At 55.2% G+C, this 134,886-nt stretch overlaps 2 protein-coding genes across 2 annotated transcripts; both read left to right on the plus strand.

The window, feature by feature from the left end:
* Positions 1–20,971: 20,971 nt before the first annotated feature.
* On the plus strand, positions 20,972–101,820 carry tex14 (testis expressed 14, intercellular bridge forming factor). The gene is made up of 19 exons (XM_073034187.1): positions 20,972–21,281; positions 21,994–22,108; positions 24,595–24,760; positions 25,541–25,692; positions 74,538–74,595; positions 74,824–74,954; positions 75,457–75,579; positions 75,858–75,981; positions 77,963–78,141; positions 87,541–87,701; positions 88,340–88,530; positions 88,619–88,754; positions 91,629–91,783; positions 92,319–92,525; positions 92,693–92,921; positions 98,161–98,303; positions 98,638–98,735; positions 99,770–99,851; positions 101,524–101,820. Exons 1-19 carry the CDS (start codon positions 21,155–21,157, stop codon positions 101,767–101,769), a joined length of 2,823 nt encoding a protein of 940 aa, XP_072890288.1. The 5' UTR covers positions 20,972–21,154; the 3' UTR covers positions 101,770–101,820.
* A 7,764-nt stretch (positions 101,821–109,584) lies between these two features.
* Positions 109,585–120,894, plus strand: LOC140718986 (phosphatidylinositol transfer protein beta isoform-like). Its single transcript, XM_073033297.1, has 5 exons — positions 109,585–109,685; positions 110,391–110,421; positions 112,401–112,546; positions 112,734–112,851; positions 120,880–120,894. Exons 1-5 carry the CDS (start codon positions 109,594–109,596, stop codon positions 120,892–120,894), a joined length of 402 nt encoding a protein of 133 aa, XP_072889398.1. The 5' UTR covers positions 109,585–109,593.
* Positions 120,895–134,886: the final 13,992 nt, after the last annotated feature.

Genomic DNA, 134,886 nt, shown 5'->3' on the forward strand with positions numbered 1-134,886 from the left:
CAATCACAGACAAAGTCTCTCACTCCCACGTTACGTGTGACAATCACAAAGTCTCTCACTCCCTTGAAACCAGTGACAATGACAAAGTCACTCACTCAATCGGTACGTGTGATAATCTCAAAGTCTCTCACTCCCTCGGTACGTGTTACAATCACAGACAAAGTCTCTCACTCCCTCGGTACGTGTGACTATCACAGACAAATTCTCTCTCTCACTCGGTACGTGTGACAATCACAAAGTCTATCACTCCCTCGGTACGGGTGACAATCACAAACTCTCTAACTCCCTCGGTACGTGTGACAATCACAAAGTCTCTCACTCCCTTGAAATGAGTGACAATGACAAAGTCACTCACTCACTCGGTACGTGTGATAATCTCAAAGTCTCTCACTCCCTCGGTACGTGTGATATTAAACAGACAAAGTCTCTCACTCCCTCGGTACGTGTGACAATCACAATGTCTCTCACTCCCTCGGTACGCGTGACAATCGCAAAGTCTCTCACTCTCTCGGTATGTGTGAATATCACAGACAAAGTCTCTCACTCCCTCGGTACGTGTGATAATCTCAAAGTCCCTCACAACCCTCGGTACATGTGACTATCGCAGACAACGTCTCTCACTCCTTCGGTCCATGTGACAATCGCAGACAAAGTCTCTCACTCCCTCGGTACGTGTGACAATCACAAAGTCTCTCACTCCCTCGGTACGTGTGACAATCTCAAAGTCTCTCACTCCCTTGGTACATGTGACTATCACAGACAACGTCTCTCACTCCTTCGGTCCATGTGACAATCGCAGACAATGTCTCTCACTCCCTCGGTACGTGTGACAATCACAAAGTCTATCACTCCCTCGGTACGGGTGACAATCACAAACTCTCTCACTCCCTCGGTACGTGTGACAATCACAAAGTCTCTCACTCCCTTGGTACATGTGACTATCACAGACAACGTCTCTCACTCCTTCGGTCCATGTGACAATCGCAGACAAAGTCTCTCACTCCCTCGGTACGTGTGACAATCACAATGTCTCTCACTCCCTCGGTACGTGTGACTATCACAAAGTCTATCACTCCCTCGGTACGTGTGATAATCTCAAAGTCTCTCACTCCCTCGGTACGTGTGACTATCACAGACAAAGTCTCTCACTCCCTCGGTACGTGTGACAATCACAAAGTCTCTCACTCCCTCGGTACGTGTGACAATCACAAAGTCTCTCACTCCCTTGGTACATGTGACTATCACAGACAACATCTCTCACTCCCTCGGTATGTGTGACAATCTCAATGTCTATCACTCCCTCGGTACCTGTGACAATGGCAAAGTCTCTCACTCCCTTGGTATCTGTGACAATGACAAAGTCTTTCACTCCCTCGGTACGTGTGACAATCACAAAGTCACTCACTCCCTCGGTACGTGTGACTATCACAGCAAACTCTCTCAGTCCCTCAGTACTTGTGACAATCACAAAGTCTCTCACTCCCTGGGTACGTGTGACAATCGCAAAGTCTCTCCCTCCCTCGGTACGTGTGACAATCACAAAATCTATCTCTCCCTCGGTACGTGTGACAATCACAAAGTCTCTCACTCCCTCAGTACCTGTGACAATGACAAAGTCTCTCACTCCCTTGGTATTTGTGACAATGACAAAGTCTCTCACTCCCTCGGTATGTATGACAATCTCAATGTTTCTCTCTCCCTCGGTACGTGTTACAATCACAGACAAAGTCTCTCACTCCCTCGGTACGTGTGACTATCACAGACAAATTCTCTCTCTCACTCGGTACGTGTGACAATCACAAAGTCTATCACTCCCTCGGTACGGGTGACAATCACAAACTCTCTCACTCCCTCGGTACGTGTGACAATCACAAAGTCTCTCACTCCCTTGAAATGAGTGACAATGACAAAGTCACTCACTCACTCGGTACGTGTGATAATCTCAAAGTCTCTCACTCCCTCGGTACGTGTGACAATCACAATGTCTCTCACTCCCTCGGTACGCGTGACAATCGCAAAGTCTCTCACTCTCTCGGTATGTGTGAATATCACAGACAAAGTCTCTCACTCCCTCGGTACGTGTGATAATCTCAAAGTCCCTCACAACCCTCGGTACATGTGACTATCGCAGACAACGTCTCTCACTCCTTCGGTCCATGTGACAATCGCAGACAAAGTCTCTCACTCCCTCGGTACGTGTGACAATCACAAAGTCTCTCACTCCCTCGGTACGTGTGACAATCTCAAAGTCTCTCACTCCCTTGGTACATGTGACTATCACAGACAACGTCTCTCACTCCTTCGGTCCATGTGACAATCGCAGACAATGTCTCTCACTCCCTCGGTACGTGTGACAATCACAAAGTCTATCACTCCCTCGGTACGGGTGACAATCACAAACTCTCTCACACCCTCGGTACGTGTGACAATCACAAAGTCTCTCACTCCCTTGGTACATGTGACTATCACAGACAACGTCTCTCACTCCTTCGGTCCATGTGACAATCGCAGACAAAGTCTCTCACTCCCTCGGTACGTGTGACTATCACAGACAAAGTCTCTCACTCCCTTGAAACCAGTGACAATGACAAAGTCACTCACTCAATTGGTACGTGTGATAATCTCAAAGTCTCTCACTCCCTCGGTACGTGTGACTATCACAGACAAAGTCTCTCACTCCCTCGGTACGTGTGACAATCACAATGTCTCTCACTCCCTCAGTACGTGTGACAATCGCAAAGTCTCTCACTCTCTCGGTACGTGTGACTATCACAGACAAAGTCTCTCACTCCCTCGGTACGTGTGACAATCACAAAGTCTCTCACTCCCTCGGTATGTGTGACAATCACAAAGTCTCTCAATCCCTCGGTAGGTGTGACAATGACAAAGTCTCTCACTCCCTTGGTATCTGTGACAATGACAAAGTCTTTCACTCCCTCGGTACGTGTGACAATCACAAAGTCACTCACTCACTCGGTACGTGTGACTATCACAGCAAACTCTCTCAGTCCCTCAGTACTTGTGACAATCACAAAGTCTCTCACTCCCTGGGTACGTGTGACAATCGCAAAGTCTCTCCCTCCCTCGGTACGTGTGACAATCACAAAATCTATCTCTCCCTCGGTACGTATGACAATCACAAAGTCTCTCACTCCCTCAGTACCTGTGACAATGACAAAGTCTCTCACTCCCTTGGTATTTGTGACAATGACAAAGTCTCTCACTCCCTCGGTATGTATGACAATCTCAATGTTTCTCTCTCCCTCGGTACGTGTTACAATCACAGACAAAGTCTCTCACTCCCTCGGTACGTGTGACTATCACAGACAAATTCTCTCTCTCACTCGGTACGTGTGACAATCACAAACTCTCTCACTCCCTCGGTACGTGTGACAATCACAAAGTCTCTCACTCCCTTGGTACATGTGACTATCACAGACAACGTCTCTCACTCCTTCGGTCCATGTGACAATCGCAGACAAAGTCTCTCACTCCCTCGGTACGTGTGACTATCACAGACAAAGTCTCTCACTCCCTCGGTACGTGTGACAATCACAAAGTCTCTCACTTCCTCGGTATGTGTGACAATCACAAAGTCTCTCAATCCCTCGGTAGGTGTGACAACCGCAAAGTCTCTCACTCCCTTGTTACGTGTGACAATCTCAAAGTCTCTCCCTCCCTCGGTACGTGTGACAATCACAAAGTCTCTCACTCCCTCGGTACGTGTGACAAGCACAAAATCTCTCACTCTCGGTACGTGTGATAATCTCAAAGTCTCTCACTCCCTCGGTACGGGCGACAATCACAAACTCTCTCACTCCCACGGTACGTGTGACAATCACAAAGTCTATCACTCCCTCGGTACGGGCGACAATCACAAACTCTCTCACTCCCACGGTACGTGTGACAATCACAAAGTCTCTCACTCCCTTGAAACCAGTGACAATGACAAAGTCACTCACTCAATCGGTACGTGTGATAATCTCAAAGTCTCTCACTCCCTCGGTACGTGTGACTATCACAGACAAAGTCTCTCACTCCCTCAGTACGTGTGACAATCACAATGTCTCTCACTCCCTCAGTACGTGTGACAATCGCAAAGTCTCTCACTCTCTTGGTACGTGTGACAATCTCAAAGTCTCTCCCTCCCTCGGTACCTGTGACAATGGCAAAGTCTCTCACTCCCTTGGTATCTGTGACAATGACAAAGTCTTTCACTCCCTCGGTACGTGTGACCATCACAAAGTCTCTCACTCCCTCGGTACGTGACAAGCACAAAATCTCTCACTCTATCGGTATGTGTGACAATCTCAAAGTCTCTCACTCCCTCGGTACGTGTGACTATCACAGACAACTTCTCTCACTCCCTCGGTACGTGTGACAATCTCAATGTCTATCACTCCTTCCGTACGTGTGACAATCACAGACAAAGTCTCTCACTCCCTTGGTACGTGTGACAAACACAAAGTCTCTCACTCCCTCGGTATGTGTGACAATCTCAAAGTCTCTCACTCCCTCGGTACGTGTGACAATCACAGACAAAGTCTCTCACTCCCTTGGTACGTGTGACAATCTCAAAGTCTCTCCCTCCCTCGGTACCTGTGACAATGGCAAAGTCTCTCACTCCCTTGGTATCTGTGACAATGACAAAGTCTTTCACTCCCTCGGTATGTATGACAATCACAAAGTCTCTCACTCCCTCGGTACATCTGACAATCGCAGACAAAGTCTCTCTGTCCCTCGGTACTTGTGACTATCACAGACAAATTCTCTCTCTCCCTCGGTACGTGTGACAATCTCAAAGTCTCTCACTCCCTCGGTACGTATGACAATCACAAAGTCTATCACTCCCTTGAAACCAGTGACAATGACAAAGTCACTCACTCAATCGGTACGTGTGATAATCTCAAAGTCTCTCACTCCCTCGGTACGTGTGACAATCACAGACAAAGTCTCTCACTCCCTCAGTACGTGTGACAATCGCAAAGTCTCTCACTCTCTCGGTACGTGTGACTATCACAGACAAAGTCTCTCACTCCCTTGAAACCAGTGACAATGACAAAGTCACTCACTCAATCGGTACGTGTGATAATCTCAAAGTCTCTCACTCCCTCGGTACGTGTGACTATCACAGACAAAGTCTCTCACTCCCTCGGTACGTGTGACAATCACAAAGTCTATCACTCCCTCGGTACGTGTGATAATCTCAAAGTCTCTCACTCCCTCGGTACGTGTGACTATCACAGACAAAGTCTCTCACTCCCTTGGTACGTGTGACAATCTCAAAGTCTCTCCCTCCCTCGGTACCTGTGACAATGGCAAAGTCTCTCACTCCCTTGGTATCTGTGACAATGACAAAGTCTTTCACTCCCTCGGTATGTATGACAATCACAAAGTCTCTCACTCCCTCGGTACATCTGACAATCGCAGACAAAGTCTCTCTGTCCCTCGGTACTTGTGACTATCACAGACAAATTCTCTCTCTCCCTCGGTACGTGTGACAATCTCAAAGTCTCTCACTCCCTCGGTACGTATGACAATCACAAAGTCTATCACTCCCTTGAAACCAGTGACAATGACAAAGTCACTCACTCTCTCGGTACGTGTGACTATCACAGACAAAGTCTCTCACTCCCTTGAAACCAGTGACAATGACAAAGTCACTCACTCAATTGGTACGTGTGATAATCTCAAAGTCTCTCACTCCCTCGGTACGTGTGACTATCACAGACAAAGTCTCTCACTCCCTCGGTACGTGTGACAATCACAATGTCTCTCACTCCCTCAGTACGTGTGACAATCGCAAAGTCTCTCACTCCCTCGGTACGTGTGACAATCACAAAGTCTCTCACTCCCTCGGTATGTGTGACAATCACAAAGTCTCTCAATCCCTCGGTAGGTGTGACAATCGCAAAGTCTCTCACTCTCGCGTTACGTATGACAATCTCAAAGTCTCTCCCTCCCTCGGTACGTGTGACAATCTCAATATCTATCACTCCTTCCGTTCGTGTGACAATCACAGACAAAGTCTCTCACTCCCACGTTACGTGTGACAATCACAAAGTCTCTCACTCCCTTGAAACCAGTGACAATGACAAAGTCACTCACTCAATCGGTACGTGTGATAATCTCAAAGTCTCTCACTCCCTCGGTACGTGTTACAATCACAGACAAAGTCTCTCACTCCCTCGGTACGTGTGACTATCACAGACAAATTCTCTCTCTCACTCGGTACGTGTGACAATCACAAAGTCTATCACTCCCTCGGTACGGGTGACAATCACAAACTCTCTCACTCCCTCGGTACGTGTGACAATCACAAAGTCTCTCACTCCCTTGAAATGAGTGACAATGACAAAGTCACTCACTCACTCGGTACGTGTGATAATCTCAAAGTCTCTCACTCCCTCGGTACGTGTGATATTAAACAGACAAAGTCTCTCACTCCCTCGGTACGTGTGACAATCACAATGTCTCTCACTCCCTCGGTACGCGTGACAATCGCAAAGTCTCTCACTCTCTCGGTATGTGTGAATATCACAGACAAAGTCTCTCACTCCCTCGGTACGTGTGATAATCTCAAAGTCCCTCACAACCCTCGGTACATGTGACTATCGCAGACAACGTCTCTCACTCCTTCGGTCCATGTGACAATCGCAGACAAAGTCTCTCACTCCCTCGGTACGTGTGACAATCACAAAGTCTCTCACTCCCTCGGTACGTGTGACAATCTCAAAGTCTCTCACTCCCTTGGTACATGTGACTATCACAGACAACGTCTCTCACTCCTTCGGTCCATGTGACAATCGCAGACAATGTCTCTCACTCCCTCGGTACGTGTGACAATCACAAAGTCTATCACTCCCTCGGTACGGGTGACAATCACAAACTCTCTCACTCCCTCGGTACGTGTGACAATCACAAAGTCTCTCACTCCCTTGGTACATGTGACTATCACAGACAACGTCTCTCACTCCTTCGGTCCATGTGACAATCGCAGACAAAGTCTCTCACTCCCTCGGTACGTGTGACAATCACAATGTCTCTCACTCCCTCGGTACGTGTGACTATCACAAAGTCTATCACTCCCTCGGTACGTGTGATAATCTCAAAGTCTCTCACTCCCTCGGTACGTGTGACTATCACAGACAAAGTCTCTCACTCCCTCGGTACGTGTGACAATCACAAAGTCTCTCACTCCCTCGGTACGTGTGACAATCACAAAGTCTCTCACTCCCTTGGTACATGTGACTATCACAGACAACATCTCTCACTCCCTCGGTATGTGTGACAATCTCAATGTCTATCACTCCCTCGGTACCTGTGACAATGGCAAAGTCTCTCACTCCCTTGGTATCTGTGACAATGACAAAGTCTTTCACTCCCTCGGTACGTGTGACAATCACAAAGTCACTCACTCCCTCGGTACGTGTGACTATCACAGCAAACTCTCTCAGTCCCTCAGTACTTGTGACAATCACAAAGTCTCTCACTCCCTGGGTACGTGTGACAATCGCAAAGTCTCTCCCTCCCTCGGTACGTGTGACAATCACAAAATCTATCTCTCCCTCGGTACGTGTGACAATCACAAAGTCTCTCACTCCCTCAGTACCTGTGACAATGACAAAGTCTCTCACTCCCTTGGTATTTGTGACAATGACAAAGTCTCTCACTCCCTCGGTATGTATGACAATCTCAATGTTTCTCTCTCCCTCGGTACGTGTTACAATCACAGACAAAGTCTCTCACTCCCTCGGTACGTGTGACTATCACAGACAAATTCTCTCTCTCACTCGGTACGTGTGACAATCACAAAGTCTATCACTCCCTCGGTACGGGTGACAATCACAAACTCTCTCACTCCCTCGGTACGTGTGACAATCACAAAGTCTCTCACTCCCTTGAAATGAGTGACAATGACAAAGTCACTCACTCACTCGGTACGTGTGATAATCTCAAAGTCTCTCACTCCCTCGGTACGTGTGATATTAAACAGACAAAGTCTCTCACTCCCTCGGTACGTGTGACAATCACAATGTCTCTCACTCCCTCGGTACGCGTGACAATCGCAAAGTCTCTCACTCTCTCGGTATGTGTGAATATCACAGACAAAGTCTCTCACTCCCTCGGTACGTGTGATAATCTCAAAGTCCCTCACAACCCTCGGTACATGTGACTATCGCAGACAACGTCTCTCACTCCTTCGGTCCATGTGACAATCGCAGACAAAGTCTCTCACTCCCTCGGTACGTGTGACAATCACAAAGTCTCTCACTCCCTCGGTACGTGTGACAATCTCAAAGTCTCTCACTCCCTTGGTACATGTGACTATCACAGACAACGTCTCTCACTCCTTCGGTCCATGTGACAATCGCAGACAATGTCTCTCACTCCCTCGGTACGTGTGACAATCACAAAGTCTATCACTCCCTCGGTACGGGTGACAATCACAAACTCTCTCACACCCTCGGTACGTGTGACAATCACAAAGTCTCTCACTCCCTTGGTACATGTGACTATCACAGACAACGTCTCTCACTCCTTCGGTCCATGTGACAATCGCAGACAAAGTCTCTCACTCCCTCGGTACGTGTGACAATCACAATGTCTCTCACTCCCTCGGTACGTGTGACTATCACAAAGTCTATCACTCCCTCGGTACGTGTGATAATCTCAAAGTCTCTCACTCCCTCGGTACGTGTGACTATCACAGACAAAGTCTCTCACTCCCTCGGTTCGTGTGACAATCACAAAGTCTCTCACTCCCTCGGTACGTGTGACAATCACAAAGTCTCTCACTCCCTTGGTACATGTGACTATCACAGACAACATCTCTCACTCCCTCGGTATGTGTGACAATCTCAATGTCTATCACTCCCTCGGTACCTGTGACAATGGCAAAGTCTCTCACTCCCTTGGTACGTGTGACAATGACAAAGTCCATCACTCCCTCGGTATGTATGACAATCTCAATGTTTCTCTCTCCCTTGGTACGTGTGACAATCACAGACAAAGTCTCTCACTCCCTCTGTATGTGTGACAATCACAAAGTCTCTCACTCCCTCGGTACATCTGACAATTGCAGACAAAGTCTCTCTGTCCCTTGGTACTTGTGACTATCACAGACAAATTCTCTCTCTCCCTCGGTACGTGTGACAATCTCAAAGTCTCTCACTCCCTCGGTACGTATGACAATCACAAAGTCTATCACTCCCTCGGTATGTGTGACAATCACAAAGTCTCTCACTCCCTTGAAACCAGTGACAATGACAAAGTTACTCACTCAGTCGGTACCTGTGATAATCTCAAAGTCTCTCACTCCCTCGGTACGTGTGACTATCACAGACAAAGTCTCTCACTCCCTCGGTACGTGTGACAATCACAATGTCTCTCACTCTCTCGGTAGGTGTGACAATCTCAAAGTCTCTCACTCCCTCGGTACGTGTGACTATCACAGACAACTTCTCTCACTCCTTCCGTACGTGTGACAATCACAGACAAAGTCTCTCAATCCCTCGGTATGTGTGACAATCTCAATGTCTATCACTCCCTCCGTACGTGTGACTATCACAGACAAAGTCTCTCACTCCCTTAGTACGTGTGACAATCACAAAGACTCTCACTCCCTCAGTATGTGTGACAATTGCAAAGTCTCTCACTCCCTCTTCCTTTGTAGCATATTGTTATTGTATGCTTAACATTGCTCTGCATTAATGCTCCTCATTGGGATTTGGGGTTTTAATTTTGTAAAATGTTTTGAAAAACTAATAAAAAAAATTTTAAAAAAAAGTCTCTCACTCCCTCGGTACGTGTGACAATCGCAAAGTCTCTCACTCCCTCGGTACGTGTGACAATCACAAAGTCTATCACTCCCTCGGTACGGGTGACAATCACAAACTCTCTCACTCCCTCGGTACGTGTGACAATCACAAAGTCTCTCACTCCCTTGGTACATGTGACTATCACAGACAACGTCTCTCACTCCTTCGGTCCATGTGACAATCGCAGACAAAGTCTCTCACTCCCTCGGTACGTGTGACTATCACAGACAAAGTCTCTCACTCCCTCGGTACGTGTGACAATCACAAAGTCTCTCACTTCCTCGGTATGTGTGACAATCACAAAGTCTCTCAATCCCTCGGTAGGTGTGACAACCGCAAAGTCTCTCACTCCCTCGTTACGTGTGACAATCTCAAAGTCTCTCCCTCCCTCGGTACGTGTGACAATCACAAAGTCTATAACTCCCTCGGTACGTGTGACAATCACAAAGTCTCTCACTCCCTCGGTACGTGTGACAAGCACAAAATCTCTCACTCTCGGTACGTGTGATAATCTCAAAGTCTCTCACTCCCTCGGTACGTGTGACTATCACAGACAACTTCTCTCACTCCCTCAGTACGTGTGACAATCTCAATGTCTATCACTCCTTCCGTACATGTGACAATCACAGACAAAGTCTCTCACTCCCTTGGTACGTGTGACAATCACAAAGTCTATCACTCCCTCGGTACGGGCGACAATCACAAACTCTCTCACTCCCACGGTACGTGTGACAATCACAAAGTCTCTCACTCCCTTGAAACCAGTGACAATGACAAAGTCACTCACTCAATCGGTACGTGTGATAATCTCAAAGTCTCTCACTCCCTCGGTACGTGTGACTATCACAGACAAAGTCTCTCACTCCCTCAGTACGTGTGACAATCACAATGTCTCTCACTCCCTCAGTACGTGTGACAATCGCAAAGTCTCTCACTCTCTTGGTACGTGTGACAATCTCAAAGTCTCTCCCTCCCTCGGTACCTGTGACAATGGCAAAGTCTCTCACTCCCTTGGTATCTGTGACAATGACAAAGTCTTTCACTCCCTCGGTACGTGTGACCATCACAAAGTCTCTCACTCCCTCGGTACGTGACAAGCACAAAATCTCTCACTCTATCGGTATGTGTGACAATCTCAAAGTCTCTCACTCCCTCGGTACGTGTGACTATCACAGACAACTTCTCTCACTCCCTCGGTACGTGTGACAATCTCAATGTCTATCACTCCTTCCGTACGTGTGACAATCACAGACAAAGTCTCTCACTCCCTTGGTACGTGTGACAAACACAAAGTCTCTCACTCCCTCGGTATGTGTGACAATCTCAAAGTCTCTCACTCCCTCGGTACGTGTGACAATCACAGACAAAGTCTCTCACTCCCTTGGTACGTGTGACAATCTCAAAGTCTCTCCCTCCCTCGGTACCTGTGACAATGGCAAAGTCTCTCACTCCCTTGGTATCTGTGACAATGACAAAGTCTTTCACTCCCTCGGTATGTATGACAATCACAAAGTCTCTCACTCCCTCGGTACATCTGACAATCGCAGACAAAGTCTCTCTGTCCCTCGGTACTTGTGACTATCACAGACAAATTCTCTCTCTCCCTCGGTACGTGTGACAATCTCAAAGTCTCTCACTCCCTCGGTACGTATGACAATCACAAAGTCTATCACTCCCTTGAAACCAGTGACAATGACAAAGTCACTCACTCAATCGGTACGTGTGATAATCTCAAAGTCTCTCACTCCCTCGGTACGTGTGACAATCACAGACAAAGTCTCTCACTCCCTCGGTACGTGTGACAATCACAATGTCTCTCACTCCCTCAGTACGTGTGACAATCGCAAAGTCTCTCACTCTCTCGGTACGTGTGACTATCACAGACAAAGTCTCTCACTCCCTTGAAACCAGTGACAATGACAAAGTCACTCACTCAATCGGTACGTGTGATAATCTCAAAGTCTCTCACTCCCTCGGTACGTGTGACTATCACAGACAAAGTCTCTCACTCCCTCGGTACGTGTGACAATCACAAAGTCTATCACTCCCTCGGTACGTGTGATAATCTCAAAGTCTCTCACTCCCTCGGTACGTGTGACTATCACAGACAAAGTCTCTCACTCCCTTGGTACGTGTGACAATCTCAAAGTCTCTCCCTCCCTCGGTACCTGTGACAATGGCAAAGTCTCTCACTCCCTTGGTATCTGTGACAATGACAAAGTCTTTCACTCCCTCGGTATGTATGACAATCACAAAGTCTCTCACTCCCTCGGTACATCTGACAATCGCAGACAAAGTCTCTCTGTCCCTCGGTACTTGTGACTATCACAGACAAATTCTCTCTCTCCCTCGGTACGTGTGACAATCTCAAAGTCTCTCACTCCCTCGGTACGTATGATAATCACAAAGTCTATCACTCCCTTGAAACCAGTGACAATGACAAAGTCACTCACTCTCTCGGTACGTGTGACTATCACAGACAAAGTCTCTCACTCCCTTGAAACCAGTGACAATGACAAAGTCACTCATCAATTGGTACGTGTGATAATCTCAAAGTCTCTCACTCCCTCGGTACGTGTGACTATCACAGACAAAGTCTCTCACTCCCTCGGTACGTGTGACAATCACAATGTCTCTCACTCCCTCAGTACGTGTGACAATCGCAAAGTCTCTCACTCTCTCGGTACGTGTGACTATCACAGACAAAGTCTCTCACTCCCTCGGTACGTGTGACAATCACAAAGTCTCTCACTCCCTCGGTATGTGTGACAATCACAAAGTCTCTCAATCCCTCGGTAGGTGTGACAATCGCAAAGTCTCTCACTCTCGCGTTACGTATGACAATCTCAAAGTCTCTCCCTCCCTCGGTACGTGTGACAATCTCAATATCTATCACTCCTTCCGTTCGTGTGACAATCACAGACAAAGTCTCTCACTCCCACGTTACGTGTGACAATCACAAAGTCTCTCACTCCCTTGAAACCAGTGACAATGACAAAGTCACTCACTCAATCGGTACGTGTGACAATCACAGACAAAGTCTCTCACTCCCTCAGTACGTGTGACAATCACAATGTCTCTCACTCCCTCAGTACGTGTGACAATCGCAAAGTCTCTCACTCTCTCGGTACGTATGACAATCACAAAGTCTATCACTCCCTCGGTACATGTGACAATCACAGACAAAGTCTCTCACTCCCTTGGTACGTGTGACAATGACAAAGTCTTTCACTCCCTCGGTATGTATGACAATCTCAATGTTTCTCTCTCCCTTGGTACGTGTGACAATCTCAAAGTCTCTCCCTCCCTCGGTACCTGTGACAATGGCAAAGTCTCTCACTCCCTTGGTATCTGTGACAATGACAAAGTCTTTCACTCCCTCGGTATGTATGACAATCTCAATGTTTCTCTCTCCCTTGGTACGTGTGACAATCACAGACAAAGTCTCTCACTCCCTCTGTATGTGTGACAATCACAAAGTCTCTCACTCCCTCGGTACATCTGACAATTGCAGACAAAGTCTCTCTGTCCCTTGGTACTTGTGACTATCACAGACAAATTCTCTCTCTCCCTCGGTACGTGTGACAATCTCAAAGTCTCTCACTCCCTCGGTACGTATGACAATCACAAAGTCTATCACTCCCTCGGTATGTGTGACAATCACAAAGTCTCTCACTCCCTTGAAACCAGTGACAATGACAAAGTTACTCACTCAATCGGTACGTGTGATAATCTCAAAGTCTCTCACTCCCTCGGTACGTGTGACTATCACAGACAAAGTCTCTCACTCTCTCGGTATGTGTGACAATCTCAAAGTCTCTCACTCCCTCGGTACGTGTGACTATCACAGACAACTTCTCTCACTCCTTCCGTACGTGTGACAATCACAGACAAAGTCTCTCACTCCCTTGGTACGTGTGACAAACACAAAGTCTCTCACTCCCTCGGTATGTGTGACAATCTCAAAGTCTCTCACTCCCTCGGTACGTGTGACAATCACAGACTAAGTCTCTCACTCCCTTGGTACGTGTGACAATCTCAAAGTCTCTCCCTCCCTCGGTACCTGTGACAATGGCAAAGTCTCTCACTCCCTTGGTATCTGTGACAATGACAAAGTCTTTCACCCCCTCGGTACGTGTGACAATCACAAAGTCTCTCACTCCGTCGGTACGTGTGACAATCTCAAAGTCTCTCCCTCCCTCGGTACCTGTGACAATCACAATGTCTCTCACTCCCTCAGTACGTGTGACAATCGCAAAGTCTCTCACTCTCTCGGTACGTGTGACTATCACAGACAAAGTCTCTCACTCCCTCGGTACGTGTGACAATCACAAAGTCTCTCACTCCCTCGGTATGTGTGACAATCACAAAGTCTCTCAATCCCTCGGTAGGTGTGACAATCGCAAAGTCTCTCACTCTCGCGTTACGTATGACAATCTCAAAGTCTCTCCCTCCCTCGGTACGTGTGACAATCTCAATATCTATCACTCCTTCCGTACGTGTGACAATCACAGACAAAGTCTCTCACTCCCTTGGTACGTGTGACAATCACAAAGTCTCTCACTCCCTCGGTACCTGTGACAATGACAGACAAAGTCTCTCACTCCCACGTTACGTGTGACAATCACAAAGTCTCTCACACCCTCGGTACGTCTGACAATCGCAGACAAAGTCTCTCACTCCCTCTGTAAGTGTGACAATCACAAAGTCTCTCACTCTCTCGGTACGTCTGACAATCGCAGACAAAGTCTCTCACTCCCTTGGTACGTGTGACAATCTCAAAGTCTATCACTCCCTCGGTACGTGTGACAAACACAAAGTCTCTCACTCCCTCGGTATGTGTGACAATCTCAAAGTCTCTCACTCCCTCAGTACGTGTGACAATCACAGACAAAGTCTCTCACTCCCTTGGTACGTGTGACAATGACAAAGTCTTTCACTCCCTCGGTATGTATGACAATCTCAATGTTTCTCTCTCCCTTGGTACGTGTGACAATCTCAAAGTCTCTCCCTCCCTCGGTACCTGTGACAATGGCAAAGTCTCTCACTCCCTTGGTATCTGTGACAATGACAAAGTCTTTCACTCCCTCGGTATGTATGACAATCTCAATGTTTCTCTCTCCCTTGGTACGTGTGACAATCACAGACAAAGTCTCTCACTCCCTCTGTATGTGTGACAATCACAAAGTCTCTCACTCCCTCGGTACATCTGACAATTGCAGACAAAGTCTCTCTGTCCCTTGGTACTTGTGACTATCACAGACAAATTCTCTCTCTCCCTCGGTACGTGTGACAATCTCAAAGTCTCTCACTCCCTCGGTATGTGTGACAATCACAAAGTCTCTCACTCCCTTGAAACCAGTGACAATCACAATGTCTCTCATTCCCTCAGTAGGTGTGACAATCGCAAAGTCTCTCACTCTCTCGGTACGTGTGACTATCACAGACAAAGTCTCTCACTCCCTCGGTATGTGTGACAATCTCAAAGTCTCTCCCTCCCTCGGTACGTGTGACAATCACAAAGTCTATCACTCCCTCGGTACGTGTGACAATCTCAATATCTATCACTCCTTCAGTACGTGTGACAATCACAGACAAAGTCTCTCACTCCCTTGGTACGTGTGACAATCACAAAGTCTCTCCCTCCCTCGGTACGTGTGACAATCACAAAGTCTCTCACACCCTCGGTACGTCTGACAATCGCAGACAAAGTCTCTCACTCCCTCTGTAAGTGTGACAATCACAAAGTCTCTCACTCTCTCGGTACGTCTGACAATCGCAGACAAATTCTCTCACTCCCTCGGTACATGTGACAATCACAGACAAAGTCTCTCACTCCCTTGGTACGTGTGACAATGACAAAGTCTTTCACTCCCTCGGTATGTATGACAATCTCAATGTTTCTCTCTCCCTTGGTACGTGTGACAATCTCAAAGTCTCTCCCTCCCTCGGTACCTGTGACAATGGCAAAGTCTCTCACTCCCTTGGTATCTGTGACAATGATAAAGTCTTTCACTCCCTCGGTATGTATGACAATCTCAATGTTTCTCTCTCCCTTGGTACGTGTGACAATCACAGACAAAGTCTCTCACTCCCTCTGTATGTGTGACAATCACAAAGTCTCTCACTCCCTCGGTACATCTGACAATTGCAGACAAAGTCTCTCTGTCCCTTGGTACTTGTGACTATCACAGACAAATTCTCTCTCTCCCTCGGTACGTGTGACAATCTCAAAGTCTCTCACTCCCTCGGTACGTATGACAATCACAAAGTCTATCACTCCCTCGGTATGTGTGACAATCACAAAGTCTCTCACTCCCTTGAAACCAGTGACAATGACAAAGTTACTCACTCAATCGGTACGTGTGATAATCTCAAAGTCTCTCACTCCCTCGGTACGTGTGACTATCACAGACAAAGTCTCTCACTCCCTCGGTACGTGTGACAATCACAATGTCTCTCACTCTCTCGGTATGTGTGACAATCTCAAAGTCTCTCACTCCCTCGGTACGTGTGACTATCACAGACAACTTCTCTCACTCCTTCCGTACGTGTGACAATCACAGACAAAGTCTCTCACTCCCTTGGTACGTGTGACAAACACAAAGTCTCTCACTCCCTCGGTATGTGTGACAATCTCAAAGTCTCTCACTCCCTCGGTACGTGTGACAATCACAGACTAAGTCTCTCACTCCCTTGGTACGTGTGACAATCTCAAAGTCTCTCCCTCCCTCGGTACCTGTGACAATGGCAAAGTCTCTCACTCCCTTGGTATCTGTGACAATGACAAAGTCTTTCACCCCCTCGGTACGTGTGACAATCACAAAGTCTCTCACTCCGTCGGTACGTGTGACAATCTCAAAGTCTCTCCCTCCCTCGGTACCTGTGACAATCACAATGTCTCTCACTCCCTCAGTACGTGTGACAATCGCAAAGTCTCTCACTCTCTCGGTACGTGTGACTATCACAGACAAAGTCTCTCACTCCCTCGGTACGTGTGACAATCACAAAGTCTCTCACTCCCTCGGTATGTGTGACAATCACAAAGTCTCTCAATCCCTCGGTAGGTGTGACAATCGCAAAGTCTCTCACTCTCGCGTTACGTATGACAATCTCAAAGTCTCTCCCTCCCTCGGTACGTGTGACAATCTCAATATCTATCACTCCTTCCGTACGTGTGACAATCACAGACAAAGTCTCTCACTCCCTTGGTACGTGTGACAATCACAAAGTCTCTCACTCCCTCGGTACCTGTGACAATGACAGACAAAGTCTCTCACTCCCACGTTACGTGTGACAATCACAAAGTCTCTCACACCCTCGGTACGTCTGACAATCGCAGACAAAGTCTCTCACTCCCTCTGTAAGTGTGACAATCACAAAGTCTCTCACTCTCTCGGTACGTCTGACAATCGCAGACAAAGTCTCTCACTCCCTTGGTACGTGTGACAATCTCAAAGTCTATCACTCCCTCGGTACGTGTGACAAACACAAAGTCTCTCACTCCCTCGGTATGTGTGACAATCTCAAAGTCTCTCACTCCCTCAGTACGTGTGACAATCACAGACAAAGTCTCTCACTCCCTTGGTACGTGTGACAATGACAAAGTCTTTCACTCCCTCGGTATGTATGACAATCTCAATGTTTCTCTCTCCCTTGGTACGTGTGACAATCTCAAAGTCTCTCCCTCCCTCGGTACCTGTGACAATGGCAAAGTCTCTCACTCCCTTGGTATCTGTGACAATGACAAAGTCTTTCACTCCCTCGGTATGTATGACAATCTCAATGTTTCTCTCTCCCTTGGTACGTGTGACAATCACAGACAAAGTCTCTCACTCCCTCTGTATGTGTGACAATCACAAAGTCTCTCACTCCCTCGGTACATCTGACAATTGCAGACAAAGTCTCTCTGTCCCTTGGTACTTGTGACTATCACAGACAAATTCTCTCTCTCCCTCGGTACGTGTGACAATCTCAAAGTCTCTCACTCCCTCGGTATGTGTGACAATCACAAAGTCTCTCACTCCCTTGAAACCAGTGACAATCACAATGTCTCTCATTCCCTCAGTAGGTGTGACAATCGCAAAGTCTCTCACTCTCTCGGTACGTGTGACTATCACAGACAAAGTCTCTCACTCCCTCGGTATGTGTGACAATCACAAAGTCTCTCACTCCCTCGGTATGTGTGACAATCACAAAGTCTCTCAATCCCTCGGTTGGCGTGACAATCGCAAAGTCTCTCACTCTCGCGTTACGTATGACAATCTCAAAGTCTCTCCCTCCCTCGGTACGTGTGACAATCACAAAGTCTATCACTCCCTCGGTACGTGTGACAATCTCAATATCTATCACTCCTTCAGTACGTGTGACAATCACAGACAAAGTCTCTCACTCCCTTGGTACGTGTGACAATCACAAAGTCTCTCCCTCCCTCGGTACGTGTGACAATCACAAAGTCTCTCACACCCTCGGTACGTCTGACAATCGGAGACAAAGTCTCTCACTCCCTCTGTAAGTGTGACAATCACAAAGTCTCTCACTCTCTCGGTACGTCTGACAATCGCAGACAAATTCTCTCACACCCTCGGTACGTCTGACAATCGCAGACAAAGTCTCTCACTCCCTCTGTAAGTGTGACAATCACAAAGTCTCTCACTCTCTCGGTACGTCTGACAATCGCAGACAAATTCTCTCACTCCCTCGGTACGTGTGACAAACACAAAGTCTCTTACTCCATCGATACCAGTGACAATGACAAAGTCTCTCACTGAATCGGTACTTGTGATAATCTCAAAGTCTCTCACTCCCTCGGTACGTGTGACAATCGCAAAGTCTCTCACTCCCTCGGTTTGTGTGACCATCACAGACAAAGTCTCTCACTCACTCGGTATGTGTGATAATCTCAAAGTCTCTCACTCCCTCGGTACGTGTGACTATCGCAGACAAAGTCTCTAACTCCCTTGGTACATGTGACAATCGCAAAGTCTCTCACTCCCTCGATTTGTGTGACTATCACAGACAAAGTCTCTCACTCACTCGGTACGTGTGACAATCTCAAATTCTCTCACTCCCTCGGTACGTGTGACTGCCGCAGACAACGTCTCTCACTCCCTCAGTACATGTGACAATCTGAAAGTCTATCACTCCCTCCGTACGTGTGACTATCACAGAGAAAGTCTCTCACTCCCTTGGTACGTGTGACAATCACAAAGTCTCTCACTCCCTCGGTATGTGTGACAATCGCAAAGTCACTCACTCCCTCGGTACGTGTGAATATCACAGCAAACTCTCTCAGTCCCTCAGTACTTGTGACAATCACAAAGTCTCTCACTCCCTCAGTACCTGTGACAATGACAAAGTCTCTCACTCCCTTGGTATTTGTGACAATGACAAAGTCTCTCACTTTGGTACAGCCACAGGGGTGCTCTCCACTACCTGACACCCTCCCTTCCCTCTCTTGACGGTCACCCACTTATCTGTCTCCTATGGCCCCGGGGTGACAACCTGCCTAGTTTCTGTCTGTCACATCCTCACTCTCCCAAAGGTCATCGAGCTGCAGCTCCAGCTCTAAGGATCTGCAGCTCGATGCACCTTGTGCAGATGTGGCCATCAGGGAGGCTGGACATTCCACATCTGGCACTCAGTACAAGAAACTGGCCTCACAGTCATACCCACTGTTCTTGTTAGGGGTGGGGGTGGGGGCAAAGTAACTTACCTCGCCTCGGCCCATTCATGCCAAAGCCCTACTACTCTGACTTACACTACTCTGACGATTGCTCCTTCAACAACCGCACCACTAGACAATGTCTCTCTTTTATTTTGGAGCTTTCTCAGTGTCCTTGTGCGATGACGAGCTACTGTGTCAGTGCATTTCTCCCTGACCTGTGCGAAGCTCACTCTCTCTTCGAATTGACTGGCCTGCCACTAATGCGCCAAGCCCCATAAAATGCCCCTTTTTAAAACCCTTCTCCCCGACCTTTGCGAAGCTCGCTCTCTGATAAGCTCAAGAGCCTTCAAGGAACTTGGAGCTGCTCACCCTTTCCACTGCTGACCACTCGATGAGGACTGGTGTGTGTTCCCTCGACTTGCCCTTCCTGAAGTCCACAATCAATTTCCTGGTCTCCCAGGCGTTCAGTGCAAGGTTGTTGTTGCAATACCACCCTGCCAGTTGTATTATCTCACTCCTGCATGCCTCCTCATCAAAATATAAGTGACACTTATCAAGGTACATATGAGGGCAAATGGGACTGGCTCAGGTGGAAATCTGGGCTGGCATTGAATAGATGGGCCGAATATCTGTTTCTGTGCAATCTGGTTGGTGTGTCGCGCAATGTCCTGTAGGAGAAAAACAGTCGATCCTTTGGCTCTGGAACACTGAGCGCCAAAGATCTCGTGGGAATGGGCTAGCAGAGGTGAATAGGACGCAATAGTCTCCACCGATCAGTGGCCGCGTTCTCTCTGAAGGATGGGTGAGTTTGGTCAACCTTGTCCAATCACCGAAGAGGGCTGGGTGGCCTTGTCCAATCACCGAAGACGCGGCATATTGCCCACTAATCAGCAAATAATCCTTGGCCGCCTCCTATATCCACCAATCATCAATCCAGACTGATGTCTCCGCGCGCTTTTCACTCCGATGCCGGCTGACAAGCAAGTGCGCTTGCGTCTTCCCTTCCCGCCTGTCTGCCCGCCGCGGTTGGCTCTAACTGCGCGTGCTCCCTGAGGTGTCGAGCCCACCCACCCCAAACTCCACAAGATTTCTCTCGCTTCAAAATGAGCGCCAGGAAAAGGCGACGACGTCGAGAGAACCGAGAGTATGTCGAAAATAAGGCACAAAAGCGGTTTAGGAACTGATATGCCGTCACGGGGAAATATTGGGTGGGCGAGGGCTGTTGACGTCACTGCGATAGGTTGAATGAGGGGCTGACGTCACGTGCAACAGATCGGAGGGCGGTGTCACAGAGTAATTTGGACGCGATTACATTATCGTTGCCTAGGGAATGCGACTTCGATTACGTCATTGTGGTGAGAAGCAGAAGGTCACGGAGAAAGGATGCGGTCGCCTTGACGTCACGTGGAGCAGGTGGTTCTGATGTCATCAGGTGAGCCGTTTGGAGGGGCGGGGCAATCGACGTCATCCAGGCAGGAGCGGGGTGAAGGCGCGACGGGTCTGGCTTTTCACTGAGGAAAAGTCTCGGCCAAACGGCTCCCCTGGGTGGGAGGGGGCACCGCCCTCCAACTCCCCACCGTGGGATCTTACCGTGCTCTCCGTTGAAAGCCGCCCCCACCCACACCCGTGCTCCTCCCTTCCCATCCCGGCAACCGTGCGATCAGCCATGACGCTGTCACAGGGCTGCCCAGAGCGGTTAGGGTCGACCCAGGACCTGGATGGGGATGAGGCCCTCCTGCATCTCTGTGCCCGGCGTGGCAGCCGGCGGCAGATGGAGAGGCTGCTGGCTCAAGGTATTAGCGTCCTGATGGGCTTTCAGCATCCCTCACCCCGAACCCTGCCCTCTGCTGACTCGGGCACTGAACTCTTCCCAACCCTTGACCCTGGTCACTGGCTTCCCCCACCTCCCCCTGAGCCCAGGCACTGACCATTCCCCTTCCCTGATCCCTGAACTATCACACCGACTTCACCCCCACTTCCCCCTGACCCTGGCCACTGACCTCTGCTGACTCGGGCACTGAACTCTTCCCAACCCTTGACCCTGGTCACTGGCTTCCCCCACCTCCCCCTGAGCCCAGGCACTGACCATTCCCCTTCCCTGATCCCTGAACTATCACACCGACTTCACCCCCACTTCCCCCTGAGCCCAGGCACTGACCTCCCCCACCTCTGATCCCTGAACTATCACACCGACTTCACCCCCACTTCCCCCTGACCCTGGCCACTGACCTCCCCCACCTCTGATCCCTGAACTATCACACCGACTTCACCCCCACTTCCCCCTGACCCTGGCCACTGACCTCCCCCACCTCTGATCCCTGAACTATCACACTGACTTCATCCCCACTTCCACCAATCCCAGGCAGTGATCCCTCTCCTTGACCCAGGACAGTGACCTTTTCCCACCTCCTGATCCCAGGGACTGACCTCTCTCCTCTCACTGACCCCTGACCTAGGGCACTGATCTCTCCCCTCACCTGGTGACTGGCTGCTCTGGTGTTGCAGGTTGTCCACCGGACGTGAGGAACAGCGCCGGTGAATCCCCCCTCTACGTCGCTGCCACTCGGGGGCACTCGGACCTGGTCCATCTGCTGCTGAGTAGCGGGGCCAATCCCAACCTGTGAGTGGTCTCGCTCTACTGGAGCTGCGTGTTGTCTTGAGGCAAATTAGGATGGATAAATCCCCAGGGCCTGACGAGGTGTTCGATGGAAGTAGACGAAGACCAGGTTGGAATGGACTAGATGGGTGAAGGGCCTGTTGCTGTGGGAGGCAAGTGCTACTGCAGGAGCGCCAACGGAGATATTTAAATCGTCCTGAGCTACAAGGCAGAGATATTCTAAGGGACCGGTTATGTTTATAAATATTTGGATGGACAAAGACTGGTTAGGGATAGTCAACATGGCTTTGTGTGTGTTAGATTGTGTCTAACCAATCTTACAGAGTTCTTTGAGGAAGTTACCACGAATGGTGACGAAGGCAAGGCAGTGGATGCTTCCACATGGACTTTAGCTCAGCATTTGACAAGGGAGGCTGGTCAGGAAAGTTCAGTCACTTGGCAGTAGTAAATTGGATTAGTCATTGGGTTTGCGGGAGAAGCCAGAGAGCGTTAGTGGATGGTTGCCTCTCTGACTGGACACGTACGACTAGTGGAGTGCCACAGGGTTGGTGGGGTGGGATACGTTGTTTGTCATTTATATCACCTATCTGGATAATAATGTGGTGAACTGGATCAGCAGATTTGTGGATGACTCCAAGACTGGGGGTGAACAGCGAGGAAAACTATCGTGGCTTGCAGAGGGATCTGCATCAGCTGGAAAAATAGCATATGGAATTTAATGCAGACAAGTGCGAGGTTTAGCACCTTGGTAGGACCAGCCAACGTAGGTCTTGAAGGTTGGGCACTGAGGAGTGTGGTGGAACCAAGGGATCAGGGAATACAGGCACATAATTCATAGGCTGGTTGGTGGCGTAGTGGCATCAGTGCTGGACTTTGGAGCGAAGGCTCCCGAGTTCGAATCCAGCCGGCTCCAGAAAACCTGAAGAGGGATGGGCTCTGCCAGGTTTCAGATGCCTGAGATGCGCCGTACGATGAGCAATCACCGAAAAGATCGGTGCAAAAAGCTTGTCATGGTAGCGCCCCAACGACTCCAAAGGGCACACACACACACACACACGCGCACGCACACACACACACACACGCGCACACTCACGCACACACACACACACACACACACACACACACACACACACACACCACACACACGCACACACACGCGCGCGCACACGCGCACACACACACACACACACAAAATCATTGAAAGTGGCATCACAGATAGACAGGAAAGCTTTTGTCACATTGGCTTTCATAAATCCATGTACTGAGTACAAGAGATGGGATGTTATGTTGAAGTTCTATAAGATAGTGGGACCACATTTGGAGGATTGTATGCAGTCCTGGTTACTGACTTAGAAGAAGATTGAAAGAATGCAGAGAAAATGTACAAGGACGTTGCTGGAACTTGACAACCTGAGCTAGGCAAAAGTTTAATAGATGAAGGTTATTCCCTGAAGCATAGGAGATTGACAGAGATTAGATAAAGGTAAACAAAATTATGAGAGAGATAGATTAGGTAAATATATAAAGGCTCTTTTCATTGATGCTGGGTGAGATTAGAACATAATGTTTAAGGGGAATCTTTGTCAGTCAGAGGGTGCTGAGAGTATGGAACAAGCTACCAGCAGAAATACTGGGTGTGAGCTTGATTAAGAGAAGTTTGAATAGGGACATGGATGGGAGGGGTATGGAGGCTATGGTCCGGGTGTAGGTCAATGGGAATAGGCAGAAGACCGGGTTGGAATGGACTAGATGGGCTGAAGGGCCTGTTGCATCCTATGACTATATTGTGTAGGCAGAAAGAACTACTTCAGGTGGAATATCAGTTGATTCATCATTGTCACAGGTACCAAGGTACTCATTGTTCAGATAGATCAGATCGTTACATAGTGCATTGAGGTAGAACAGAGTAAAACAGTAACAGAATTCAGAATGAAGTGTTACATTTACAGAGAAAGGGCAGTGCAGGCAGACAGTAATGTACAAGGGCCATGACGAGGTAGATGGTGAGATCTAGGGAACGGGTGAAGCTGTCCTTAAACCTGATGGTACGTTTTTTCAGGCTTTTGCGTTCTCTGCCAGATTGAAGTGGGGAGAAGAGAGAATGTTGGGTGGGTGTGGGTCTTTGCTGCTTTACTGAGGCAGTGTGAAGTGTAGACAGAGTTCATGGAGGGTCAGGTAGATTCTATGACGTGCTGAGCCATGTCCACAACTCTGCGGTTTCTTGCGGTCATAGAAAGAGCAGCTGCCGGACTGAACTGGGGCACTGATAAAAATGAAGGAAGGCCGACTGGGATGTGCCAAGGTTTTTGAGCCGCCTGAGGAAGTAGAGGCTTTCTTGTCTGTGGTTGGACCAGGACCAGGACAGGCTATGGCTGATGCTTACATTTAAACTTGCAGTTTAGCACAGCGTGCTGGATTTGTGTTTGGTGGCGTGGGCGGGTCCTCTCGATGCGTGTCCCGCTGACCTGTTTCCCCCTCCCGCACTACAGTCGCTGCCACAGCGGGAGCACGCCTGTCCACGCTGCGACCTTCTCCTGCCTCCCTGATGCATTGGCCACTCTCCTGGACACCGGAGGGGATCTCCGGTTACATGACAGCCTGGGGCGATCACCCGAGGACTGGGCTCGTGCCGCTGGCTCTCCGAAAAACCGCAAGGTAGGGTGAGGGAGTGAGGAAGGAATGGTGTGTCGCATCACTGAACACCTGACCCATCTGTGTCCCTCATTGCTTCACACTTCCATGGACTCTTCACCTCACCTGCCACTCACTCTTGCCCCTCTCCCCCCTCTGCACTCCTAGACTCTTTCTGCTGCTCTCCTCACTCTCTCCATTCTCTCTCTGACCCTCCCAATCCCTCACTGATCTCCACCCTTTTTTTGCATAGTAGGGGAATTAAGGATTATGGGGAAAAGGCAGGGAGTTGGAGCTGAGTCCATGGCCAGATCAGCCATGATCTTAATGAATGGCGGAGCAGATTCGAAAGGCCAGATGGCCGACCCCTGCTTCTATTTCTTATGATCTATCTGTCTCTCATCCCATCTCTCTGAATCCACTCTCTCTATCCCTTACTGTTTCTGTCACGCACTGGCTTTCTCTATACCTAGCCCCTCTCCCCCTTTCTGTTTTCCACCCCAAACTCAATTCCTCCACCCCTCTCCACCCACCCTCCTACCCCTACCGACTCCTCCCCTACCCCCTCCCCGTCCAGAACACCCCTCTCCATTACAAACCTTCCCCTCTCCATCCGGACCACCTCCTACCCTCCAGATCCCCCTATCCGTCCTCTTCCCTCTTACCTGTCCCCTCCCCCTACCTGTCCTCCCTAACCCCCCTTACTCTTCCTCTTCTCCTCCTCCCTCTACCTCCCATAGCTAGTGCAGGCTGCCACTCAAACTGACTGTCCCTTCTCTTTCTCCCCCCCCCCCCCCACCCCAGGTGCTGGAGCTACTGAGCCGGTACCAGGCGCGAATGAGTCAGCTGATACGACAGAGTGAGTCGGTCAGGGGACTGACACTGCTACGCTCCTGCAGTTCAGCCCCTCTCCTCCAGTACCCCAGCTGCCCACGGCTGCCTCTGCCCCATCTCAGGTAGGTTCACACCGGCCTCTGTTCCCAGCCGAGCCTGCTCCTCTGTTTGCCTTTGGCCCATATCCCTCCAGAGCTTTCCTCTCCATCTACCTATCCTTCAAAAGTACCTGCCTCAACTGCTTCTGGCAGTTCATTCCATATACAGACCATCTTCTGGGGAAAAAAAGTTTTTTTTTGGGTTCCTCTTAAATCTCTCCCCTCTCAACTTAACCCTGTGCGCTCTGGGTCTTGATTCCCCACCCTTGGGGTAAAAGACTCTGTGCCCTCACCCTATCTGTGCCCCTTGTGGGTTTATAGATGTCTGTAAGGTCACCCCTCAGTCTCCTATGCTCCAGGGAATGAAGTCCCAACCAGTCCACCCTCTCTCCATAATTCATTCCATACATAAACCACTCTCCAGGTGGAAAATAGCCTCTAAATATCTTCCCTTGTGTAAAACCATGCCATCTAGTCCTTGCTTCTGGTGTTAGTGCCCCCACCTGGGAACACAGCCTGCACACCACCATCTTCAATGTTCCCTGTTGTTTGAGAACCATTCTCCCTGCAAGCCAGTTACCCCAGTTCAAGTCCATTTCTAGCCCCTCCCCTTGTGGTATTCCATTCCCCCCCCACCCACTCAGAAATTAGCCCTTGCGCCTCATCCAGTCCATGCCAGCCAGATTTCTATCTGAGCTAGTCTCAATTACTTACATTTGGCCCATATCCCTCTCAACCTTTCCCATCCTTGTACCTGTCCGAGTCTCTTTTAAATATTTTTAAAGTCTCTGCCTGCCTCAACCACTATCATTGGCAGTCTGGTCTGTAAATTAACCAAACTCTGGTGGAAAAAGTTGCCCTGCAGGTCCCCTGTAAATTTTCCCCATCTCACCTTAAACCTGTGTCTTTTTGTTGTAGAATCCCTACTCTGGGGAAAAAATTGTAACCACTCACCTTATTTAGCCCTCATGATGTTTTAAAACTCTGCAAGGTCCCCTTCAGCCTCCCACAGTCCATGGAAAACTGTCCCAGTCTGCCCAGTCTCCTTATAACTCGAGCCCTCCAATCCCAGCAACGTTCCTCTGAATCTTTTCTGCATCCTTTCTAGCTGAATCACATCCTTCCTATAGCAGGACGACCAGAACTGAATACAATACTCCAAGTGTGACCTTACCAACGTCTTGTACAACAGCATCATAATGTCCCAACTCCTGTACTCAGTCTCCTGACTGATGAAGGCAACATGCCAAGTGTCTTCTTCACCACCCAGTCTACTTGCGACTCTACTTTCAGAGAACAATGTACCCCTCTACAACACAGCTACAAGCTCCTGCCCTGATTTGACTCCTTAACCTGCATCACTTCACCGTTATCTGGGTTCAATTTCCTCTGTGTTTCTTGCCCCATTTCCCCAAATAATTCAGGTCCTGTTGTAACCTTATGTTAGGGTCTCCATCAGGGAGGAGATACAGGAGCCTGAAGACCCACACTCTGATTCAGGAACAGCGTCTTGCCCTCTGCCATCAGATTTCTGAATGGCAAATGAACACATGACCACTGTCTTGCTATTCCTCTTTTGCAGTATCTATCTGTCTCGTTATTGTAACTAACCGTTGTGTCTTGCACTATACTGCTGCCTTGAAACAACAAATTTCACAAAATATGACAATGATATTGAAATGAATTCTGAGACAACCTTCCAACCCTGTCCACCACACCAGCAGAGTTATGTGGTCTCCCTGTTGACACCAGCAGAGTTAGTGTGGTCTCCCTGTCCACACCAGCAGAGTTAGTGTGGTCTCCCTGTTGACACCAGCAGAGTTAGTGTGGTCTCCCTGTCCACACCAGCAGAGTTAGTGTGGTCTCCCATCCACACCAGCAGAGTTAGCGTGGTCTCCCGTCCACACCAGCAGAGTTAGCGTGGTCTCCCTGTCCACACAAGCAGAGTTAGCGTAGTCTCCCTGTCCACACCAGCAGAGTTAGCGTGGTCTCCCTGTCCACACCAGCAGAGTTAGCTTGGTCTCCCTGTCCACACCAGCAGAGTTAGCGTGGTCTCCCTGTCCACACCAGCAGGGTTAGCGTGGTCTCCCTGTCCACACCAGCAGGGTTAGCGTGGTCTCCCTGTCCACACCAGCAGGGTTAGCGTGGTCTCCCTGTCCACACCAGCAGGGTTAGCGTGGTCTCCCTGTCCACACCAGCAGGGTTAGCGTGGTCTCCCTGTCCACACCAGCAGGGTTAGCGTGGTCTCCCTGTCCACACCAGCAGGGTTAGCCTGGTCTCCCTGTCCACACCAGCAGGGTTAGCCTGGTCTCCCTGTCCACACCAGCAGGGTTAGCCTGGTCTCCCTGTCCACACCAGCAGGGTTAGCGTGGTCTCCCTGTCCACACCAGCAGGGTTAGCCTGGTCTCCCTGTCCACACCAGCAGGGTTAGCCTGGTCTCCCTGTCCACACCAGCAGGGTTAGCCTGGTCTCCCTGTCCACACCAGCAGGGTTAGCGTGGTCTCCCTGTCCACACCAGCAGAGTTAGTGTGGTCTCCCTGTTGACACCAGCAGAGTTAGTGTGGTCTCCCTGTCCACACCAGCAGAGTTAGTGTGGTCTCCCATCCACACCAGCAGAGTTAGCGTGGTCTCCCGTCCACACCAGCAGAGTTAGCATGGTCTCCCGTCCACACAAGCAGAGTTAGCGTAGTCTCCCTGTCCACACCAGCAGAGTTAGCGTGGTCTCCCTGTCCACACCAGCAGAGTTAGCTTGGTCTCCCTGTCCACACCAGCAGAGTTAGCGTGGTCTCCCTGTCCACACCAGCAGGGTTAGCGTGGTCTCCCTGTCCACACCAGCAGGGTTAGCGTGGTCTCCCTGTCCACACCAGCAGGGTTAGCGTGGTCTCCCTGTCCACACCAGCAGGGTTAGCGTGGTCTCCCTGTCCACACCAGCAGGGTTAGCGTGGTCTCCCTGTCCACACCAGCAGGGTTAGCGTGGTCTCCCTGTCCACACCAGCAGGGTTAGCGTGGTCTCCCTGTCCACACCAGCAGGGTTAGCCTGGTCTCCCTGTCCACACCAGCAGGGTTAGCCTGGTCTCCCTGTCCACACCAGCAGGGTTAGCCTGGTCTCCCTGTCCACACCAGCAAGGTTAGCGTGGTCTCCCTGTCCACACCAGCAGGGTTAGCCTTGTCTCCCTGTCCAAACCAGCAGGGTTAGCGTGGTCTCCCTGTCCACACCAGCAGGGTTAGCGTGGTCTCCCTGTCCACACCAGCAGGGTTAGCCTGGTCTCCCTGTCCACACCAGCAGGGTTAGCCTGGTCTCCCTGTCCACACCAGCAGGGTTAGGCTGGTCTCCCTGTCCACACCAGCAGGGTTAGCCTGGTCTCCCTGTCCACACCAGCAGGGTTAGCCTGGTCTCCCTGTCCACACCAGCAGGGTTAGCGTGGTCTCCCTGTCCACACCAGCAGGGTTAGCGTGGTCTCCCTGTCCACACCAGCAGGGTTAGCGTGGTCTCCCTGTCCACACCAGCAGGGTTAGGCTGGTCTCCCTGTCCACACCAGCAGGGTTAGCCTGGTCTCCCTGTCCACACCAGCAGGGTTAGCCTGGTCTCCCTGTCCACACCAGCAGGGTTAGCGTGGTCTCCCTGTCCACACCAGCAGGGTTAGCGTGGTCTCCCTGTCCACACCAGCAGGGTTAGCGTGGTCTCCCTGTCCACACCAGCAAAGCCAACGTGGTCTCCCTGTCCAGCAGAGTTAGTGTGGTCTCCCAGTCCACACCAGCAGGGTTAGCGTGGTCTCCCTGTCCACACCAGCAGGGTTAGCGTGGTCTCCCTGTACACCACACCAGCAGAGCCAGCGTGGTCTCCCGTCCACACCGGCAGAGTTAGCGTGGCCTCCCTGTCCACCACACCAGCAGAGCCAGCGTGGTCTCCCTGTCCACCACACCAGCAGAGCCAGCGTGGTCTCCCTGTACACACCAGCAGGGTTAGCGTGGTCTCCCTGTACACACCAGCAGGGTTAGCGTGGTCTCCCTGTCCACACCAGCAGGGTTAGCGTGGTCTCCCGTCCACACCAGCAGAGCCAGCGTGGTCTCCCTGACCGGCAGAGCCAGCATGGTCTCCCTGTCCACCACACCAGCAGAGCCAGCGTGGTCTCCCTGTCCACAACACCAGCAGAGCCAGCGTGGTCTCCCTGTACACACCAGCAGGGTTAGCGTGGTCTCCCTGTCCAGCAGAGCCAGCGTGGTCTCCCTGTCCGGCAGAGCCAGCGTGGTCTCCCGTCCACACCGGCAGAGTTAGCGTGGTCTCCCTGTCCACCACACCAGCAGAGCCAGCGTGGTCTCCCTGTCCACCACACCAGCAGAGCCAGCGTGGTCTCCCTGTACACACCAGCAGGGTTAGCGTGGTCTCCCTGTACACACCAGCAGGGTTAGCGTGGTCTCCCGTCCACACCAGCAGAGCCAGCGTGGTCTCCCTGACCGGCAGAGCCAGCATGGTCTCCCTGTCCACCACACCAGCAGAGCCAGCGTGGTCTCCCTGTCCACAACACCAGCAGAGCCAGCGTGGTCTCCCTGTCCACACCGGCAGAGTTAGCGTGGTCTCCCTGTCCACCACACCAGCAGAGCCAGCGTGGTCTCCCTGTCCACCACACCAGCAGAGCCAGCGTGGTCTCCCTGTACACACCAGCAGGGTTAGCGTGGTCTCCCTGTACACACCAGCAGGGTTAGCGTGGTCTCCCTGTCCACACCAGCAGGGTTAGCGTGGTCTCCCGTCCACACCAGCAGAGCCAGCGTGGTCTCCCTGACCGGCAGAGCCAGCATGGTCTCCCTGTCCACCACACCAGCAGAGCCAGCGTGGTCTCCCTGTCCACCACACCAGCAGAGCCAGCGTGGTCTCCCTGTCCACACCAGCAGGGTTAGCGTGGTCTCCCTGTCCACACCAGCAGGGTTAGCGTGGTCTCCCTGTCCACCACACCAGCAGAGCCAGCGTGGTCTCCCTGTCCACCAGAGCCAGCGTGGTCTCCCTGTCCACCAGAGCCAGCGTGGTCTCCCTGTCCACCAGAGCCAGCGTGGTCTCCCTGTCCACCAGAGCCAGCGTGGTCTCCCTGTCCACACCAGCAGGGTTAGCGTGGTCTCCCTGTCCAGCAGAGCCAGCGTGCTCTCCCTGTCCAGCAGAGCCAGCGTTGTCTCCCTGTCCACCACACCAGCACAGCCAGCGTGGTCTCCCTGTCCACCACACCAGCAGAGCCAGCGTGGTCTCCCTGTCCACCACACCAGCAGAGCCAGCGTGGTCTCCCTGTCCAGCAGAGCCAGCGTGGTCTCCCGTCCACACCGGCAGAGTTAGCGTGGTCTCCCTGTCCACACCAGCAGGGTTAGCCTGGTCTCCCTGTCCACACCAGCAGGGTTAGCCTGGTCTCCCTGTCCACACCAGCAGGGTTAGCGTGGTCTCCCTGTCCACACCAGCAGGGTTAGCGTGGTCTCCCTGTCCACACCAGCAGGGTTAGCCTGGTCTCCCTGTCCACACCAGCAGGGTTAGCCTGGTCTCCCTGTCCACACCAGCAGGGTTAGCGTGGTCTCCCTGTCCACACCAGCAGAGTTAGTGTGGTCTCCCTGTTGACACCAGCAGAGTTAGTGTGGTCTCCCTGTCCACACCAGCAGAGTTAGTGTGGTCTCCCGTCCACACCAGCAGAGTTAGCGTGGTCTCCCGTCCACACCAGCAGAGTTAGCGTGGTCTCCCGTCCACACAAGCAGAGTTAGCGTGGTCTCCCTGTCCACACCAGCAGAGTTAGCTTGGTCTCCCTGTCCACACCAGCAGAGTTAGCGTGGTCTCCCTGTCCACACCAGCAGGGTTAGCGTGGTCTCCCTGTCCACACCAGCAGGGTTAGCGTGGTCTCCCTGTCCACACCAGCAGGGTTAGCGTGGTCTCCCTGTCCACACCAGCAGGGTTAGCGTGGTCTCCCTGTCCACACCAGCAGGGTTAGCGTGGTCTCCCTGTCCACACCAGCAGGGTTAGCGTGGTCTCCCTGTCCACACCAGCAGGGTTAGCGTGGTCTCCCTGTCCACACCAGCAGGGTTAGCCTGGTCTCCCTGTCCACACCAGCAGGGTTAGCCTGGTCTCCCTGTCCACACCAGCAGGGTTAGCCTGGTCTCCCTGTCCACACCAGCAAGGTTAGCCTGGTCTCCCTGTCCACACCAGCAGGGTTAGCCTGGTCTCCCTGTCCACACCAGCAGGGTTAGCGTGGTCTCCCTGTCCACACCAGCAGGGTTAGCGTGGTCTCCCTGTCCACACCAGCAGGGTTAGCGTGGTCTCCCTGTCCACACCAGCAGGGTTAGCCTGGTCTCCCTGTCCACACCAGCAGGGTTAGCCTGGTCTCCCTGTCCACCACACCAGCAGAGCCAGCGTGGTCTCCCTGTACACACCAGCAAAGCCAACGTGGTCTCCCTGTCCAGCAGAGTTAGTGTGGTCTCCCAGTCCACACCAGCAGGGTTAGCGTGGTCTCCCTGTCCACACCAGCAGGGTTAGCGTGGTCTCCCTGTACACCACACCAGCAGAGCCAGCGTGGTCTCCCGTCCACACCGGCAGAGTTAGCGTGGCCTCCCTGTCCACCACACCAGCAGAGCCAGCGTGGTCTCCCTGTCCACCACACCAGCAGAGCCAGCGTGGTCTCCCTGTACACACCAGCAGGGTTAGCGTGGTCTCCCTGTACACACCAGCAGGGTTAGCGTGGTCTCCCTGTCCACACCAGCAGGGTTAGCGTGGTCTCCCGTCCACACCAGCAGAGCCAGCGTGGTCTCCCTGACCGGCAGAGCCAGCATGGTCACCCTGTCCACCACAACAGCAGAGCCACCGTGGTCTCCCTGTCCACAACACCAGCAGAGCCAGCGTGGTCTCCCTGTACACACCAGCAGGGTTAGCGTGGTCTCCCTGTCCAGCAGAGCCAGCGTGGTCTCCCTGTCCGGCAGAGCCAGCGTGGTCTCCCGTCCACACCGGCAGAGTTAGCGTGGTCTCCCTGTCCACCACACCGGCAGAGCCAGCGTGGTCTCCCTGTCCACCACACCAGCAGAGCCAGCGTGGTCTCCCTGTACACACCAGCAGGGTTAGCGTGGTCTCCCTGTACACACCAGCAGGGTTAGCGTGGTCTCCCTGTCCACACCAGCAGGGTTAGGCTGGTCTCCCTGTCCACACCAGCAGGGTTAGCCTGGTCTCCCTGTCCACACCAGCAGGGTTAGCCTGGTCTCCCTGTCCACACCAGCAGGGTTAGCGTGGTCTCCCTGTCCACACCAGCAGGGTTAGCGTGGTCTCCCTGTCCACACCAGCAGGGTTAGCGTGGTCTCCCTGTCCACACCAGCAGGGTTAGCGTGGTCTCCCTGTCCACACCAGCAAAGCCAACGTGGTCTCCCTGTCCAGCAGAGTTAGTGTGGTCTCCCAGTCCACACCAGCAGGGTTAGCGTGGTCTCCCTGTCCACACCAGCAGGGTTAGCGTGGTCTCCCTGTACACCACACCAGCAGAGCCAGCGTGGTCTCCCGTCCACACCGGCAGAGTTAGTGTGGCCTCCCTGTCCACCACACCAGCAGAGCCAGCGTGGTCTCCCTGTCCACCACACCAGCAGAGCCAGCGTGGTCTCCCTGTACACACCAGCAGGGTTAGCGTGGTCTCCCTGTACACACCAGCAGGGTTAGCGTGGTCTCCCTGTCCACACCAGCAGGGTTAGCGTGGTCTCCCGTCCACACCAGCAGAGCCAGCGTGGTCTCCCTGACCGGCAGAGCCAGCATGGTCTCCCTGTCCACCACACCAGCAGAGGCAGCGTGGTCTCCCTGTCCACAACACCAGCAGAGCCAGCGTGGTCTCCCTGTACACACCAGCAGGGTTAGCGTGGTCTCCCTGTCCAGCAGAGCCAGCGTGGTCTCCCTGTCCGGCAGAGCCAGCGTGGTCTCCCGTCCACACCGGCAGAGTTAGCGTGGTCTCCCTGTCCACCACACCAGCAGAGCCAGCGTGGTCTCCCTGTCCACCACACCAGCAGAGCCAGCGTGGTCTCCCTGTACACACCAGCAGGGTTAGCGTGGTCTCCCTGTACACACCAGCAGGGTTAGCGTGGTCTCCATGTCCACACCAGCAGGGTTAGCGTGGTCTCCCGTCCACACCAGCAGAGCCAGCGTGGTCTCCCTGACCGGCAGAGCCAGCATGGTCTCCCTGTCCACCACACCAGCAGAGCCAGCGTGGTCTCCCTGTCCACAACACCAGCAGAGCCAGCGTGGTCTCCCTGTCCACACCGGCAGAGTTAGCGTGGTCTCCCTGTCCACCACACCAGCAGAGCCAGCGTGGTCTCCCTGTCCACCACACCAGCAGAGCCAGCGTGGTCTCCCTGTACACACCAGCAGGGTTAGCGTGGTCTCCCTGTACACACCAGCAGGGTTAGCGTGGTCTCCCTGTCCACACCAGCTGGGTTAGCGTGGTCTCCCGTCCACACCAGCAGAGCCAGCGTGGTCTCCCTGACCGGCAGAGCCAGCATGGTCTCCCTGTCCACCACACCAGCAGAGCCAGCGTGGTCTCCCTGTCCACAACACCAGCAGAGCCAGCGTGGTCTCCCGTCCACACCGACAGAGTTAGCGTGGTCTCCCTGTCCACCACACCAGCAGAGCCAGCGTGGTCTCCCTGTCCACCACACCAGCAGAGCCAGCGAGGTCTCCCTGTCCGGCAGAGCCAGCGTGGTCTCCCTGTCCACCACACCAGCAGAGCCAGCGTGGTCTCCCTGTCCACACCAGCAGGGTTAGCGTGGTCTCCCTGTCCACACCAGCAGGGTTAGCGTGGTCTCCCTGTCCACCACACCAGCAGAGCCAGCGTGGTCTCCCTGTCCACCAGAGCCAGCGTGGTCTCCCTGTCCACCAGAGCCAGCGTGGTCTCCCTGTCCACCAGAGCCAGCGTGGTCTCCCTGTCCACCAGAGCCAGCGTGGTCTCCCTGTCCACACCAGCAGGGTTAGCGTGGTCTCCCTGTCCAGCAGAGCCAGCGTGGTCTCCCTGTCCAGCAGAGCCAGCGTTGTCTCCCTGTCCACCACACCAGCACAGCCAGCGTGGTCTCCCTGTCCACCACACCAGCAGAGCCAGCGTGGTCTCCCTGTCCACCACACCAGCAGAGCCAGCGTGGTCTCCCTGTCCAGCAGAGCCAGCGTGGTCTCCCGTCCACACCGGCAGAGTTAGCGTGGTCTCCCTGTCCACACCAGCAGGGTTAGCCTGGTCTCCCTGTCCACACCAGCAGGGTTAGCCTGGTCTCCCTGTCCACACCAGCAGGGTTAGCCTGGTCTCCCTGTCCACACCAGCAGGGTTAGCGTGGTCTCCCTGTCCACACCAGCAGGGTTAGCCTGGTCTCCCTGTCCACACCAGCAGGGTTAGCCTGGTCTCCCAGTCCACACCAGCAGGGTTAGCCTGGTCTCCCTGTCCACACCAGCAGGGTTAGCGTGGTCTCCCTGTCCACACCAGCAGAGTTAGTGTGGTCTCCCTGTTGACACCAGCAGAGTTAGTGTGGTCTCCCTGTCCACACCAGCAGAGTTAGTGTGGTCTCCCGTCCACACCAGCAGAGTTAGCGTGGTCTCCCGTCCACACCAGCAGAGCCAGCGTGGTCTCCCTGTACACACCAGCAGGGTTAGCGTGGTCTCCCTGTCCAGCAGAGCCAGCGTGGTCTCCCTGTCCGGCAGAGCCAGCGTGGTCTCCCGTCCACACCGGCAGAGTTAGCGTGGTCTCCCTGTCCACCACACCGGCAGAGCCAGCGTGGTCTCCCTGTCCACCACACCAGCAGAGCCAGCGTGGTCTCCCTGTACACACCAGCAGGGTTAGCGTGGTCTCCCTGTACACACCAGCAGGGTTAGCGTGGTCTCCCTGTCCACACCAGCAGGGTTAGGCTGGTCTCCCTGTCCACACCAGCAGGGTTAGCCTGGTCTCCCTGTCCACACCAGCAGGGTTAGCCTGGTCTCCCTGTCCACACCAGCAGGGTTAGCGTGGTCTCCCTGTCCACACCAGCAGGGTTAGCGTGGTCTCCCTGTCCACACCAGCAGGGTTAGCGTGGTCTCCCTGTCCACCACACCAGCAGAGCCAGCGTGGTCTCCCTGTACACACCAGCAAAGCCAACGTGGTCTCCCTGTCCAGCAGAGTTAGTGTGGTCTCCCAGTCCACACCAGCAGGGTTAGCGTGGTCTCCCTGTCCACACCAGCAGGGTTAGCGTGGTCTCCCTGTACACCACACCAGCAGAGCCAGCGTGGTCTCCCGTCCACACCGGCAGAGTTAGTGTGGCCTCCCTGTCCACCACACCAGCAGAGCCAGCGTGGTCTCCCTGTCCACCACACCAGCAGAGCCAGCGTGGTCTCCCTGTACACACCAGCAGGGTTAGCGTGGTCTCCCTGTACACACCAGCAGGGTTAGCGTGGTCTCCCTGTCCACACCAGCAGGGTTAGCGTGGTCTCCCGTCCACACCAGCAGAGCCAGCGTGGTCTCCCTGACCGGCAGAGCCAGCATGGTCTCCCTGTCCACCACACCAGCAGAGGCAGCGTGGTCTCCCTGTCCACAACACCAGCAGAGCCAGCGTGGTCTCCCTGTACACACCAGCAGGGTTAGCGTGGTCTCCCTGTCCAGCAGAGCCAGCGTGGTCTCCCTGTCCGGCAGAGCCAGCGTGGTCTCCCGTCCACACCGGCAGAGTTAGCGTGGTCTCCCTGTCCACCACACCAGCAGAGCCAGCGTGGTCTCCCTGTCCACCACACCAGCAGAGCCAGCGTGGTCTCCCTGTACACACCAGCAGGGTTAGCGTGGTCTCCCTGTACACACCAGCAGGGTTAGCGTGGTCTCCATGTCCACACCAGCAGGGTTAGCGTGGTCTCCCGTCCACACCAGCAGAGCCAGCGTGGTCTCCCTGACCGGCAGAGCCAGCATGGTCTCCCTGTCCACCACACCAGCAGAGCCAGCGTGGTCTCCCTGTCCACAACACCAGCAGAGCCAGCGTGGTCTCCCTGTCCACACCGGCAGAGTTAGCGTGGTCTCCCTGTCCACCACACCAGCAGAGCCAGCGTGGTCTCCCTGTCCACCACACCAGCAGAGCCAGCGTGGTCTCCCTGTACACACCAGCAGGGTTAGCGTGGTCTCCCTGTACACACCAGCAGGGTTAGCGTGGTCTCCCTGTCCACACCAGCAGGGTTAGCGTGGTCTCCCGTCCACACCAGCAGAGCCAGCGTGGTCTCCCTGACCGGCAGAGCCAGCATGGTCTCCCTGTCCACCACACCAGCAGAGCCAGCGTGGTCTCCCTGTCCACAACACCAGCAGAGCCAGCGTGGTCTCCCGTCCACACCGACAGAGTTAGCGTGGTCTCCCTGTCCACCACACCAGCAGAGCCAGCGTGGTCTCCCTGTCCACCACACCAGCAGAGCCAGCGAGGTCTCCCTGTCCGGCAGAGCCAGCGTGGTCTCCCTGTCCACCACACCAGCAGAGCCAGCGTGGTCTCCCTGTCCACACCAGCAGGGTTAGCGTGGTCTCCCTGTCCACACCAGCAGGGTTAGCGTGGTCTCCCTGTCCACCACACCAGCAGAGCCAGCGTGGTCTCCCTGTCCACCAGAGCCAGCGTGGTCTCCCTGTCCACCAGAGCCAGCGTGGTCTCCCTGTCCACCAGAGCCAGCGTGGTCTCCCTGTCCACACCAGCAGGGTTAGCGTGGTCTCCCTGTCCACACCAGCAGGGTTAGCGTGGTCTCCCTGTCCACCACACCAGCAGAGCCAGCGTGGTCTCCCTGTCCACCAGAGCCAGCGTGGTCTCCCTGTCCACCAGAGCCAGCGTGGTCTCCCTGTCCACCAGAGCCAGCGTGGTCTCCCTGTCCACCAGAGCCAGCGTGGTCTCCCTGTCCACACCAGCAGGGTTAGCGTGGTCTCCCTGTCCAGCAGAGCCAGCGTGGTCTCCCTGTCCAGCAGAGCCAGCGTTGTCTCCCTGTCCACCACACCAGCACAGCCAGCGTGGTCTCCCTGTCCACCACACCAGCAGAGCCAGCGTGGTCTCCCTGTCCACCACACCAGCAGAGCCAGCGTGGTCTCCCTGTCCAGCAGAGCCAGCGTGGTCTCCCGTCCACACCGGCAGAGTTAGCGTGGTCTCCCTGTCCACACCAGCAGGGTTAGCCTGGTCTCCCTGTCCACACCAGCAGGGTTAGCCTGGTCTCCCTGTCCACACCAGCAGGGTTAGCCTGGTCTCCCTGTCCACACCAGCAGGGTTAGCGTGGTCTCCCTGTCCACACCAGCAGGGTTAGCCTGGTCTCCCTGTCCACACCAGCAGGGTTAGCCTGGTCTCCCAGTCCACACCAGCAGGGTTAGCCTGGTCTCCCTGTCCACACCAGCAGGGTTAGCGTGGTCTCCCTGTCCACACCAGCAGAGTTAGTGTGGTCTCCCTGTTGACACCAGCAGAGTTAGTGTGGTCTCCCTGTCCACACCAGCAGAGTTAGTGTGGTCTCCCGTCCACACCAGCAGAGTTAGCGTGGTCTCCCGTCCACACCAGCAGAGCCAGCGTGGTCTCCCTGTACACACCAGCAGGGTTAGCGTGGTCTCCCTGTCCAGCAGAGCCAGCGTGGTCTCCCTGTCCGGCAGAGCCAGCGTGGTCTCCCGTCCACACCGGCAGAGTTAGCGTGGTCTCCCTGTCCACCACACCGGCAGAGCCAGCGTGGTCTCCCTGTCCACCACACCAGCAGAGCCAGCGTGGTCTCCCTGTACACACCAGCAGGGTTAGCGTGGTCTCCCTGTACACACCAGCAGGGTTAGCGTGGTCTCCCTGTCCACACCAGCAGGGTTAGGCTGGTCTCCCTGTCCACACCAGCAGGGTTAGCCTGGTCTCCCTGTCCACACCAGCAGGGTTAGCCTGGTCTCCCTGTCCACACCAGCAGGGTTAGCGTGGTCTCCCTGTCCACACCAGCAGGGTTAGCGTGGTCTCCCTGTCCACACCAGCAGGGTTAGCGTGGTCTCCCTGTCCACCACACCAGCAGAGCCAGCGTGGTCTCCCTGTACACACCAGCAAAGCCAACGTGGTCTCCCTGTCCAGCAGAGTTAGTGTGGTCTCCCAGTCCACACCAGCAGGGTTAGCGTGGTCTCCCTGTCCACACCAGCAGGGTTAGCGTGGTCTCCCTGTACACCACACCAGCAGAGCCAGCGTGGTCTCCCGTCCACACCGGCAGAGTTAGTGTGGCCTCCCTGTCCACCACACCAGCAGAGCCAGCGTGGTCTCCCTGTCCACCACACCAGCAGAGCCAGCGTGGTCTCCCTGTACACACCAGCAGGGTTAGCGTGGTCTCCCTGTACACACCAGCAGGGTTAGCGTGGTCTCCCTGTCCACACCAGCAGGGTTAGCGTGGTCTCCCGTCCACACCAGCAGAGCCAGCGTGGTCTCCCTGACCGGCAGAGCCAGCATGGTCTCCCTGTCCACCACACCAGCAGAGGCAGCGTGGTCTCCCTGTCCACAACACCAGCAGAGCCAGCGTGGTCTCCCTGTACACACCAGCAGGGTTAGCGTGGTCTCCCTGTCCAGCAGAGCCAGCGTGGTCTCCCTGTCCGGCAGAGCCAGCGTGGTCTCCCGTCCACACCGGCAGAGTTAGCGTGGTCTCCCTGTCCACCACACCAGCAGAGCCAGCGTGGTCTCCCTGTCCACCACACCAGCAGAGCCAGCGTGGTCTCCCTGTACACACCAGCAGGGTTAGCGTGGTCTCCCTGTACACACCAGCAGGGTTAGCGTGGTCTCCATGTCCACACCAGCAGGGTTAGCGTGGTCTCCCGTCCACACCAGCAGAGCCAGCGTGGTCTCCCTGACCGGCAGAGCCAGCATGGTCTCCCTGTCCACCACACCAGCAGAGCCAGCGTGGTCTCCCTGTCCACAACACCAGCAGAGCCAGCGTGGTCTCCCTGTCCACACCGGCAGAGTTAGCGTGGTCTCCCTGTCCACCACACCAGCAGAGCCAGCGTGGTCTCCCTGTCCACCACACCAGCAGAGCCAGCGTGGTCTCCCTGTACACACCAGCAGGGTTAGCGTGGTCTCCCTGTACACACCAGCAGGGTTAGCGTGGTCTCCCTGTCCACACCAGCAGGGTTAGCGTGGTCTCCCGTCCACACCAGCAGAGCCAGCGTGGTCTCCCTGACCGGCAGAGCCAGCATGGTCTCCCTGTCCACCACACCAGCAGAGCCAGCGTGGTCTCCCTGTCCACCACACCAGCAGAGCCAGCGTGGTCTCCCTGTCCACACCAGCAGGGTTAGCGTGGTCTCCCTGTCCACACCAGCAGGGTTAGCGTGGTCTCCCTGTCCACCACACCAGCAGAGCCAGCGTGGTCTCCCTGTCCACCAGAGCCAGCGTGGTCTCCCTGTCCACCAGAGCCAGCGTGGTCTCCCTGTCCACCAGAGCCAGCGTGGTCTCCCTGTCCACCAGAGCCAGCGTGGTCTCCCTGTCCACACCAGCAGGGTTAGCGTGGTCTCCCTGTCCAGCAGAGCCAGCGTGCTCTCCCTGTCCAGCAGAGCCAGCGTTGTCTCCCTGTCCACCACACCAGCACAGCCAGCGTGGTCTCCCTGTCCACCACACCAGCAGAGCCAGCGTGGTCTCCCTGTCCACCACACCAGCAGAGCCAGCGTGGTCTCCCTGTCCAGCAGAGCCAGCGTGGTCTCCCGTCCACACCGGCAGAGTTAGCGTGGTCTCCCTGTCCACACCAGCAGGGTTAGCCTGGTCTCCCTGTCCACACCAGCAGGGTTAGCCTGGTCTCCCTGTCCACACCAGCAGGGTTAGCGTGGTCTCCCTGTCCACACCAGCAGGGTTAGCGTGGTCTCCCTGTCCACACCAGCAGGGTTAGCCTGGTCTCCCTGTCCACACCAGCAGGGTTAGCCTGGTCTCCCTGTCCACACCAGCAGGGTTAGCGTGGTCTCCCTGTCCACACCAGCAGAGTTAGTGTGGTCTCCCTGTTGACACCAGCAGAGTTAGTGTGGTCTCCCTGTCCACACCAGCAGAGTTAGTGTGGTCTCCCGTCCACACCAGCAGAGTTAGCGTGGTCTCCCGTCCACACCAGCAGAGTTAGCGTGGTCTCCCGTCCACACAAGCAGAGTTAGCGTGGTCTCCCTGTCCACACCAGCAGAGTTAGCTTGGTCTCCCTGTCCACACCAGCAGAGTTAGCGTGGTCTCCCTGTCCACACCAGCAGGGTTAGCGTGGTCTCCCTGTCCACACCAGCAGGGTTAGCGTGGTCTCCCTGTCCACACCAGCAGGGTTAGCGTGGTCTCCCTGTCCACACCAGCAGGGTTAGCGTGGTCTCCCTGTCCACACCAGCAGGGTTAGCGTGGTCTCCCTGTCCACACCAGCAGGGTTAGCGTGGTCTCCCTGTCCACACCAGCAGGGTTAGCGTGGTCTCCCTGTCCACACCAGCAGGGTTAGCCTGGTCTCCCTGTCCACACCAGCAGGGTTAGCCTGGTCTCCCTGTCCACACCAGCAGGGTTAGCCTGGTCTCCCTGTCCACACCAGCAAGGTTAGCCTGGTCTCCCTGTCCACACCAGCAGGGTTAGCCTGGTCTCCCTGTCCACACCAGCAGGGTTAGCGTGGTCTCCCTGTCCACACCAGCAGGGTTAGCGTGGTCTCCCTGTCCACACCAGCAGGGTTAGCGTGGTCTCCCTGTCCACACCAGCAGGGTTAGCCTGGTCTCCCTGTCCACACCAGCAGGGTTAGCCTGGTCTCCCTGTCCACCACACCAGCAGAGCCAGCGTGGTCTCCCTGTACACACCAGCAAAGCCAACGTGGTCTCCCTGTCCAGCAGAGTTAGTGTGGTCTCCCAGTCCACACCAGCAGGGTTAGCGTGGTCTCCCTGTCCACACCAGCAGGGTTAGCGTGGTCTCCCTGTACACCACACCAGCAGAGCCAGCGTGGTCTCCCGTCCACACCGGCAGAGTTAGCGTGGCCTCCCTGTCCACCACACCAGCAGAGCCAGCGTGGTCTCCCTGTCCACCACACCAGCAGAGCCAGCGTGGTCTCCCTGTACACACCAGCAGGGTTAGCGTGGTCTCCCTGTACACACCAGCAGGGTTAGCGTGGTCTCCCTGTCCACACCAGCAGGGTTAGCGTGGTCTCCCGTCCACACCAGCAGAGCCAGCGTGGTCTCCCTGACCGGCAGAGCCAGCATGGTCACCCTGTCCACCACAACAGCAGAGCCACCGTGGTCTCCCTGTCCACAACACCAGCAGAGCCAGCGTGGTCTCCCTGTACACACCAGCAGGGTTAGCGTGGTCTCCCTGTCCAGCAGAGCCAGCGTGGTCTCCCTGTCCGGCAGAGCCAGCGTGGTCTCCCGTCCACACCGGCAGAGTTAGCGTGGTCTCCCTGTCCACCACACCGGCAGAGCCAGCGTGGTCTCCCTGTCCACCACACCAGCAGAGCCAGCGTGGTCTCCCTGTACACACCAGCAGGGTTAGCGTGGTCTCCCTGTACACACCAGCAGGGTTAGCGTGGTCTCCCTGTCCACACCAGCAGGGTTAGGCTGGTCTCCCTGTCCACACCAGCAGGGTTAGCCTGGTCTCCCTGTCCACACCAGCAGGGTTAGCCTGGTCTCCCTGTCCACACCAGCAGGGTTAGCGTGGTCTCCCTGTCCACACCAGCAGGGTTAGCGTGGTCTCCCTGTCCACACCAGCAGGGTTAGCGTGGTCTCCCTGTCCACACCAGCAGGGTTAGCGTGGTCTCCCTGTCCACACCAGCAAAGCCAACGTGGTCTCCCTGTCCAGCAGAGTTAGTGTGGTCTCCCAGTCCACACCAGCAGGGTTAGCGTGGTCTCCCTGTCCACACCAGCAGGGTTAGCGTGGTCTCCCTGTACACCACACCAGCAGAGCCAGCGTGGTCTCCCGTCCACACCGGCAGAGTTAGTGTGGCCTCCCTGTCCACCACACCAGCAGAGCCAGCGTGGTCTCCCTGTCCACCACACCAGCAGAGCCAGCGTGGTCTCCCTGTACACACCAGCAGGGTTAGCGTGGTCTCCCTGTACACACCAGCAGGGTTAGCGTGGTCTCCCTGTCCACACCAGCAGGGTTAGCGTGGTCTCCCGTCCACACCAGCAGAGCCAGCGTGGTCTCCCTGACCGGCAGAGCCAGCATGGTCTCCCTGTCCACCACACCAGCAGAGGCAGCGTGGTCTCCCTGTCCACAACACCAGCAGAGCCAGCGTGGTCTCCCTGTACACACCAGCAGGGTTAGCGTGGTCTCCCTGTCCAGCAGAGCCAGCGTGGTCTCCCTGTCCGGCAGAGCCAGCGTGGTCTCCCGTCCACACCGGCAGAGTTAGCGTGGTCTCCCTGTCCACCACACCAGCAGAGCCAGCGTGGTCTCCCTGTCCACCACACCAGCAGAGCCAGCGTGGTCTCCCTGTACACACCAGCAGGGTTAGCGTGGTCTCCCTGTACACACCAGCAGGGTTAGCGTGGTCTCCATGTCCACACCAGCAGGGTTAGCGTGGTCTCCCGTCCACACCAGCAGAGCCAGCGTGGTCTCCCTGACCGGCAGAGCCAGCATGGTCTCCCTGTCCACCACACCAGCAGAGCCAGCGTGGTCTCCCTGTCCACAACACCAGCAGAGCCAGCGTGGTCTCCCTGTCCACACCGGCAGAGTTAGCGTGGTCTCCCTGTCCACCACACCAGCAGAGCCAGCGTGGTCTCCCTGTCCACCACACCAGCAGAGCCAGCGTGGTCTCCCTGTACACACCAGCAGGGTTAGCGTGGTCTCCCTGTACACACCAGCAGGGTTAGCGTGGTCTCCCTGTCCACACCAGCTGGGTTAGCGTGGTCTCCCGTCCACACCAGCAGAGCCAGCGTGGTCTCCCTGACCGGCAGAGCCAGCATGGTCTCCCTGTCCACCACACCAGCAGAGCCAGCGTGGTCTCCCTGTCCACAACACCAGCAGAGCCAGCGTGGTCTCCCGTCCACACCGACAGAGTTAGCGTGGTCTCCCTGTCCACCACACCAGCAGAGCCAGCGTGGTCTCCCTGTCCACCACACCAGCAGAGCCAGCGAGGTCTCCCTGTCCGGCAGAGCCAGCGTGGTCTCCCTGTCCACCACACCAGCAGAGCCAGCGTGGTCTCCCTGTCCACACCAGCAGGGTTAGCGTGGTCTCCCTGTCCACACCAGCAGGGTTAGCGTGGTCTCCCTGTCCACCACACCAGCAGAGCCAGCGTGGTCTCCCTGTCCACCAGAGCCAGCGTGGTCTCCCTGTCCACCAGAGCCAGCGTGGTCTCCCTGTCCACCAGAGCCAGCGTGGTCTCCCTGTCCACCAGAGCCAGCGTGGTCTCCCTGTCCACACCAGCAGGGTTAGCGTGGTCTCCCTGTCCAGCAGAGCCAGCGTGGTCTCCCTGTCCAGCAGAGCCAGCGTTGTCTCCCTGTCCACCACACCAGCACAGCCAGCGTGGTCTCCCTGTCCACCACACCAGCAGAGCCAGCGTGGTCTCCCTGTCCACCACACCAGCAGAGCCAGCGTGGTCTCCCTGTCCAGCAGAGCCAGCGTGGTCTCCCGTCCACACCGGCAGAGTTAGCGTGGTCTCCCTGTCCACACCAGCAGGGTTAGCCTGGTCTCCCTGTCCACACCAGCAGGGTTAGCCTGGTCTCCCTGTCCACACCAGCAGGGTTAGCCTGGTCTCCCTGTCCACACCAGCAGGGTTAGCGTGGTCTCCCTGTCCACACCAGCAGGGTTAGCCTGGTCTCCCTGTCCACACCAGCAGGGTTAGCCTGGTCTCCCAGTCCACACCAGCAGGGTTAGCCTGGTCTCCCTGTCCACACCAGCAGGGTTAGCGTGGTCTCCCTGTCCACACCAGCAGAGTTAGTGTGGTCTCCCTGTTGACACCAGCAGAGTTAGTGTGGTCTCCCTGTCCACACCAGCAGAGTTAGTGTGGTCTCCCGTCCACACCAGCAGAGTTAGCGTGGTCTCCCGTCCACACCAGCAGAGCCAGCGTGGTCTCCCTGTACACACCAGCAGGGTTAGCGTGGTCTCCCTGTCCAGCAGAGCCAGCGTGGTCTCCCTGTCCGGCAGAGCCAGCGTGGTCTCCCGTCCACACCGGCAGAGTTAGCGTGGTCTCCCTGTCCACCACACCGGCAGAGCCAGCGTGGTCTCCCTGTCCACCACACCAGCAGAGCCAGCGTGGTCTCCCTGTACACACCAGCAGGGTTAGCGTGGTCTCCCTGTACACACCAGCAGGGTTAGCGTGGTCTCCCTGTCCACACCAGCAGGGTTAGGCTGGTCTCCCTGTCCACACCAGCAGGGTTAGCCTGGTCTCCCTGTCCACACCAGCAGGGTTAGCCTGGTCTCCCTGTCCACACCAGCAGGGTTAGCGTGGTCTCCCTGTCCACACCAGCAGGGTTAGCGTGGTCTCCCTGTCCACACCAGCAGGGTTAGCGTGGTCTCCCTGTCCACCACACCAGCAGAGCCAGCGTGGTCTCCCTGTACACACCAGCAAAGCCAACGTGGTCTCCCTGTCCAGCAGAGTTAGTGTGGTCTCCCAGTCCACACCAGCAGGGTTAGCGTGGTCTCCCTGTCCACACCAGCAGGGTTAGCGTGGTCTCCCTGTACACCACACCAGCAGAGCCAGCGTGGTCTCCCGTCCACACCGGCAGAGTTAGTGTGGCCTCCCTGTCCACCACACCAGCAGAGCCAGCGTGGTCTCCCTGTCCACCACACCAGCAGAGCCAGCGTGGTCTCCCTGTACACACCAGCAGGGTTAGCGTGGTCTCCCTGTACACACCAGCAGGGTTAGCGTGGTCTCCCTGTCCACACCAGCAGGGTTAGCGTGGTCTCCCGTCCACACCAGCAGAGCCAGCGTGGTCTCCCTGACCGGCAGAGCCAGCATGGTCTCCCTGTCCACCACACCAGCAGAGGCAGCGTGGTCTCCCTGTCCACAACACCAGCAGAGCCAGCGTGGTCTCCCTGTACACACCAGCAGGGTTAGCGTGGTCTCCCTGTCCAGCAGAGCCAGCGTGGTCTCCCTGTCCGGCAGAGCCAGCGTGGTCTCCCGTCCACACCGGCAGAGTTAGCGTGGTCTCCCTGTCCACCACACCAGCAGAGCCAGCGTGGTCTCCCTGTCCACCACACCAGCAGAGCCAGCGTGGTCTCCCTGTACACACCAGCAGGGTTAGCGTGGTCTCCCTGTACACACCAGCAGGGTTAGCGTGGTCTCCATGTCCACACCAGCAGGGTTAGCGTGGTCTCCCGTCCACACCAGCAGAGCCAGCGTGGTCTCCCTGACCGGCAGAGCCAGCATGGTCTCCCTGTCCACCACACCAGCAGAGCCAGCGTGGTCTCCCTGTCCACACCGGCAGAGTTAGCGTGGTCTCCCTGTCCACCACACCAGCAGAGCCAGCGTGGTCTCCCTGTCCACCACACCAGCAGAGCCAGCGTGGTCTCCCTGTACACACCAGCAGGGTTAGCGTGGTCTCCCTGTACACACCAGCAGGGTTAGCGTGGTCTCCCTGTCCACACCAGCAGGGTTAGCGTGGTCTCCCGTCCACACCAGCAGAGCCAGCGTGGTCTCCCTGACCGGCAGAGCCAGCATGGTCTCCCTGTCCACCACACCAGCAGAGCCAGCGTGGTCTCCCTGTCCACAACACCAGCAGAGCCAGCGTGGTCTCCCGTCCACACCGACAGAGTTAGCGTGGTCTCCCTGTCCACCACACCAGCAGAGCCAGCGTGGTCTCCCTGTCCACCACACCAGCAGAGCCAGCGAGGTCTCCCTGTCCGGCAGAGCCAGCGTGGTCTCCCTGTCCACCACACCAGCAGAGCCAGCGTGGTCTCCCTGTCCACACCAGCAGGGTTAGCGTGGTCTCCCTGTCCACACCAGCAGGGTTAGCGTGGTCTCCCTGTCCACCACACCAGCAGAGCCAGCGTGGTCTCCCTGTCCACCAGAGCCAGCGTGGTCTCCCTGTCCACCAGAGCCAGCGTGGTCTCCCTGTCCACCAGAGCCAGCGTGGTCTCCCTGTCCACACCAGCAGGGTTAGCGTGGTCTCCCTGTCCACACCAGCAGGGTTAGCGTGGTCTCCCTGTCCACCACACCAGCAGAGCCAGCGTGGTCTCCCTGTCCACCAGAGCCAGCGTGGTCTCCCTGTCCACCAGAGCCAGCGTGGTCTCCCTGTCCACCAGAGCCAGCGTGGTCTCCCTGTCCACCAGAGCCAGCGTGGTCTCCCTGTCCACACCAGCAGGGTTAGCGTGGTCTCCCTGTCCAGCAGAGCCAGCGTGGTCTCCCTGTCCAGCAGAGCCAGCGTTGTCTCCCTGTCCACCACACCAGCACAGCCAGCGTGGTCTCCCTGTCCACCACACCAGCAGAGCCAGCGTGGTCTCCCTGTCCACCACACCAGCAGAGCCAGCGTGGTCTCCCTGTCCAGCAGAGCCAGCGTGGTCTCCCGTCCACACCGGCAGAGTTAGCGTGGTCTCCCTGTCCACACCAGCAGGGTTAGCCTGGTCTCCCTGTCCACACCAGCAGGGTTAGCCTGGTCTCCCTGTCCACACCAGCAGGGTTAGCCTGGTCTCCCTGTCCACACCAGCAGGGTTAGCGTGGTCTCCCTGTCCACACCAGCAGGGTTAGCCTGGTCTCCCTGTCCACACCAGCAGGGTTAGCCTGGTCTCCCAGTCCACACCAGCAGGGTTAGCCTGGTCTCCCTGTCCACACCAGCAGGGTTAGCGTGGTCTCCCTGTCCACACCAGCAGAGTTAGTGTGGTCTCCCTGTTGACACCAGCAGAGTTAGTGTGGTCTCCCTGTCCACACCAGCAGAGTTAGTGTGGTCTCCCGTCCACACCAGCAGAGTTAGCGTGGTCTCCCGTCCACACCAGCAGAGCCAGCGTGGTCTCCCTGTACACACCAGCAGGGTTAGCGTGGTCTCCCTGTCCAGCAGAGCCAGCGTGGTCTCCCTGTCCGGCAGAGCCAGCGTGGTCTCCCGTCCACACCGGCAGAGTTAGCGTGGTCTCCCTGTCCACCACACCGGCAGAGCCAGCGTGGTCTCCCTGTCCACCACACCAGCAGAGCCAGCGTGGTCTCCCTGTACACACCAGCAGGGTTAGCGTGGTCTCCCTGTACACACCAGCAGGGTTAGCGTGGTCTCCCTGTCCACACCAGCAGGGTTAGGCTGGTCTCCCTGTCCACACCAGCAGGGTTAGCCTGGTCTCCCTGTCCACACCAGCAGGGTTAGCCTGGTCTCCCTGTCCACACCAGCAGGGTTAGCGTGGTCTCCCTGTCCACACCAGCAGGGTTAGCGTGGTCTCCCTGTCCACACCAGCAGGGTTAGCGTGGTCTCCCTGTCCACCACACCAGCAGAGCCAGCGTGGTCTCCCTGTACACACCAGCAAAGCCAACGTGGTCTCCCTGTCCAGCAGAGTTAGTGTGGTCTCCCAGTCCACACCAGCAGGGTTAGCGTGGTCTCCCTGTCCACACCAGCAGGGTTAGCGTGGTCTCCCTGTACACCACACCAGCAGAGCCAGCGTGGTCTCCCGTCCACACCGGCAGAGTTAGTGTGGCCTCCCTGTCCACCACACCAGCAGAGCCAGCGTGGTCTCCCTGTCCACCACACCAGCAGAGCCAGCGTGGTCTCCCTGTACACACCAGCAGGGTTAGCGTGGTCTCCCTGTACACACCAGCAGGGTTAGCGTGGTCTCCCTGTCCACACCAGCAGGGTTAGCGTGGTCTCCCGTCCACACCAGCAGAGCCAGCGTGGTCTCCCTGACCGGCAGAGCCAGCATGGTCTCCCTGTCCACCACACCAGCAGAGGCAGCGTGGTCTCCCTGTCCACAACACCAGCAGAGCCAGCGTGGTCTCCCTGTACACACCAGCAGGGTTAGCGTGGTCTCCCTGTCCAGCAGAGCCAGCGTGGTCTCCCTGTCCGGCAGAGCCAGCGTGGTCTCCCGTCCACACCGGCAGAGTTAGCGTGGTCTCCCTGTCCACCACACCAGCAGAGCCAGCGTGGTCTCCCTGTCCACCACACCAGCAGAGCCAGCGTGGTCTCCCTGTACACACCAGCAGGGTTAGCGTGGTCTCCCTGTACACACCAGCAGGGTTAGCGTGGTCTCCATGTCCACACCAGCAGGGTTAGCGTGGTCTCCCGTCCACACCAGCAGAGCCAGCGTGGTCTCCCTGACCGGCAGAGCCAGCATGGTCTCCCTGTCCACCACACCAGCAGAGCCAGCGTGGTCTCCCTGTCCACAACACCAGCAGAGCCAGCGTGGTCTCCCTGTCCACACCGGCAGAGTTAGCGTGGTCTCCCTGTCCACCACACCAGCAGAGCCAGCGTGGTCTCCCTGTCCACCACACCAGCAGAGCCAGCGTGGTCTCCCTGTACACACCAGCAGGGTTAGCGTGGTCTCCCTGTACACACCAGCAGGGTTAGCGTGGTCTCCCTGTCCACACCAGCAGGGTTAGCGTGGTCTCCCGTCCACACCAGCAGAGCCAGCGTGGTCTCCCTGACCGGCAGAGCCAGCATGGTCTCCCTGTCCACCACACCAGCAGAGCCAGCGTGGTCTCCCTGTCCACAACACCAGCAGAGCCAGCGTGGTCTCCCGTCCACACCGACAGAGTTAGCGTGGTCTCCCTGTCCACCACACCAGCAGAGCCAGCGTGGTCTCCCTGTCCACCACACCAGCAGAGCCAGCGAGGTCTCCCTGTCCGGCAGAGCCAGCGTGGTCTCCCTGTCCACCACACCAGCAGAGCCAGCGTGGTCTCCCTGTCCACACCAGCAGGGTTAGCGTGGTCTCCCTGTCCACACCAGCAGGGTTAGCGTGGTCTCCCTGTCCACCACACCAGCAGAGCCAGCGTGGTCTCCCTGTCCACCAGAGCCAGCGTGGTCTCCCTGTCCACCAGAGCCAGCGTGGTCTCCCTGTCCACCAGAGCCAGCGTGGTCTCCCTGTCCACACCAGCAGGGTTAGCGTGGTCTCCCTGTCCAGCAGAGCCAGCGTGGTCTCCCTGTCCAGCAGAGCCAGCGTTGTCTCCCTGTCCACCACACCAGCACAGCCAGCGTGGTCTCCCTGTCCACCACACCAGCAGAGCCAGCGTGGTCTCCCTGTCCACCACACCAGCAGAGCCAGCGTGGTCTCCTTGTCCAGCAGAGCCAGCGTGGTCTCCCGTCCACACCGGCAGAGTTAGCGTGGTCTCCCTGTCCACACCAGCAGGGTTAGCCTGGTCTCCCTGTCCACACCAGCAGGGTTAGCCTGGTCTCCCTGTCCACACCAGCAGGGTTAGCCTGGTCTCCCTGTCCACACCAGCAGGGTTAGCGTGGTCTCCCTGTCCACACCAGCAGGGTTAGCCTGGTCTCCCTGTCCACACCAGCAGGGTTAGCCTGGTCTCCCTGTCCACACCAGCAGGGTTAGCCTGGTCTCCCTGTCCACACCAGCAGGGTTAGCGTGGTCTCCCTGTCCACACCAGCAGAGTTAGTGTGGTCTCCCTGTTGACACCAGCAGAGTTAGTGTGGTCTCCCTGTCCACACCAGCAGAGTTAGTGTGGTCTCCCGTCCACACCAGCAGAGTTAGCGTGGTCTCCCGTCCACACCAGCAGAGTTAGCGTGGTCTCCCGTCCACACAAGCAGAGTTAGCGTGGTCTCCCTGTCCACACCAGCAGAGTTAGCTTGGTCTCCCTGTCCACACCAGCAGAGTTAGCGTGGTCTCCCTGTCCACACCAGCAGGGTTAGCGTGGTCTCCCTGTCCACACCAGCAGGGTTAGCGTGGTCTCCCTGTCCACACCAGCAGGGTTAGCGTGGTCTCCCTGTCCACACCAGCAGGGTTAGCGTGGTCTCCCTGTCCACACCAGCAGGGTTAGCGTGGTCTCCCTGTCCACACCAGCAGGGTTAGCGTGGTCTCCCTGTCCACACCAGCAGGGTTAGCGTGGTCTCCCTGTCCACACCAGCAGGGTTAGCGTGGTCTCCCTGTCCACACCAGCAGGGTTAGCGTGGTCTCCCTGTCCACACCAGCAGGGTTAGCGTGGTCTCCCTGTCCACACCAGCAGGGTTAGCGTGGTCTCCCTGTCCACACCAGCAGGGTTAGCCTGGTCTCCCTGTCCACACCAGCAGGGTTAGCCTGGTCTCCCTGTCCACACCAGCAGGGTTAGCCTGGTCTCCCTGTCCACACCAGCAGGGTTAGCCTGGTCTCCCTGTCCACACCAGCAGGGTTAGCCTGGTCTCCCTGTCCACACCAGCAAGGTTAGCGTGGTCTCCCTGTCCACACCAGCAGGGTTAGCCTGGTCTCCCTGTCCACACCAGCAGGGTTAGCGTGGTCTCCCTGTCCACACCAGCAGGGTTAGCCTGGTCTCCCTGTCCACACCAGCAGGGTTAGCCTGGTCTCCCTGTCCACCACACCAGCAGAGCCAGCGTGGTCTCCCTGTACACACCAGCAAAGCCAACGTGGTCTCCCTGTCCAGCAGAGTTAGTGTGGTCTCCCAGTCCACACCAGCAGGGTTAGCGTGGTCTTCCTGTCCACACCAGCAGGGTTAGCGTGGTCTCCCTGTACACCACACCAGCAGAGCCAGCGTGGTCTCCCGTCCACACCGGCAGAGTTAGCGTGGCCTCCCTGTCCACCACACCAGCAGAGCCAGCGTGGTCTCCCTGTCCACCACACCAGCAGAGCCAGCGTGGTCTCCCTGTACACACCAGCAGGGTTAGCGTGGTCTCCCTGTACACACCAGCAGGGTTAGCGTGGTCTCCCTGTCCACACCAGCAGGGTTAGCGTGGTCTCCCGTCCACACCAGCAGAGCCAGCGTGGTCTCCCTGACCGGCAGAGCCAGCATGGTCTCCCTGTCCACCACACCAGCAGAGCCAGCGTGGTCTCCCTGTCCACAACACCAGCAGAGCCAGCGTGGTCTCCCTGTACACACCAGCAGGGTTAGCGTGGTCTCCCTGTCCGGCAGAGCCAGCGTGGTCTCCCTGTCCGGCAGAGCCAGCGTGGTCTCCCGTCCACACCGGCAGAGTTAGCGTGGTCTCCCTGTCCACCACACCAGCAGAGCCAGCGTGGTCTCCCTGTCCACCACACCAGCAGAGCCAGCGTGGTCTCCCTGTACACACCAGCAGGGTTAGCGTGGTCTCCCTGTACACACCAGCAGGGTTAGCGTGGTCTCCCTGTCCACACCAGCAGGGTTAGCGTGGTCTCCCGTCCACACCAGCAGAGCCAGCGTGGTCTCCCTGACCGGCAGAGCCAGCATGGTCTCCCTGTCCACCACACCAGCAGAGCCAGCGTGGTCTCCCTGTCCACAACACCAGCAGAGCCAGCGTGGTCTCCCTGTCCACACCGGCAGAGTTAGCGTGGTCTCCCTGTCCACCACACCAGCAGAGCCAGCGTGGTCTCCCTGTCCACCACACCAGCAGAGCCAGCGTGGTCTCCCTGTACACACCAGCAGGGTTAGCGTGGTCTCCCTGTACACACCAGCAGGGTTAGCGTGGTCTCCCTGTCCACACCAGCAGGGTTAGCGTGGTCTCCCGTCCACACCAGCAGAGCCAGCGTGGTCTCCCTGACCGGCAGAGCCAGCATGGTCTCCCTGTCCACCACACCAGCAGAGCCAGCGTGGTCTCCCTGTCCACAACACCAGCAGAGCCAGCGTGGTCTCCCGTCCACACCGGCAGAGTTAGCGTGGTCTCCCTGTCCACCACACCAGCAGAGCCAGCGTGGTCTCCCTGTCCACCACACCAGCAGAGCCAGCGAGGTCTCCCTGTCCGGCAGAGCCAGCGTGGTCTCCCTGTCCACCACACCAGCAGAGCCAGCGTGGTCTCCCTGTCCACACCAGCAGGGTTAGCGTGGTCTCCCTGTCCACACCAGCAGGGTTAGCGTGGTCTCCCTGTCCACCACACCAGCAGAGCCAGCGTGGTCTCCCTGTCCACCAGAGCCAGCGTGGTCTCCCTGTCCACCAGAGCCAGCGTGGTCTCCCTGTCCAGCAGAGCCAGCGTGGTCTCCCTGTCCACACCAGCAGGGTTAGCGTGGTCTCCCTGTCCAGCAGAGCCAGCGTGGTCTCCCTGTCCAGCAGAGCCAGCGTTGTCTCCCTGTCCACCACACCAGCACAGCCAGCGTGGTCTCCCTGTCCACCACACCAGCAGAGCCAGCGTGGTCTCCCTGTCCACCACACCAGCAGAGCCAGCGTGGTCTCCCTGTCCAGCAGAGCCAGCGTGGTCTCCCGTCCACACCGGCAGAGTTAGCGTGGTCTCCCTGTCCACACCAGCAGGGTTAGCCTGGTCTCCCTGTCCACACCAGCAGGGTTAGCCTGGTCTCCCTGTCCACACCAGCAGGGTTAGCCTGGTCTCCCTGTCCACACCAGCAGGGTTAGCCTGGTCTCCCTGTCCACACCAGCAGGGTTAGCCTGGTCTCCCTGTCCACACCAGCAGGGTTAGCCTGGTCTCCCTGTCCACACCAGCAGGGTTAGCGTGGTCTCCCTGTTGACACCAGCAGAGTTAGTGTGGTCTCCCTGTCCACACCAGCAGAGTTAGTGTGGTCTCCCATCCACACCAGCAGAGTTAGCGTGGTCTCCCGTCCACACCAGCAGAGTTAGCGTGGTCTCCCGTCCACACAAGCAGAGTTAGCGTAGTCTCCCTGTCCACACCAGCAGAGTTAGCGTGGTCTCCCTGTCCACACCAGCAGAGTTAGCTTGGTCTCCCTGTCCACACCAGCAGAGTTAGCGTGGTCTCCCGTCCACACCAGCAGAGCCAGCGTGGTCTCCCTGACCGGCAGAGCCAGCATGGTCTCTCTGTCCACCACACCAGCAGAGCCAGCGTGGTCTCCCTGTCCACAACACCAGCAGAGCCAGCGTGGTCTCCCGTCCACACCGGCAGAGTTAGCGTGGTCTCCCTGTCCACCACACCAGCAGAGCCAGCGTGGTCTCCCTGTCCACCACACCAGCAGAGCCAGCGAGGTCTCCCTGTCCGGCAGAGCAAGCGTGGTCTCCCTGTCCACCACACCAGCAGAGCCAGCGTGGTCTCCCTGTCCACACCAGCAGGGTTAGCGTGGTCTCCCTGTCCACACCAGCAGGGTTAGCGTGGTCTCCCTGTCCACCACACCAGCAGAGCCAGCGTGGTCTCCCTGTCCACCACACCAGCAGAGCCAGCATGGTCTCCCTGTCCACCAGAGCCAGCGTGGTCTCCCTGTCCAGCAGAGCCAGCGTGGTCTCCCTGTCCAGCAGAGCCAGCGTTGTCTCCCTGTCCACCACACCAGCACAGCCAGCGTGGTCTCCCTGTCCACCACACCAGCAGAGCCAGCGTGGTCTCCCTGTCCACCACACCAGCAGAGCCAGCGTGGTCTCCCTGTCCAGCAGAGCCAGCGTGGTCTCCCGTCCACACCGGCAGAGTTAGCGTGGTCTCCCTGACCACCACACCAGCAGAGCCAGCGTGGTCTCCCTGTCCAGCAGAGCCAGCGTGGTCTCCCGTCCACACCGGCAGAGTTAGCGTGGCCTCCCTGTCCACACCGGCAGAGTTAGCGTGGTCTCCCGTCCACACCGGCAGAGTTAGCGTGGTCTCCCTGTCCACACCGGCAGAGTTAGCGTGGTCTCCCTGTCCACACAAGCAGAGTTAGCGTGGCCTCCCTGTCCACACCGGCAGGGTTAGCGTGGCCTCCCTGTCCACACAAGCAGAGTTAGCGTGGTCTCCCTGTCCACACCAGCAGAGTTAGCGTGGTCTCCCTGTCCACACCAGCAGAGTTAGCGTGGTCTCCCTGTCCACACCAGCAGAGTTAGCTTGGTCTCCCTGTCCACACCAGCAGGGTTAGCCTGGTCTCCCTGTCCACACCAGCAGGGTTAGCCTGGTCTCCCTGTCCACACCAGCAGGGTTAGCCTGGTCTCCCTGTCCACACCAGCAGGGTTAGCGTGGTCTCCCTGTCCACACCAGCAGGGTTAGCGTGGTCTCCCTGTCCACACCAGCAGGGTTAGCCTGGTCTCCCTGTCCACACCAGCAGGGTTAGAGTGGTCTCCCTGTCCACACCAGCAGGGTTAGCCTGGTCTCCCTGTCCACACCAGCAAGGTTAGCGTGGTCTCCCTGTCCACACCAGCAGGGTTAGCGTGGTCTCCCTGTCCACACCAGCAGGGTTAGCGTGGTCTCCCTGTCCACACCAGCAGGGTTAGCGTGGTCTCCCTGTCCACACCAGCAGGGTTAGCCTGGTCTCCCTGTCCACACCAGCAGGGTTAGCGTGGTCTCCCTGTCCACACCAGCAGGGTTAGCGTGGTCTCCCTGTCCACACCAGCAAAGCCAACGTGGTCTCCCTGTCCAGCAGAGTTAGTGTGGTCTCCCAGTCCACACCAGCAGGGTTAGCGTGGTCTCCCTGTCCACACCAGCAGGGTTAGCGTGGTCTCCCTGTCCACACCAGCAGGGTTAGCGTGGTCTCCCGTCCACACCGGCAAGTTAGTGTGGCCTCCCTGTCCACCACACCAGCAGAGCCAGCGTGGTCTCCCTGTACACACCAGCAGGGTTAGCGTGGTCTCCCTGTCCACACCAGCAGGGTTAGCGTGGTCTCCCGTCCACACCAGCAGAGCCAGCGTGGTCTCCCTGACCGGCAGAGCCAGTGTGGTCTCCCTGTCCACCACACCAGCAGAGCCAGCGTGGTCTCCCTGTCCACAACACCAGCAGACCCAGCGTGGTCTCCCTGTCCACACCAGCAGGGTTAGCGTGGTCTCCCTGTCCAGCAGACCCAGCGTGGTCTCCCTGTCCACCACACCGGCAGAGTTAGCGTGGTCTCCCTGTCCACCACACCGGCAGAGCCAGCGTGGTCTCCCTGTCCACCACACCAGCAGAGCCAGCGTGGTCTCCCTGTCCAGCAGAGCCAGCGTGGTCTCCCTGTCCAGCAGAGCCAGCGTTGTCTCCCTGTCCACCACACCAGCAGAGCCAGCGTGGTCTCCCTGTCCAGCAGAGCCAGCGTGGTCTCCCGTCCACACCGGCAGAGTTAGCGTGGTCTCCCGTCCACACCGGCAGAGTTAGCGTGGTCTCCCTGTCCACACCAGCAGAGTTAGCGTGGCCTCCCTGTCCACACCAGCAGAGTTAGCGTGGTCTCCCTGTCCACACCAGCAGGGTTAGCGTGGCCTCCCTGTCCACACCGGCAGAGTTAGCGTGGTCTCCCGTCCACACCGGCAGAGTTAGCGTGGTCTCCCGTCCACACCAGCAGAGCCAGCGTGGTCTCCCTGTCCACCACTCCAGCAGAGCCAGCGTGGTCTCCCTGTCCACACCAGCAGGGTTAGCGTGGTCTCCCTGTCCAGCAGAGCCAGCGTGGTCTCCCTGTCCACACCAGCAGGGTTAGCGTGGTCTCCCTGCCCAGCAGAGCCAGCGTGGTCTCCCTGTCCAGCAGAGCCAGCGTGGTCTCCCTGTCCACCACACCAGCAGAGCCAGCGTGGTCTCCCTGTCCGGCAGAGCCAGCGTGGTCTCCCTGTTCGGCAGAGCCGGCGTGGTTTCCCTGTCCACCACACCAGCAGAGCCTGGCTGGTCTCCCTGTCCACCACACCAGCAGAGCCAGGCTGGTCTCCCTGTCCACCACACCAGCAGAGCCAGCGTGGTCTCCCTGTCCACCACACCAGCAGAGCCAGCATGGTCTCCCGTCCACACCGGCAGAGTTAGCATGGCCACCCTGTCCACCACACCAGCAGAGCCAGCGTGGTCTCCCTGTCCACCACACCAGCAGAGCCAGCGTGGTCTCCCTGTCCACCACACCAGCAGAGTTAGCGTGGTCTCCATGTCCACCACACCAGCAGAGTTAGCGTGGTCTCCCTGTCCACACCGGCAGAGCCAGCGTGGTTTCCCTGTCCACCACACCAGCAGAGCCAGGCTGGTCTCCCTGTCCACCACACCAGCAGAGCCAGGCTGGTCTCACTGTCCACCGCACTAGCAGAGCCAGCGTGGTCTCCCTGTCCACCACACCAGCAGAGCCAGGCTGGTCTCCCTGTCCACCACACCAGCAGAGCCAGCGTGGTTTCCCTGTTCACACCGGCAGAGCCAGCGTGGTCTCCCTGTCCAGCAGAGCCAGCGTGGTCTCCCTGTCCAGCAGAGCCAGCGTGGTCTCCCTGTCCAGCAGAGCCAGCGTGGTCTCCCTGTCCACCACACCAGCAGAGCCAGCGTGGTCTCCCTGTCCAGCAGAGCCAGCGTGGTCTCCCGTCCACACCGGCAGAGTTAGCGTGGTCTCCCTGACCACCACACCAGCAGAGCCAGCGTGGTCTCCCTGTCCAGCAGAGCCAGCGTGGTCTCCCGTCCACACCGGCAGAGTTAGCGTGGCCTCCCTGTCCACACCGGCAGAGTTAGCGTGGTCTCCCGTCCACACCGGCAGAGTTAGCGTGGTCTCCCTGTCCACACCGGCAGAGTTAGCGTGGTCTCCCTGTCCACACAAGCAGAGTTAGCGTGGCCTCCCTGTCCACACCGGCAGGGTTAGCGTGGCCTCCCTGTCCACACAAGCAGAGTTAGCGTGGTCTCCCTGTCCACACCAGCAGAGTTAGCGTGGTCTCCCTGTCCACACCAGCAGAGTTAGCGTGGTCTCCCTGTCCACACCAGCAGAGTTAGCTTGGTCTCCCTGTCCACACCAGCAGGGTTAGCCTGGTCTCCCTGTCCACACCAGCAGGGTTAGCCTGGTCTCCCTGTCCACACCAGCAGGGTTAGCCTGGTCTCCCTGTCCACACCAGCAGGGTTAGCGTGGTCTCCCTGTCCACACCAGCAGGGTTAGCGTGGTCTCCCTGTCCACACCAGCAGGGTTAGCCTGGTCTCCCTGTCCACACCAGCAGGGTTAGCGTGGTCTCCCTGTCCACACCAGCAGGGTTAGCCTGGTCTCCCTGTCCACACCAGCAAGGTTAGCGTGGTCTCCCTGTCCACACCAGCAGGGTTAGCGTGGTCTCCCTGTCCACACCAGCAGGGTTAGCGTGGTCTCCCTGTCCACACCAGCAGGGTTAGCGTGGTCTCCCTGTCCACACCAGCAGGGTTAGCCTGGTCTCCCTGTCCACACCAGCAGGGTTAGCGTGGTCTCCCTGTCCACACCAGCAGGGTTAGCGTGGTCTCCCTGTCCACACCAGCAAAGCCAACGTGGTCTCCCTGTCCAGCAGAGTTAGTGTGGTCTCCCAGTCCACACCAGCAGGGTTAGCGTGGTCTCCCTGTCCACACCAGCAGGGTTAGCGTGGTCTCCCTGTCCACACCAGCAGGGTTAGCGTGGTCTCCCGTCCACACCGGCAAGTTAGTGTGGCCTCCCTGTCCACCACACCAGCAGAGCCAGCGTGGTCTCCCTGTACACACCAGCAGGGTTAGCGTGGTCTCCCTGTCCACACCAGCAGGGTTAGCGTGGTCTCCCGTCCACACCAGCAGAGCCAGCGTGGTCTCCCTGACCGGCAGAGCCAGTGTGGTCTCCCTGTCCACCACACCAGCAGAGCCAGCGTGGTCTCCCTATCCACAACACCAGCAGAGCCAGCGTGGTCTCCCTGTCCACACCAGCAGGGTTAGCGTGGTCTCCCTGTCCAGCAGACCCAGCGTGGTCTCCCTGTCCACCACACCGGCAGAGTTAGCGTGGTCTCCCTGTCCACCACACCGGCAGAGCCAGCGTGGTCTCCCTGTCCACCACACCAGCAGAGCCAGCGTGGTCTCCCTGTCCAGCAGAGCCAGCGTGGTCTCCCTGTCCACACCAGCAGGGTTAGCGTGGTCTCCCTGTCCAGCAGAGCCAGCGTGGTCTCCCTGTCCAGCAGAGCCAGCGTTGTCTCCCTGTCCACCACACCAGCAGAGCCAGCGTGGTCTCCCTGTCCAGCAGAGCCAGCGTGGTCTCCCGTCCACACCGGCAGAGTTAGCGTGGTCTCCCGTCCACACCGGCAGAGTTAGCGTGGTCTCCCTGTCCACACCAGCAGAGTTAGCGTGGCCTCCCTGTCCACACCAGCAGAGTTAGCGTGGTCTCCCTGTCCACACCAGCAGGGTTAGCGTGGCCTCCCTGTCCACACCGGCAGAGTTAGCGTGGTCTCCCGTCCACACCGGCAGAGTTAGCGTGGTCTCCCGTCCACACCAGCAGAGCCAGCGTGGTCTCCCTGTCCACCACTCCAGCAGAGCCAGCGTGGTCTCCCTGTCCACACCAGCAGGGTTAGCGTGGTCTCCCTGTCCAGCAGAGCCAGCGTGGTCTCCCTGTCCACACCAGCAGGGTTAGCGTGGTCTCCCTGCCCAGCAGAGCCAGCGTGGTCTCCCTGTCCAGCAGAGCCAGCGTGGTCTCCCTGTCCACCACACCAGCAGAGCCAGCGTGGTCTCCCTGTCCGGCAGAGCCAGCGTGGTCTCCCTGTTCGGCAGAGCCGGCGTGGTTTCCCTGTCCACCACACCAGCAGAGCCTGGCTGGTCTCCCTGTCCACCACACCAGCAGAGCCAGGCTGGTCTCCCTGTCCACCACACCAGCAGAGCCAGCGTGGTCTCCCTGTCCACCACACCAGCAGAGCCAGCATGGTCTCCCGTCCACACCGGCAGAGTTAGCGTGGCCACCCTGTCCACCACACCAGCAGAGCCAGCGTGGTCTCCCTGTCCACCACACCAGCAGAGCCAGCGTGGTCTCCCTGTCCACCACACCAGCAGAGTTAGCGTGGTCTCCATGTCCACCACACCAGCAGAGTTAGCGTGGTCTCCCTGTCCACACCGGCAGAGCCAGCGTGGTTTCCCTGTCCACCACACCAGCAGAGCCAGGCTGGTCTCCCTGTCCACCACACCAGCAGAGCCAGGCTGGTCTCACTGTCCACCGCACTAGCAGAGCCAGCGTGGTCTCCCTGTCCACCACACCAGCAGAGCCAGGCTGGTCTCCCTGTCCACCACACCAGCAGAGCCAGCGTGGTTTCCCTGTTCACACCGGCAGAGCCAGCGTGGTCTCCCTGTCCAGCAGAGCCAGCGTGGTCTCCCTGTCCAGCAGAGCCAGTGTGGTCTCCCTGTCCGGCAGAGTCAGCGTGGTCTCCCTGTCCGGCAGAGCCAGAGTGGTCTCCCTGTCCACCACACCAGGAGAGCCAGCGTGGTCTCCCTGTCCACCACACCAGCAGAGCCAGCGTGGTCTCCCTGTCCACCACACCAGCAGAGCCAGTGTGGTCTCCCTGTCAACACCAGCAGAGCCAGCGTGGTCTCCCTGTCCACCACACCAGCAGAGCCAGCGTGGTCTCCTTGTCCACCACACCAGCAGAACCAGCGTGGTCTCCTTGTCCACCACACCAGCAGAGCCAGCGTGGTCTCCCTGTCCACCACACCAGCACAGCCAGCGTGGTCTCCCTGTCCACCACACCAGCACAGCCAGCGTGGTCTCCCTGTCCACCACACCAGCAGAGCCAGCGTGGTCTCCCTGTCTACCACACCAGCAGAACCGGCGTGGTCTCCCTGTCCAGCAGAGCCAGCGTGGTCTCCCGTCCACACCGGCAGAGTTAGCGTGGTCTCCCTGTCCACCACACCAGCTGAGCCAGCGTGGTCTCCCTGTCCACCACACCAGCAGAGCCAGCGTGGTCTCCCTGTCCACCACACCAGCAGAGCCAGCGTGGTCTCCCTGTCCACCACACCAGCAGAGCCAGCGTGGTCTCCCTGTCCAGCAGAGCCAGCGTGGTCTCCCTGTCCAGCAGAGCCAGCGTGGTCTCCCTGTCCACCAGAGCCAGCGTGGTCTCCCTGTCCACCAGAGCCAGCGTGGTCTCCCTGTCCACCACACCAGCAGAGCCAACGTGGTCTCCCTGTCCACCACACCAGCAGAGCCAACGTGGTCTCCCTGTCCAGCAGAGCCAGCGTGGTCTCCCTGTCCACACCAGCAGGGTTAGCGTGGTCTCCCTGTCCAGCAGAGCCAGCGTGGTCTCCCTGTCCAGCAGAGCCAGCGTGGTCTCCCTGTCCGCACCAGCTGGGTTAGCGTGGTCTCCCTGTCCAGCAGAGCCAGCGTGGTCTCCCTGTCCACCACACCAGCAGAGCCAGGCTGGTCTCCCTGTCCACCACACCAGCAGAGCCAGGCTGGTCTCCCTGTCCACCACACCAGCAGAGCCAGGCTGGTCTCCCTGTTCACCACACCAGCAGAGCCAGCGTGGTCTCCCTGTCCGGCAGAGCCAGCGTGGTCTCCCTGTCCGGCAGAGCCGGCGTGGTCTCCCTGTCCACCACACCAGCAGAGCCAGCGTGGTCTCCCTGTCCACCACACCAGCAGAGCCAGCGTGGTCTCCCTGTCCACCACACCAGCAGAGCCAGCGTGGTCTCCCTGTCCACAACACCAGCAGAGCCAGCGTGGTCTCCCTGTCCACACCAGCAGGGTTAGCTTGGTCTCCCTGTCCACACCAGCAGGGTTAGCGTGGTCTCCCTGTCCAGCAGAGCCAGCGTGGTCTCCCTGTCCGGCAGAGCCAGCGTGGTCTCCCGTCCACACCGGCAGAGTTAGCGTGGTCTCCCTGTCCACCACACCAGCAGAGCCAGCGTGGTCTCCCTGTCCACCACACCAGCAGAGCCAGCGAGGTCTCCCTGTCCGGCAGAGCCAGCGTGGTCTCCCTGTCCACCACACCAGCAGAGCCAGCGTGGTCTCCCTGTCCACACCAGCAGGGTTAGCGTGGTCTCCCTGTCCACACCAGCAGGGTTAGCGTGGTCTCCCTGTCCACACCAGCAGGGTTAGCGTGGTCTCCCTGTCCACCACACCAGCAGAGCCAGCGTGGTCTCCCTGTCCACCACACCAGCAGAGCCAGCGTGGTCTCCCTGTCCACCAGAGCCAGCGTGGTCTCCCTGTCCACCAGAGCCAGCGTGGTCTCCCTGTCCACCAGAGCCAGCGTGGTCTCCCTGTCCACCAGAGCCAGCGTGGTCTCCCTGTCCACCAGAGCCAGCGTGGTCTCCCTGTCCACCAGAGCCAGCGTGGTCTCCCTGTCCACCAGAGCCAGCCTGGTCTCCCTGTCCACCAGAGCCAGTGTGGTCTCCCTGTCCACACCAGCAGGGTTAGCGTGGTCTCCCTGTCCACACCAGCAAAGCCAACGTGGTCTCCCTGTCCAGCAGAGTTAGTGTGGTCTCCCAGTCCACACCAGCAGGGTTAGCGTGGTCTCCCTGTCCACACCAGCAGGGTTAGCGTGGTCTCCCTGTCCACACCAGCAGGGTTAGCGTGGTCTCCCGTCCACACCGGCAAGTTAGTGTGGCCTCCCTGTCCACCACACCAGCAGAGCCAGCGTGGTCTCCCTGTACACACCAGCAGGGTTAGCGTGGTCTCCCTGTACACACCAGCAGGGTTAGCGTGGTCTCCCTGTCCACACCAGCAGGGTTAGCGTGGTCTCCCGTCCACACCAGCAGAGCCAGCGTGGTCTCCCTGACCGGCAGAGCCAGTGTGGTCTCCCTGTCCACCACACCAGCAGAGCCAGCGTGGTCTCCCTGTCCACAACACCAGCAGAGCCAGCGTGGTCTCCCTGTCCACACCAGCAGGGTTAGCGTGGTCTCCCTGTCCAGCAGACCCAGCGTGGTCTCCCTGTCCACCACACCGGCAGAGTTAGCGTGGTCTCCCTGTCCACCACACCGGCAGAGCCAGCGTGGTCTCCCTGTCCACCACACCAGCAGAGCCAGCGTGGTCTCCCTGTCCAGCAGAGCCAGCGTGGTCTCCCTGTCCACACCAGCAGGGTTAGCGTGGTCTCCCTGTCCAGCAGAGCCAGCGTGGTCTCCCTGTCCAGCAGAGCCAGCGTTGTCTGCCTGTCCACCACACCAGCAGAGCCAGCGTGGTCTCCCTGTCCAGCAGAGCCAGCGTGGTCTCCCGTCCACACCGGCAGAGTTAGCGTGGTCTCCCGTCCACACCGGCAGAGTTAGCGTGGTCTCCCTGTCCACACCAGCAGAGTTAGCGTGGCCTCCCTGTCCACACCAGCAGAGTTAGCGTGGTCTCCCTGTCCACACCAGCAGGGTTAGCGTGGCCTCCCTGTCCACACCGGCAGAGTTAGCGTGGTCTCCCGTCCACACCGGCAGAGTTAGCGTGGTCTCCCGTCCACACCAGCAGAGCCAGCGTGGTCTCCCTGTCCACCACTCCAGCAGAGCCAGCGTGGTCTCCCTGTCCACACCAGCAGGGTTAGCGTGGTCTCCCTGTCCAGCAGAGCCAGCGTGGTCTCCCTGTCCACACCAGCAGGGTTAGCGTGGTCTCCCTGCCCAGCAGAGCCAGCGTGGTCTCCCTGTCCAGCAGAGCCAGCGTGGTCTCCCTGTCCACCACACCAGCAGAGCCAGCGTGGTCTCCCTGTCCGGCAGAGCCAGCGTGGTCTCCCTGTTCGGCAGAGCCGGCGTGGTTTCCCTGTCCACCACACCAGCAGAGCCTGGCTGGTCTCCCTGTCCACCACACCAGCAGAGCCAGGCTGGTCTCCCTGTCCACCACACCAGCAGAGCCAGCGTGGTCTCCCTGTCCACCACACCAGCAGAGCCAGCATGGTCTCCCGTCCACACCGGCAGAGTTAGCGTGGCCACCCTGTCCACCACACCAGCAGAGCCAGCGTGGTCTCCCTGTCCACCACACCAGCAGAGCCAGCGTGGTCTCCCTGTCCACCACACCAGCAGAGTTAGCGTGGTCTCCATGTCCACCACACCAGCAGAGTTAGCGTGGTCTCCCTGTCCACACCGGCAGAGCCAGCGTGGTTTCCCTGTCCACCACACCAGCAGAGCCAGGCTGGTCTCCCTGTCCACCACACCAGCAGAGCCAGGCTGGTCTCACTGTCCACCGCACTAGCAGAGCCAGCGTGGTCTCCCTGTCCACCACACCAGCAGAGCCAGGCTGGTCTCCCTGTCCACCACACCAGCAGAGCCAGCGTGGTTTCCCTGTTCACACCGGCAGAGCCAGCGTGGTCTCCCTGTCCAGCAGAGCCAGCGTGGTCTCCCTGTCCAGCAGAGCCAGCGTGGTCTCCCTGTCCACCACACCAGCAGAGCCAGCGTGGTCTCCCTGTCCAGCAGAGCCAGCGTGGTCTCCCGTCCACACCGGCAGAGTTAGCGTGGTCTCCCTGACCACCACACCAGCAGAGCCAGCGTGGTCTCCCTGTCCAGCAGAGCCAGCGTGGTCTCCCGTCCACACCGGCAGAGTTAGCGTGGCCTCCCTGTCCACACCGGCAGAGTTAGCGTGGTCTCCCGTCCACACCGGCAGAGTTAGCGTGGTCTCCCTGTCCACACCGGCAGAGTTAGCGTGGTCTCCCTGTCCACACAAGCAGAGTTAGCGTGGCCTCCCTGTCCACACCGGCAGGGTTAGCGTGGCCTCCCTGTCCACACAAGCAGAGTTAGCGTGGTCTCCCTGTCCACACCAGCAGAGTTAGCGTGGTCTCCCTGTCCACACCAGCAGAGTTAGCGTGGTCTCCCTGTCCACACCAGCAGAGTTAGCCTGGTCTCCCTGTCCACACCAGCAGGGTTAGCCTGGTCTCCCTGTCCACACCAGCAGGGTTAGCCTGGTCTCCCTGTCCACACCAGCAGGGTTAGCGTGGTCTCCCTGTCCACACCAGCAGGGTTAGCGTGGTCTCCCTGTCCACACCAGCAGGGTTAGCGTGGTCTCCCTGTCCACACCAGCAGGGTTAGCCTGGTCTCCCTGTCCACACCAGCAGGGTTAGCGTGGTCTCCCTGTCCACACCAGCAGGGTTAGCCTGGTCTCCCTGTCCACACCAGCAAGGTTAGCGTGGTCTCCCTGTCCACACCAGCAGGGTTAGCGTGGTCTCCCTGTCCACACCAGCAGGGTTAGCGTGGTCTCCCTGTCCACACCAGCAGGGTTAGCGTGGTCTCCCTGTCCACACCAGCAGGGTTAGCCTGGTCTCCCTGTCCACACCAGCAGGGTTAGCGTGGTCTCCCTGTCCACACCAGCAGGGTTAGCGTGGTCTCCCTGTCCACACCAGCAAAGCCAACGTGGTCTCCCTGTCCAGCAGAGTTAGTGTGGTCTCCCAGTCCACACCAGCAGGGTTAGCGTGGTCTCCCTGTCCACACCAGCAGGGTTAGCGTGGTCTCCCTGTCCACACCAGCAGGGTTAGCGTGGTCTCCCGTCCACACCGGCAAGTTAGTGTGGCCTCCCTGTCCACCACACCAGCAGAGCCAGCGTGGTCTCCCTGTACACACCAGCAGGGTTAGCGTGGTCTCCCTGTCCACACCAGCAGGGTTAGCGTGGTCTCCCGTCCACACCAGCAGAGCCAGCGTGGTCTCCCTGACCGGCAGAGCCAGTGTGGTCTCCCTGTCCACCACACCAGCAGAGCCAGCGTGGTCTCCCTGTCCACAACACCAGCAGAGCCAGCGTGGTCTCCCTGTCCACACCAGCAGGGTTAGCGTGGTCTCCCTGTCCACCACACCGGCAGAGCCAGCGTGGTCTCCCTGTCCACCACACCAGCAGAGCCAGCGTGGTCTCCCTGTCTAGCAGAGCCAGCGTGGTCTCCCTGTCCACACCAGCAGGGTTAGCGTGGTCTCCCTGTCCAGCAGAGCCAGCGTGGTCTCCCTGTCCAGCAGAGCCAGCGTTGTCTCCCTGTCCACCACACCAGCAGAGCCAGCGTGGTCTCCCTGTCCAGCAGAGCCAGCGTGGTCTCCCTGTCCAGCAGAGCCAGCGTGGTCTCCCGTCCACACCGGCAGAGTTAGCGTGGTCTCCCGTCCACACCGGCAGAGTTAGCGTGGCCTCCCTGTCCACACCAGCAGAGTTAGCGTGGCCTCCCTGTCCACACCAGCAGAGTTAGCGTGGTCTCCCTGTCCACACCAGCAGGGTTAGCGTGGCCTCCCTGTCCACACCGGCAGAGTTAGCGTGGTCTCCCGTCCACACCGGCAGAGTTAGCGTGGTCTCCCGTCCACACCAGCAGAGCCAGCGTGGTCTCCCTGTCCACACCAGCAGGGTTAGCGTGGTCTCCCTGTCCAGCAGAGCCAGCGTGGTCTCCCTGTCCACACCAGCAGGGTTAGCGTGGTCTCCCTGCCCAGCAGAGCCAGCGTGGTCTCCCTGTCCAGCAGAGCCAGCGTGGTCTCCCTGTCCACCACACCAGCAGAGCCAGCGTGGTCTCCCTGTCCGGCAGAGCCAGCGTGGTCTCCCTGTTCGGCAGAGCCGGCGTGGTTTCCCTGTCCACCACACCAGCAGAGCCTGGCTGGTCTCCCTGTCCACCACACCAGCAGAGCCAGGCTGGTCTCCCTGTCCACCACACCAGCAGAGCCAGCGTGGTCTCCCTGTCCACCACACCAGCAGAGCCAGCATGGTCTCCCGTCCACACCGGCAGAGTTAGCGTGGCCACCCTGTCCACCACACCAGCAGAGCCAGCGTGGTCTCCCTGTCCACCACACCAGCAGAGCCAGCGTGGTCTCCCTGTCCACCACACCAGCAGAGTTAGCGTGGTCTCCATGTCCACCACACCAGCAGAGTTAGCGTGGTCTCCCTGTCCACACCGGCAGAGCCAGCGTGGTTTCCCTGTCCACCACACCAGCAGAGCCAGGCTGGTCTCCCTGTCCACCACACCAGCAGAGCCAGGCTGGTCTCACTGTCCACCGCACTAGCAGAGCCAGCGTGGTCTCCCTGTCCACCACACCAGCAGAGCCAGGCTGGTCTCCCTGTCCACCACACCAGCAGAGCCAGCGTGGTTTCCCTGTTCACACCGGCAGAGCCAGCGTGGTCTCCCTGTCCAGCAGAGCCAGCGTGGTCTCCCTGTCCGGCAGAGTCAGCGTGGTCTCCCTGTCCGGCAGAGCCAGAGTGGTCTCCCTGTCCACCACACCAGCAGAGCCAGCGTGGTCTCCCTGTCCACCACACCAGCAGAGCCAGCGTGGTCTCCCTGTTCACCACACCAGCAGAGCCAGTGTGGTCTCCCTGTCAACACCAGCAGAGCCAGCGTGGTCTCCCTGTCCACCACACCAGCAGAGCCAGCGTGGTCTCCTTGTCCACCACACCAGCAGAACCAGCGTGGTCTCCTTGTCCACCACACCAGCAGAGCCAGCGTGGTCTCCCTGTCCACCACACCAGCACAGCCAGCGTGGTCTCCCTGTCCACCACACCAGCACAGCCAGCGTGGTCTCCCTGTCCACCACACCAGCAGAGCCAGCGTGGTCTCCCTGTCTACCACACCAGCAGAGCCGGCGTGGTCTCCCTGTCCAGCAGAGCCAGCGTGGTCTCCCGTCCACACCGGCAGAGTTAGCGTGGTCTCCCTGTCCACCACACCAACTGAGCCAGCGTGGTCTCCCTGTCCACCGCACCAGCAGAGCCAGCGTGGTCTCCCTGTCCACCACACCAGCAGAGCCAGCGTGGTCTCCCTGTCCAGCAGAGCCAGCGTGGTCTCCCTGTCCACCAGAGCCAGCGTGGTCTCCCTGTCCACCAGAGCCAGCGTGGTCTCCCTGTCCACCAGAGCCAGCGTGGTCTCCCTGTCCACCACACCAGCAGAGCCAACGTGGTCTCCCTGTCCAGCAGAGCCAGCGTGGTCTCCCTGTCCACACCAGCAGGGTTAGCGTGGTCTCCCTGTCCAGCAGAGCCAGCGTGGTCTCCCTGTCCAGCAGAGCCAGCGTGGTCTCCCTGTCCGCACCAGCTGGGTTAGCGTGGTCTCCCTGTCCAGCAGAGCCAGCGTGGTCTCCCTGTCCACCACACCAGCAGAGCCAGGCTGGTCTCCCTGTCCACCACACCAGCAGAGCCAGGCTGGTCTCCCTGTCCACCACACCAGCAGAGCCAGGCTGGTCTCCCTGTTCACCACACCAGCAGAGCCAGCGTGGTCTCCCTGTCCGGCAGAGCCAGCGTGGTCTCCCTGTCCGGCAGAGCCGGCGTGGTCTCCCTGTCCACCACACCAGCAGAGCCAGCGTGGTCTCCCTGTCCACCATACCAGCAGAGCCAGCGTGGTCTCCCTGTCCACCACACCAGCAGAGCCAGCGTGGTCTCCCTGTCCACAACACCAGCAGAGCCAGCGTGGTCTCCCTGTCCACACCAGCAGGGTTAGCTTGGTCTCCCTGTCCACACCAGCAGGGTTAGCGTGGTCTCCCTGTCCAGCAGAGCCAGCGTGGTCTCCCTGTCCGGCAGAGCCAGCGTGGTCTCCCGTCCACACCGGCAGAGTTAGCGTGGTCTCCCTGTCCACCACACCAGCAGAGCCAGCGTGGTCTCCCTGTCCACCACACCAGCAGAGCCAGCGTGGTCTCCCTGTCCACCACACCAGCAGAGCCAGCGTGGTCTCCCTGTCCACCAGAGCCAGCGTGGTCTCCCTGTCCACCAGAGCCAGCGTGGTCTCCCTGTCCACCAGAGCCAGCGTGGTCTCCCTGTCCACCAGAGCCAGCGTGGTCTCCCTGTCCACCAGAGCCAGCCTGGTCTCCCTGTCCACCAGAGCCAGCGTGGTCTCCCTGTCCACCAGAGCCAGCGTGGTCTCCCTGTCCACCACACCGGCAGAGTTAGCGTGGCCTCCCTGTCCACCAGAGCCAGCGTGGTCTCCCTGTCCACCACACCGGCAGAGTTAGCGTGGTCTCCCGTCCACACCGGCAGAGTTAGCGTGGTCTCCCTGTCCACCACACCAGCAGAGCCAGCGTGGTCTCCCTGTCCAGCAGAGCCAGCGTGGTCTCCCTGTCCACACCAGCAGGGTTTGCGTGGTCTCCCTGTCCAGCAGAGCCAGCGTGGTCTCCCTGTCCAGCAGAGCCAGCGTTGTCTCCCTGTCCACCACACCAGCAGAGCCAGCGTGGTATCCCTGTCCAGCAGAGCCAGCGTGGTCTCCCTGTCCACCACTCCAGCAGAGCCAGCGTGGTCTCCCTGTCCACACCAGCAGGGTTAGCGTGGTCTCCCTGTCCAGCAGAGCCAGCGTGGTATACCTGTCCACACCGGCAGAGTTAGCGTGGTCTCCCTGTCCACACTGGCAGGGTTAGCGTGGTCGTCATGTCCACCACACCAGCAGAGTTAGCGTGGTCTCCCGTCCACACCGGCAGAGTTAGCGTGGTCTCCCAGTCCACACCGGCAGAGTTAGCGTGGCCTCCCTGTCCAGCAGAGCCAGCGTGGTCTCCCTGTCCACCACTCCAGCAGAGCCAGTGTGGTCTCCCTGTCCACACCAGCAGGGTTAGCGTGGTCTCCCTGTCCAGCAGAGCCAGCGTGGTCTCCCTGTCCACACCGGCAGAGTTAGCGTGGTCTCCATGTCCACCACACCAGCAGAGTTAGCGTGGTCTCCCTGTCCACACCGGCAGAGTTAGCGTAGTCTCCATGTCCAGCAGAGCCAGCGTGGTCTCCAGTCCACACCGGCAGAGTTAGCGTGGCCTCCCTGTCCACCACACCAGCTGAGCCAGCATGGTCTCCCTGTCCACCACACCGGCAGAGTTAGCGTGGTCTCCCTGTCCACACCGGCAGGGTTAGCGTGGTCGTCATGTCCACCACACCAGCAGAGTTAGCGTGGTCTCCCGTCCACACCGGCAGAGTTAGCGTGGTCTCCCAGTCCACACCGGCAGAGTTAGCGTGGCCTCCCTGTCCAGCAGAGCCAGCGTGGTCTCCCTGTCCACCACTCCAGCAGAGCCAGTGTGGTCTCCCTGTCCACACCAGCAGGGTTAGCGTGGTCTCCCTGTCCAGCAGAGCCAGCGTGGTCTCCCTGTCCACACCGGCAGAGTTAGCGTGGTCTCCATGTCCACCACACCAGCAGAGTTAGCGTGGTCTCCCTGTCCACACCGGCAGAGTTAGCGTAGTCTCCATGTCCAGCAGAGCCAGCGTGGTCTCCAGTCCACACCGGCAGAGTTAGCGTGGCCTCCCTGTCCACCACACCAGCTGAGCCAGCGTGGTCTCCCTGTCCACCACACCGGCAGAGTTAGCGTGGTCTCCCTGTCCACACCGGCAGGGTTAGCGTGGTCGTCATGTCCACCACACCAGCAGAGTTAGCGTGGTCTCCCGTCCACACCGGCAGAGTTAGCGTGGTCTCCCAGTCCACACCGGCAGAGTTAGCGTGGCCTCCCTGTCCAGCAGAGCCAGCGTGGTCTCCCTGTCCACCACTCCAGCAGAGCCAGTGTGGTCTCCCTGTCCACACCAGCAGGGTTAGCGTGGTCTCCCTGTCCAGCAGAGCCAGCGTGGTCTCCCTGTCCACACCGGCAGAGTTAGCGTGGTCTCCATGTCCACCACACCAGCAGAGTTAGCGTGGTCTCCCTGTCCACACCGGCAGAGTTAGCGTAGTCTCCATGTCCAGCAGAGCCAGCGTGGTCTCCAGTCCACACCGGCAGAGTTAGCGTGGCCTCCCTGTCCACCACACCAGCTGAGCCAGCGTGGTCTCCCTGTCCACCACACCGGCAGAGTTAGCGTGGCCTCCCTGTCCACACCGGCAGAGTTAGCGTGGTCTCCATGTCCACCACACCAGCAGAGTTAGCGTGGTCTCCCTGTCCACACCGGCAGAGTTAGCGTGGTCTCCCTGTCCACACCGGCAGAGTTAGCGTGGCCTCCCTGTCCACACCGGCAGAGTTAGCGTGGCCTCCCTGTCCACACCGGCAGAGTTAGCGTGGTCTCCATGTCCACCACACCAGCAGAGTTAGCGTGGTCTCCCTGTCCACACCAGCAGAGTTAGTGTGGCCTCCCTGTCCACACCAGCAGAGTTAGTGTGGCCTCCCTGTCCACACCAGCAGAGTTAGTGTGGCCTCCCTGTCCACACCAGCAGAGTTAGTGTGGCCTCCCTGTCCACACCAGCAGAGTTAGTGTGGCCTCCCTGTCCACCACACCAGCAGAGTTAGTGTGGCCTCCCTGTCCACCACACCAGCAGAGTTAGTGTGGTCTCCCTGTCCACACCAGCAGAGTTAGTGTGGTCTCCCTGTCCACACCAGCAGAGTTAGTGTGGTCTCCCAGTCCACACCAGCAGAGTTAGTGTGGCCTCCCTGTCCACACCAGCAGAGTTAGTGTGGCCTCCCTGTCCACACCAGCAGAGTTAGTGTGGCCTCCCTGTCCACACCAGCAGAGTTAGTGTGGCCTCCCTGTCCACACCAGCAGAGTTAGTGTGGCCTCCCTGTCCACACCAGCAGAGTTAGTGTGGCCTCCCTGTCCACACCAGCAGAGTTAGTGTGGCCTCCCTGTCCACCACACCAGCAGAGTTAGAGTGGCCTCCCTGTCCACACCAGCAGAGTTAGTGTGGCCTCCCTGTCCACACCAGCAGAGTTAGTGTGATCTCCCTGTCCACACCAGCAGAGTTAGTGTGGCCTCCCTGTCCACACCAGCAGAGTTAGTGTGGCCTCCCTGTCCACACCAGCAGAGTTAGTGTGGCCTCCCTGTCCACACCAGCAGAGTTAGTGTGGCCTCCCTGTCCACACCAGCAGAGATAGTGTGGCCTCCCTGTCCACACCAGCAGAGTTAGTGTGGCCTCCCTGTCCACACCAGCAGAGTTAGTGTGGCCTCCCTGTCCACACCAGCAGAGTTAGTGTGGCCTCCCTGTCCACACCAGTAGAGTTAGTGTGGCCTCCCTGTCCACACCAGCAGAGTTAGTGTGGCCTCCCTGTCCACACCAGTAGAGTTAGTGTGGCCTCCCTGTCCACACCAGCAGAGTTAGTGTGGCCTCCCTGTCCACACCAGCAGAGTTAGTGTGGCCTCCCTGTCCACACCAGCAGAGTTAGTGTGGCCTCCCTGTCCACACCAGCAGAGTTAGTGTGGCCTCCCTGTCCACACCAGCAGAGTTAGTGTGGCCTCCCTGTCCACACCAGCAGAGTTAGTGTGGCCTCCCTGTCCACACCAGCAGAGTTAGTGTGGCCTCCCTGTCCACACCAGCAGAGTTAGTGTGGCCTCCCTGTCCACACCAGCAGAGTTAGTGTGATCTCCCTGTCCACACCAGCAGAGTTAGTGTGGCCTCCCTGTCCACACCAGCAGAGTTAGTGTGGCCTCCCTGTCCACACCAGCAGAGTTAGTGTGGCCTCCCTGTCCACACCAGCAGAGTTAGTGTGGCCTCCCTGTCCACACCAGCAGAGTTAGTGTGGCCTCCCTGTCCACACCAGCAGAGTTAATGTGGCCTCCCTGTCCACACCAGCAGAGTTAGTGTGGTCTCCCTTTCCACCACACCAGCAGAGTTAGTGTGGTCTCCCAGTCCACACCAGCAGAGTTAGTGTGGTCTCCCTGTCCACCACACCAGCAGAGTTAGTGTGGTCTCCCTGTCCACCACACCAGCAGAGTTAGTGTGGCCTCCCTGTCCACACCAGCAGAGTTAGTGTGGCCTCCCTGTCCACACCAGCAGAGTTAGTGTTATCTCCCTGTCCACACCAGCAGAGTTAGTGTGGCCTCCCTGTCCACCACACCAGCAGAGTTAGTGTGGTCTCCCTGTCCACACCAGCAGAGTTAGTGTGGTCTCCCTGTCCACACCAGCAGAGTTAGTGTGGTCTCCCTGTCCACACCAGCAGAGTTAGTGTGGTCTCCCAGTCCACTCCAGCAGAGTTAGTGTGGCCTCCCTGTCCACCACACCAGCAGAGTTAGTGTGGCCTCCCTGTCCACACCAGCAGAGTTAGTGTTGTCTCCCTGTCCACACCAGCAGAGTTGGTGTGGTCTCCCAGTCCACACCAGCAGAGTTAGTGTGGCCTCCCTGTCCACCACACCAGCAGAGTTAGTGTGGCCTCCCTGTCCACCACACCAGCAGAGTTAGTGTGGTCTCCCTGTCCACACCAGCAGAGTTAGTGTGGTCTCCCAGTCCACACCAGCAGAGTTAGTGTGGTCTCCCAGTCCACACCAGCAGAGTTAGTGTGGCCTCCCTGTCCACACCAGCAGAGTTAGTGTGGTCTCCCTGTCCACACCAGCAGAGTTAGTGTGGTCTCCCAGTCCACACCAGCAGAGCTAGTGTGGTCTCCCTGTCCACACCAGCAGAGTTAGTGTGGTCTCCCAGTCCACACCAGCAGAGCTAGTGTGGTCTCCATGTCCACACCAGCAGAGTTAGTGTGGTCTCCCAGTCCACACCAGCAGGTAGCAAACATAACTACTAACAATTCTGCTAAATCTACTCTTTTGGGACAATGATCACTGCAGTGCAAAGCCTGTAATTTCCCACTTTTGAACTTTCTGTGTGAGTGTGATTTTGTGGTATATATTTGATGAGCTGGACTCTGAAAAGTACAGGTATGGCCACTGTGGCCTTTACTGGAGAGGACTTGGGGCCAGACTGACTTGTGGGGCCCAAACCTAAGAGCAGATAACGAACAGATGTTTAACCAATTTAAGCACCAAGCCAGATTAAAAGAGATTAAGGTGTCAAGACTGAGGGTGAAGGACAAACCAGTGTTCAGCTCACTACTCAGGAGGGTTTACTCACCTCGGTACTGAACCTGGCTTCACAGCCGTGATGTGTAACTGTCTTTGTGGTTTGTGCTTTTTTTTGTGAATTCATTGTGATTCTTTGTTTTGCGGTTTTCTGTGAGGAGATGAATCTCAAAGTTGTACCTTATATGGTATATCTACTTTGAACTGTGAACTAATAACATACTCCACCAGCAATCTAACCCTTCCCTGCCACGTGGCCCTCCTTTTTTCTATCCATCCTGTGCCTATCTCAGAGTCTTAAATATCTGTAATTTATCTGCCACTACTGCCACCTCTGGTTCTACACAACCAGCACTCTCTTGTTTCAAAAAAAAATGTAACTGAATCCCCCCACAAACTTTCCTCCAATCACCTTAAAAGGATGTCCTCTGGTATTGGCCATTGCCACCCTGGGAAAATGTCTCTGGCTGTCCACTCGATCTAGACCAGGGGTTCCCAACCTGGGGTGCCTGCACCCCCTGGAGAGTGGCTTGTGTGCTTTAGTGACAAGTCACGAGTCATCACTCAGCCAGCTGCCAGTGTGCCTTGAGAAGTAGTAGTAACGTTGTCCCAAGCACACTCCAGTCTCCCGCTGCCCGAGTCGAGAGAGACGTAAACTCACTCCAGTCTCCCGCTGCCCGAGTCGAGAGAGACGTAAACTCACTCCAGTCTCCCGCTGCCCGAGTCGAGAGAGACGTAAACTCACTCCAGTGTCCCGCTGCCTGAGTCGAGAGAGACGTAAACTCACTCCAGTCTCCCGCTGCCCGAGTCGAGAGAGACGTAAACTCACTCCAATCTCCCGCTGCCCGAGTCGAGAGAGACGTAAACTCACTCCAGTCTCCCGCTGCCCGAGTCGAGAGAGACATAAACTCACTCCAGTCTCCCGCTGCCCGAGTCGAGAGAGACGTAAACTCACTCCAGTCTCCCGCTGCCCGAGTCGAGAGAGACATAAACTCACTCCAGTCTCCCGCTGCCCGAGTCAGCATTGAGGATTCTTACACCTCAGAGTTGAGGAGTGTCATCAATTTACTGTTTACAATTTTTTCTGAATAAATTAGAATCTAATTGCTCAATTTATATTTGCATTTTATGCACTGAGTTAAAAGCTTATTTTTTAAAGTTTAATTTGTTCACCCGTAGTATTGTATGTGGTTCAATTTGTGGTTCAAAAATTAGAAATTAGAGTTCTTCATCTTCAAATGTGATATTACTTTTGTAGGGGGTGCGAACATTAATCAAACATTTCCTAGGGGTGTGGGGCATAGAAAAGGTTGGGAACCACTGATCTAGAATCTCATAATCTTATACAGCTCTGTCAAATTACCTCTCTGTGGTGACATGACAGAGTGTGATCTGACCAGGGTTTTATAGAGCTGCAACATTACCTCGTGGCTTTTGAACTCAAACCCCCCCCCCCCCCCGACTAAAGAAGATCAACACTCTGTACACCTTCTCAACAATTCTGTCAGTTGCCTGCTAACTTTCGAGGGATCTGTGGTTGTGAACCCCAGGATTTCTCTGTTCCTCCACACTGTGGAATCCTGCCATTAAGCGTGTATTCTGCCTTGAAGTTCGACCTTCTAAAGTGAATCACTTTACACATTTCTGGATTGAACTCCACCTGCCATTTCTCAGCCCAGCTGACCTGACAGAGAAGGACCCCCATTCAACTCCCCTCAGGAAAGGGATTTGTGCAGACCATGATAACCCCATCCCAGCCAAACAGCTTAGAGGTTGAGAGAGAGAGAGAGAAAGTAAGTGTGTCTGTCTGTCTGTGGGGGGGGAGGGGTAATTGATTAGATGTTTTGGATAGTGGGGCTGTGGGGTGATACAGCTGGGATTCTCTGTCAGACAGTCACCACCCACTGCTTACTCTTCAGGACATCCAGGTCTGACGTTGGCAGTTCAGCTGGGACACACAGCTTTGGCTTTGGGAAGGTAAGTGTGTTGTGGATCCCCGTGGTCTCCAAACCATCCCTGGGACCAACCCCGTGGGATTCTATGCTCCCGGGGTTCACTGGGGTCCAACCCTGTGGGGTTCCACACTCTCGCAGGGCCCTGCCACCCTGGGACTTGACTCACACATCCCCTGAGACCCTCTCCACAGTGTGATTCTGGTACATGTATTTAGATCTGTCTGTTTCTCTCCCTCTCCCCGGTCTGTAGCTGTGCCAGTGTGGTCGCCGAGGTGTAGGTGTGTTGGGATCGGTGCCAGTTCTGGGTGACAGGGATCTGCACCATACGGACAGCGAGCCCGATATCAGCTACCCCAATGGGCCCCTCACCCGCATGTGCAAGTGGGTACAGCTGGGCACTCCGTCTTCGGGGAGTGGCACTGAGGGAGCTGGGACTGGGAGGGGTGAGTGGGAGAGGGGTGGGGAAGGCGAAGTGGAAACAGTGAAGGGGAGGAGGGAGGGAATCAGACGAGGGAGCAGTGAGGGGAAGAGGAATCAGACGAGGGAGCAGTGAGGGGAGGAGGGAGGGACAATCAGACGAGGGAGCAGTGAGCGGAGGAGGAATCAGATGAGGGAGCAGTGAGGGGAGGAGGGAGGGACAATCAGACGAGGGAGGAGGGAGGGAGAATCAGATGAGGGTGTGAGGGGGAATCAGATGAGGGAGCAGTGAGTGGAGGAGGGAGGGAGAATCAGATGAGGGAGCAGTGATAGGGAATGGGGAGGGTTGAAGGGAAAGAGTCTGGGGTGAGAGTGCATACAGGCTGTGGGAGCTGGGAGGGTTTGTGAAGGAGGTCCTACAGGAGGGATGGTGTACATGGTACTGACAGACTGTACTGTCCCACAGCTGGATGTGGGAGGGGCAGCGAGTGACGGTGAGGGAGTTGAAGCCTCCTCGACTCTCCCACTCCCACTCCCAGAAGGGGCTGTGCACCTCTGACCTCCTCGTCACTGAACTGGAGCACTGCAGGTACGGAAGCAGGATCTTGTCTGTCCTCCCCTTGCCTTGCTGATGACCCCTCTCCCTCCCCTCCTACCCCCAACCCCCCACTCCCCTCCCCCTTGCCTTGTGGATGACTCCCCTCCCCTTGCCTTGCTGATGACCCCACCCCTTGTCTTGCTGACCACCCTCCCCTCTTCTCCTTCCTGACACCTCTCTTCCTCTCCCTAACCTCCGCCTCGTCCCATCACCTCCACCCCCCAGCACCCGGTTTAGTCACTGAGCTGAGGTGTGCTGTTGTTTTCCAGCCATCTATATCACCCCAACCTGCTGCTGCTGATGGCGGTATGTCTGTCAGAGAGTTTGGCCCAGTTGCGGCTGGTGTATCAGCGAGTGGGGCTGGGTTCCCTCTACATCGTCCTTCATCAGCAGGTGAGTGACACACTTCCTCCCCTGCGTGTTCCCCGGACACGTGGGACCTCTTTGCGTTCGGGATCTGTGTGCTCTCATTAGCCACAGGTGAGGGCCTGGTCTGGAGGTTAGCCAATGTTGATTCGAACGTAGCCTTGAATCAGAATTGGAATCAAAATCAGATTTTTAATAGTTGACATGTGTTGTGAAATTTGTTGTTTTGTGGCAGCAATACACAAAAAAAGTTACTGTAAGTTACAAAAGGAAAGTTTTAAAAAAGTGCTAATCTGATGGACGAGGGGAAGAAGCTGTTTCTGAGTCATTGAGTGTGAGTCTTCAGGCTCCTGTACCTCCTCCCCGATGGTAGCAATGAGAAGAGGGCATGTCCTGGGTGATGAATGATACTTTTTTGAAGCATCGCCTTTGGAAGAGGATACTAGTACCCATGATGGAGCTGGCTGGATTTACAACTTTCTGCAACCTTTTCGATCAACTCCAATGGCGCCGCCATATTAAATGATGATGGAACCAGTTAGAATGCTCTCCATGGTACCTCTAGAAATTTGTGAGAGTCTTTGATAACATATCTCCTCAAATTCCTAATGAAATGTAGCGGCTGGTGTGCCTTCTTTGTAATTGATCCATGTGTTACACCCAGGATAGATCCTCAGACGTTGCCACCTAGGAACTTGAAACTGCTCGCGCTTTCCACTGCTGACCCCTCGATGGGAACTGTTCTGTGATCCCTTAACATCCCCCTTCTGAAGGGGATCCCACAATCAGTTCCTTACTCTTACTGATGTAGAGTACAAGGTTGTTGCTGTGACACCACTCAACAAGCTGATCTGTCTTGCTCCTGTACGCCCCCTCGTCACCATCTGTGATTCTGCCGACAGCAGTGATGTCATTGGCGAACTTAGTGATGGCATTTGCTCTGTGTCGCCACAGTTGTGGGTGTAGAGAGGGTTGAACAGTGGGATAAGCATGCTTCCTTGCGGTGCAGCTGGTGGTTTTCAGCATGGATATTTTTTCTGATCTGCTCTGACTGTGATTTCCTGGTGAGGAACTCAAGCATCCAGCTGCAGAGGGAGGTGCATCGTGCCTGAAAGCAGCCATGCAAATAGACAGGGCGGCAAAGGAGGTATACAGCACCCTTGTCTTCATCAACTGGCGAGTTGAGTATAAGAGATGAGAAGTCACGTTGCAGGTTTGTAAAACTAGCCAGGCTACACTTGCAGTATTGTATGCAGTTCTGGTCACCCCAGTACAGGAAGGATGTTTGGGGGAGGGTGGTTTGGAGAAGGTGCAGATGAGATTCACAGGGTGCTGCCTGGATTTGAAGGCATGAGCTATAAGGAGAGGCTGGACAAACTTGGGTTGCTTTCTCTGCAGCGGTGGAGGCTGAGGGACACCTGATAAAAGTTTAACATTGTGTGTTGCCAGGGTTGGTGATAGAAACAGATACGATGGAGGTGATTATGTGGCTGGTAGACAGGCATGTGAAAGTGCAGAGAATGGAGGGATTTGGAATTGGTTTATTATTGTCACGTGTATGGTGATACAGTGAAAAGCTTCTCTCGCATACTCTTCATACAGATCAGATCATTACACTGTATATTGAGGTAGAACAAGGGAAAACTATAACAGAATGCAGAATAAAGTGTTACAGTTACAGAGAGTGCAGTGCAGAGAGTCTGCACGTTCTCCCCGTGATGCGTGGGTTTTTTGGGGGGCTCTGGTTTCCTCCCACATTCCAAGGACGTAGCGGTTAGAGTTAGTGAGCCGTGGGCACGCTGTGTTGGCACCAGAAGCACAGCAACTCTTGCAGGCTGCCCCCAGCACACCCTCAGACTGTGTTGGTTGTTGATGCAGACAAGGCTTTTCACTCTGTGTTTCAGTGTTTCGACGTACATGTGACAAATAAGGCTGATCTTTAATTTGGAACTGTTGGGCAGACACTTGCTGAAGGGCTGCATTGAGCTGTGCTCTGTGTCCTGTATAGCGGGCGGCGACGGATGGGCTGGGTGTGCGGGAGGCCGTCCCCCTCCTCTCCCAGATATGTGAAGCTTTGCTATTCCTGCACTCCCGAGGATACCTTCACCGATCTCTCACCTCCCACGCCGTGCAGCTGGTGGGATTGGGCCAGGCCAAGCTGGGCAACCTTGAATATCTACAGGAAAGGTATGATGGGGGGGCATGGGGGAAGACAGGGTGGGGCAGTGGGTCCCTGCGGAAAGATACAGAGGAAGGTGGGGAGGGTGGAGACAGGATGGGACAATCTTACCTCCAAGGTATGCACATGTGCACACACACACACATCTTTTGTCGGTGCATGAAGGAATTTAACCTGCGCACACAAGCTTGTTGATGCACCATCAATAACTCACGCTGAGACTTAGGAAGTGAGATATCGGCTTTTATTGACTGGAAGAACAACACTACATCCTGGGAAAATGAGGGAGAGCAGCAGACCACAGTCGCCTTTATACAGGGGTCTGTGGGAGGAGCCACAGGAGCAGTCAGCAGGGTCTGTGGGAGGAGCCACAGGAGCAGTCAGACAGGTATATCTAGTTCACCACACTTGTCACCCTCTACCTCATTGGTATATTAAGTATATTTCACGATGGTACACAATCACATTTCCTTTTCTGGTTTCTGCTGTGGATAGTGTTGACAACGTGGAACTAAGTCCATAAGATATAGCAGAGTTAGGTCATTTGCCCATTTCATCATGACAAATCCAATTTTCCTCTCAGCCCCAATCTCCTGCCTTCTCCTTGTATCCCTTTATTCCCTGACCAATCAAGAATCTATCAACCTCTGCCTTAAATATACATAAAGTCTTGGCCTCCACAGATACACTACTCTCTGGCTAGATAAATTCCTCCTCATTTGCATTCTAAAAGGCTACCCCTCTATTTTGAGGCTGTGTCCTCTGAACTTAAGACTCTCCCACTATAGGAAACATCCTCTCCACATCCACTCTGTCAAGGCCTTTCACCGTTCCATAGGTTTCAATGAGGTCACCCCTCATTCTTATGAATACAGGCCCAGAGCCATCAGATGCTCTTCATGTGACAAGCCATTCAGTCATTTTCACGAACCTCCTTTGAACCCTCTCCAGTTTCAGCATTTCCTTTCTAAGATAAGGGGCCTAAAACTGCTTACGATACTCTGTGAGGCCTCATCAGTTTCAACATTACATCCTTGCTTGAGGTTGCAATGATTTGTCTGCAGATTTTATAACTGGCTTATTGATACAGTTTTTACTGAAGAAATTATTAATACGCTGTGTCGAATTCCAAAGAAACAAAGGGTGTGAAGTTCAAAAGAACTGCTGGTGCATTTAAAGCGGAATGGCTCATTGAAACAGTAGAAACTGCAACATTGAAAGCTCATGAGGACAGGAATGTGCAGCTTCAAGAAATATTTGTATACAACGCAGAAACTGGTGTGGCCTGCGTGTATTGTCATGTTGCTGGAGAATTTGCAAGTGGGAAGAATGGAGTGATGTTTGGAAATTTACTTTTTAAAGCGTCATTTAGCAAGCAAATCACAAATGGATGGTGTTTAAAAGCTCTGGTGAGGAAACCCTTCATTACCTGCTACAGGCCCGCTACATATGTTTTGCGAGAGTGCAGATGAGCAAAAACAAAAACGATCAAACCCAAAGGAGACCAAAGTTCTTATTGACAGTGTTTTGCTGGCTGTTAAATGAATACCTCTATGTTTAAAATTCAGTGAGCAAATGTTAATGCCACTGGGCAAAAAAATTGCACAGCACAAGATTTTTGTGCACACTGATCATTACAAATTAGAGGGAACATTGGGTGGGGGAGCTGGAGTCCCTATTGAAGAGGGAGGGAGACAGGGTGGGGGAGCTGGTGGCTGTAAGACAAGAAAACCTTCGGTCCTTTGATTCACAACTGTGGCACACCACTCAGCTGAAAAACATACCCTTTAGATATTCCTCCTCATATAAAACCTGTGCCCTCTAATCCTTGATTCTGGTGTCAGTCCCCACACCCTTCTCCCTCCTGGAAACACAGCTTGCACACCACCACCATAAATGTTCTCTGTTGTTTAAGAACCATTTCCCTACCAGTTAGTTACCCCAGGTCAAATCCATTCCCATAAGACACAGGAGAGAATCACACTATTCGTCCTATTGCGTCTGCTCTGTCATTCCATTATGGCTGATTTATTAACCCTCTCCACTCCATTCTCCTGCCTTCTCCCCATATTCAAATTTCACGCCACATGCCGATGATAATAAACCTGATTCTGATTCTGATAATCTTTGATGCTCTTACTAATCAACGTTCAAAGGTTCATTTATTTTTTTTATTTTAAAAAAAAATAATTTTTTAATTAGTTTTTCAAAATATTTTACAAAATTACAAACCCCAAATCCCAATGAGGAGCATTAATACAGTGCAAGATTAAGCATACAATAACAATATGCTACAAAGGAAGGGAAAGGTTCATTTATTATCAAAGTATACAACCCTGAAATACTTCAATTCCCTGGGTAGCCATGAAACCAAGAAAGAAAAGAAAGGTAGCACAATCATATCACCCAAAGCCCACCTCCTTACAACAAAAAACCCAAACAAAAATGGAACAGGCATATCAACCCCTAAATCCTTCCCGCACAAAGCCCAAACAAACGGCAACCCTTAAATCTCTCTTCCTACACAAAAAAGAAAAAACAAAATGGATCAGGCACATTGACCCCCAAATTTCTGTCCCCACACAAAGAAACAAACAAAATGGATCAGGCAAATCGACGCCTAAATTCCCTCCGCACAAAAATAAATGAGATCTGGTGAAAAAACACAATATAAAAACTATAAAATGAAGAAAAAATAGTCTATAGTCCAAAGTCCACATCCAAAATGCAGAAAAAGTCTTGGACACATTCTCCGGGTGCAGTGGCAGACTCTCCCCTCTCTGGTACAGATCAACCAATCAAAAGGCAAACAGCTGGCGCTCACCATCTGCACTCACTTCGATGCTTCAACCTCCCTCGTCGCTTTAATCAGTGAAATGGAGCCAAACGTCAGCTTGTGTCCTGTCCTGAAGCCTGCCCGCTATGAGGTTTGCGCTCACTGCCTCTGCCTTCTGGAATCCTCTCGGAGACTGCCAAACACTGAAGCACCCAAACCTTCTCCAGTCAACAAAACACAGGCTCTACAGTTCCTTAATCACATCAAAGATGAGAAACAAATGAACAAGACATAAAAGAAGTTGCAAAGATGGTTTCATGATCTATCCAGAAGATGTCAACCAAAGGAGTGTTGTATGCAGGTGCCATTTTGACCAGAAGTCAAGAACTTGTCAGCCTCCACTTTAAATGTACCCAGTGATTTGGCCTCCACAGCCATCTGTGGCAATGAATTCCACAGATTCACCACCTCTGGCTAAAGAAATTCCTCCTCAGCTGTGTTCTAAATGGATGCCCCTCTATTCTGAGACTGTCCTCTGGTCTTAGACTCCCCCACTTATAACTTGTTTTTAACTGACATGTGGCTGTTGTGTTTTAAGATTTATTGTTATGTTTATTATTTGGTGTTGCGTTTGTTATGTTATGATTGCACTGCTCCTGGGAAACGCTGTCTCATTCTGCCCTGCAGAGCTGATGTACGGTTAGAATGACAATAAAGTTTTTGAATCTATAGGAAACATCCTCTATCTAGACCTTTCAATATTTGATAGGTTTCAATGAGATCGCCCCTCATTTTTCTTAACTTCAGTGTGTACAGCCATCATATGTTAATCTTTTCATTCCTGAAATCTTTCTCCTGAACCTCTTCTGGGCTCTCTCCAATGTCAGCACATCTTTTTCTTAGGTAAGGAGCTCAAAACTGCTCAAAATACTATAAATGTGGTTTGACCAATGCCTAATAAAGTCTCAGCATTACATCCTTGTTTTTATATTCTAGTCCTCTCAAAATGAATGATAATATTGCATTTGCTTTCCTCTCCACCCATTCCACCTGCAAGTTAATCGTTAGGGAATCCCGCACCTCTGATTTCTGAATTTACTAAGCAAACACGAGGAAATCTGCAGATGCTGGAAATTCAAACAACACACACAAAATGCTGGTGGAACATAGCAGGCCAGGCAGCATCTATAAGGAGAAGCACTGTCGACGTTTCAGGCCGAGACCCTGTTTATCAGAGTGCAGAGGGGCTAGGGGAGGGAGGGAGGAAGGGACCTGGAGTCCTGGCCAGAGAGAGACAGAGGGGGGAGGGAGAACAGAAACTTAGAACAGTATGGCACAATACAGCCTCTTTGGCCCACAATGTTATGCAAACTTTATAACTTGTTCCAAGATTAACCCAACCCTTCTTCTTAGACCTCTAATTTTCTTTCATTCACGTGCCTATGAATCTCTTAAATGTCCCGAATGTACCTGCATCCAGCATTACCCTTGACACTGTATTTCACACAGCCTCCGCTCTGTGTATCTATCTATCTATCTAGAACATACATCCCTCTGATATTCCTCCCACAGTGATGAAGTGCTTTGAGCTGGAGTTCACTCCGTTCTCAGCAAGGACCTGGACCCACTGCAATTTGCCTATTGCCACAACAGGTCTATTTTGGAGTTTCATTGGCTCTTCACGCAGCCTTGTCTCACTTAGACAGTACAAATATCTATGTCAGGATGCTGTTTATTGACTATAGCTCAGCATTTAACATCATCATTCGTACAGATCTCTGTACCTCCCTCTGCAGCTGGATCCTTGATTTCCTAACTGGCAGACCACTGTCTGTGTGGATTGGAAATAACATTCCTACCTCGCTGACCATCAACACTGGTGCGCCTCACGGATGGGTGCTTAGCCCACTGCTCTACTCTCTCTCTACATCCATGACTGTGTGGCTAGGCACAGCTCAAATGTCACCTATAATTTGCTTATGATATAACCATTGGCAAAATCTGAGATGGTGATGAGGGGGCATACAGGAGTGAGATATACCAGCTAGTTGAGTGATACTGTAGCAACATCAGTATGACCAAAGAGCTGATTGTGGACTTCTGAGAAGATAAGACGAGGGAACACATACCAGTCCTCATAGAGGGATCAGAAGTGTAGAGAGTGAGAAATTTCAAGTTTTTGGGTGTCAGCATCTCTGAGGATCTCTCCTGGGCCCAGCATATTGATGCAGCTACAAAGAACATTCAACACCGGCTATAATTCATTAGGAGTTTCAGGATATTTGGTATGTCACCAAAAACACTTGCAAACTGGGCCAAACCACTACATTTCGAAGGACCTTCCGCTCAGAGGCATTGGTGTTCCCATACCAGGTCATAATGCAGCCAGTCAGCACCCTTTCCACTACACATCTAGAGAAATTTGTCAAGGTTTTTGATGACATGCTGAATCTCTGCAGACTCCTGAGGAAGTAGAGGCACTGTCCTGCTTTCTTTGCAATTATATTTATGTGATGGGACCAGGACAGGCCTTCTGAAATAGTGACATCCAGGAATTTAAAGTTACTGACCCTCTCCACCTATGATCCTCCTAAGAGTACTGGCTCACGGACCTCTAGTTTCCCTCTCCTGAAGTCTACAATCAGTTCCTTGGTCTTATGGACATTGAGTGAGAGGTGGTTGTTATTACACCATTCAGCCACGTTTTCCATCTCCCTCCTGTATGCTGATTCATCACCACCTTTGATGCAGCCCTCAACAGGGTGTCATCAGCAAACTTGTGTATGGTGTTGGAGCTGTCCTTAGCCACAGGGTCATAGGTGTAAAGTGAGTAGAGCAGGGGCAACGCACACATCCCTGTGGTGCTCCTGTGCTGATGGAGATTGTGGGGGAGATGTTTTTTACCAGTCAACACTGACTGGAGTCTAAATGAGCAAATCCAGGATCCAATTGCACAAGGGGATATTGGGGCCCAGGTCTTGGAGTTTACTGATTAGTTTTGAGGGAATGATGGTATTAAATGCTGAGCTGTAATCGATAAAGAGTATCCTGATGTATGCATCTTTGCTGTCCAGATGTTCCAGGGTTGTGTGAAGAGCCAAAGAGATGATATCTGCTGTGAACCTGTTGCTCCAGTAGACAAACTGGAACAACTCCAAGATGCCACTCAGACAGGAACTGATATGCTTCAACACCAGCCTCTCAAAACACTTCATCATTGTGGATGTAAACGTCTCTGGATGATAGTTATTTAGACCATGTTGTTCTTGGGCACAGGTACGATTGAAGCCTGCTTGAAGCAGGTGAGTACCACACACTGCTGGGATGAGAGGCTGAAGATATCCGTGAATACACCAGCTAGTTGGTCATCACAAGTGTATGGTACTCGGCCAGGTACTCCGACTAGACCCGATGCTTTCCTTAGATTCACTCTCGAAGGCAGCCCGCACGTCATCTTCAAATAATGCGACCAAAGGATCATTTAGAGACAAATGCATGAGCAATGGTTCCTCCCTGTTTTAGGGGTTAAAGCAAAAGCATAGAAGGCGTTCAGCTCATATGGAAACAAAACTCTGCTGTCCTCTATGTCGCAAGGTTTAACTGTCTTGGAGGTTACGCATTCAAACCCTGCCACAGCTGTCGAGCATCCCTCGCTGATTCCAGTATAATCCTTTCAGATGGCTTTCCAGATATCATACCTGCACTTCATGTAGCATTCTTGATCTCCAGGCTTGAATGCCTCTGATCTGGCTCTCACCAGGTTCCAGATTTCACTGTTCATCCTCATCCATGATTGGGGAAAATCCTCAACAATTTTGTGGGGACACACTCATCCACATCTGTTTTAGTAAGGTCTGTAATGACCCTGGTGTAGTCATTCAGGTCCTCAGATGAGTTCTTGAATACGACCCAGTCCAGTGACCCAAGGCAATCCTATTCCTCTGCCTCCCGTGACCACCTCTTAGTTGTCTTGATTTCTGGAATACAGGGGAGAGCTGAAAGACAAGCTTGGGTAGAGTAGCACACGGGAGGTATGGAGAGACATGAAGAACATCACAGGCCTCAACCAGTCTAGCTATAGAGCCTTGGAATGCAGCTGTGAATGGGCTAATGAGTTTGACAATTGCCCTCCTGTTCACCCCCCCCCCCCCCCCAGCGCACCAGTGCCTGAACAGAGGAACACTTTTAGTAATAGACTGGGATAATTGCGCTGCTCCAAAGAGTGCTATATGAAGTCATTCTTACCCTCGGCTATTAGGCTCCATAATGAGTCAACCTACAGCCAAGGAACTGATGACCCCCTCCTGTTAGCGGTAATTTATTTTTTATTCTCTCTACTTCTCTTCTAATGTTTATATCTTGTAATGCTACTGTGGCACTGTAGTTTCCTTTGGGATCAATAAAGGATTGATCGATCTATCTGTCTGTATGCAGTTAGTAGGGGTAAAGCCAAATGGTCTGATTTGCCAAAATGCGGTCTCGGAAAGGAACAATAGGCATTCCTGATTGCAGTGTAGCAGTCTAGTGTGTTGGGACCTCTGGTGCAACAGGTTACATACTGGCGATAATTGGGCAAGGCTTTCTTCAAATGGACCTGGTTGAAGTCACCGACTATAATTTCAAAAGTGTTAGGATGGGCTGTTTCTTTCCTACAGACGACATTGTGCAGTTTTGCGAGTGTTTGCTTATAATCGGCCATGGGTGCTCTATAAACTGTGGTCAGGATCACGGATGGGAACTCCTGAGGTAAATAGAACGGTCTGCATTCTATACTCTCGTATCCAAGACATCTTCAAGGAGCGATGCCTCAAAAACGTGGCATCCATCATGAAGAAATCCCCCCATCACCCAGGACAAGCCGTTTTCTCACTGTTACCATTAGGGAGGACGTACAGAAGCCTGAAACCGCACACTCAGCGATTCAGGAGCAGCTTCTTCCCCTCTGCCATCAATTTCTGAATGAACAATACTTACTTAAATTTTTATTTTTGCATTATTTATTTAATTTAACCATTTAATATCTATACTATTTAATATCAATATCTTTACTGCAATTCACATTTTTTGTTTTCTATTATGACGTATTAATTGTACTGCTGCTGCAAAGACAATAAATTTCACAGCATATGACAGTGATATTAAACCTGATTCTGATTCATATACTTTCCTCCAATCACCTTAAAATTCGGTGATCCTACCACCAAACATATCTTTATCTCTACCACACCCGCACCCCTCCACAGAGGTTGGTCTCTCCATGATTCCCTTGTCCATTTGTTCCTCCCACCCCCAGTCCTTATCCTTGCAAGTGACCGAAGTGCTACACCTGCCCATTCACCTCCTCCCTCATGTCCGTTCAGGGTCTCAAACAGTCCTTCCAGGCGAGGCAACACTTCACCTGTGAATCTGGGTTGTCTGTTGGGTCTGCTGCTCCCGATGTGGCCTTTACATTGATGATGCCTGTTGTAAATTGGGGAACAGCTTTGTCAAGCACATCTGCTCCATCCACCAAAGTGGTACCTCCCGGTGGCCAAACATTTAAATTCCCATTCCCATTCTGACACGTTGGTTCATGGCCTCCTCTTGTACCACAATAAGACCACCTTCAGGGTGAAGGAGCAACACTTCATATTCCAACTGGATAGCCTCCAACCTGATGGCATAAATATCAGTTTCTCCTTCCAGTAAAAATTTTTCCCTCCCCACTTCTTCTGTTCCCCACTCTGGCCTCTTACCTCTTCTCATCTGCCTATCACTTTCCTCTGGGATCCCTCCTCCTTCCCTCTCTCCTATGGTCCACTCTCCTCTCCTATCGGATTCCTTCCTCACCAGCCCTTTACCTTTCCCACCCACCTGGCTTCACCTAACCCTTAGCTGTCCTCTTTCCCCTCCCCCACCTTTTTACTTTGCCATCTTCCTTTCCAGTTCTGAAGAAGGGTCTGGACCTGAAACATTGACTGTTTATTCCATAGATGCCTGACTTGCTGAGTTTCTCCAACATTTTGTGTGTGTTATGACATTGTCACCCTGGAAACAAGTCTCTGGCTATCCACTCTGTCAATGCCTCTTATCATCTTGTACACCTCTGTCAAGTCACCTCTCACCCTCTGTCACTCCAAAGAGAAAAGCCCCAGCTTGTTCAACTTAAGGCATGCTGTCTATTCTGGGCCGCATCCTAATAAATCTCCTCTACACCTTCTCTAAAGCTTCCACATCCTTCCTATAGTGAGGCGGCCAGAGCTGAACACAATATTCGGAGTGTGGGAGGGGGTGGGGGGTGAGAAGTGGAGGAGAGGAATTGAAAGTTACGGGTCATGAGGGCAGATAGCTTAGAAGGGATGAGAATGATTGGAGGGGCAGAGGTGTTGGAGGATGAGGAGGACAGAAGGAGGGTGGAGAGTTGAGGGATTGGAAGGGGAAGATTCTGGGGGAGGTTTGGAGGGCGATGGGGTCAGAAGAAGGAGAGATTGGAGGATAGGGGTCAGAGGGGATGAGCCTCAGATTGAGGAGGCCAGGAGTGGGGTTGAGGAGGATGGGAATGGTTCCCCGGGTGGGTCTTGGCGATCTGCGTGCTGGGGATCCTGTGGGGAAAGACTGTTCTGACTCTGACTGTCTGCAACACCCCACTCAGGGCTGAGGACGAGCACGGTGCTAGGAGCCGACGTGCCACGGCACCCCCTGCACCGCACCAGCTCTACAACTGGCTGCCCCCCGAGATCATCAGTGGCCTGGTGGGCTCTGAGCGCTCTGACCTCTACAGCTTCTGCGCCCTGACCCAGGAGGTGTTCACAGGTGGGGTCCCCTCTGGGAGGGGAGAGAGTACACTGAGGGGAGAGTGGGAGTGAGGGAGAGAGAAAGAAAGGGTAGTGTTGGAGTTGGCGATGCAACACCAGAGATTCCAGGCGCAGGGTCTGGGGAAATGTGAAACATGCAGTGAGAGGATGGAGGACACACCAGGTTGAGCAGCAGCTGAGAGTGGGAGACAGGATCAATTGTTCCAGTCTGGAATAAAACCAGGGAAGTGGATGCAAAGCCCCTCAGTGTATGGGGAGAGATGGGGATGGTGGTTCCGGTCTGGAACTCTCTGAACCCTCTGACAGGGCAAGAACAGTGAGCTAACAGATTGTGTGTAGGTTTCCTGGGGGAGGGGGCAGAGAGAGAGTCTCTGATTGGGGGGGTGGGGAGAGAGTCTTTGATGGGGGGAATAAATTATTGTGGGGTAAAACTGTAATATCATTTTGTTCTTGAGAGGGTTGATGGGTTGTTGGGGGAGGAGGAGTGAGGAGGGGAGGGTTTTGGGGGGAAGGTAGGGTGGCTGAAGAAGAGGGGGGAGGAGGTGTGAGAGTTGATGTGGATGGGTATGGGACGGTGTGGAGGGAGTGAGGAAGAGGAGGATGTGGGACAGTCAGTGACCCTGGTCTCTTCTACAGGCATGGTTCCCTGGGCCGGGGCAGGAGGCAAGACGGTGAGACAGATGATGGCCAGCGGTCGCTCCCTCTCCCTGGACCCCCACCTCTCCCCATCCCTCCGCTTTGCCCTGAGGCTGGGCACCTCACCCAAACCCCAACACCGGACCCTCACCCTCCGGGACGTGCACCATACTCTGCACCGGGAACTCCAGGTAGGATCCCACCCTCAGCTTCCCTTCACTCCACTGCTAGAATACAACCCCTACTTCATCTTACCTCCCTCCTTCCCTCCTCTGCCAGGAAGGAAGACCCTCCCCTGAAGCTCAAAAAGGCCAGGGTGAGCGATGGGACTGCAGGGACCCTTGGGGTAAGCTGGAAGCCCAGGATGGAGCAGAGTGGGAATCGGTGAGATCGTGGATGGCGCAAAGCGAGGGAGGTGAGTGGGGCAGGTCCATATCCCCAGCCCAGCCCATCCTTCCCTCCACCTCTCCTTCCCCTCTTCCCCTACCCCTCCTTCTCTCTCTTTCCCTCTTCTCCAACCCCTATCCTCCCCCTCTCGCTCCCCTCCCTCCCCACCACTCCTAACAGCTCCCTTCCCCAGAGCTCCTCCTCACACCCTCTATGCCCACCTGTAACTGCTGGCAGTCTGTGTAGGGATGTGAAACGGTGAGGCGTCGGTGATAACTGGGGTGGAGTGGGGTAGGGGGAAGTTGTGGTGGGACCCCAGTGTACTGACCAAGATACTGGCAGCGTCAGACACAGCACCCAGTGTCAGGGCAGGAAGCCCTGGTATTGCTTCACCTAGGGGTGCCCAAAATCCATTCCCAGTACTGGGTGTAGATGTAGCCCCCTCACTACAGCAGGACAGGTTGCCTAAAAGTCCTCACCTGGGATGAAGCGTCTCACAGAGTAAGGAGGGTCGGAACGGGGAGGAGCAGGGATGGGATGGATGGAGGGAAACCTCCCTCAGAGAAGGAGGAAGAACATAGAGCACAACAGCACAGTTCAGGGTGGCCCAGTACAGGGTCACGGTACAGATGGCACAGTTCAGGGTGGCACAGTACGGGGTGGCATAGTACAAGGTGTCACAGTACAGGGTGTCACAGTTCAGGGTGGCACAGTATGGGGTGGCACAGTTCAGGGTGTCACGGTACAGGGTGTCACAGTACAAAGTGGCACAGTTCAGGGTGTCACGGTACAGGGTGTCACAGTTCAGGGTGGCACAGTTCAGGGTGTCACAGTACAAGGTGGCACAGTACAGATGGCACAGTTCAGGGTGGCACAGTACGGGGTGGCACAGTTCAGGGTGTCACAGTACAGGTGTCACAGTACAGATGGCACAGTTCAGGGTGGCACAGTATGGGGTGGCACAGTTCAGGGTGGCACAGTACAAGGTGTCACAGTACGGGGTGGCACAGTTCAGGGTGGCACAGTACAAGGTGGCACAGTTCAGGGTGTCACAGTACAGGGTCACGGTACAGGGTGTCACAGTTCAGGGTGGCACAGTTCAGGATGGCACAGTACAGGGTCATGGTACAGATGGCACAGTACAAGGTGGCACAGTTCAGGTGGTACAATGTTGTGCCAACCTTTTGGTCTATTCCCAGATCAAGCTAACCCTTCCCGTCCACATAACCCTCCAATTTTCTTTCATCTGTGAGCCTATTTCAGAGTCTGTTAATTGTCTCTAATATATCTGCCACTACCAGCCCTGGCAGGGTATTCTACACACTCACCACTCTCTGTGTAAAAACAAAAACCTATCTCTCACATTCCCCCTGTACTTTCCCCCAGTCACCTTAAAATGATAACTGCTCCTATAAGCCACTTTGAAACTTCCACGTCCTCCTTTTGATGAGGTAACTAGAACTGAGCACCCTACATCAAGTGTAGTCTATCCAGAGCCCGAACATTGCCTCACAGCTCTTGAACTAAATCCACTGACTAATGAAGGCCAACACCTTAACGACTGACGGATCTATGTGGACCCCAAGATCCCTGTTTATTCACACTGCTGAGAATCTGGCCTTCAAATTCAACCCTTCAAAATGTGCATAAAGGGAGAATAAAACTACAAGTGAATCCCAGCAACATCTGGCAACTTGGTCATATCTCTCTCAAAGACTCGCGTCAGAACATCTTTCAAGAGGATGAACCCTTGCAAGGCGTCAGGCCCTGATGGTGTACGTGGCATGGCACTGGAAACCAACTGGTAATTGGGACATGAACTTAAATGGGGCAAAATGAACTGGTCCTGATGTGTCCCAATTAAGAGCGAGAGAGAGAGAGAGAGAGCAAGACAGAGTGTGTGTGTGTGTATTATAGTATATTTTATGTATTGCACTTTACTGTAAAATAACAAATTTCACCAGATATGTCAGTGATAATAAAACTGATTCTGAGCTCTGCATCCTGTCAGCCTCTCTCCACAACACCACCAAAATTGTGTCAGCTACAAACTTCCTAACTCACCTCTGCCCTTCCTCATCCAAGCCATTGATAAAAATCACAAAGATCACATCCCTGCAGCCCACCATTGGTCACTAACCACCAGGCAGAACATTCTCCATCTACTACCAGCCTCTGGTTTCTGTGGGCAAGTCAATGTGAATTCACACAGCCAGGTTTCCCTGAACCCCAAGCCTGACATTCTGGATGAGACCCCCACCCAACATGAGGAACCTTACTAAAATCCATATACATCCCATCCACTGCTCCAGCTTCATCAATGTGCTTTGTCACATCTCAAAAGAATTCATTCAGGTTTTGTGAGACATGACCTGCTCATAACAAAGCTGTGCTGATGATCCCTAATCAGACTATGCTTCTCCAAATTCCCATCAATCATGTCTCTAAGAATCCTATCCAGTAATTTGCTCACCACTGAGGGATTCTCACTGATTTATGATTCCCAGGGTTATCCCTACTGACTTCCCTCAACCAACATTTATGACCTCACAAACATCTGCTCCTCCTCCTGTGTCTACTGACGATGCAAAGATCATCGTCAAGGGCGCAGCAATCTCTTACCTCGCTTCCTGTAATAGGCTGGGGTATATCCCATCCAGTCCAAGCATCCTCTTAATGTGACGAAAAGAAACCTCCCTCAGAGAGGGGAGAGGGACATGAGAGAGGAGAAGCAGGGACACGATGGAGGGAGGGGGCCATTCCTCAGAAAGGGGAGGGAGACCTGACGCAGGGAGAAGGGCAGGGATGGGATGGAGGAAAAGATTCCTCCCCACTCACTGACCCTACCTCCTCAAACCCCACTTGCCCTCTGACATGAGTGCTGTCTTTCCCTCCCTCCCAGGCCTGTCCTATTGCGAGGTGGAGCGAGACACCAGCAGCCAGACCAAGCGCCACCCCTACGACCGGGGACTAGGAGCCGAGGGTGGAGAGCCAAGCCGAGGAATCATGCGACTGAAGGGGAGAGGAGGCTCAGTGGGGGAGGAGGGATCACTGAAAGTGAGGAGCTGTATGATACGTGTCATGGAGAGGAGTGAGACAGTGAGAATCCCTGATGATAGGCAGAGAGAGAGAGAGAGAGAGAGAGAGAGAGAGAGAGAGAGAGAGAGAGGGAGAGGGAGAGGGAGAGGGAGAGGGAGAGAGAGAGAGAACACCAGGGAATGGGAGAGGGGAGGAAGGGGAGAGAGAAGGAGAGATGGTGAGGAAGGGGGAGGGTGGAGTTGGGGGGGCAAAGGGAGAGGGTGGAGAGGGGGAGGCAGTTGAGGGTGGAGACGGGGGAAGGGGAGGGAGTTGAGGAGGGTGGAGACAGGGAAAGTGGAGGGGGAGTGATGAGGCAGGGATCCTGGGGAAGGTAAAGAGACAATGAGGAGATGGATGGATAGGAGGGAGTGGGAGGGTGTCAGGGACCCTGAGAGGATGGGCTTGCGGAGTGTGGGTGTCTGTCAGATATCAGAGATACCCTGGGGGAGTCGGACAGACGCTCCCTCTGTTCCCCTTCAGATAAAATTGATCTCTGCTTCCCCCACCCCCCCAGGACACTGCCAACCATGGCCACCGGCGTCTTGATCACTGGCCCAGTCCCTCCCATCCTGGGCTGAGAGTGTACAGTGTGCGTAGGGGACGGGAGCTGGACCCAATCACTGACGGCAGCCTGCCCATCCTCTGGGATAGCGAGAGCTCTCTGTGGGAGATGGAGACAGAGTGTCCTGAGGAATCCCCGCCTCCAGGATACACACAGCAGGTGAGGCGGGAGGAAGGGAGGTGCAGAGAGGTTAGCAATGGGAGAGGGAGAGAGAGGGGTTGTGGGATGAGAGGGTGGAGAGGGAGAGGAAAGGAGGGGGATGGTGGGGAGATGCATTCAGATCTGACCTCAGTACCGACCCAGCTGGTGTGCCTTGGCTCCCACAGCCTTCCATCAGTCAGGATGCAGCTCACCCTGCACCCATCCACCCGCGGGACAGCAGGCTCCTCAGCTGTGCCAGCAGCATCCGCGAGTCGGCCGGTCTGCTCGGTTGTTTCAACTCATCCCTCGAGCGTCTCGAGCAGAGGTTCCTCAGTGGGATCCAGGCGCTGGAGCAGGTCACCAACCGGCAGTGGGAGGACGAACAGGAAACACATCACATCCAACCCCGCACAGGTAATGCAGCTGAAAATACTTCCCCTCCTCACCGTCCTATCACACACTCCGGGGTCAGACACAGAGTGAATCTCCCTCCCCACACAGTCCCATCACACACTCCGGGGTCAGACACACAGTGAAACTCCCTCCCCACACCGCCCCTTCACACACTCCCGGGGTCAGACACAGAGTGAAGCTCCCTCCCCACACCGTCCCTTCACACACTCCCGGGGTCAGACACAGAGTGAAGCTCCCTCCCCACACCGTCCCTTCACACACTCCCAGGGTCAGACACGGAGTGGAACTCCCTCCACACAGTCCCATCATACACTCCGGGGTCAGACACAGAGTGAAACTCCCTCCCCACACCGTCCCATCACACACTCCGGGGTCAGACACAGAGTGAAACTCCCTCCCCACACTGTCCCATCACACACTCCGGGGTCAGACACAGAGTGAAACTCCCTCCTCACCGTCTCATCACACGCTCCGGGGTCAGACACAGAGTGAATCTCCCTCCCCACACTGTCCCATCACACACTCCTGGGGTCAGACAGAGTGAAGCTCCCTCCCCACACCGTCCCTTCACACACTCCCGGGGTCAGACACAGAGTGAAGCACCCTCCCCACACCGTCCCTTCACACACTCCGGGGTCAGACACAGAGTGAAACTCCCTCCACACTGTCCCATCACACACTCCCGGGGTCAGACACAGAGTGAATCTCCCTCCACACTGTCCCATCACACACTCCCGGGGTCAGACACAGAGTGAAGCTTCCTCCACATGGTCCTATCACACACTCCGGGGTCAGACACAGAGTGAAACTCCCTCCACACCGTCCCTTCACACACTCCCAGGGTCAGACTCGGAGTGGAACTCCCTCCACACCATCCCATCATACACTCACGGGGTCAGACAGAGTGAAACTCACTCCACACCGTTCCATCATACACTCCTGAGGTCAAACATAGAGTGAAACTCCCTCCTCACCGTCCCATCACACACTCCCGGGGTCAGACACAGAGTGAAACTCCCTCCTCACCGTCCCATCACACACTCCTGAGGTCAGACACAGAGTGAAGCTTCCTCCACATGGTCCTATCACACACTCCCGGGGTCAGACACAGAGTGAAGCTCCCTCCCCACACCGTCCCTTCACACACTCCGGGGTCAGACACAGAGTGAAACTCCCTCCCCACACCGTCCCATCACACACACCTGGGGTCAGACACAGAGTTAAGCTTCCTCCACATGGTCCTATCACACACTCCGGGGTCAGACACAGAGTGAAACTCCCTCCACACCGTCCCTTCACACACTCCCGGGGTCAGACACAGAGTGAAGCTCCCTCCCCACACCGTCCCTTCACACACTCCCGGGGTCAGACACAGAGTGAAGCTCCCTCCCCACACCATCCCTTCACACACTCCCGGGGTCAGACACAGAGTGAAGCTCCCTCCCCACACCATCCCTTCACACACTCCGGGGTCAGACACAGAGTGAAGCTCCCTCCACACCGTCCCATCACACACTCCGGGGTCAGACACAGAGTGAAACTCCCTCCACACCGTCCCATCACACACTCCGGGGTCAGACACAGAGTGAAACTCCCTCCCCACACCGTCCCTTCACACACTCCCGGGGTCAGACACAGAGTGAAGCTCCCTCCCCACACCGTCCCTTCACACACTCCCGGGGTCAGACACAGAGTGAAGCTCCCTCCCCACACCGTCCCTTCACACACTCCCAGGGTCAGACACGGAGTGGAACTCCCTTCTCACCGTCTCATCACACGCTCCGGGGTCAGACAGAGTGAAACTCACTCCACACCGTTCCATCATACACTCCTGAGGTCAAACATAGAGTGAAACTCCCTCCTCACCGTCCCATCACACACTCCTGAGGTCAGACACAGAGTGAAACTCCCTCCACACTGTCCCATCGCACACTCCTGGGGTCAGACACAGAGTGAAGCTCCCTTCACATGGTCCTATCACACACTCAGGGGTCAGACACAGAGTGAAACTCCCTCCACACCGTCCCATCACACACTCCCGGGGTCAGACACAGAGTGAAACTCCCTCCACACCGTCCCTTCACACCGTCCCTTCACACACTCCCAGGGTCAGTCACAGAGTGAAACTCCCTCCCCACACCGTCCCATCACACACTCCCGGGGTCAGACACAGAGTGAAGCTTCCTCCACACCATCCCATCACACACTCCTGAGGTCAGACACAGAGTGAAGCTCCCTCCACATGGTCCTATCACACACTCCCGGGTTTCAGACACAGAGTGAAACTCCCTCCACACTGTCCCATCACACACTCCCGGGGTCAGACACAGAGTGAATCTCCCTCCACACTGTCCCATCACACACTCCCGGGGTCAGACACAGAGTGAAGCTTCCTCCACACTGTCCCTTCACACACTCCCAGGGTCAGACACGGAGTGGAACTCCCTCCACACCATCCCATCACACTCTCCCGGGGTCAGACACAGAGTGAAGCTTCCTCCACACCATCCCATCACACACTCCTGAGGTCAGACACAGAGTGAAGCTCCCTCCACATGGTCCTATCACACACTCCCGGGTTTCAGACACAGAGTGAAACTCCCTCCACACCGTCCCTTCACACACTCCCGGGATCAGACACAGATTGAAGCTCCCTCCACACCGTCCCATCACACACTCCGGGGTCAGACACAGAGTGAAACTCCCTCCACACCGTCCCATCACACACTCCGGGGTCAGACACAGAGTGAAACTCCCTCCCCACACCGTCCCTTCACACACTCCCGGGGTCAGACACAGAGTGAAGCTCCCTCCCCACACCGTCCCTTCACACACTCCCGGGGTCAGACACAGAGTGAAGCTCCCTCCCCACACCGTCCCTTCACACACTCCCAGGGTCAGACACGGAGTGGAACTCCCTTCTCACCGTCTCATCACACGCTCCGGGGTCAGACACAGAGTGAATCTCCCTCCCCACACTGTCCCAACACACACTCCCGGGGTCAGACACAGAGTGAAGCTCCCTCCCCACACCGTCCCTTCACACACTCCGGGGTCAGACACAGAGTGAAACTCCCTCCACACCGTCCCATCACACACTCCCAGGGTCAGACTCGGAGTGGAACTCCCTCCACACCATCCCATCATACTCTCCCGGGGTCAGACAGAGTGAAACTCACTCCACACCGTTCCATCATACACTCCTGAGGTCAAACATAGAGTGAAACTCCCTCCTCACCGTCCCATCACACACTCCTGAGGTCAGACACAGAGTGAAACTCCCTCCACACTGTCCCATCGCACACTCCTGGGGTCAGACACAGAGTGAAGCTCCCTTCACATGGTCCTATCACACACTCAGGGGTCAGACACAGAGTGAAACTCCCTCCACACCGTCCCATCACACACTCCCGGGGTCAGACACAGAGTGAAACTCCCTCCACACCGTCCCTTCACACACTCCCAGGGTCAGTCACAGAGTGAAGCTCCCTCCCCACACCGTCCCTTCACCCACTCCCGGGGTCAGACACAGAGTGAAGCTCCCTCCCTACACCATCCCTTCACACACTCCGGGGTCAGACACAGAGTGAAACTCCCTCCCCACACCGTCCCATCACACACTCCCGGGGTCAGACACAGAGTGAAGCTTCCTCCACACCATCCCATCACACACTCCTGAGGTCAGACACAGAGTGAAGCTCCCTCCACATGGTCCTATCACACACTCCCGGGTTTCAGACACAGAGTGAAACTCCCTCCACACTGTCCCATCACACACTCCCGGGGTCAGACACAGAGTGAATCTCCCTCCACACTGTCCCATCACACACTCCCGGGGTCAGACACAGAGTGAAGCTTCCTCCACACCGTCCCTTCACACACTCCCAGGGTCAGACACGGAGTGGAACTCCCTCCACACCATCCCATCACACTCTCCCGGGGTCAGACACAGAGTGAAGCTTCCTCCACACCATCCCATCACACACTCCTGAGGTCAGACACAGAGTGAAGCTCCCTCCACATGGTCCTATCACACACTCCCGGGTTTCAGACACAGAGTGAATCTCCCTCCACACTGTCCCATCACACACTCCCGGGGTCAGACACAGAGTGAAGCTTCCTCCACACCGTCCCTTCACACACTCCCAGGGTCAGACACGGAGTGGAACTCCCTCCACACCATCCCATCACACTCTCCCGGGGTCAGACAGAGTGAAACTCACTCCACACCGTTCCATCATACACTCCTGAGGTCAGACACAGAGTGAAGCTTCCTCCACATGGTCCTATCACACACTCCGGGGTCAGACACAGAGTGAAACTCCCTCCACACTGTCCCATCGCACACTCCTGGGGTCAGACACAGAGTGAAGCCCCCTCCACACACCGTCCCTTCACACACTCCCGGGGTCAGACACAGAGTGAAGCTCCCTTCACACACCGTCCCATCACACACTCCCGGGGTCAGACACAGAGTGAAGCTCCCTCCCCACACCGTCCCTTCACACACTCCCGGTGTCAGACACAGAGTGAAGCTCCCTCCCCACACCGTCCCTTCACACACTCCCGGGGTCAGACACAGAGTGAAGCTCCCTCCCCACACCGTCCCTTCACACACTCTGGGGTCAGACACAGAGTGAAGCTCCCTCCACATGGTCCTATCACACACTCCCGGGGTCAGACACAGAGTGAAGCTCCCTCCCCACACCATCCCATCACACACTCCTGAGGTCAGACACAGAGTGAAGCTCCCTCCACATGGTCCTATCACACACTCCCGGGGTCAGACACAGAGTGAAACTCCCTCCACACTGTCCCATCACACACTCCCGGGGTCAGACACAGAGTGAAGCTCCCTCCACACTGTCCCATCGCACACTCCCAGGGTCAGACACAGAGTGAAGCTCCCTCCCCACACCATCCCATCACACACTCCTGAGGTCAGACACAGAGTGAAGCTCCCTTCACATGGTCCTATCACACACTCCCGGGGTCAGACACAGAGTGAAGCTCCCTCCACACTGTCCCATGGCACACTCCCAGGGTCAGACACAGAGTGAAGCTCCCTCCACACTGTCCCATCGCACACTCCCAGGGTCAGACACAGAGTGAAGCTCCCTCCACACCGTCCCATCACACACTCCCGGGGTCAGACACAGTGAAGTTCCGTCGGCACCAGCCTGTCATTATTCCCACATGGATTTCTGACATGCGCTACCCTTGTGTTTGGATCACACAGGAACTCACATGGGAACGAGCTCTGTGGAATTTCAACAAAGTACAGATAATACAGATAGTTTGTCGACCATTCTTGAGGATGGGGCGCTGGTGACAGCAGGAGACGGCGAGTCTCAGAGCAGTTCCCAGAAAGAAACCACCCAGGTACTGGGTGTAGTCTGTAGGCCACAACCGGGTGTCCATACCGATTCCCTGGGCCTGAGTGACCCTCACCTCAGATGCCGTAGGTTCTCACCTCTGCCCTCACACTGTCCGCTACCCCTCCCCACCCCCCACATCAGCGTAGGCTCTCTCCCCCTGCCCTCTCCAGCCCTACTCACTCCTCCCCCACCACCCTCATAGTTTCTTGACCATTTCTCCTCTCCTCCTGGGATCCTCCAATGCGCGCCCCAGCTCGGTCTTAGTGTCAGGGCTCTGTGGATGTATTGGTGTCTCCAGCTCCCTATCCCTCCTCACCCTGATCTGTTTCCCACTGCAGGCGACCCCTTTGGCTCTGACCGCCTTGGTCCTGCTGGAACGCTGGAATCTCTGCCACCCCACCTCGATCTCATCCTCCAGTGATGATCAGCAGTCAGGGTGAGAGCTCTCCCATCTGGGGTATCCGGGATGTGTCTGTGCCACCTGTCACTGTGTCCTCCTGCTCCGCATCTCACCTTCCGATCTCCTACGAGTTCTTATAAACCTCTATCAGACCTCCCGTCAGCCTCCGCTGCTCCAGAGGGAACAACCCAAGTCTGTCCAACCTTCTCATTACAGCTCAGGCCCTCTAATCCAGGCAGCATCCTGATGAACCTGTTATGCACCCTCCCCAACGCCCCCACACCCTTCAGTGATGGGCTAACCAGGACTATGTGAAATTCTCCAGATGTTTATAAAGCTTCAGCATAACTTCCTGACTCTTGAACTCTATGCCTTGAGTAATAAAGGCAACACCTTCTTTCCCTCCCTGTCAGCCTGTGTGTCCAACTTCAGGGAGAAGCAGTCTCCTCACTGACAATTGACACAAACACACCTCAAGAATGTGTTTCTACTCCACTGGTCTCCCTCTATGCTCAGGACTGTCCAACTAAGCAGAGCTCGAACAGCATCTGTAAACTTACCAATGACACCACTGTCGTCAAAATCTCCAGTGGCTACAAGGAGTCGCACAGGAGTGAGAGAACATTGCACTACATTGTAGTAATTTTATCTCCTTGCACCAAACTGCCACGACAAAATATCACATCCTCTCCCCACACCTTCTCACTCTGGCTTCTGCTCCACACCAACCTTCTCATCTCTGATGGTCAGAATTGTCAGCTGCTTTATCCTCCTGCATAGATGCTGCCTGACCCGCTGAGTTCCTCCAGCATTGTGTATGTATTGCTCAGGATTTCCAGCGTCTGCAGAATTTCACGTCCTCGTGACCAGGGTTACCAGTGTTGATTCTGACTGGAATTGTGCCCTGGTCCCTACAACAGCTGAGTTCTGCCTCGCTGCTCTTGGCCCTCAGCCTCACCCCGCCCTTCCTCTCTACCTCATTCTGCCATTCCGCCTCACCCTGCCCTGCCCCTCTACCTCACCCTGGCCTGCCCCTCAACTCACATCTCCGGCTTCCTGCTCCCCCGCAGCTTCGATCTGATGCAGGAAATGATTGACGAACTCAAGCAGCAGCCCACCGCGGCCGGGATCTCAGAACGAAGCCTGACTCAGGTACTCGACCTGACTCTCACCCCACCCCTGCCTCCCTCCGTCACGCCTTCCCTCCCTGTTTGCCTCGTGCTGTCCCCCTCTGTTCCACTTGTTCATTCTGGTTCCCCCTCCCACTCCTGTAGCTCATTCTTTATTTCACCCCTCCCCTGAGACAGGACCCTTGGCTGCCATTTTTAACAGCCCCTCCCCCTCAAATCAGCTCCCAACGTGCTGCAGCTCACCCTCGATCTCTGTGTGGGTGGTTGTCTCAGAGGGTGGACAGCTGATTGGGAGGTGCCCCAGCTCTCTGTGGTGGGAGTGGGAGGGGAAACAGAACTGGTGGGAGGTGTGGTGACTCCCCTACGGCTCTCTGTGAAGGGATGGGGAGCTGGGTGATGGGGTGGGTGGAAGATAAGTCTCTCTCTCTATCTCTCTCCCTCTCTATCTCTCTCTATCTACCTCTCTCTCTCTCTATCTCTCTCCTTCTCTATCTCTATCTACCTCTCTCTCTCTCCTCTCTCTCTCTCTCTCTCTCTCTCTCTCCTCATTTCTGCCTACACCATCTCCATCTCTCTGAATGTTCATGTGTCTGTTCCCCCACACCCGTCCTGTAGTGGGGCAACCAGAACTAAATGTGATATTCCAGATGCAGCTGGACCAGAGGTTTATAAAGCTGCAACATAACTTCCTGACTTTTGAACTCAGTGCCTCGACTAATAAAGGCAAACATGCTGTACACCTTCCTTACCACCCTGTCAACCTGTGTGGCCACCTTCAGGGAGCTGTGGGCATTGTCCCTAGGATCCCTCTGTGGGTCAACACAGTTAAGGGTCCTGCCATTAACTTTGTCCTGTCCTTTTACCTTTGATCTCTTAAAGTGCAACCCCTCACACTTGCCCAGATTAAACTCCATCGCCTTTTCTCTGCCTGTATCTGTAACTGATCTCTATGTGATCTTTGGCAACTGTCTACACTGTCCACACCAGCACCAGTCTCTGTTACAGTGTTGTCTGCAAGCATACAAATCCACCTCCCCACGTTGTCAGCCAGGTCATTTCCATTTATGACAGACAGCAGAGGTCCGAGTACAGATCCCAGCAGAACACCCTCCAGTCTACAGCTTGTCACGGTGTTGGTGAGACCGGAGTCCGAGTGCTGTGTGCAGTTCTGCTTGCCTAGCTACAGGAAGTGTGTTATTAAGCTGGGGGGGGGGATGCAGAGAAGATTCCCCAGAGGTCTTCTGTTCTTCTGTTATAAAGAGAGACTGAACAGGTTGGGGAATCGAGAACCAAAGGGCACAGGTGAGAGGGGAGAAGTTTAATAGAGACCCGAGGGGCAACTTTTTCATGCAGAGGGTGGCCCATAAATGGAATGAGCGCCCAGAGGAAGTGGTTGAGGATGGAGAGGAAAGGCTCAGTGGGATGTAGGCCGGATGCAGGCTGATAGACTGATCTGGACTGGGTAAGATGGGCTGTTTCTCTGTTGTGTGACTGAATATTTCAGGACCCTTGGCACTGGACCCACCCTCCCATCTCTCGCATAACAGGTGCTCCCAGTGCGCCACCCTCTACGTAAAAAAGTTGCCCCTTAGGTCCCTACTAGGTTGCTTCTCACCTTAAAAAGCCTGTGCCCTTTGGTTCTCGAGGGGAGGGAGGCGGCCACCTGCCTAATGGGTCTCCCCCTCCTGTTGCAGACAGAGGGCAGGGACACACTGCCCTTCCAGGGGAAACAAGGCAGCGGAGCGGGAGCACAAATGGACGGCCAGGAGCAAGAAAGCGGGTTGGACTCCACACCTCACTGTCACCCTGAGCCACAGCCCCAGGCACAGACACTGGGATGTCACAAGGAGGGGTTGCGCCAAGCCGACCACCAAGATGCTCAGACATTAGCGGGAAAGCGATCCACCAGGGAGCCAGGAGGGCACAGTTCCAGTGAATAGTGCTGTCACCTTGTTCTCCCCATTGCTGTTACTGTTGAATGATCTACCAATAAACGAACGATCAGATACCTTCCCTCTATTGTCATGGTTATTATCCAGCAGGATAAGGTTACTCCACACACTCCTGGGGTCAGACAGATTGAAGCTGCTCCACACTGTCCCATCACACACTCTCATATATTTGATATCTGCATGAATTAAGAAAGGGAAAGTTGAGGGAGCACACATCAATCCTCATCAAAGGGTCAGTGGTGGAAAGGGTGTTCATTTTCAAGATCCTGGGCATCAACATCTCTGAGGATCTATTCTGGGCCCAGCACATTGATGCAATGACGAAGAAAGCTTGACAGCAGCTCCACTTCATTAGGAGTTTCTTGTAATTTGGTATATCAGCAAAAATTCTAATTTCTACAGATGTACAGTGGAGAGCATTCCAACCGTCTGCTCTGGAGGCTCCAATGCCACAGCGTCACAAAATGCTGCGGTGAGAGCAGTAGACTCAGCCAGCTTCATCACGGGTGCGACGAATCTTCAAGAGGTGGTATATCACAAAGAGGCATCCATCACTAAGGACCCCCATTGCCCAGGACATGCCCTCTTTGCATTGCCTGCATCAGGGAGGAGATACATGAGCCTGAAGACCCACACTGAACGATTCTGGAAAAGCTTTTTCCATTCTGCTACCAGATTTTTGAATGGTCCTTGAAACATGTAAACCACCTCAATATTATTTGTCTTCAGCATTTTGTCTATTTTTGTACCATTTCAAGAAATTTTTAAAAAATTAAAATACAGCGCGGGACAGACCCTTCTGCACTTGGAGCCACAGTGCCCAGCAAGTCCAGATTTAATCCGAGCCTAATCACAGAACAATTTACAATGACCAACTAACCTACCAGTTGGGACGTGTTTGGACTGTGGGAGGAGACCGTAGCACCTGGAGGACACCCCCATGGTCACAGGAGAACGTACAAACCCCTTAGAGACAGCGGCAGGATGACAGACATTTAAAGATGGCATCACGTTGCAGTCTTTGTCAAGATCACTGCTCAGATATTTTCTTTTTTGGTTCATAGGGATGGTTTTGGGGACAGAGATTCAAGTTAGGATTCAGGTTACTGTTTAAGGATAGGAATGTGGAGTAATTGTAGGACAGGCCAGATTCTTAAGTCCAACTGTAAACCTCCACTCTGCTTTGGAAGGCCAGTGATGAGGGCATACCCAGACTTCGAGGGCTAGTTTTTGGGCCATTATTCAAGTCCTGGAGTTAGACCCTAAGACACAGAGCGGAATTAGGCCAATTGGTTCATCTTCCTTCTAAATTCCAGCAAGTACAGACCCAGAATAATCGAATGTTCCTTGTATGATAACCCTTTCATTCCGGAATCATCCTTGTGAACCTCCTCTGGACCCTCTCCAATGCCAGCACATCTGTTCTTAGATGAGGACTCACCAGTGCCTTATAAGTCCTCAGCGTCACATCCCTGTTCTTGAATTTTGTACTTCTTGAAATGAATGCCAACATTGCATTTGCCTTCCTCACCATTGACTCTAACTGCAAGTTAACCTTCAGGAAGTTCTGCACAAAGACTCCCAGGTAAATTTGCATCTCAGATTTTTGGATTTTGTCCTCATTTAGAAAATAGTCTGCATATTTATTCTACCAAAGTGCATGACCATGCATGTTCCAAAATTGTATTTCATTTGCCACTTTTTTGCCCATTCTCCTAATCTGTCTGTCCTTCTGCAGCCTATCTGTTTCCTCAACACTACCTGCCCCTCCACCAATCTTCATATCATCTGCAAACTTGGCAACAAAGCCATTTATTCCATAATCTAAATCATTTATATACAGCATAAAAAGAAGTGATCCCAACACAGACCCCTGTGGAACACCACTAGTCACTGATAGCCAACCAGAAAAGGATCCTTTTATTCCCACTCACTGCCTCCTACCAATCAGCCAATGTTCTAACCATGCCAGTAATTTTCCTGTGATACCATGGGCTCAACTTGGTAAGCAGCCTCATGTGTGGCACCTTGTCAAATGTTTTCTGAAAGTCCAAATATACAACATCCACTACATCCCCTTTATCTATCCTACTTGTAATCTCCTCAAAAATTCCAACAGGTTCGTCAGGCAGGATTTTCACTGAAGGAAACCATGCTAACTTTGTCCCATCCTGTCCTATGTCACCAAGTACTCCATCAGCTCCAGCGTCTTCCCAAACATTGAGGTCAGGCTAACCGATCTATAATTACCTTTCTGCTGCCTTCCTCCTTTCTTAAAGAGTGGAGTAACATTTGCAATTTTCCAGTCCTGTGACACCATGCCAGGGTACAGTGATTTTTGAAAGATCATTTCTAATGCCTACACAATCTCTACTGCTACCTCTTTCAGAACCCTAGGGTGCAGTTCATCTAATCCTGGTGACTTACGTAACCTTTGATCTTATAAGTCATGAGTTTGGACCACATTCATCAACGTCTAGGAGTCTTGGCTACTGGGATCCTCAATAGCGAAGATCAAAGCAGGTTATCAGAGGTTCAACTGAGGCCCAGTGGCCGGAGCACAAATCTGAGAGAGTCTCCGAGTCTGCCAGGAAAATCTGTCTGAATCCACTGTGGAAATCTGTCCAAGTCCGCTGAGGAAGTATCTCCGAGCCCCCTAGGGAAATCTGTCTGGGGCTGCTGGGAACATTTCACCGAGCCCCTTGGGGAAGTGTCTCCGAGCCCCCTGGGGAAATCTGTCTGGGGCCGCTGGGAACATTTCACCGAGCCCCCTGGGGAGGTCTGTCTGGGGCTGCTGGGAACATTTCACTGAGCCCCCTGGGGAGGTCTGTCTGGGGCTGCTGGGAACATTTCACTGAGCCCCCTGGGGAAATCTGTCTGGGGCTGCTGGGAACATTTCACTGAGCCCCTTGGGGAAGTGTCTCCGAGCCCCCTAGGGAAATCTGTCTGGGGCTGCTGGGAACATTTCACCGAGCCCCTTGGGGAAGTGTCTCCGAGCCCCCTGGGGAGGTCTGTCTGGGGCTGCTGGGAACATTTCACTGAGCCCCCGGGGAAGTGTCTCCGAGCCCCCTGGGGAAATCTGTCTGGGGCCGCTGGGAACATTTCACCGAGCCCCCTGGGGAGGTCTGTCTGGGGCTGCTGGGAACATTTCACTGAGCCCCCTGGGGAGGTCTGTCTGGGGCTGCTGGGAACATTTCACTGAGCCCCCTGGGGAGGTCTGTCTGGGGCTGCTGGGAACATTTCACTGAGCCCCCTGGGGAGGTCTGTCTGGGGCTGCTGGGAACATTTCACTGAGCCCCCGGGGGAAATCTGTCTGGGGCCGCTGGGAACATTTCACCGAGCACCCTGGGGAGGTCTGTCTGGGGCCGCTGGGAACATTTCACTGAGCCCCCGGGGAAGTGTCTCCGAGCCCCCGGGGAGGTCTGTCTGGGGCCACTGAGGTAGTCAAAGGCCCAGTTTCTGTGAGTTCACAGTGCACTGAAGGCTGAAGAATGCCTCTAACCCCTGGACTGAGTATGTTTGTGGTGGGTGGGAGGGGAGACAGGATTGTTCTATGTTGAATGTGCTCTGTTGGCACAAGATTGTGTGGTGACACTTGTGGGCTGCCCCCAGCATATCCTTCGTTGCGTTGGCTCTTAACGCAAATGGCGCATTTCATTTTTGTTTCAAAGTAGGTGATTGAAGATTGTCTCATGTCATTTCCTGAGCATGTGTAACTGAGAACAAAATAATTGTTACTCCAGATCTGATGCAGCACAAAAAAAACACAATAAGATTAAGTATAGATGAATTTAAAAAACACAATAAACATAAAATCATGAGATAACTTGTACACATCGATTGATTGTAGAGATAACTTGTACACATCGATTGATTGTAAGTCCATAAAGTGACACTGGGCTCAGGAGTGTCAGTACAAAATGCAACTCTGACTGGAAATGATAAAGTCATGGTGGTTGGGGGTGTAGAGGGCTGAGTTAGTGGGTGCAGGTGTTGTTCGGCTTTACAGCTTGAGTCTGATGCTTGTAAGAGTGGGACAAACTGTCCATGGGTAGGGTAGGCAGGTGCCCTTGTCTGATATGTTTTTGTGATGGTGAGTAGGCCAGTGCTGGTGAAGCCAACTAGGCAAGCTCTGGGTTGTCGGAATTGCCCACTGACCAGTTTGACTGTCCGTTGTAGATCCTGCTGTGCAGATGAAGTGATAAAGAAATCTGAATCTGTACCATTTACAGTAGGTATCTTTAAATGTTGCACTTAAATAAATTTCACAATTATGTCAATGATAATAAACCTGGTTCTCATCTCAAGATTTATTGGGTATCTGGGGATTTTACCCAGATTTCTATTGGTACATCTTTGGACTGGTTGCAGTGGAAAGCAAATGTTTCTGAATGTGCTGCTTCCTCAGAATTAGTTTTTGGTTATGATGGACTGCTTAAAGCTGAACACAAATATAATGTCAGACTACTTGTATCATGGAGGAACTTGGAGAAACAAGAAATTAACTTTTATTGAATAAAATGCGTTTAATTGCATAACAGTGCTGACACTTTGCAATAATTCAACTGAGCTAAAAATGTTTTGTTGATGACTTTCATTTGTACTCAGTGTCTGAGGCTTCTCACTTAAGTATCGAACAATAATCAGCCCTGATACCATTTGTCCCAGTGAAACCCCATGCTTGTCACTGACAGCACCAAGGTTTGCAGGGAAGAAATCTGAATGAATGCAGAAAATGAATCTTTAGTGACATGTTGCACTTCATGGTTTTGTATGCTTGAAAAATGTTAGTTGCGCGTAGTTTGGTTCTCTGTAGTTGCCAAGAAAATTTTCAACAACATCCTTGAAGGCCTTCTATGCGATTTTCTCCGGTCCCACTAGAAGTTTTTAGAATTTGCCTGTCATTGATGACCTGTTTGATTTGTGGACCAACAAAAATACCTTAGAACTATAGAACACTACAGCACAGAAAACAGGCCATTCGGCTCTTATAGTCTGTGCTGAAACTTTATTCTGCTGGTCCTATTGACCTGCACCCAGTCAGTCCATAACCCTCCAGACCTCTCCCATCCATGTATTTATCCAATCTATTCTTAAAACTTAAGAGTGAGTCCACATTTACCAAGTCAGATGGCAGCTCGTTCCACATTCCACCGCTCTCTGAGTGAAGAAGCTCCCCCTAATGTTCCCCCAAACCTTTCCCCTTTCACCCTAAAGCCATGTCCTCTCGCACTTATCTCTCCTAATCTAAGTGGAAAGAGCCTACTCACATTTACTCTGTCTATACCCCTCATAATTTTGTAAATCTTTATCAAATCCCCCCCTCATTCTTCTACACTCCAAGGAATAAAGTCCTAACCTGTTCAATCTTTCCCTGTAGCTCAACTCCTGAAGACCTGGCAACATCCTAGTAAATCTTCTCTGCATTCTTTCAATCTTACTGATATCCTTCCTATAGTTAGGTGACCAGAACTGCACACAATACTCCAAATTTGGCCTCATCAATGTCTTATACAACCTCACCATAACATCCCAGCTCCTATACTCAATACTTGAATTATGAATGCAAGGATACCAGAAGCCTTCTTTACAACCCTGTCTACCTGTGACGCCACTTTCTGGGAGTTATGTATCTGAACTCCCAGATCTCTTTGTTCCTCCGCAATCCTCAATGCCCTGCTATTTACTGTGTATGTCCTACCTTGATTTGTCCATCCAAAATGCAACACGTCACGCTTGTCTGCATTAAATTCCATCTGCCATTTTCTGGCCCATTTTTCCAGTTGGTCCAGATCCCTCTGCAAGCTTTGAAAGCCTTCCTTGCTGTCCAGAATGCTTCCAATCTTAGTGTCCTCAGCAAACTTGCTGATCCAATTTACCACATTGTCATCTAGATCATTGATACAGACAACAAACAACAATGGTCCCACCACAGATCCCTGAGGTACACCACTAGTCACAGGCCTCCAGTCTGAGAAGCAATCATCCACTACCACTCTGTCTTCTCCCACAGCCAATTTTGAATCCAGTTTACAACCTCTTATCTGAACCTTCTGAACTAACCTCCCATGTGGGACCTTGTCAAAGTCCTTACTACTTTATTACTTTATTGTCGCCAAACAATTGATACTAGAGCGTACAATCATCGCAGCGATATTTGATTCTGTGCTTTGCGCTCCCTGGAGTACAAATCAATAGTAAATATAATAAAAATTTAAATTATAAATCATAAATAGAGAAGGGAAAGTAAGGTGGTGCAAAAAAAAAACCAAGAGACAGGTCCGGATATTTGGAAGGTACAGCCCGAATCTGGGCTGTACTAAAGACAATGTAGACAACATCCACAGTCTTTCCTTCATCTACTTTCTTGGTAATTTCCTCAAAAAACTCTACAAGATCCGTTAAACACGATCTACCACGCACAAAGCCATGCTGACTATTCTTAATCAGCCCTTGGCTGTCCAAATACTTGTATATCCGATCTCTCAGAACACCTTCCAATAATTTACCTACTACTGATGTCAGGATCACTGGCCTGTAATTACCTTCCTTAACCTTGGCATCAGTTATTCTGGGAAACAACCATCTCAAATATTAAAATCCATTCACTAAATTTTTGTGCCTGGCGATAGCAAATTCCATCGTTGCAGTCTTGAACCCAGTAATTCTGCTTTTGCCTTTGACAAAGCCAAGTCTCTGACCAGATCATTTAACTCAGATTGAGTTATCAGATTAGGCCCACTCGACATAAAGGGTGAAAATCTGTATCAGTATCGGTGTCGTTTTCTATTCTTGTCTGGTGCACCATGGCGTCTTCGTCTGTCTCCTCTAGACTCCATCCCTCTGGTGGCTTCAGTACTGGAAGACTTGTCATGTGACAAAGGTCTGATTGCTGAAGGGAGATTGGGGTATTCAACGGATTTCTTGTTCTTGGCAGAGAAACGAGACACACAGGTCAGCCAGAAGTAGCTGTCTATCACATCGCCCTTCTGCTCTCATCATATCATCAGGACAATAAACGGCATTAACTACTGAGTACCTCTGAGCCCAGCTCAAAGATCAACAGCGCATGTTGTCCAGGCTTTTTTATCTCGCCAACTTTACACCCAAAGTAGAGTTCATGCTCAGTCTTTTGAGATAGAGACGCCTACTCGCCGCAAATATAACAAAGTATCATGGCCATTGCAGTATTGGCAAGACATTTTGCTATCACAAATACTCCTGAAAATACAATTACTTTGTTAGAATGGGTACACACAATATGCTGTGAATGTAGAGCACATGACACAAACCGATACACACATAAACACAATCCATACATAGACCGGTGTGTGCGATCTGCCCTGCCCAGACACGCCTGGACAAGATATAAAACTTCTCAGCTTACATTGTGGGCAACATTTTAATTCCCTTGAATTGACAAATATCGGCGATTTTTTTAAAAAATGGTGCGTGATAGTGAAGTTCATGGTGATTTTCATGATCAGCAGCCCAAAATTCATAAAATACACCCATAAATATACAGGAAGCAAAATCTTTGTTGTCCAGTGTTAACTGATGTGTTTTGGGGATTTGTTGGTGACTTACGGGGAATCTATGGGGTTTTTTCGGGGATATATTAGGGATCGGATAATTTATGGGGATCGGGGGTTTTCTGGGGATCTGTTGGCGTTCCCCTGGGCAACACCACCCCGTTCACTCTATAGACCGTATTCCCATGCGACGGAACTGAGGACGCGTCCTTCAACGAGTTGCGACCCCGACTGATGACGCCTGACGGCTGCACATTAGCACCACCGTAGTGAGGCGAAGATGACGTCAACGGGCGGAAGTGACAGATCGGCGCACCGGTTGACTTCCTGTTTCCGGGAGGAGAGGGAGAAGATGGTGCTGATCAAAGAGTAGTGAGTGGGGGTCGGGGGGTGCAAGATGGAACAGTGGGAGGTCGGGGCTCCGCGATCGGGAGGACCAGACCTGGCAGGTGGGAGGACCGAACCCAAAGGGCAGGGCGAGAGAGCTTTCCATTGGCTACCGGGTGCCCCCTTGTGACCCCTCCTCGTCCTCCTTCCCCCCCTCAATCAAATCCCTCTCTCCATCCATCCACCTTCAAACTTCCTCCACATCCTCTGTCCTCTTCACATCGATCTTCAAACTCCCTCCTCACTCCCTTTCCCTCTCTTTCATCCCACCACCCTCAAGCTCCCTCGTCACTCTCCCTCATGATTCCCTCTGTCCTTTTCTCTGATCCCTCCTACTTCCAATGAATTCCTTCCTCCTCCATCCCTCAACCTCAGATCTTCCTCAACTTGCAATTCCCCCTTCCTCATCTAATCCTCCACCCTCACCCCCTGCCTCCATCTTCAGCTCCTCCCTTCAACCAACCTCCCTCACCGACACTCACCCCTACCCGGCTCCATCTTGTCCCTCCCATATCCGCCCTCCCCTCTCAACACCTCAAACCTCCCTCCTTCATCAACCTCATCTTGTTCCTCTCTCCTCACCTCCGTCCTGTGCAAGAGGATTTGCAGAGACAGTGAGGAAGGGGAGAGTCTATGGGTGGGGGTGGGTGTTGCTGTGTTCTCATTGTGATGGGTCTCTACTCTCCACAGCCGAATCGTGCTCCCCTGTTCTGTTGAAGAGGTGAGTCTCAATATCTTAAATTAATTGATAAATTGGTTTATTATTGTCACAGAGATATGGTGAAAAACTTATCTCACACACTGTTCATACAGATCAGATCGTTACACTGAGCACTGAGGCAGAAAAAAGCAAAACAATAACAGAATGCAGAAAGAATAAAGTGTCACATTTACAGAGAGAGGGCAGTGCAGGCAGATAATAAGGTGCAAGATCATTACGAGGTGGAGTCTATCTTTTCATGCTGGTGGTCCGTTCGGTAGTCTGACTACATCAGAGTAGAACCTGCTCAGCTCTCAAGTATTACATTCAATTCTGGTCACCTCATTTCAGTAAGGGTGTGGGGGCATTGGAGAGGGTTCAGCAGGATGCTGCCTGTGCTACATTGAGGGGTTGGACACATTTGAGTTGTTTCCTCTGGACCGGCGGTGGCTGAGGGGAGACCTGATAGAGGTTTATAAGTTTATGAGAGGGATAGATAGAGTGGACAGCTGCTATTTTTCTCCCGAGGGTGGAAATGGCTGATACCAGAGGGCAGGCATAAAACATGGTGATACTTGTGGGCTGTCCTCAGCATATCCTCAAGCTGTGGTTATTGATGCAAACACATTTCACTCTCTGTTTCAGTGTCCTTGTGATATTCAAAGCCATTATTTAGTCTTTAATCTTTAGAAGAGGTTCACCTGGATTACAGGGCCTGAGAGGCTGGACACATTTGAGTTGTTTCTCTGGAGCGACAGAGGCTAAGGGGAGATTTGAGGGCCTGAGCTGGAAGGAGAGGTCAGACAAACTTGTTTTCTCTGGAGCGACAGAGGCTGAGGGGAGACCTGATCGAGGTTTACAGGATTACGAGAGACACAGGCAGAGCAGACAGCCAGGATAGCCGGAATCTTTGTCCCCAGGGTTAATATGTCTAATACTGAAGGGTGTGCAGTTGAGGTGAGAGGGGGTAAGCTCGAAGGTGTGCAGCACACACGAGGAAATCTGCAGCTGCTAGAAATTCAAGCAACACACACAAAATGATGGTGGAACGCAGCAGGCCAGGCAGCATCTGTAGGAAGAAGTACAGTCGATGTTTCGGGCCGAGACCCTTCATCGGGACTAACTGAAAGAAGAGATAGTAAGAGATTTGGAAGTGGGAGGGGGAGATCTGAGTTTTACACAGGGAGCAGCGGGTGCCTGTACTGTGCTCTCAGGGAGCAGAATCAAATGGATAACAGGAGGGACATAGAATTGCATTGTGTATGGCTCATGAAATATGGGCGTAAGAATCTCATTCTGTTTGCACTGTGTGGAGGGAGCTTCACTCTGTGTCTGACCCCAGGAGTGTGTGATGGGACGGTGTGGAGGGAGATTCACTCTGTGTCTGACCCCGGGAGTGTGTGATGGGACTGTGTGGAGGGAGATTCACTCTGTCTGACCCCGGGAATGTGTGATGGGATGGTGTGGAGGGAGTTTCATTCTGTGTCTGACCCCGGGAATGTGTGATGGGTCAGTGTGGAGGGAGTTTCACTCTGTATCTGACCCTGGGAATGTGTGATGGGACAGTGTGGAGGGAGCTTCACTCTGTGTCTGACCCTGGGAATGTGTGATGGGACGGTGTGGGAGGGAGTTTCATTCTGTGTCTGACCCCGGGAATGTGTGATGGGTCAGTGTGGAGGGAGTTTCACTCTGTGTCTTACCCCGGGAATGTGTGATGGGACGGTGTGGAGGGAGCTTCATTCTGTGTCTGACCCCGGGAATGTGTGATGGGACAGTGTGGAGGGAGTTTCACTCTGTGTCTTACCCCGGGAGTGTGTGATGGGACAGTGTGGAGGGAACTTCACTCTGTGTCTGACCCCAGGAGTGCAAGATGGGACGGTGTGGAGGGAGATTCACTCTGTGTCTGACCCTGGGAGTGTGTGATGGGACGGTGTGGAGGGAACTTCACTCTGTGCCCCTCTGTGTCTGACCTGACCGTCTGCTTTCTCCATTGTGCTCAGTACCAGGTCGGGCAGCTGTACTCTGTGGCAGAGGCCAGCAAGAAGAACACAGGAGGAGGGGACGGCATCGAGGTGCTGATTAATGAACCGTACGAGAAGGATGGCGAGCGGGGGCAATACACACACAAAATCTATTACCTGGAGAAGTGAGTCAACGTTCCGGTACCCCTCCACCTGTCCAGTGCCCTTCCACCTTCTTCCAGCCCTCCCTTTCTCTCTCTATTTCTCCTTCCTACTTTTTTATCCTCCTTCCTCCCCCCTCCACTTTGTCTCTGTGCCTGTGAGTGATGGGTTTGTGGTGGTATCTGACTCCTCTCTCCCATTCTCCCACAGTAAAGTTCCCCAGTTCATCCGGCTCGTGGCTCCAGAAGGCTCACTGGTTGTCCATGAGAAGGCATGGAACGCATATCCATACTGCCGTACCGGTGAGTACTGCTCGCTGCCCAGAACTGTGTGTGTGAGAGAGAGAGAGACCGACCGACCCTCACCTTGTATGAGTGTGTGTGAGAGAGACCGACCGACCCTCACAATGTGTGTGTGTGTGTGTGAGAGGGAGACCGACCAACCCTCACCTTGTGTGTGTGTGTGTGTGTGAGAGACCGACCAACCCTCACTTTGTGTGTGTGTGTGAGAGAGACCGACCGACCCTCACCTTGTGTGTGTGAGAGACCGACCGACCCTCACCTTGTGTGTGTGTGAGAGAGAGACTGACCGACCCTCACCTTGTGTGTGTGTGTGTGTGTGAGAGGGAGGACCGACCAACCCTCACCTTGTGTGTGTGTGTGTGTGAGAGACCGACCGACCCTCACAATGTGTTTGTGTGTGTGTGTGAGAGGGAGACCGACCCTCACCTTGTGTGTGTGTGTGTGTGTGAGAGAACGACCGACCCTCACCTTGTGTGTGTGTGAGAGAGAGACCGAACGACCCTCACCTTGTGTGTGTGTGTGTGTGTGTGAGAGACCGACCGACCCTCACAATGTGTTTGTGTGTGTGTGTGAGAGGGAGACCGACCCTCACCTTGTGTGTGTGTGTGTGAGAGACCGACCGACCCTCACCTTGTGTGTGTGTGAGAGAGAGACCGACCGACCCTCACCTTGTGTGTGTGAGAGGGAGACCAACCAACCCTCACCTTGTGTGTGTGTGTGTGTGTGTGTGTGTGTGTGTGATAGACCGACCAACCCTCACTTTGTGTGTGTGTGTGAGAGAGACCGACCGACCCTCACCTTATGTGTGTGTGTGTGTGAGAGAGAGACCGACCGACCCTCACAATGTGTGTGTGTGTGAGAGAGAGACCGACCGACCCTCACAATGTGTGTGTGTGTGTGTGTGAGAGAGACCGACCGACCCTCACCTTGTGTGTGTGTGTGTGTGAGAGACCGACCGACCCTCACAATGTGTGTGTGTGTGTGTGTGTGAGAGAGACCGACCGACCCTCACCTTGTGTGTGTGTGTGAGAGAGAGAGACCGACCGACCCTCACCTTGTGTGTGTGTGTGAGAGAGAGAGACCGACCAACCCTCACTTTGTGTGTGTGTGTGAGAGAGACCGACCGACCCTCACCTTGTGTGTGTGTGTGAGAGAGAGAGACCAACCGACCCTCACCTTGTGTGTGTGTGAGAGAGAGACCGACCGACCCTCACAATGTGTGTGTGTGTGAGAGACCGACTGACCCTCACCTTGTGTGTGTGTGTGTGTGTGTGAGAGAGAGACCGACCGACCCTCACCTTGTGTGTGTGTGTGTGTGTGTGTATGAGAGAGACCGACCAACCCTCACCTTGTGTGTGTGTGTGTGAGAGAGAGACCGACTGACACTCACCTTGTGTGTGTGTGTGTGTGTGTGTGTGTGAGAGACCGACCGACCCTCACCTTGTGTGTGTGTGTGTATGAGAGAGACCGACCGACCCTCACCTTGTGTGTGTGTATGAGAGAGACCGACCGACCCTCACAATGTGTGTGTGTGTGTGTGTGTGTGAGAGACCGACCGACCCTCACCTTGTGTGTGTGTGTGTATGAGAGAGAGACCGACCGACCCTCACCTTGTGTGTGTGTGAGAGAGAGACCGACCGACCCTCACCTTGTGTGTGTGTGTGTGTGTGTGAGAGAGAGACCGACCGACCCTCACCTTGTGTGTGTGTGTGTGTGTGTGAGAGAGAGACCGACCGACCCTCACCTTGTGTGTGTGTGAGAGACTGACTGACCCTCACCTTGTGTGTGTGTGTGTGAGAGAGAGACCGACTGACCCTCACCTTGTGTGTGTGTGTGTGTGTGAGAGACCGACCGACCCTCACCTTGTGTGTGTGTATGAGAGAGACCGACCGACCCTCACAATGTGTGTGTGTGTGTGTGAGAGACCGACCGACCCTCACCTTGTATGTGTGTGTGTATGACAGAGAGACCGACCGACCCTCACCTTGTGTGTGTGTGTGTGTGAGAGACAGACCGACCGACCCTCACCTTGTGTGTGTGTGTGTGTGTGTGTGTGAGAGAGAGACCGACCGACCCTCACCTTGTGTGTGTGTGTGTGTGAGAGGGAGAGACCGACCAACACTCACCTTGTGTGTGTGTGTGAGAGAGAGACCTACCGACCCTCACCTTGTGTGTGTGTGTGTGAGAGAGAGACCGACCGACCCTCACAATGTGTGTGTGTGTGTGTGTGTGTGGTGTGTGTGTGTGTGTGTGTGAGAGACCGACCGACCCTCACCTTGTGTGTGTGTGTGTGAGAGGGAGAGACCGACCGACCCTCACCTTGTGTGTGTGTGTGTGAGAGAGACCGACCGACCCTCACAATGTGTGTGTGTGTGAAAGAGGGAGACTGATCGACCCTCACCTTGTGTGTGTGTATGAGAGAGACCGACCGACCCTCACAATGTGTGTGTGTGTGTGTGTGTGTGTGAGAGAGAGACCGACCGACCCTCACCTTGTGTGTGTGTGTGAGAGGGAGACCGACCGACACTCACCTTGTGTGTGTGTGAGAGACTGACTGACCCTCACCTTGTGTGTGTGTGTGTGAGAGAGAGACCGACTGACCCTCACCTTGTGTGTGTGTGTGTGTGTGTGTGTGTGTGTGAGGACCGACCGACCCTCACCTTGTGTGTGTGTATGAGAGAGACCGACCGACCCTCACAATGTGTGTGTGTGTGTGTGTGTGTGTGTGTGTGAGAGACCGACCGACCCTCACCTTGTGTGTGTGTGTGTATGAGAGAGAGAGCGACCGACCCTCACCTTGTGTGTGTGTGTGTGTGAGAGAGAGACCGACCGACCCTCACCTTGTGTGTGTGTGTGTGTGTGAGAGAGAGACCGACCGACCCTCACCTTGTGTGTGTGAGAGAGAGACCGACCGACCCTCACCTTGTGTGTGTGTGTGTGTGAGAGGGAGAGACCGACCGACCCTCACCTTGTGTGTGTGTGTGTGTGAGAGAGAGAGACCGACCGACCCTCACCTTGTGTGTGTGTGTGTGTGAGAGAGAGACCGACCGACCCTCACCTTGTGTGTGTGTGTGAGAGACCAACCGACCCTCACCTTGTGTGTGTGTGTGTGTGAGAGAGAGACCGACCGACCCTCACAATGTGTGTGTGTGTGTGTGTGTGTGTGTGTGAGAGACCGACCCACCCTCACCTTGTGTGTGTGTGTGTGAGAGGGAGAGACCGACCGACCCTCACCTTGTGTGTGTGTGTGAGAGAGACCGACCGACACTCACAATGTGTGTGTGTGTGAAAGAGGGAGACTGATCGACCCTCACCTTGTGTGTGTGTATGAGAGAGACCGACCGACCCTCACAATGTGTGTGTGTGTATGTGTGTGAGAGACCGACCGACCCTCACAATGTGTGTGTGTGTGAGAGGGAGAGACCGACCGACCCTCACCTTGTGTGTGTGTGTGTGTGTGTGAGAGAGACCGACCGACCCTCACCTTGTGTGTGTGTGTGTGTGTGTGTGTGTGTGAGAGAGAGACCGACCGACCCTCACCTTGTGTGTGTGTGTGAGAGACTGACCGACCCCTCACCTTGTGTGTGTGTGTGAGAGACCGACTGACCCTCAGCTTGTGTGTGTGTGTGTGTGAGAGAGAGAGACCGACTGACCCTCACCTTGTGTGTGTGTGAGAGACCTACCGACCCTCACCTTGTGTGTGTGTGTGTGAGATGGAGACCGACTGACCCTCACCTTGTGTGTGTGTGTGTGTGTGTGTGTGAGAGAGAGAGACTGACTGACCCTCACCTTGTGTGTGTGTGTGTGTGTGTGTGTGTGTGTGTGAGAGGGATACCGACCGACCCTCACCTTGTGTGTGTGTGTGAGTGAGAGATCGACCGACCCTCACCTTGTGTGTGTGTGTGAGTGAGAGGGAGTCTGACCGACCCTCACCTTGTGTGTGTGTGTGTGTGTGAGAGAGAGACCGACCGAACCCTCACCTTGTGTGTGTGTGTGTGTGAGAGAGAGAGACCGACCGACACTCACCTTGTGTGTGTGTGTGTGAGAGAGAGGACCGACCGACCCTCACCTTGTGTGTGTGTGTGTGTGAGAGAGAGAGACCGACCGACCCTCACCTTGTGTGTGTGTGTGAGAGAGAGACCGACCGACCCTCATCTTGTGTGTGTGTGTGAGAGAGAGAGACCGACCGACCCTCACCTTGTGTGTGTGTGTGTATGAGAGAGACCGACCGACCCTCACAATGTGTGTGTGTGTGAGAGGACCGACCGACCCTCACCTTGTGTGTGTGTGTGTGTGAGAGAGAGACCGACCGACCCTCACCTTGTGTGTGTGTGTGTGTGAGAGAGAGACCGACCGACCCTCACCTTGTGTGTGTGTGTGTGTGAGAGAGAGAGACCGACCGACCCTCACCTTGTGTGTGTGTGTGTATGAGAGAGACCGACCGACCCTCACCTTGTGTGTGTGTGTGTATGAGAGAGACCGACCGACCCTCACAATGTGTGTGTGTGTGAGAGACCGACCGACCCTCACCTTGTGTGTGTGTGTGTGAGAGAGAGAGACCGACCGACCCTCACAATGTGTGTGTGTGTGAGAGACCGACCGACCCTCACCTTGTGTGTGTGTGTGTGTGAGAGAGAGAGACCGACCGACCCTCACCTTGTGTGTGTGTGTGAGAGAGAGACCGACGGACCCTCACCTTGTGTGTGTGTGTGTATGAGAGAGACCGACCGACCCTCACAATGTGTGTGTGTGTGTGTGTGAGAGACCGACCGACCCTCACCTTGTGTGTGTGTGTGAGAGAGACCGACCGACCCTCACAATGTGTGTGTGTGTGAGAGAGGGAGACCGACCGACCCTCACCTTGTGTGTGTGTGTGAGAGAGACCGACCGACCCTCACAATGTGTGTGTGTGTGTGTGTGTGAGAGGGGACTGACCGACCCTCACAATATGTGTGTGTGTGAGAGAGGGAGACCGACCGACCCTCACCTTGTGTGTGTGTGTGTGTGTGTGAGAGACCGACCGACCCTCACCTTGTGTGTTTGTGTGAGAGACCGACCGACCCTCACCTTGTGTGTGTGTGAGAGAGACCAACTGACCGATCCTCACTTTGTGTGTGTGTGTGAGAGGGAGACCGACCGACCCTCACCTTGTGTGTGTGTGTGTGTGAGAGACCGACCGACCCTCACCTTGTGTGTGTGTGAGAGGGATACCGACCGACCCTCACAATGTGTGTGTGTGTGAGAGGGAGACCACCGACCCTCACAATGTGTGTGTGTGTGAGAAGGAGACCGACCGACCCTCACCTTGTGTGTGTGTATGAGAGAGACCGACCGACCCTCACAATGTGTGTGTGTGTGTGTGTGTGTGTGTGTGAGAGACCGACCGACCCTCACCTTGTGTGTGTGTGTGTATGAGAGAGAGAGCGACCGACCCTCACCTTGTGTGTGTGTGTGTGTGAGAGAGAGACCGACCGACCCTCACCTTGTGTGTGTGTGTGTGTGTGAGAGAGAGACCGACCGACCCTCACCTTGTGTGTGTGAGAGAGAGACCGACCGACCCTCACCTTGTGTGTGTGTGTGTGTGAGAGGGAGAGACCGACCGACCCTCACCTTGTGTGTGTGTGTGTGTGAGAGGAGAGACCGACCGACCCTCACCTTGTGTGTGTGTGTGTGTGAGAGAGAGACCGACCGACCCTCACCTTGTGTGTGTGTGTGAGAGACCAACCGACCCTCACCTTGTGTGTGTGTGTGTGTGAGAGAGAGACCGACCGACCCTCACAATGTGTGTGTGTGTGTGTGTGTGTGAGAGACCGACCCACCCTCACCTTGTGTGTGTGTGTGTGAGAGGGAGAGACCGACCGACCCTCACCTTGTGTGTGTGTGTGAGAGAGACCGACCGACCCTCACAATGTGTGTGTGTGTGAAAGAGGGAGACTGATCGACCCTCACCTTGTGTGTGTGTATGAGAGAGACCGACCGACCCTCACAATGTGTGTGTGTGTATGTGTGTGAGAGACCGACCGACCCTCACAATGTGTGTGTGTGTGAGAGGGAGAGACCGACCGACCCTCACCTTGTGTGTGTGTGTGTGTGTGTGTGAGAGAGACCGACCGACCCTCACCTTGTGTGTGTGTGTGTGTGTGTGTGTGTGTGTGTTGTGTGTGTGTGTGGTGTGAGAGAGAGACCGACCGACCCTCACCTTGTGTGTGTGTGTGAGAGACTGACCGACCCTCACCTTGTGTGTGTGTGTGAGAGACCGACCGCCCCTCAGCTTGTGTGTGTGTGTGTGTGAGAGAGAGAGACCCGACCGACCCTCACCTTGTGTGTGTGTGAGAGACCTACCGACCCTCACCTTGTGTGTGTGTGTGTGAGATGGAGACCGACTGACCCTCACCTTGTGTGTGTGTGTGTGTGTGGTTGTGAGAGAGAGACTGGACTGACCCTCACCTGTGTGTGTGTGTGTGTGGTGTGTGTGTGAGAGGGATACCGACCGACCCTCACCTTGTGTGTGTGTGTGGAGAGATCGACCGACCCTCACCTTGTGTGTGTGTGTGAGTGAGAGGGAGTCTGACCGACCCTCACCTTGTGTGTGTGTGTGTGGTGAGAGAGAGACCCGACCGACCCCTCACCTTGTGTGTGTGTGTGTGTGAGAGAGAGAGCCGACCGACACTCACCTTGTGTGTGTGTGTGTGAGAGAGAGACCGACCGACCCTCACCTTGTGTGTGGGTGTGTGTGAGAGAGAGAGACCGACCGACCCTCACCTTGTGTGTGTGTGTGAGAGAGAGACCGACCGACCCTCACCTTGTGTGTGTGTGTGAGAGAGAGAGACCGACCGACCCTCACCTTGTGTGTGTGGTGTATGAGAGACCGACCGACCCTCCAATGTGTGTGTGTGAGAGACCGACCGACCCTCACCTTGTGTGTGTGTGTGTGAGAGAGAGACCGACCGACCCTCACCTTGTGTGTGTGTGTGTGTGAGAGAGAGACCGACCGACCCTCACCTTGTGTGTGTGTGTGTGTGAGAGAGAGAGACCGACCGACCCCACCTTGTGTGTGGGGTGTGTATGAGAGAAGACCGACCGACCCTCACAATGTGTGTGTGTGAGAGACCGACCGACCCTCACCTTGTGTGTGTGTGTGTGAGAGAGAGAGACCGACCGACCCTCACAATGTGTGGTGTGTGAGAGACCGACCGACCCTCACCTTGTGTGTGTGAGAGAGAGACCGACCGACCCTCACCTTGTGTGTGTGTGTGTGTGAGAGGGAGAGACCGACCGACCCTCACCTTGTGTGTGTGTGTGTGTGAGAGAGAGAGACCGACCGACCCTCACCTTGTGTGTGTGTGTGTGTGAGAGAGAGACCGACCGACCCTCACCTTGTGTGTGTGTGTGAGAGACCAACCGACCCTCACCTGTGTGTGTGTGTGTGTGAGAGAGAGACCGACCGACCCTCACAATGTGTGTGTGTGTGTGTGTGTGTGTGTGAGACCGACCCACCCTCACCTTGTGTGTGTGTGTGTGAGAGGGAGAGACCGACCGACCCTCACCTTGTGTGTGTGTGGTGAGAGAGACCGACCGACCCTCACAATGTGTGTGTGTGTGAAGAGGGAGACTGATCGACCCTCACCTTGTGTGTGTGTATGAGAGAGGACCGACGACCCTCACAATGTGTGTGTGTGTATGTGTGTGAGAGACCGACCGACCCTCACAATGTGTGTGTGTGTGAGAGGGAGAGACCGACCGACCCTCACCTTGTGTGTGTGTGTGTGTGTGTGTGAGAGAGGACCGACCGACCCTCACCTTGTGTGTGTGTGTGTGTGTGTGTGTGTGTGTGTGTGTGAGTGTGTGTGTGTGTGAGAGAGAGACCGGACCGACCCTCACCTTGTGTGTGTGTGTGAGAGACTGACCGACCCTCACCTTGTGTGTGTGTGTGAGAGACCGACCGCCCCTCAGCTTGTGTGTGTGTGTGTGTGAGAGAGAGAGACCGACCGACCCCTCACCTTGTGTGTGTGTGAGAGACCTACCGACCCTCACCTTGTGTGTGTGTGTGTGAGATGGAGACCGACTGACCTCACCTTGTGTGTGTGTGTGTGTGTGTGTTTGAGAGAGAGACTGACTGACCCTCACCTTGTGTGTGTGTGTGTGTGTGTGTGTGTGTGAGAGGGATACCGACCGACCCTCACCTTGTGTGTGTGTGTGAGTGAGAGATCGACCGACCCTCACCTTGTGTGTGTGTGAGTGAGAGGGAGTCTGACCGACCCTCACCTTGTGTGTGTGTGTGTGTGTGAGAGAGAGACCGACCGACCCTCACCTTGTGTGTGTGTGTGTGTGAGAGAGAGAGACCGACCGACACTCACCTTGTGTGTGTGTGTGTGAGAGAGAGACCGACCGACCCTCACCTTGTGTGTGTGTGTGTGTGAGAGAGAGACCGACCGACCCTCACCTTGTGTGTGTGTGTGAGAGAGAGACCGACCGACCCTCACCTTGTGTGTGTGTGTGAGAGAGAGAGACCGACCGACCCTCACCTTGTGTGTGTGTGTGTATGAGAGAGACCGACCGACCCTCACAATGTGTGTGTGTGTGAGAGACCGACCGACCCTCACCTTGTGTGTGTGTGTGTGTGAGAGAGAGACCGACCGACCCTCACCTTGTGTGTGTGTGTGTGTGAGAGAGAGACCGACCGACCCCTCCCTTGGTGTGTGTGTGTGTGTGAGAGAGAGAGACCGACCGACCCTCACCTTGTGTGTGTGTGTTATGAGAGAGACCGACCGACCCTCACAATGTGTGTGTGTGTGAGAGACCGACCGACCCTCACCTTGTGTGTGTGTGTGTGAGAGAGAGACCGACCGACCCTCACAATGTGTGTGTGTGTGAGAGACCGACCGACCCTCACCTTGTGTGTGTGTGTGTGTGAGAGAGAGGACCCGACCGACCCTCACCTTGTGTGTGTGTGTGTGAGAGAGAGACCGACGGACCCTCACCTTGTGTGTGTGTGTGTATGAGAGAGACCGACCGACCTCTCACAATGTGTGTGTGTGTGTGTGTGAGAGACCGACCGACCCTCACCTTGTGTGTGTGTGTGAGAGAGACCGACCGACCCTCACAATGTGTGTGTGTGTGAGAGAGGGAGACCGACCGACCCTCACCTTGTGTGTGTGTGTGAGAGAGACCGACCGACCCTCACAATGTGTGTGTGTGTGTGGTGTGAGAGGGAGACTGACCGACCCTCACAATATGTGTGTGTGTGAGAGAGGGAGACCGACCGACCCTCACCTTGTGTGTGTGTGTGGTGTGTGAGAGACCGACCGACCCTCACCTTGTGTGTTTGTGTGAGAGACCGACCGACCCTCACCTTGTGTGTGTGTGGAGAGACCAACTGACCGATCCTCACTTTGTGTGTGTGTGTGAGAGGGAGACCGACCGACCCTCACCTTGTGTGTGTGTGTGTGTGAGAGACCGACCGACCCTCACCTTGTGTGTGTGTGAGAGGGATACCGACCGACCCTCACAATGTGTGTGTGTGTGAGAAGGAGACCACCGACCCTCACAATGTGTGTGTGTGTGAGAAGGAGAACCACCGACCCTCACAATGTGTGTGTGTGTGAGAGGGAGACCACGCCCTCACAATGTGTGTGTGTGTGTGTGTGAGAGGGAGACCACCGACCCTCACAATGTGGTGTGTGTGAGAGACTGACCGACCCTCACCTTGTGTGTGTGTGTGAGAGGGAGACCGACCGACCCTCACCTTGTGTGTGTGTGTGTGTGTGTGTGTGTGTGAGAGGGATACCGACCAACCCTCACCTTGTGTGTGTGTGTGAGTGAGAGATCGACCGACCCTCACAATGTGTGTGTGTGTGAGAGACCCGACCGACCCGCACCTTGTGTGTGTGTATGTGTGAGAGGGAGAGACCGACCGACCCTCACCTTGTGTGTGTTGTGTGTATGAGAGAGAGAGACCGACCGACCCTCACCTTGTGTGGTGTGTGTGTGTGTGAGAGAGAGACCGACCGACCCTCACCTTGGTGTGTGTGTGTGTGAGAGAGAGAGACCGACCGACCCTCACCTTGTGTGTGTGTGTGTGAGAGAGAGACCGACCGACCCTCACCTTGTGTGTGTGTGTGTGTGTGAGAGAGAGAACCGACCGACCCTCACCTTGTGTGTGTGTGTGTGTGTGTGTGTGTGTCAGAGAGAGAGACCGACCGAACCTCACCTTGTGTGTGTGTGTGTATGAGACCGACCGACCCTCACAATGTGTGTGTGTGTGAGAGAGACCGACCGACCCTCACCTTGTGTGTGTGTGGTGTGAGAGAGAGAGACCGCCGACCCTCACCTTGTGTGTGTGTGTGTGAGAGAGAGACCGACCGACCCTCACCTTGTGTGTGTGTGTGGTGTGTGTGTGTGTGAGAGAGAGAGAGACCGACCGACCCTCACCTTGTGTGTGTGTGTGTGTATGAGAGAGACCGACCGACCCTCATCTTGTGTGTGTGTGTGTGAGAGAGAGACCGACCGACCCTCACCTTGTGTGTGAGTGTGTGTGAGAGAGAGAGACCGACCGACCCTCACCTTGTGTGTGTGTGTGAGAGAGAGACCGACCGACCCTCACCTTGTGTGTGTGTGTGTGTGTGTGTGAGAGAGAGACCGACCGACCCTCACCTTGTGTGTGTGTATGAGAGAGACCGACCGACCCTCACAATGTGTGTCTGTGTGTGTGTGTGTGTGTGTGTGAGAGGGAGACTGACCGACCCTCACAATGTGTGTGTGTGTGAGAGAGGGAGACCGACCGACCCTCACCTTGTGTGTGTGTGAGAGAGACCAACTGACCGATCCTCACTTTGTGTGGTGTGTGAGAGGGAGACCGACCGACCCTCACAGTGTGTGTGTGTGTGTGTGTGTGAGAGAGAGACCGACTGACCCTCACCTTGTGTGTGTGTGAGAGACTGACTGACCCTCACCTTGTGTGAGTGTGAGAGACCTACCGACCCTCACCTTGTGGTGTGTGTGTGTGAGAGGGATACCGACCGACCCTCACCTTGTGTGTGTGTGTGAGTGAGAGATCGACCGACCCTCACCTTGTGTGTGGTGTGTGTGTGTGTGTGTGTGTGGTGTGAGAGGGGAGACTGACCGACCCTCCCTTGTGTGTGTGTGTGTGTGAGAGAGAGACCGATCGACCCTCACCTTGTGTGTGTGGTGTGTGTGAGAGAGAGACCGGACCGACCCTCACCTTGTGTGTGTGGTGGAGACGACCGACCCTCACCTTGTGTGTGTGTGAGAGACCGACCGACCCTCAGCTTGTGTGTGTGTGTGTGTTGTGAGAGAGAGAGAACCGACCGACCCTCACCTTGTGTGTGTGTGAGAGACCTACCGACCCTCACCTTGTGTGTCTGTGTGTGTGAGATGGAGACCGACTGACCCTCACCTTGTGTGTGTGTGTGTGTGTGTGAGAGAGAGACTGACTGACCCTCACCTTGTGTGTGTGTGTGTGTGTGTGTGTGTGTGTGTGTGAGAGGGATACCGACCGACCCTCACAATGTGTGTGTGTGTGAGAGGGAGACCGACCGACCCTCACCTTGTGTGTGTGTGTGAGAGAGAGACCGACCGACCCTCACCTTGTGTGTGTGTGTGAGAGGGATACCGACCGACCCCTCACCTTGTGGTGTGTGTGTGTGTGTGTGAGAGGGAGTCTGACCGACCCTCACCTTGTGTGTGTGTGTGAGAGAGAGACCGACCGACCCTCACCTTGTGTGTGTGTGTGTGTGAGAGAGAGAGGACCGACCGACCCTCACCTTGTGTGTGTGTATGAGAGAGAGACCGACCGACCCTCACCTTGTGTGTGTGTGTGGTGAGTGAGGAGAGACCGACCGACCCTCACCTTGTGTGTGTGTGTGAGAGAGAGACCGACCGACCTCACCTTGTGTGTGTGAGAGAGAGAGACCGACCGACCCTCACCTTGTGTGTGGTGGTCTGGTGAGAGAGAGACCGACCGACCCTCACCTTGTGTGTGTGTGTGTATGAGAGAGACCGACCGACCCTCACAATGTGTGTGTGTGTGAGAGACCCGACCGACCCTCACCTTGTGTGTGTGTGTGTGTGTGAGATGAGAGACCGACCGACCCTCACCTTGTGTGTGTGTGTGTGAGAGAGAGAGACCGACCGACCCCTCACCTTGTGTGTGTGTGTGAGAGAGAGACCGACCGACCCTCACCTTGTGTGTGTGTGTGTGGTGGTGTATGAGAGAGACCGACCGACCCTCACAATGTGTGTGTGTGTGTGTGTGAGAGACCGACCGACCCTCACCTTGTGTGTGTGTGTGAGAGAGACCAACCGACCCTCACAATGTGTGTGTGTGTGAGAGAGGGAGACCGACCGACCCTCACCTTGTGTGTGTGTGTGAGAGAGACCGACCGACCCTCACAATGTGTGTGTGTGTGAGAGAGGGAGACCGACCGACCCTCACCTGTGTGTGTGTGTGTGTGTGTGAGAGACCGACCGACCCTCACCTTGTGTGTTTGTGTGAGACCGACCGACCCTCACCTTGTGTGTGTGTGTGTGTGTGTGTGAGAGAGACCGACCGACCCTCACCTTGTGTGTTTGTGTGAGAGACCGACCGACCCCCTCACCTTGTGTGTGTGAGAGAGACCAACTGACCGATCCTCACTTTGTATGTGTGTGTGAGAGGGAGACCGACCGACCCTCACAATGTGTGGTGTGTGTGTGTGTGAGAGAGAGACCGACTGACCCTCACCTTGTGTGTGTGTGTGTGTGTGTGTGTGTGTGTATGAGAGAGGACCGACCGACCCTCACTATGTGTGGTGTGTGTGAGAGAGACCGACCGACCCTCACCTTGTGTGTGTGTGTGAGAGGGAGACCGACCGAACCCTCACCTTGTGTGTGTGTGTGAGAGAGAGACCGACCGACCCTCACCTTGTGTGTGTGTGTGAGAGAGAGAGACCGACCGACCCTCACCTTGTGTGTGTGTGTGAGAAGAGACCGACCGACCCTCCACCTTGTGTGTGTGTGTGTATGAGAGAGACCGACCGACCCTCACAATGTGTGTGTGTGTGAGAGACCGACCGACCCTCACCTTGTGTGTGTGTGTGTGTGAGAGAGAGACCGACCGACCCTCACCTTGTGTGTGTGAGAGAGAGAGACCGACCGACCCTCACCTTGTGTGTGTGTGTGAGAGAGAGACCGACCGACCCCTCACCTTGTGTGTGTGTGTGTGTGTATGAGAGAGACCGACCGACCCTCACCTTGTGTGTGTGTGTGTGTGAGAGACCGACCGACCCTCACCTTGTGTGTGTGTGAGAGCCAACCGACCCTCACAATGTGTGTGTGTGAGAAGACCGACCGACCCCTCACCTTGTGTGTGTGTGTGTGTGTGTGAGAGAGAGAGACCGACCGACCCTCACCTTGTGTGTGTGTGTGAGAGAGAGAGACCGACCAACCCTCACCTTGTGTGTGTGTGTGAGAGAGAGACCGACCGACCCTCACCTTGTGTGTGTGTGTGTGTGAGAGAGAGACCGACCGACCCTCACAATGTGTGTGTGGTGTGAGAGACCGTCCGACCCTCACCTTGTGTGTGTGTGTGAGAGGGAGAGACCGACCGACCCTCACCTTGTGTGTGTGTGTGTGAGAGAGATCCGACCGACCCTCACAATGTGTGTGTGTGTGAAAGAGAGGAGACTGACCGACCCCTCACCTTGTGTGTGTGTATGAGAGAGACCGACCGACCCTCACAATGTGTGTGTGTGTGAGAGACCGACCGACCCTCACTTTGTGTGGTGTGTGAGAGGGAGAGACCGACCGACCCTCACCTTGTGTGTGTGTGTGTGAGGAGAGACCGACCGACCCTCACCTTGTGGTGTGTGTGTGTGTGAGAGAGAGAGACCGACCGACCCTCAGAATGTGTGTGTGTATGTGTGTGTGGTGTGAGAGAGGAGACCGACCGACCCTCACCTTGTGTGTGTGTGAGAGACCGACCGACCCTCACAATGTGTGTGTGTGTGTGTGTGAGAGGGAGACTGACCGACCCTCACCAGTGTGGTGTGTGTGAGAGAGGGAGACCGACCGACCCTCACCTTGTGTGTTTGTGTGAGAGACCGACCGACCCTCACCTTGTGTGTGTGTGAGAGAGACCAACTGACCGATCCTCACTTTGTGTGTGTGTGTGAGAGGGAGACCGACCGACCCTCACCTTGTGTGTGTGTGTGTGAAGGAGACCGACTGACCCTCACCTTGTGTGTCGTGTGTGTGTGAGAGGGGATACCGACCGACCCTCACAATTGTGTGGTGTGTGAGAGGGAGACCGACCGACCCTCACAATGTGTGTGTGTGAGAGACTGACCGACCCTCACCTTGTGTGTGTGTGTGAGAGGGGAGACCGATCGACCCTCACAATGTGTGTGTGTGTGAGAGGAGAGACCGACCGACCCTCACCTTGTGTGTGTGTGTGTGTGAGAGAGACCGACCGACCCTCACCTTGTGTGTGTGTGTGTGTGAGAGAGACCGACCGACCCTCACCTTGGTGTGTGTGTGTGAGAGAGAGAGACCGACCAACCCTCACCTTGTGTGTGTGTGTGAGAGAGAAACCGACCGACCCCCACCTTGTGTGTGTGTGTGGTGTGAGAGAGAGACCGACCGACCCTCACAATGTGTGTGTGTGTGTGTGTGTGTGTGTGTGTGTGAGAGACCGACCGACCCTCACCTTGTGTGTGTGTGTGAGAGGGAGAGACCGACCGACCCTCACCTTGTGTGTGTGTGTGTGAGAGAGACCGACCGACCCTCACAATGTGTGTGTGTGTGAAAGAGGGAGAGACTGACCGACCCCTCCCTTGTGTGTGTGTGTGTGTATGAGAGAGACCGACCGACCCTCACTTGTGTGTGTGTGTGTGTATGAGAGAGACCGACCGACCCTCACCTTGTGTGTGTGTGTGTGTGTATGAGAGAGACCGACCGACCCTCACCTTGTGTGTGTGTGTGTGTGTGAGAGGAGAACCGACCGACCCTCACCTTGTGGTGTGTGTGTGTGTGTGTGAGAGGGAGACTGACCGACCCTCCAATGTGTGTGTGTGAGAGAGAGACCGACCGACCCTCACCTTGTGTGTGTGTGTGTGTGTGTATGAGAGAGGACCGACCGACCCTCACCTTGTGTGTGTGTGTGTGTGTGTGGTGTGAGAGACCGACCGACCTCACCTTGTGTGTGTGTGAGAGACCGACCGACCCTCACAATGTGTGTGTGTGTGAGAGACCGACCGACCCTCACATGTGTGTGTGTGTGTGTGTGTGAGAGAGAGAGACCGACCGACCCTCACCTTGTGTGGTGTATGAGAGAGACCGACCGACCCTCACCTTGTGTGGTGTGTGTGGTGTGTGTATGAGAGAGACCGACCGACCCTCACAATGTGTGTGTGTGAGAGAGAGACCGACCGACCCTCACCTTGTGTGTGTGTGGTGTGTGAGAGAGAGAGACCGACCGACCCTCTCCTTGTGTGTGTGTGTGAGAGAGAGACCGACCGACTCTCACCTTGTGTGTGTGTGTGTGTGTGTGAGAGAGACCGACCGACCCTCACCTTGTGTGTGTGTGTGTGAGAGAGAGACCGACCGACCCTCACCTTGTGTGTGTGTGTGTGTATGAGAGACCGACCGACCCTCACAATGTGTGTGTGTGTGTGTGTGTGTGTGTGAGAGAGACCGACCGACCCTCACCTTGTGTGTGTGTATGAGAGAGACCGACCGACCCTCACAATGTGTGTGTGTGTGTGTGTGTGTGTGTGTGTGAGAGACCGACTGACCCTCACCTTGTGTGTGTGTGTGTATGAGAGAGAGACCGACCGACCCGCACCTTGTGTGTGTGTGTGTGTGAGAGAGGAGACCGACCGACCCTCACCTTGTGTGTGTGTGTGAGAGAGAGACCGACCGACCCCTCATGTTGTGTGTGTGTGTGTGTGTGTGTGAGAGAGAGACCGAACGACCCTCACCTTGTGTGTGTGTGTGTGTGAGAGAGAGACCGACCAACCCTCACCTTGTGTGTGTGTGTGTGAGAGAGACCGACCGACCCTCACCTTGTGTGTGTGAGAGAGAGACCGACCGACCCTCACAATGTGTGTGTGTGTGTGTGTGTGTGTGTGTGTGAGAGACCGACCGACCCTCACCTTGTGTGTGTGTGTGAGAGGGAGAGACCGACCGACCCTCACCTTGTGTGTGTGTGTGTGAGAGGAGACCGACCGACCCTCACAATGTGTGTGTGTGTGAAAGAGGGAGACTGACCGACCCTCACCTTGTGTGTGTGTATGAGAGAGACCGACCGACCCTCACAATGTGTGTGTGTGTGAGAGACCGACCGACCCTCACTTTGTGTGTGTGTGTGAGAGGGAGAGACCGACCGACCCTCACCTTGTGTGGTGTGTGTGAGAGAGACCGACCGACCCTCACCTTGTGTGTGTGTGTGTGAGAGAGAGAGACCCGACCGACCTCAGAATGTGTGTGTGTATGTGTGTGTGTGTGTGAGAGGGAGACCGACCGACCCTCACCTTGTGTGTGTGTGAGAGACCGACCGACCCTCACAATGTGTGTGTGTGTGTGTGTGTGTGTGTGTGTGAGAGGGAGACTGACCGACCCTCACAATGTGTGTGTGTGTGAGAGAGGGAGACCGACCGACCCTCACCTTGTGTGTTTGTGTGAGAGACCGACCGACCCTCACCTTGTGTGTGTGTGAGAGAGACCAACTGACCGATCCTCACTTTGTGTGTGTGTGTGTGAGGGAGACCGACCGACCCTCACCTTGTGTGTGTGTGTGAGAAGGAGACCGACTGACCCTCACCTTGTGTGTGTGTGTGTGTGAGAGGGATACCGACCGACCCTCACAATGTGTGTGTGTGTGAGAGGGAGACCGACCGACCCTCACAATGTGTGTGTGTGAGAGACTGACCGACCCTCACCTTGTGTGTGTGTGTGAGAGGGAGAACCGACCGACCCTCACAATGTGTGTGTGTGTGAGAGGGAGACCGACCGACCCTCACCTTGTGTGTGTGTGTGAGCGAGAGACCGACCGACCCTCACCTTGTGTGTGTGTGAGAGAGACCAACTGACCGATCCTCACTTTGTGTGTGGTGTGAGAGGGAGACCGACCGACCCTCACCTTGTGTGTGTGTGAGAGACTGACTGACCCTCACCTTGTGTGTGTGTGAGAGACCTACCGACCCTCACCTTGTGTGTGTGTGTGTATGAGAGAGACCGACCGACCCTCACCTTGTGTGTGTGTGTGTGTGAGAGGGAGACTGACCGACCCTCACAATGTGTGTGTGAGAGAGAGACCGACCGACCCTCACCTTGTGTTTGTGTGTGTGTGTGTATGAGAGAGACCGACCGACCCTCACCTTGTGTGTGTGTGTGTGTGTGTGACAGACCGACCGACCCTCACCTTGTGTGTGTGTGTGTGTGTGTGTGTGTGAGAGAGAGAGACCGACCGACCCTCACCTTGTGTGTGTGTGTGTGTATGAGAGAGACCGACCGACCCTCACCTTGTGTGTGTGTGAGAGACCGACCGACCCTCACAATGTGTGTGTGTGTGTGTGTGTGTGTGAGAGAGAGAGACCGACCGACCTCACCTTGTGTGTGTGTGTGTGTGAGAGGGAGACCGACCGACCCTCACCTTGTGTGTGTGTGAGAGACCGACCGACCCTCACCTTGTGTGTGTGTGTGTGTGTGTGACAGACCGACCGACCCTCACCTTGTGTGTGTGTGTGTGTGTGTGTGTGTGTGAGAGAGAGAGACCGACCGACCCTCACCTTGTGTGTGTGTGTGTATGAGAGAGACCGACCGACCCTCACCTTGTGTGTGTGTGAGAGACCGACCGACCCTCACCTTGTGTGTGTGTGTGTGTGTGTGTGTGAGAGAGAGAGACCGACCGACCCTCACCTTGTGTGTGTGTGTGTGTGAGAGGGAGACCGACCGACCCTCACCTTGTGTGTGTGTGAGAGACCGACCGACCCTCACAATGTGTGTGTGTGTGTGTGTGTGTGAGAGGGAGACTGACCGACCCTCACAATGTGTGTGTGTGTGAGAGAGGGAGACCGACCGACCCTCACCTTGTGTGTTTGTGTGAGAGACCGACCGACCCTCACCTTGTGTGTGTGTGAGAGAGACCAACTGACCGATCCTCACTTTGTGTGTGTGTGTGAGAGGGAGACCGACCGACCCTCACCTTGTGTGTGTGTGTGAGAAGGAGACCGACTGACCCCTCACCTTGGGTGTGTGTGTGTGAGAGGGATACCGACCGACCCTCACAATGTGTGTGTGTGTGAGAGGGAGACCGACCGACCCTCACAATGTGTGTGTGAGAGACTGACCGACCCTCACCTTGTGTGTCGTGTGTGAGAGGGAGACCGACCGACCCTCACAATGTGTGGTGTGTGAGAGGGAGACCGACCGACCCCTCACCTTGTGTGTGTGTGTGAGCGAGAGACCGACCGACCCTCACCTTGTGTGTGTGTGAGAGAGACCAACTGACCGATCCTCACTTTGTGTGTGTGTGTGAGAGGGAGACCGACCGACCCTCACCTTGTGTGTGTGTGTGTGTGAGAGGAGACTGACCGACCCTCACATGTGTGTGGAGAGAGAGACCGACCGACCCTCACCTTGTGTGTGGTGTGTGTGTGTATGAGAGAGACCCGACCGACCCTCACCTTGTGTGTGTGTGTGTGTGTGACAGACCGACCGACCCTCACCTTGTGTGTGTGTGTGTGTGTGTGTGTGAGAGAGAGAGACCGACCGACCCTCACCTTGTGTGTGTGTGTGTGTATGAGAGAGACCGACCGACCCTCACCTTGTGTGTGTGTGTGTGTATGAGAGAGACCGACCGACCCTCACCTTGTGTGTGTGTGTGTGTGTGAGAGGAGACTGACCGACCCTCACAATGTGTGTGTGTGAGAGAGAGACCGGACCGACCCGCACCTTGTGTGTGTGTGTGTGTGTGTGTATGAGAGAGACCGACCGACCCTCACCTTGTGTGTGTGTGAGAGACCGACCGACCCTCACAATGTGTGTGCGTGAGAGTGCGACCGACCCTCACCTTGTGTGTGTGTGAGAGACCGACCGACCCTCACAATGTGTGTGTGTGAGAGAGAGACCGACCGACCCCTCACCTTGTGTGTGTGTGTGTGTGTGTGTGTGTGTGAGAGAGAGAGACCGACCGACCCTCACCTTGTGTGTGTGTGTGTGTATGAGAGACCGACCGCCCTCACCTTGTGTGTGTGTGTGTGTGTATGAGAGAGACCGACCGACCCTCACCTTGTGTGTGTGTGTGTGTGTGAGAGGGAGACTGACCGACCCTCACAATGTGTGTGTGTGAGAGAGAGACCGACCGACCCGCACCTTGTGTGTGTGTGTGTGTGTGTGTGTGTATGAGAGAGACCGACCGACCCTCACCTTGTGTGTGTGTGAGAGACCGACCGACCCTCCCAATGTGTGTGCGTGAGAGTCCGACCGACCCTCACCTTGTGTGTGTGTGTGTGTGTGGGGAGAGGACCGACCGACCCTCACAATGTGTGTGTGTGAGAGAGAGACCGACCGACCCTCACCTTGTGTGTGTGTGAGAGACCTACCGACCCTCACCTTGTGTGTGTGTGTGTGAGAGGGAGACCGACTGACCCTCACCTTGTGTGTGTGTGTGTGTGTGTGAGAGAGAGAGACCGACCGACCCTCACCTTGTGTGTGTGTGAGAGACCTACCGACCCTCACCTTGTGTGTGTGTGTGTGAGAGGGAGACCGACTGACCCTCACCTTGTGTGTGTGTGTGTGTGTGTGTGTGAGAGAGAGACCGACTGACCCTCACCTTGTGTGTGTGTGAGAGGGATACCGACCGACCCTCACAATGTGTGTGTGTGTGAGAGGGAGACCACCGACCCTCACAATGTGTGTGTGTGAGAGCGAGACCAACCGACCCTCACAATGTGTGTGTGTGTGTGAGAGGGAGACCGACCGACCCCTCACCTTGTGTGTGTGTGTGTGTGTGAGAGGGATACCGACCGACCCTCACCTTGTGTGTGTGTGTGAGTGAGAGATCGACCGACCCTCACCTTGTGTGTGTGTGTGTGTGTGTGTGTGTGTGTGAGAGACCGACCGACCCCTCACCTTGTGTGTGTGTGTGTGTGAGAGGGAGACTGACCGACCCTCACCTTGTGTGTGTGTGTGTGTGTGAGAGAGAGACCGACCGACCCTCACCTTGTGGTGTGTGTGTGTGAGAGAGAGAGACCGACCGACCCCTCACCTTGTGTGTGTGTGTGTGTGAGAGAGGAGAGACTGACCGACCCTCACCCTTGTGTGTGTGTGTGAGAGAGAGAGACCGACCGACCCTCACCTTGTGTGTGTGTGTGTATGTGAGAGACCGACCGACCCTCACCTTGTGTGTGTGTGTGTGTGTGTGAGAGAGAGACCGACGACCCTCACCTTGTGTGTGTGTGTGTGTGTGTGAGAGAGAGAGACCGACCGACCCTCACCTTGTGTGTGTGTGTGAGAGAGAGACCGACCGACCCTCACCTTGTCTGTGTGTGTGTGTGTATGAGAGAGACCGACCGACCCTCACAATGTGTGTGTGTGTGTGTGAGAGACCGACCGACCCTCATCTTGTGTGTGTGTGTGAGAGAGACCGACCGACCCTCACAATGTGTGTGTGTGTGAGAGAGGGAGACCGACCGACCCTCACCTTATGTGTGTGTGTGAGAGAGACCGACCGACCCTCACAATGTGTGTGTGTGTGTGTGAGAGAGGGAGACTGACCAACCCTCAGAATGTGTGTGTGTGTGAGAGAGGGAGACCGACCGACCCTCACCTTGTGTGTGTGTGAGAGACCGACCGACCCTCACCTTGTGTGTTTGTGTGAGAGACCGACCGACCCTCACCTTGTGTGTGTGTGAGAGAGACCAACTGACCGATCCTCACTTTGTGTGTGTGTGTGAGAGGGGAGACCGACCGACCCTCACCTTGTGTGTGTGTGTGTGAGAGACCGACCGACCCCTCACAATGTGTGTGTGTGAGAGAGACCGACCGACCCTCACCTTGTGTGTGTGTGTGTGAGAGAGAGAGACCGACCGACCCGCACCTTGTGTGTGTGTGTGTGTGTGTGTGTGAGAGACCGACCGACCCTCACCTTGTGTGTGTGTGTGTGTGTGTGTATGAGAGAGACCGACCGACCCTCACCTTGTGTGTGTGTGTATGAGAGAGACCGACCGACCCTCACCTTGTGTGTGTGTGTGTGTGTGTATGAGAGAGACCGACCGACCCTCACCTTGTGTGTGTGTGTGTGTGTGTGTGTGTGAGAGGGAGACGACCGACCCTCACAATGTGTGTGTGTGAGAGAGAGACCGGACCGACCCTCACCTTGTGTTGTGTGTGTGTGAGAGAGAGAGACCGACCGACCCTCTCCTTGTGTGTGTGTGTGAGAGAGAGACCGACCGACTCTCACCTTGTGTGTGTGTGTGTGTGTGAGAGAGACCGACCGACCCTCACCTTTTGTGTGTGTGTGTGAGAGAGAGACCGACCGCCCCTCACCTTGTGTGTGTGTATGAGAGAGACCCGACCGACCCTCACAATGTGTGTGTGTGTGTGTGAGAGAGACCGACCCGACCCTCACCTTGTGTGTGTGTATGAGAGAGACCGACCGACCCTTATAATGTGTGTTTGTGTGTTGTGTGTGTGTGTGAGAGGGAGACTGACCGACCCTCACAATGTGTGTGTGTGTGTGTGAGAGAGAGAGAGACCGACCGACCCTCACCTTGTGTGTGTGTGTGAGAGACCGACCGACCGTCACCTTGTGTGTGTGTGAGAGACCTACCGACCCTCAACTTGTGTGTGTGGTGAGAGACCCTACCGACCCTCACCTTGTGTGTGTGTGTGTGTGAGAGGGAGACCGACTGACCCTCACCTTGTGTGTGTGAGAGAGAGACCGACTGACCCTCACCTTGTGTGTGTGTGTGTGTGTGAGAGGGAGACCACCGACCCTCACAATGTGTGTGTGAGAGACTGACCGACCCTCACCTTGTGTCAGTGTGTGAGAGGGGAGACCG

The sequence above is a fragment of the Hemitrygon akajei genome, chromosome 31, assembly GCF_048418815.1.
Source record: "Hemitrygon akajei chromosome 31, sHemAka1.3, whole genome shotgun sequence".
Taxonomy (NCBI): Eukaryota; Metazoa; Chordata; class Chondrichthyes; order Myliobatiformes; family Dasyatidae; genus Hemitrygon; species Hemitrygon akajei.

What these genes read in the sequence shown, in the direction of transcription:
- tex14 (XM_073034187.1), top strand. Translation starts at nt 21,155, where the DNA reads ATGACGCTGTCACAGGGCTGCCCAGAGCGGTTAGGGTCGACCCAGGAC. An exon ending in CTGCCTCTGCCCCATCTCAG is followed by an intron (nt 25,693 to 74,537) that starts GTAGGTTCACAC and finishes CTTACTCTTCAG; the next exon opens with GACATCCAGGTCTGACGTTG. An exon ending in AGTGATGATCAGCAGTCAGG is followed by an intron (nt 98,736 to 99,769) that starts GTGAGAGCTCTC and finishes GCTCCCCCGCAG; the next exon opens with CTTCGATCTGATGCAGGAAA.
- LOC140718986 (XM_073033297.1), top strand. Translation starts at nt 109,594, where the DNA reads ATGACGTCAACGGGCGGAAGTGACAGATCGGCGCACCGGTTGACTTCC. An exon ending in ATGGTGCTGATCAAAGAGTA is followed by an intron (nt 109,686 to 110,390) that starts GTGAGTGGGGGT and finishes TACTCTCCACAG; the next exon opens with CCGAATCGTGCTCCCCTGTT. An exon ending in AAAATCTATTACCTGGAGAA is followed by an intron (nt 112,547 to 112,733) that starts GTGAGTCAACGT and finishes ATTCTCCCACAG; the next exon opens with TAAAGTTCCCCAGTTCATCC.